The following is a 114,659-nucleotide window of genomic DNA, read 5'->3' as shown; positions in this document are numbered from 1 at the left end:
TTTGTGTTAGTTATGAAAATATTATTCCGTCCATTATCACAAATTTGGGATTTCTCTACATAAATCAGCTGTTTTATTGCTTGTTTTATTTCTGTGTAAACTACCCTTAATAATGGGCGAAATTCTTTTCTTGCCAAAACACTGTTGTCAATACAAACGACAGCGTGTGCGAATCTCCTTTTCATTTCATTGTTTCACTTTTTGTGTCACAAGTTTTTACTACAAAGTTTTGAAATGTGTTCTGCAGAATAAGTTAGCGCAATTAATTGGGAACTTGTAACAAAACAAAGCTCGCAAGAAATAGAAACATTCTTTGACAATAAACCTAGTGAAGTGAACACGGTTCTTATAAAAATATTCTAGTGATTATGTTTTATGGCAGTTTAATGTGAGCAAGCATTCGCATTTATATTTTAACATTTCTGTGCGTACTTATGCAGAAAATCCCTCATCATACCGGTGCCGTACGGTGTAAAGAACCAATCAGCTGTTTTTCGGCACAATCCTTCGCGTGCCCACAAACACTACTGCCGTAACTTTGCGTAAAATTCCCCCACTGTATAGAACGAACGCGTAACTAACATCTCACTCACACATACGCAACGGCCCAGCCAAGAAAACCGCACTCGCGATCTACAGGTTCTCGCATACGATCATTTCATTACATTTGTCCCAAGCAGTGCGACTTCGCGGCGGGTTTTAATCATTCGGATTTAAATGTATTGAAAGCCTTAATTACATTAACCTCAATACGCTTAATAGTCAGAGTTTGTGATAAGAAACCTTAAGCAGTGCGTGGCAAATGCGTGCTGTTATCATAGTGCTGCTTATCGTGTGAAAAAGCCCTAAAGCTAATTTGGTGATAATTTCGGTCGCTATTGCTTGTTAATTGCGTTATCAAAAGTGAGTGGAATTTAATGTTCGACACGGAGCAAAGAAGTATTGTTCGATTTTTGTGCGATCAGTGCTTAAAAACAACGCAATATAGAGTGCATCTGGTTGCAGTCCTTCTATGGAAGAAATCATTTTTCTCTCATAGGAATAAAAGATGCTTGTAATAATCCTACCAGCAAGAGTGCTCCCTATGGTGCAGCAAAGCGGAAAATCTTATTTTTAACCACCCAAACACATCCTACAGAAGATCGCAGAACATCACACACAAGCTTAAACAGAACCACAGGTGGAACAAATAGCAACAACACAAAAACAACACTGTCTTTATAAATGACTTTTTTCACCCATGCTCACATGTCAATACCGGTTTCGAAATGTAGTTGTAAGTCGCTGTAAGGAGGATTTTTGTTGTTTACTTTACTTTGCGCTGTTTTATTAGCATCAACCTGTAGCCGCGTCGATCGTCACCGTGTGATGTGGCGACATTGATTAATAACACGTCCCCGATTGCCGGCCTTGTGGTTGTGATGTACGAAAGGCAACCAACGTCTGTGCAGAACAGGTGTGAAAGGCACTAACACTGCGTGAACCGTTACGGATTAGCAGATCAGCCGGCTGTCGAGAACATGGAAGACATTAAGGGTAAGGTTATCAATCGTGCTCTGTATCATTCTATTGCTGAGCGGTGTTGATCTTCAACTACTTCTTCGGAGAAACACCTCAATCAGCTGAAAATGTCCACCAATGGAACCGTTTCGTGTTTTGTGTAGCTTCCAGCAGGGTCGGTCAGCTGATGGCGATGAATGTAAAACGATCCACCAAATCCGTTGGTGATTCATCCTTTCTACGGAAAGGAACCGAACGTATCAGTACGTAGTGTTTTGCGTACATATGCGAGTGTCACAGTGTTGTGCAATTTTCCATCCTTCCGATGCACTTGAGCACCACCAAACCTGGTAGAGCCAAATAGTTCCTTACTATTGACACATCGTTCCAGTAATAGCACAGATGTTTCTAATTTATACTTTCCCTTGTTTTGTTGAACTCTCCTCACTTAAATTCAATTCAATATCTCATTTAATTCTCTGCCTACGATCACTTTCAGAAAATCTAATACCCAACCTACACTTTGCGGAAAACGACGAGGAAGAGCTGGCAGAAGAGATTGGACTACCGAGGCGTCCGACCATTCCATCGCTACTGCAACGGAATTCCCAAATAAACCTGCTAGAACAAATGGATCACAGCGGCGAGCAGAACAAGCTAAATGAGCTGCGGCAACGAAAGGGCACGGTGCGGTTTACCCCATCGAAAGTCACCCGGCAGGAAAAGGCACTGCCACCGGATGAACAAACGACGTTCGGTGAAAGCCTTATGGTGCTGGAATTCGGCGAAAGCGCCCCAATTGAAGCGATACAGTGGATCATGGACAAGATCCGCGGGCGCCGGGTTGACGGAGGTTTAGAACTGCTCGTCCGAAAGGAACCGCTCAGCAAGTAGGTTGCTTCCAGTTATCAGTAACATTTTATTGTGTAATTAAACCATTAAACCCTCTTTTTAGAGATAGTCAAACGATCATATTTCACATCTCGGCCACACACATGAAGCTGCTCGAGATTGCGGACGATATGGGCTTCATGAAGCGCACCAAATCGGGGATCATTCGAAACTTTAACGTTGCCTGTTTGGATGAGTTTTTCTACGACGAAGGAATGGCGCTGGAGGACATTCTAACGCCAGCGGATCGGCAGATAATTATCAAGCATGCACTGGAATCGATCAAGGCGGCCGATGACGAGCATCGGATACCGGGCACCAAGATTATACTTTACCACGGCCAATCGATCATACAGGCGGCACAGGGTGCGGAGATAATCGGCAATCTATACTCGCTGCACGATAAGCGAACGCTGAAAGAGCTACGTCATCGGTGGATAAAACCGACGCGCGTTCAGCCGATCGACGAGATACGCGACTACTTCGGTGAGAGTGTCGGAATGTACTTTTCCTTCCTTGGGTTCTACACGTACGCGCTCGTGGTGCCAACGGTGTTCGGCTTTCTGCAGCTTGGCCTATCGGAGGAAACGGAAACCGTACCGTTCTTCTGCGTGTTCTACGTCGTCTGGATGAAGGTGTTTCTGGAGCTGTGGAAGCGCAAAAGTTCTTCCCACGCGTACCGTTGGGGTACGATCACGATGACGAATTTGGACGAACCGCGGCCCGGTTATTACGGGAAGCTTGCGCGCGATCCCATCACCGGCAAGTGGACGCCACAGTACCCAAAGTGGAAAACGTACGTCCAGATGTACTGCGTAACGGCACCGATCATCATGCTGTGCATGGGCATTGCCGCCTTTGTAACGATCTTTCAGTTCTACGTCGAGGCGGAACTAGCCGTACTGTTCGGACCGGATGCGTACATCATGTACCTGCCGTCGGTGGTGAACGCCATCTATATCGCCGTATCGACGCTGGCGTACGATCGGCTAGCGACGTATCTCACGGATAAGGAGAACCATCGCACCCAAAGCCAGTACGAGCGGCACCGTGTGAACAAGCTGATCGTGCTCGAGTTTGTGAACAATTTCCTCTGTCTGTTCTACATCGCGTTCATACTGCAGGACATGAAGATGCTCAAAACACAGCTGATGATGCAGCTGATCGTGCTCCAGTTTCTCCAGAACGTGTTCGAAAACCTGTACCCCTACTTGAAGAAGAAGGTTGGCCTCAAGATTGTACGACTGTTTGTGAAATCGAATGTAGGTATGTTTCGGATGTAGGTGGAGTTGATTCTACTACGTCTTTTGTTGCGTTACCTTTTTGTAGTACGAGAAGCTGAAGCAAGCACACGAATCGTACGACGAAATGGGACTGCATTCGCTGGACGACGATGATGCGCGCGTACTACAGAACCGCAAGGAAAGGATCCTGGAAGAGTACAACACGTACGACGATTACCTGGAGCTGTACATACAGTTCGGGTACGTAGTGTTGTTTTCCTCGGTAGCACCCCTGACGGCTTTCTGGGCCATTCTGAACAACGTGATCGAGATACGGCTCGATGCGTACAAGCTGTGCAGCTTCTTCAAGCGTCCGTTCGCACGTCGCACGAAAAACATCGGGGCCTGGCAGCTGGCATTCGAAACGCTGGCCGTGATTTCGATACTGACCAACTGTGGCATCCTCTACCTTTCGCCTCATATGCGGTAAGGCGCCCAAATGGTATCGCGAATAGGCCGTTGCGTTAACGCTATCGTTTTCTTCCGTTCCGTTGCAGTGAGCTTGGTGCCGATTTCAGCCGTGAGGCATACACACTCACCTTCCTGATCATTGAACATGTGCTGCTTGGGTTAACCTGGTTCATCTACAAAGCCATCCCGGATACACCGCACTGGGTGCGTGTGGCATTAGCAAAGGCCGAGCACGAATCGCGTCAAGCGCTGAAACGAGAGGTACGAAAGTGACGCTTTCCTTTAGAGCTAGCCGGGTGTGCGTTTTTTCTTTCTGCCTTTTGTAACAACGTTTCTACTACTTCCAACTATCAACTATCAATCAAGCAGGAACCAAGCAATTGATCTATCACACACACACACCAAACGCTAACGATCAAGTTTTACTTCACTTTGTAGGAATAGAAAACGATACGGCAAGCTATTCACCTTCCGTACTGGACTCCGCCACTATTGAAACATTTTCGCTCCCAATTGCCATCTCATCATACACACACCATACACATCGAGAACTGCAGCAAACAAACTCCCCGTAGATCATCCATAGATCCGTTTCTGCCTGTGCTGTAAACTATGATTAAAGTGATTTATGGTCAACACGACGGAAGCAATAATCGATTGCCTATTAACGCTTACCTTAATGCCACAAAGTGCCTAAGTGCCTAAACTAAGCAGTGAAGCGGGCAGCAAGTAACATGCGTGATGTGTTTTGGTTTTTTTTTACTGATAATGTGTAATAAGTGCGAATAAGTTTTAATTTCTACAAACGAAGAAGCCATTTTGAAACGTCTCTACCTCAGTGCAAATCTTTGCCCGGCCAATAACTCTAAATAGGGTATGCTTTCAGAGCTCATTTTAAAACGTGTGTTCGCGTGTGTGTTTGTCTTTGCGTGGTCAAAATTTACTAAAATCGATAGGAAGAGCATGTTCATAGGGTAAGGGGGTTTGTAAAATGGCTCACCCATTGTTACTTACAGAACGCACAACGATCTCGCAACGTGCTGTTTCGCAGGTTTCGTAGCGTATACGATACGCATTCGATGCTGAACTAAGAAACCTAATCATGACTGCAAATGGAGAAAAAAGACCGCAAAGCAGTAAAGTCATTAAATTCTTTTGATTCGCTAAGCAATATCAAGGGTGCGGTTGTATGTGAACGATTGTATGATTTTTATTGCTGATTCGTTTGGTAGATAGAATTTAATAAAGCCTAGTTACCAATTTAATCATAAAATGATTTTTTCGGTTTGTTGTTGAAAGAAATTTTCCGTAATTAGATAGACAATCGGTTGAAACTCCATCAACGTTCCATACATGAACTACACGTGCCCCAAGCTTCGATTCGTTCGTGACGATGACAAATATATATTTTGGTGCGATAAACAAAAAAAATGTATATTGAATAACTACCAACAAACTAATTTAATGTACTCATCTTATCGTACCTATAAAAAGCAAACATAAACAGTAATAAACACTATTGCTTACATGAGTAAAGTATTGGGCGCCTCCACAATTTTTCCTGTGCTAGGTTATATGCGTATAGAAAGAGTTTTTTTAAATTATGATTGTCTCTTGTAATATTTTAAAAGATTAATATATATAATATAATATAAAATAGTATATATCAAGGTATAATCAGTGTGCACATCACTAAACGAAATTACACACACTAACGTTCATGAACTACTGGGCGCCTCCAGTCAATACATTTTTTTCCTGATCTCGTTATGACATACGATCAGGAACAGGAACATAGGAACACATACCAGTATAGGCACACGTAAAAACTAAGTAAATTCTGGAGTTGGTTTCATTTTGCAATCCGCTTATAGATGAGTTATTCAACCGTCGCCACCTCGTGTTGTTCGCCACCGTGTATTTCTTTTTATTCCTTCGAAACGAGAAAAGATTCATTGCTGTGATCCGCCGTTAATTTAATGCCTCCATAATTTTAAACCTCGTTTCGACTGCAAGCTTTTCGCTCAGTTCAACCGTCGAAATTTCGCGATTTTCAACGGCAAACTTCCAACTAGTTGCCCCAACCTTGAGGGAACCGGGCAGCGTTGTTCGCTAACAGTACGAAGGGACCTGACCCTGGTAATGGCGAATACAGCAGTTTCAAACGCTCTGAACAAGCTCTTTAGTTGTGAAGGAATGCGAGTGCCGTTCTAGGGGCCCAATTTCATGAACAGGCAATGAAAATACATGGAAATTATGTTTTTAATGCCTGGGTTCTTAACAATTAAATTATTATGTTCCTTTTCCGATTCAGTTCAGCCCCTGAAATTGCACTCACTGGTTCACGCACACCAATTGCCCCTGCGGTATGGAATACTCCATTACACACAGTGCGTTTCAGAGCGCCACATACGCGTATTAGGCTACACATTTCCTATTTTATTACGTTCTTGCTTTTGCACGTGTTTTCACCGCCCGGGCAATTTAGGAACACCACCGCTTTAACCAAATGGATAAGACACTAGCAGAATGAATGAGACGGTCATGCTAAATATTCTGTCTCGCCTGCAGAAGAAAACCAATCGGAAAACGGTACCGAATCTGGATCGGATCGACAAAAAAACAACATTCCAATGCACAGTAAGCCGTATCAAACAAATTTGCTGGATACAATAATTGTTTTGGTTTTTTAAAGAACAAACGAAACGCAACATCAACAATAGATGTCTCCGGGTACGTCTATATACCTGGGTAATATCTCATATACCTATTTCAAGAAGAGTTGATGGTGTGGCCGATCAATCTAGTAGACATTACACCGCTATTGTAACGGAGCAACATCGTTTGCGATGGTGAGGAGGTTGAATAAAAGTAGTTCACTCTTCAAACGGTTCGGTTGTGTGTCCATTCCGTTCCCATAATGGGTTTAAGTATAAGTTAGCAGCAAACTTTCGTCAAATAATCGGATGCATCTTTACCACTGCCCGCTGGAACATTCATTGCTGTGGCGCATTTTCACCATTTGTTTCATGTGTTTGTTCAGATTTTATTGTTTTCCATAAGCGCAACCTAACAATCGCTACTAATAATAGTTTGGTTGGTTTCAAAATCCAGCTGTTAGCGTTCCTGCGTTCGGGATCATCACTCACACACACACACACACAAATCTCTCTAAACACTCTGTAACATATTTCATAGTGGTCTCTCTAGAGATGAAAAGAAGGATAAAAAACAAACCCGGGATTATCTGCTTCATAAGATAAAGAGAGTAAGGTGTTTAATGTCCAATCAATCGATGACCAACCACATTCTACCATTCATGCTGCGGGTGTAAATTCATAATTGATCCATCATTTACCTAGATGCACTCGTGTACTCATGTACCCTAGATATCTCACACAACATACTTTTTTAAGAACTTATCACCCCAGAGTGTGCATCTTCGTCACATGCACGACGGCATCATGGCCATCCAAAGAACTGCTTGATTCGAATTTCCCTTTCTTTCCGTACCTCTTCCTTCCTTTTCCAACCGTTAACGTAAGTAAACAACTAAACTTAGCTGAGTTATAAACTGATCTAAGAACAAACCATAAACTATCGAAAGAAATCATTTTACGAACCAACCAGTTTCAGTGACTTCGGTTGCACCGAGTTCGGGAACAACCGAGTTTTTTATGTTGAACTATGTCTGTTCCTGTACATTTACAATGTATGTAACGCATTATCCACGTGTCCGTGCCGATTCGCAGCAATATTTTAGTCTTTCGTCCTTATGTTCTCTTCCAGAGATCCTGTAGAATATTTTTAATATTGTTTTAACTTTTTCCAAAAATTTGCGTGTCTCACCTGAATCATCACATTTCTAGTGTCAAAAATAAATCTGCCATTCTGTTGTACATTGCTTTTTACTTTGTTACATACTCTTCACACGATTTACGATTCAGCTTGTGAACCAAGAAAGTTTCCCCCCAAACGAACCTTACGCAAGAGAACAATCAAGAAAAAGGAATTGATAGGAAGTTTTTGTTGCAAAACAATCCGCGTCCGGCTCTTTTCCATTCACACATACACACAAACACACGTATACAAAGATGCCACGACCTGTTCCTTTTCCAACCCTTGCTTTCTCTCTTTTCCCTTTCTTCTATGACACAGGATCACACACACTTAATAGTACCTTCCATTCTGTTGCACAAAAAATATTCGTGTAATGTTGTTTTCTGATTTCCTGGCACTACATATGCTACATTTTTTCTTTCCCAAAAGTTAATAACACTACCGCCACTCAAGTCAAAGGACTTGCAGCATTAGTAAGTAATGTAACGCCCAGGTAGGGAGTAGGGCCAAAAGCATGTACGTAATTAAACAAATCAATGTAAGAAAAAAAAACTTAACATTAACATCTTGATCATGATCAATGTATCGTAACGTTTTGGTTAAAGCGATACCTTCCTTCGCTGCGATTCGTCGTTGCGACTGATGATTTTCACAAGATAAGGAACAAATTATATGCTTAAAACATTTAGCTGTCTCATCCTTCATCGTATCGACGGGGGTTAGTAACGAAAAGTTTAAACAAACTCTCTCTATATGAACATAGCAAAACGTTCTTCATTGTGCTCGTGCAGTATAATATTTCTCTAGGAAAAAAAAATCACCCTACGAGAAATTAAGAAAGGTAAACTGAATTAAAAAAAGAGAAGTACGAAGAATTTTTGGCGATTCACAAAACACACAATCAATCAAAGCACATACGTGTATGCACGATTCATATCGCGGACAGCTTTCGAAATGAGCAATTGAAAATAAAAACCTCTTGGAGAATTTGTTACACCTCGTAGGGCGTAGAATATCCGTGTGTCGTATGTACTGCAGGAGAAGGTGCAGGAGCAAAACATCGTCCGGTGGAGGTAGAAAAGTTAGCCGGTCCACTCCGTACGCTCTTGGGCGTATGTGTTTCCACCACAGCGCATTAAAGCGCCACATCCACCAATTCGTGGACACATGGCAACAGTACGCGAGGGTGGTTGGTTTAGGACATAGAACTACATGGCAAACGTGGTGAGCCCATCTGGGTGAGGACGCGGTCGAGCCATTGCAGGGGACCGTTTAAATGCAGCTCTATCCAGCACGGCGTTGAGGTAACGGTTTGTCGACTACAAAAATCACAGGTAATATTAGCTTTGAATGCGGTAAAGCTACGTGCATACAACGTGTGTCATGGCGTAGCAAGACGCTCCACTTACCGATATTCTGCGCCCCATCCCTTCACGAATGACATACGGATTGTACACATCCGGGTCAGCTGATAGACGGCTTCAAATCCCGCCGATACGGAATCTGACAGCAGTGTGGCAAATTCCTGATTGTTGAAGATTTTTAAATTGCATCCTGCAAACATAAGCAAACAGAGCTTTAGTGTGAACGTACGTTAACAAACGTCTATCTCCCTACCTGGTGGTATTTTGCACACCGTTGCCGGATGCCATCCGTACCGTTGATTACAATTCGGGCTCTGAACGAAGATGCTGGAATCGCTTAAACACTCGGCAAACACTTCCCCGCCGATATAGTACAGCCGGACGCCCTTGCCAATGTGACGGCGCGTTTGCTCCACAACTTCGTTTCTGTTCACATTCGACAGGAGTCCAAGACAAAATCTGAAAGAATGCGGGAAAGCAAAACGAACCATTCAGAGATGAAATGCTCAATCGCACACCGTTGTGTGTTGCCTACCGTTCCGAATTGGAAGGATCCGTAAACCCGTCGACCGTGATGGAAGGTTGGGAGGCATGAAACGTTTCGCCGACGCGCAGGTTTAGCTCGTAGTAGCTGATCGAGCACCAGAACGCCGGTTCGTGGTACATTACGGGCTGCGTATCCATATCCGATGGTGACATGCGAGACAATTCGGCTGGATGTAGTGGCAAAGGGTAACAATAGATTAGTCGCTTCCGTGACGACAAACAAATAAAAATGCAAAACATGTAAACATTATTCCATGTGTAGCGCTTCGGAGTTATTCACATCCACTATCTCCCGCGTGAGGATGTAAAACATACAGTACATTTAATTATAATATATTAGCACAAGGTGAAAATGTCATTAGGGCGACCGTGCAAAGAACCATAATTCGCTAAGAAGAACGCGGATACCAACAATGACTCACTCATATTGTCATTCTGATCGAGCGGATCACCGTCCTCAGACATGTAACCGGGCGGTGGCGTTTCGGTGTTCGGTATGTTGCCCACACTGACGCTAACCGAGTCCATAATCGTTGTGTTGGTCGGTATCTGTTGGCCCAGTGTTGCCTCCATGTAGCACGGTGAAGATAGATGATGCTGTCGCTGTTGAAGTTGCTGCTGGTGCTGTTGCTGCTGCTGCAGTTGCTGGTGTAGCTGCCGGGCTGATACTTGCGATGGTTGAGGACTGGTTACATAGTTATCACTAGCAAAGAATTGATAAAATGTAAGGATCGTTGTTAGGGCTGGTTATCACGGGCACAGGCTGATCGGGGTGAATCTTCCGTTACATACTTTAATGCATTGTACTGTATGTTGACTGGTACGGTATTACTAAGATCATCCAATGTGTAGGTAACAGAGCTTTCTCCCTGAAGGTTCGATAGGTTCTTCGGAACCAAAATGGTCAGCGGTTGCTGAGCCTGCTGTTGTTGCTGGTGTTGCTGCGGCTGGTGCTGATGCTGCGAGTGTTGCGAGTGCGATTCGATACGAGTGTAGTGATATGGATTAATGCACACCTCGTCTTTCTTTAGATGATATGCGTACTCGCATACGTCCAGTGCTTTCAACTCGATCTGGCTCTGTAAAACAGTAGCAGTTATTTGTTAACATTCCGTCAGAATATTACGCTTCTGTCCATCGATATCTCACCTTTAAATCAGGCCAGCGCCACAGTCGACAGTATATGACGTGAGGAATACCTTTTTTTAGCGCAACTCCATTTTCTCCATTCGCTGAACCATTTCTGCAAAAAAAAAAGAAAAACATAAAAAGACAACAATCGTAAATAGCGTGTTAACGAACAAGGTTGATACGATAATTCACGGCATAGATTAATCTAAAAGGAAGGTAAATGGTTTACAACATTTTTTACATCTCTATCCCCAGAGCTGCATCCGCTACGGAAAGACATTTGGAACTGGTCAATAAACTGCTGCCAATAACAGATAAGCTAATTGAAGGCCATAAAACAGCGCTAACCGTAAACGACACGATTAGGTCATCAATCAGAAAATGCAGCGCAATCAATGTTCCAAGAGTAGGACGTGATCGTATTCCACCCCAAGTAGGGAAATGGTCCCAACAGGGGGGGGGTGAAATAACAATATATAAAAAAGCATTTACAATGCCAGCACAAAGTGTTGAAACATATCAACCAGAATTCTTAAAAGGAATACTTTGTTAAACTTTTGAATTACGATCGTCACAATCCGGAACAGTTTACTATTTAAAGCTAGTATTAAAATTCCAGTTGCAGTTCAATAGATGATCTTAACAAATTTATTCGGCTGAAACAGGTAAGCTGTGAACAATCCAAAAAGTCCAACACTGCCCTTATCCCACACTCCCGAAGCTCGCGAAAGGTGCTGCGCAATTTCGCCACGGTAAATATTTCCACTTTCTTAACTTTTGCGCCCACTTTTGCGCCAAAGCTGACTCATTACTGCTGCAAACGGCGGCAGACAGACACTGCGCCGTAGTGCATCTCCCGGGCGTCTACTGAAAACACCGTGCGGCTGATGTAATTGCCCGCCAGAAGTAGCGATCTCGAACAAGCGCGAAGGACAGCGTACAATTTATCTTTCTCTCGATTATGCCCTCGTGTACCCGCTACCAAAAACCCACACCCATGGGGCAACCCCCGGTTCGTTAATGAATTGTGCCAATCTAAACACAGACAAACGTGGGTTCCACCTTGCCTCTTAAGCGCCAAGACGACCGGTGGGAAGCCGTTTCGCGAGGTTGCACAGTGGAGTGAATAACGATCGAAGAAAAAGCCCAAACCCACGCACAAGTGTGTGGCACCAGACTGCAAGCGAGGAAACGGTACATTGACGAAGGTGTCGCGCTTCATCGATTTATGGAATTGCAAACTTTCGACGAACGAAGCATGGGACAACGTGCAGGGGAAGGCTACACGCTTTTACCCTACATACTGACAACCTTTCGTGTCCATTTTGATTCAATTCACACAGCCAGTTGTAATCATTAGCTGGGATGTGGAACTGTGGAGTTGGATTGGGCAGTGTTTTTATTTATGATTTATTTATCTGTTAGCACGGTTCAGTTCATTTCTCTGTACAACACCAAAACATATCGATTGCGCCAAACCATGCTTTGTAACAACAAAGCATGGAACGCAACGACTGGCTAAAGCAAGCATTATATTCATGTTTAAAGTTAAAGTCAATATTAACAACTACAAAAATATTGATACGGACGAAAATTTTCCAAACGTCTGTTAAACTCATTCTAATATAACAAGTAACATACAATGACATTAAAATTTTATGTAATCCAATCCCCAAAAGAAATACACAATATGGGATGTGATACATCCAAACGGCCATCCGAAAGAAATGAATTGTTTCTGAATCTCCTTGCGGTACCATGTCTCGACAATCGATCTTTTACGCCGGAAGTGAAACAGATCCAACGCGCTTTAAACAAAAACTCAAAACTACAATCGCGATCTTCTCCAAACCATGATCTCAAAATTGGTGGACAACACAACTAACAAACGGTTTATCCTTTTCGTACCGAACGATTTCTGATTTTTACGTTCATTAAGGCACCTGAAACCCTGTGCTTCTTTCAATGTGTTAACAATTTTTGCAACATTTTAAATCTCCAACAATCATTCTGAAATAAATGTATAAATCATTCCCCCCCATTTTCCAATAACTTCTCATCCACCTTCATATGCTAGCGACTTTCCATGGGTGTTAAGCTATGCACATCTTCATTAACCATGCAATTCTTGCACTCCACACTTCAACAGAGTTCGCAAAGCGCCACACACAGTGCCCCTTGCACCCCAGCTTTCCTGCAAGTTACCGACGACCACACCTAAAACTCCTTCATTACCATATATTCCAATCCCACAATCCCGTGCAGTGTGTTTGCATGCCACTTAAAGCGCGCGGGACGAAGATTATCCAAGATCACACATCATTCCACAATTCACCCGGCGATCTTCCGTGTTAGCGCACGGAACGACGGCGTTTGTTGGCAAATAAATGCAATGCTTTACGTCCAATACACACACGCGCGAGCGTGAGCGATAAAACAAACCGAACCAACATGCTCTTCACTGGCCCATTATGACGATTTCCTGTTTCCAACAACTTCATTCCCCAACGGTACACGGCGGTTGCGTTTCCGGTTCCAGCAGAGCAGATACATTCAAACAAGGGATGAACACACACACCGTCGTTGCAGTTATTCACCATCTTCCCCTCAAACATACATTCCATACACAAATACATTCTCTTTCCTTTGCACTCTCACACGCACAAAGCAGACATTGGGACAGAATGAAATCGAAATTAAAATGCCACTATCGGTTGTTTTTTTTTTTCGAGTTACAGTGCTGTACAACATAACCTTCCCTTTTACCCGTGTCATTCATGCCACAATCGAATCGAACAAGTGCCAAATGAGTTTTATGTTTACGCATCACCCTGTGTACATCGAACTGGTAAATAAATGCGCAAACAAGCCCTAGCATTCGGTCAGTGACATGGTTCCGTGTACACACAACTGTAGCCAATTAGCAAAATAAACACAGAACTGCATTTAAAAAAAAAATGGCACACACACGGAACCTTCATTTACAGCTCCCCATATTTTACCACAAATTTTCTTTCCCCTTACTGCTACAACATCATATCGATTATATTTTATCATTGCTGTTATCAAACTGTTTCCATATCAAAATTGATTTTTGCACCGTTTTGTAGTCGGCAGGAAATATCAAATGTGCATGGCATACTGCGAAGTGACAAAAAAAAACCTTGAACACATTCAAGAAGATTGCTTTGATTTTTCATCCCTGCAGGAAGTTGCAATGTTTTTTGAATGTCACTTTTGTTTGTTTTTAATTACTGATTCAATTGCCCGCCTTCTGGCGATGTTGTCACCCCGCGGCGACAGCACGACTATTGCACAATCCACTACCACAAAGCATATTTCACCCCTTATTGGCAAGCCGCACACAAACACTCGCGCAGTGCCAACCCGTACTTGAGCACGCACTCCTCCCGTCATCCTAGGCCACTACGACACATCGTACCGCATACAGTCGCGCAAAACCCATTCTGTCTCGCTCACACATCGGGACACGCTATGTCTGGTTGGGTGAGCAAGCGAGAGACCGCTACATCCATCGCTCAGACACGATGACGGACGGCGACAACAAGAAGCGCATAGAATTTGCACCGAAAAACGTGCAAAACGTTCATCCCCCAAGGCGGTCAAAGCAGGCAGCAGAAAGGCAGACACGCCCGGGAACGCAATCAAATCCGCAAATTTCGAATGTTGAGTGTAAGGTTAGCTCCAAGTGTTGAGTCGGTAGACTTACTTCACCGTGTGTATGTAATATTTTCAAAGTTCTTTTCCTTCTTCTTCTCAACAATGGACAAACACGAGACACACAAGCCCGCAGAGGGTGCACCTTTGATGGCGCGCTTCTATCCGTTGGAACATTCAGCACAACACTGTCCGAGCGCCGGTTAGCTTGCTCCTGATGCGAGCCAGAAAGGAGAGGACTGAAACCCCATCATCATCATCATCATCATTCGCCATCTAAATATATATGTAGACACCGGTACACACACACGCACACCCCGGTGCACACTGGAGCAATTCCGTGGGCGCGCATCTCAAATCATCATCGTGAACAATTTGCTTTCATTGCCCTCCCCAAGGGAGTGTTGTTCTCGTGGGGGTGGAAGAGGCAGGCAGGTGGGTAAGCAAAAACACACACACACATCGTTTTGCACGCAAAGAAATGAGAAGAACAACCCCAAAACAGAGAGAACACACGCATCGAGAACACTCCACATGAGAGAACAAGAAAGAGAAAGAGAGAGAGAGAGAGAGACACACACACAGAGAGAGAGAGAAAGAGAGTTAAACGCATACCAACAGCTTGGATAAGCAGTAGGCAATGGACGGCAAAACATTGGGGAGGATGGCGTGTCTAGACGTGCAAAGGGCAGTTGCGGAAGTGTGGGAAGCACCGGGAGCGCCAAAATATGTGTAAGTGGACAAAATGCGACGAAGCATACAAAACATACAAAAACAAAAAAAAAGTTTCAACATGATAGAACTATGAAGTTCCACTATTTGCTTGCTTACATAAAACTTATAATTAGCACAATAATCTTCAATATATCCGCCAATTAAGCTAATGTTGTTATACCATGTCTCGTGCTTTTTCAGCGTGGGTAGGTTTTATTTCCATGCCCATGTCCACATCAACCGTAAAGAACTGGCGCTTAATATTTTAATACAAGCGCAGTGTTAAACATACTTTTTAAAAGCTTCGACAATACACACAACATCGGCGAGATGTTGAAGAGGCGAACGCAAAAACAAAAGAAAAACATAGCATTACGCATAGAGGGGCCGCACGCTCAGACACGCACAACACACAACGAACGCAGCAGCAGCAAAAGTAGACAACTTAACTGGAGCACCAACACACTCTCGCGCACACATGTAGCTCCTCTCTCCTCTCCCTCACCGCCCACCAGCTACATTTTTCGCGAACCCATCATCATCACCTGTGCACTCTTCATCCCCTAAAAATGTCGAACTTTTTTACACTTTTAATAATATGCGCTCCCATTTTCATGCGGCGTGTTTGTTTTGCCGTGTTCTTTTGTTTCTTTTGCTTTTAACGGAAACACATGTGAAGAAGGTTTGCTGACGCTCCATCGCTCGTTTTATCTCGCCTTCTATGTCTCTTTCTTTATTTCTTGTACTCTTTTTTTTAGCTATTTTGCTTCTACCCTTTGTGTTTTTGTTTCGTCGGTACTGATTTCATTGATCCGTGACCGAAACGCAACCGGTAAAAAAAGGAAATAACTAAAAATGTGTGCATGTATACACATTCACCCGCTTCGGAGCTTTGGGGTGATGAAAAGCGAAACAACGAAAATGATGAGTTTGAATACATTTTTACACCGACTGTGAATTGGAAACTTTACATCATTCTACTGGCCGTTTATGTGGCGTTTAGCTACATGTAATAGTCGGAAGGAACAATACGCCTGAGGCATCAATGTACAATTTTACCTAGCCCAACATAAGATAATTTATTATGCAACCGACATCATTTATTGCATTATTATTATTATTTTTGCAAACCCAATACGGTGAGGAAAAATAATTAGGTGTGAAAAATTAAATATAGTTTCAACTGTCAATTCAATTTAATTCGTTTTTCAAAAAGATTGTTAAATGAAATAATCAATAACTTGGAAGACGTCGATATATCCTTGTTTATCGGAAATTGGCCAATAACGAATAAACGGACAACACCGATAACAAATATATTTGCTTTTGTTTATAGACAATAAATGGAAAGTTTTTTTTTGGAAAGTTTAACGGTCGCTCCATTTTCAATATCAATTTATGTTTCCCTTAGATGGTAAACGGAACTTTTGATGAATGAGTAAAAAAAATAATCTAAATCATAACTATTCTTTTCAAACATGAGCTCAATCATTCTTCAATAAAATGGAGGTGAAAATGAAATGAAAATAAACTTCCGCGCTCGAAAAAAAAAAATTATCACAGCACACTCTAATGAAAACAAAAGCCTTCTATGCGCAGTACGGTGGAAGTGGTGTGTGTTTGTATGAGTGTGGCAGTACAGTACAAGTTGAACAAAAATATGGTGGGGAAAATGATGAGTGCGTTCGCGGGCCGGGTTGCGTGGAAAACCTTGAAATCTGCAAACACACGTTTGCCAAATATTTATGTTTTTTTCCTCTTTTTGTTCTCCATCCAAAAAAAAACCTCACAACACGCGTGTATGTGTGGACAAACTGTATGGCACACAGTGTGGATAGTGTAGTTAGCAACTGAACACTGTAGTTATCAAAATTTTGTTAAATATATTTTACTACCAGAACAATATTAAAGTTAAAAGTGAAACGATTTTTTATCAATCCGTTATTGTACTCTTTCGGGATTGATTTAGTGCGTCATTTTTGGGAAGCCTCTTGATTTCATATGCTTTTATTTTAGCAAACACTGTTATGTGTGCAAATGATTTCAGAGATTATTAACAGTTTTTGGAAAATGTGCGAACTTTCAATTTTGAGGGTCTTCAATAAAAATGATGATGAGTTTTGCAATAATGGAGACGCATCACGATTGTTCTGCTGGGGTAGTTCAAGGTTCAAATACCTTGAAATTGTAGTGCACAAGAGCAAAAATAAAGTAAAGAGAGATAAAATTAATCAGCGTACGGCAGCGTCCGGGAATAAAGGAGATAAAAATAACTGCAAACAGAACGTAGCAAAAATGATGAATAACGTTGCACACATGACACGATTATGATGATGGGGGGTACAATGATGATGACGATGATGGCGAAAAAAAAGGGAACGACAAAAATAAGCAGGCAGGACCGAAAACCGATTTCTATGCTAATTTTGAGACATCGTCGATGCCGTCGTCTGGTTCCGTCTGTGTATTTCGCAATTCACCACAGTTGCACAAACACACGCGAGATGCACACCTCTCACACAGGGTGCACCTGATGCGACAACGGTGGCGAATGTATGACGCTTCCGGGATTTATCATCTTCAAAATTTAATGGCGCACACAGCAACCCTAGCAACTCTTCTATAAAACTAAGGATAGTCGCACAAAATACGTACAAAAGCACAGCGGGGTCGATACTGGAGAGTTTTTTGAGGAAGCTAAGCGAGGTAAATGAACTGTGTACACCTCTCACTAATACTTCCACGTTTGTGGCAGACCAAGGGTAAGGGTCACACTACACACAGCGAACAACAACAACAACAGCAAACTGTCGCGACAGCGTTGTGCCGACACTTCTGTTCCTCTCCAATCGACGTCTGCTTAGATCGCCTTTTGTTTTGGAACGCTCATGAAGTTTCATATCTTTGTGTAGCTCTATTTTTATCTCCTTTTTATCATAAACGATGCGAATATAAGCTTCATCGAATGGCCATAATGCGTGCAAGTACTTTTACAATACACTTTACGCGGTGAACTATCCCGCTGAACGTTATCAAACAATCGTATAATGTTAAAGAGCTAGGTTTTGGAAAAACATGCCTTAAATTTACACTCGTGCCACTATCGAGGATTCTGGTGTTTATGATTTGATATTATTTATGGAGCAAGAGTGAAATAGAAAGCGGAGCACTATGACGAATAGCGTACGTGAGACATTCACTGACTGCTACGATGCGTAGAACCAGTAACAGCACAGAGTAGAGTTCTCGCCACCAAAAACAATAAACCGCTCTGCACTTCAAAACTCGTTCATCCTTTATACCCTTCCTACTGTTGTGGCCCGTCGCCTTAAAAACGATCGTTTAAAGGGTCCCAGACTGTACAGACGAATAGTTTGGTGAGTTCATTTCTCGCCGAGTTCATCTGGCCATTTCCTATAAGGGATACGTGTAACGGGACATTTTAGGCAAATGGCGATGCGCGCGCATACGCGTAATACTCGCACACCGTATGTTGCCTATTGAGCAGTTGTTCCTGGATGGTTTGGTGCTGCCTGTCCTTTTCTGTTCGCTTTTCTCTGCTCATAACAAACATCTATTCGCACAAAGCCACCCGGCAGACAGGACGGACAGGACAGACAGACAAACTATAGACACGAACCGCGTTAACGCTGTTACGAACACACGCTCACAACAGGAGTGTTGTTGACCTTGTCCCAGGGCCTATGGTTGCCAAGGAACGTCACATAGAAATTTATCACGAAAAATCGGAGAGTATTGTTTTAACTAACTAAAACTGGATAATAAAACTTTAATCGTAGGGATATACGTTGCAAAATTGCAAATACTACTAGTTAGTAGGTACAATGACATTTTCAGTTAAGGGGAAAAATTACCATTTTCCATGGAGACGCCCAGTCATTAGTAAATTTGTCAGATTTTATAATTAAAGGACAGTTGCTAGGTATTTACAGGTGAACTCGGATCGTTTTCTGAATTCGGTTCAAATAACATTCAATTTTGTTTTCTTTTTCTAAGGTCCGCAACAAAAACTGATTTATTATGACTACATCGTGACCGGCTAGTTGACAGGAACAGTCACGAGAACGAAAGTTATGCGGAAGTATTGAGATGGATAAGCGATAGAAAATCTGAATGATCGGACGCAACCAGCAAGATACCCGCAACAGAGCCTGGGTCCTATTGCGTCGACACTTGAGAGAATCCAAGCCTGAAAAATTGGCATGCATTTGTCCATCTCGTCCTATCCATTGCTTCTGAGTGCCGTTGATAAAACGTTATCCTTAAACATTCGAAATGCGATTTTCCCAGAACCTTTCGGGAGATTGGCTACTGGTCAACATATTCATAAAATAAAGTCCATATTGCCAGGGTACTTCTTCTTCTATTCTGCTGCAGCTGCTGCTGCTTGTCAAGAAAGATGGCAATTTGGTTCTAATCTACATCAATATTATAGGGCATATCAACCTATGTTCAATTTCCAATGTATAGTCGACCCACAATTCCAATCTTACTACCCACAGTGTAAGCTGGGTTTTCAAAATTTGTTCCAACAAACAGTTGATCACACAGAGTTCGACACTAGCAGGGATGACGCAATACAATCGACTCCGACCGCAAACAAGACAACAAAGCTGAGGTTTTGAAATGTAAGAGAGACACAACAAATGTGAACACTATTCTTTTCTACGAAAACTACGTGTTAAAAGGATACCGGGTACCTTAGTAAACGCAACAGCGTTTGTGTTCGCGCGGGTTTTGTTTGTGTAGCCATATCAAACAACAACTAAACTGTCCCTTATCGCGTCTGTGTAAATCGAACGATAAAGCGCTAGACCAATGTCAATGCGCACGATACAATCACACTTCACAGCGCGTACAAAAAAATATCATCTTGCGATTAAATATTTGTTTTGTATTTTAATCATTCGGCTTCTAGCGAGCAACATTCAATGTCGTCATTTTTCAACATATCGAAGTAGCACAACCGGTTCTTTGATCAATCAGTGGCCCGGTGGGTACACGAGATACAAATTGCATCAACTAATATTAACATCATCTTTTAGATTTCAAAAACAAAATCATGCATTAACCTAATATTATTTAGTTGCATCTGAATAAAGCTGAATGCGTGTTTCGGGCAGGCTCTCATTCCTAGTCATGTAATCAAATGTCGGTTTCACGTCATGGGTGCACACTATTACCCAAATGTCCACGGGTAGCACGGAAACGAAAACAACACCGTTGTTGTTCCGTACAACCGGCCCCAACAAGATGCCTATGTGTACGTGTTTGTTGCAAATGGAAACATTGGAGCCACAAAACCGGCTTCCTCTGTGTGTTAACACGTCATGTTAGCATGCTCTTGCTTCTCAAAACAATGATTTCGGGTGTCGGAATGTGGACAGTTAACTTTGTCCTTGATCTTTAGATATGGCACATGCTTTTCACAATGTGTGTATTCGGTTCCCTTCGCGCTCGCGCACATATACGCACACACGCATTCCGAATGAACCTTCTCTGGGGTAGCATTAACCATCACGGATTGCCTAAAAATTTATATTAACTGATTATTTTATAGATCATGCTTATGCTTACTAGGTTAATTATTTTACAACAACGCTGATTAGATGGTAGAGGCAAATCGTTTATTCCATTAGGCTTACCTGGGTATCGGTATACATTTTGTGTGACAGCTCTGTATTGTAAGGGCCCGTTCCAGTTCCTCTAGGGCGCCCGTTTTCTTCATCTTTTTGGCCAAACTTTTGACCGCCTTTTCGCCCCATTTTCCTTCGGCAGCGTCGTCTGCCGGAACCTTCCGCCAGCCGAGCAACCGCTTCACGATCGGTGGCGTGAAGGGCAACATCGTTTTCACTGATTTGCTCTTGGTGTGCAAATAAAAGAAGCACCGGGTATATAGAGAAGGGCACCGGAAAAGCTAACTAGACTCGAAGGGGTGGTTCAAGGAACTGGTGGAACCATCACACTTGAACAGAGGAAACGGTTCACGAACGTATTCACAACGGCCCACTAGACGGTCGATCGATTTTTGTCGTCTTTTCTCCGTATGTAGCTTCTACAACACACCGCACTTGTTGGTTGTCTGCTTGGTTTAAATTTGATCTAGCATGTAGAAGAAAATAAATGCTGACAGTGTGCAATACCAAGAGCAGAGAAAACACACACAAATGACCGCATACGCAGTAGGAACTCTGGGTGTTGCTCGGTGCGTTTAGTCAAAATTGACAGCCAGCATTTTTTGGAGGCGAAGTAAGACCCTTCTTGAAGTCTGGTGTTTTCTTTTCCGTCGTTGGTTGCTTACACCCCGTAATCCTACGCACCTTCTGTTTGGCTTAGATTTTCAACCATCAATTCACGGGGAACTCGCGCACTGGTAACCTGGTGTGATGAACGAAAACCTAATCACAGATTCCCAACTCACATTCACGCACGGAATCGGTGTGAACAATCGGGGTTTCACTCACTCGCGACAGATGACTTGGAACATATCTTCCCCCGGGGACATACCCAGACCCTGTACGGGGCTAAACTGTACCGTGCAAGTACTTTTCCGTTCCACTTTTGCTTCTTTCCTTCGTTGTACGATTAGCTGCCGTGCGTATGAAGCAAAAAACGTACGACGTCAGACGAGGAAGCAGCACCACGACATCACCTGAACGGTGCGCCACTTCTACTCAACACTTGCACACCGACGGAAAGATACACTTTATGCTTTACGCTACTGCGAACCATGCGGTGATAAACATTACCGTACTATTTCACCGCAAAATGCGCTGCAGTAGTTTCTGCTCTGTGCAAATTCGGTACGGGAGCGATTTTTTTACTGGGAAACCTCAATTGCGAAAATATGGGCAAGAAAGACGCTAGTGATGGACTGGGAACGTTAGTTCCGCTCCGGAGATGGAGTAGGTTGTTCTTTGGGCCGAAGGAAGCTAAGAAAAATACTCACAAAGAATGAAAAACGTACTTCTAACAATTATTTTGCAGATGAAGTGTGTATTTCATAAAATGTTTTACAATCTTGAGTTGAATTTACAGAAGATTTTCGTCGGATTTCCTCCAGAAGATCGTGGCCCAAACATAATTTTGCGTAATCCATCTGAAACGTCAAAAAGCAATTGACAGTTCGTTCTGTCACAACAGTAAATAAACACAACAAAGGAATCCCTGTGGGCCAGATTGTACGAATAGGCTAGCTGTCAAATAGATCAGTCTATGCTTCCCGTATGTACATGGCAGAGTGGCAAACTCGCACACCCGCTCACATAATTCTCTAGTGAATTTTTTTCTCAGCCAAACGTGGTGTTTCGTGTATTTTAAAATGCATTCCGCAGTCTCTTGCTAAAGAAGCATTACAATTTGATTCTATTTCAGTCCTCTTGCTTCAACAGTGTGTTTGGCCCCACAATGAGCGACTCAAATATTTGGTGTGCTGTTAAAGAGGGAGATATTACGGAGCTGCACAAACTGCTGGACAATGGAGAGCCGAGCGCCGACATTGGAAAGCAGATTGACTGTAATCGATGGACCATATTACACCATGCGGTTAACAGTCAGAACCTGGACGTGGTAGAACTGATCGTCGAACGTTTTAATCCGGACTTGGCAGCACAAAATTTCGATGGTTTAACACCGTTGACGCTTGCCTGCGAACAATCAGCGGCCGTCGAAATCATCATTTATCTGTGGCAGTTAGAAAAGAAAACGAACGCGACCGTGGACGCATACGAATCGATTTCACCGCTGCATTTTGCTGTACTTCAAAATCGCATCGATCTCGCCAGGCAACTGATTGTGCACGGGGTGAAGATCAACGATGTGCTGCTGAGGGACTCTTCATCCCCGTTGTACATCGCTGCCATCGTAACGGGCAATGAGGTAATGTTGGAAAGCTTGTTAGATGCTGTCAATATAGAAGTGCCCTTTGTCGCGGACGAAGATGATGGGTTCACGATGTTGGATGTATTCGCCTCGCGGGCCGCATATGCGACGGAACAGAAAATTGCTTGTTTCGAAGTTCTCTACCAGCTTGGGCATTCATACCCAAACGCCGGAGGTCGCGCTGTGTGGTATTTTGTAGATGACATACTGAAACCGGCTGTGCTGAGTTATTCCTCCACGTCGTTGATTGAATACTTCGTCAAAACCGAGAGCGGGAGGGAAGTACGTGAAGCGATCCGTTCCTTGTACGAGAGGCTGACAAAGTACTACAAATTACTACCACTGTTCGTCCTGTGCCAATGTGGATCGGTATCCAACGAAAGGGAGGAATTGGATGACATTCTGCGAGAACCGGTTCTTAAAGAGATAATTTCCGAGGTGGGCGGTGAGATGGAAGAATTGTTCAGAACCACCATTCAGTTGGAGGAGGAAAAGATGGCAACTGATGCGAAGCAACTGTTGGAAGATTTCGCAACATTCGTACAGTCGATAACTCTGGAATGCATTCAAAGTGAAATACAGTCGAGCGTACAGGTTGCGTTGCTGACCAAACATCTAATGATCGACAAACCGTTGATGAACAGCAGACAGCAGCTCGTGGCATACCAGCCAATCATCGACTGTATGATGAGCATGTACGGCAACAAAGGGGCGGATGGCATCGTGGAGATTTTACTTAACGATGAAGAACAGCTAATGCGGCCGGATCTAGTATTTCCACTACTAAAGTACTGTACCACGCTATTCATGTATTCCGACACCCTGCCGAGCGGACCGAAGGGAAATCGGTTGTTTCAGTGGTTTATGCATCTGTTTGGCACATGGAAAAGGATTAAGTGCTTCAGCAAGCCACAGCTGCATGTGTTCACACTCAAGCGCTTGGCACGCGACGTTGTGCGCGACACCGTGTGGAACGGGATGGATGTAGCGGTAAAGGCAAGCGAAAGTGCCACATTCCTCGACCGACTACAATCGATTCATGTTCCAAATGAACTAAAGGACTACCTTAGGTACAGTGACTTTACTTCCATGCAGTACTTCCTTTACCATATGCATGACGCTATAGATTATTTGACCGAATCTAGAAACCTAGGAGGAGTCTGATTTAGCTAGGTAGGAAATTGGAACATGACGATTTTTTTAATGTAATACGAATATGAGTAATAGCTGGTTTTATTACGTTTCCCACCGTTATGTTAACCGAAATGAGAAGTATAATTATTCTATTATATATAATATAAACAAACTTTGTATAACAAAAACTATTGTTCGATCATACGCTTAATGACTTTCCAATTATTCTTAAAGTAAAACGAATTGCTGTATGTTGTGCGCTGTACGACCTTGGTTATGGGCAACAAAAAAGAATCTCTTTGGAATCATTAATTGAAAGCGAAACATGCATTCTATTTAAGGAAGGATGCTTACAAGGTGCAATGAAATGTAATCGACGAGCGTACATAAATGGTCATAAACTCAGATCGTGACGGTTGCTTTATTAAGAATATTTGATTATTTCTAAATGTCTTCACATGGCATTGTTCTTTCAAATCAAACAATAATCGGAAAAAATAGGTAATTAGAAATTACCATAAATAAAAAAAAAGAAAATTGGACATTGCTTAGCGGATCCAAAGGACTTAATTATGCTACTCCATAACTTTGAGAGAAACTGTGTTCTTCCTACGTCTTCCTACGATCCAAAGGACTTAATTATGCTACTCCATAACTTTGAGAGAAACTGTGTTCTTCCTACGTCTACAGTCTTGACTTCTCCGTCGTCGACCTGACATGCTCAGGTCTGAAATCCGTTATCGTCCCCGACTCATGGCCATAGAGGACTACCGCATTTCCGATACGAGTGTTTGTAGCTCGTAAGTTTGTGGAACTCCGCGGAATGATAGTTGGAGCCCCTAAGTTAAAAGAAGTAGTGGGGTTGCATTGAGGCCCCTCAAATGAGCACCGTTCCGCAAGAACGGTTTGTGCATCTGCGCAATCTAAAGATCGTACGATCGTGTATGGAATGAGAAAAGTATAGGAGAGTGAGTGAGATCACACTCTCATAACCATGGCCAATCAGCACACTGCTAATTCATAATCTTTGTTGTGAAACATGATCGATGGCGGTCTAAACATAACCATTGGAAATCCAATCATAGCACTTATTACATTGACATGGACAAAATGGCGGAGCTATGGCGAAAGCATATACCACGACCAAATTTGAGTTGATACGGAGTTGATTTTTAATCAACTTTGCTAGGGAGCATATTTGTACAATTGTCCCATGTTGAGTGCGATGTTTGTAATGGACTTGAGAAAAACTCGTAGATTTGTGCCAAATAATAATAAAGTCGGAGTAAACGCTTCAATAGTTTTGTTGTTCGATGATGTTTCCTTCACTGTAGTTTTAGGTTTTAAGGGAATAAATAATTCGAAATTTTCATGTTTTTAATTTTATTGGAAACATTGTGCAAATGATTCTCCGAAACACGTTAAACCGTTTCTAAACGAACGTATAATGGTATGTTAACAGTAATACAATATTTGCAAACATGTAACGATTTCTGGTCGGATACGAGATTGATAGTCAGTTCTTGCTACGGATGAACGATCCGGATAAGATTTTTTTACATCGACTTTAAAGCCGCGTACGATTCCCTGATCATACTCTTAAAGATAAACTGTTTCTTCCTATCTCCGTGCCCTCCGAAGGTTTATTACTCCAAGATCATTTAAACTGCTTTTCAACCTGGTGTAATGCTAATGATCGTTTTTTATGTCTTCCCAAGTGCAATGTTCTTTCCTTTAGCCACTCCGCTGACCGTACTGCTTTTGTTGATTGGGTTAATGGTGTTCCTCTGAATCAGGTGTCGTCTGTAAAAGATCTAGGTGTGTGGCTTAGTCACAGACATAGCTTTTCAGTACACCTTAAAAAAATCATTAGTAAATCCTACATTTCCCTTTACTTATTCCTTTGTATTGTCTCCAAATTTTATAGGTCTTTTATAAAGTTTTCTAGCGTTGTCTGGTCGCAGTCTTCTCCTACTCCGCATCCAATCCTGCTTAGCGAAATTGATGTGCCTAGCCTCTGTTCGCCCCTTCCTATCCCTTCCAAATACCTTCCGACGCACGCAGTACGGTAGCAATGATCCAGCTCCTGCGTGTGTGCAAGCTTTCAACGATGTTGCTTACTGGTTCGATTTTAGAACGAAATATAGATTTTTTTCTTCTACTTTCCGCCAAATTCTTCGTACAAATTCTCCCTAATTGTGTTGTTTTCCTATTTTTTCCCATTCCATTTCCTAATTTGCCTTCTTTATCTCCCTTTAGATCTAGATTTTGATTTAATATTCAATATTATGATATTTAATATGATAGAGGTTAAGTTATCTTTTGTACATCCTTGATGGAAAATAAATTAATATATAAAGCGAATTGAATTGAATTTTATAACGGTTGTATCGTGTGTATAGCCAATAAATGCACCCAAATGCAAAAAAAATCGTTAAATCTTCTAGTGCATACAACGAAACAACAAATGTTGTGTAGAAATACTTTGCCAACCCATTTAGAACACTAGGAAACACTAGAAAACAAGTTGTTCGGTTGGTCCGTGCAATCAACCTCGAGTTGGCTACTTCTAATTACTGGTGTTTGAGCAATATCAATCTTAAAAATATTTCTTAGATATATTTACGTATCTTGTATAGTGTTGAATTCTTCAAAAAATGGAAGATAAATCGCTGCTCAATAGCGCGCAATAGTTTATCACGGAATAAGGTGGGCATCTGTGAGATATATTCGATGCCATATTTTTCAATCTACTGACCTATTTTTTTTACCTATTTTGTTACGTTACATTTTCCTGCTCTATTTATGCGCTCTCCATTTGGCCAGTTTGTCTTTAATTTGCGTTCAGTCTTCTTCACTCTAAGACCTTTCTTTGCTATCTTTTTATTCATAGTTGCGCTATAGCAAAATAGTAAAAACCCAAATAATTAAGTACAGAACGAAATTGAGCAACCAAAAACAGTAAACGGTATTAACACATTCTTTGACCGCTTAGTTAATTTATAGCGCAAAATGTTTCTATTATCATTAAACGTTTCATTATTAAAAAAGGTTTGTTTTTGAATTGCGTTAAAGATTTCTTATGAAAAGTCGCCTGATCTGCTGAATAATAATAGCGCGCTGTTAATTTACCCATTCGAGAAGTTTTCTTCGTAAGGCTGCATCGTTCACTCGTGTGTTGTCTGATGGCGTCTCAAAATGCAGTGTTTTATGCTTTTTATGCTTTGAAAATGCGTTTTAAAACGATTCACAACATATACTCTTGTCGTGGTGCATGCTCAGTGTAAGATTTTCCAATGCTCTCTCTCCACCGTCAGGATGTCCGGTTCGTCGTACAGCTCAGCAAACTCGTAGTTCATCCTTCTCCTCCAAACTCCATGCTCGAACACACCGCCAAAGATAGTCCGGAGAATGTGTCGCTCAAACACGCCCAGAGCGTTTGCATCCTCCGCTCGAATGGACCAAGGATCGTGTCCATAGAGGACCACCGGGCAAATCAATGAGAGATATATTTCAAATTTCGTACTGTCTCGAAGACTCCTGCACAATGCGTCTGCGAATTTCGCTGGTGATGTCGTCCGAGGTAACGACCGTTCCAAGATAGCAGTGTACAACTAGATTCACAAATCAATAGTTCGCTTGGATATATATACATTTATAAAGTTGATTGGGATCTCTATGAGGAGGCGTAAAATGACCCATTTCCACAACTCGGGATATTTGCAAGCCAGCAGGAGTATGAAAAAACAGTGACAGAATAGATCAATGTAATATCCTTCAACGTAGTAACCGTCCATGGCCACTTGACTGCGATTCAGTTTGACCAACTGGTTGTTGTTGTCCATAAATTCAATCCCATTATTGTCCTGTTGGTCTGAACGTTCACTGTTTGTCTGATTGCTACACTTAAAAGACTAAAAAAAAAGTTATAAAATAATAATAAAAAATAATGAAAAAATGAAAAATAATAAAATAAAAGTAACAAATTACACAAGTTTGCTACAACAAGTGTAATGATGAATGATGATTCATAGAGATGAACGTATACTTGCCCAACATTTCCAACACCATGCTGGTAAGCAGTACGTCATTAACCGATAGACGGTCTCTAAACCGCTTCCTAGAAGTTTCCACCAGCATATTTGTGCGATAGCCTCTTGCTGGAACAGCTCGCTGCCACGTAGAATGTACGCAAGCATGGGCAAACGTAGATGTTTCTTCATCGAGTTAGCTAAGGTGATCTTTCGCCTGTTCTTATTGTTGGCCAATTTCATCACTAGCAATCGGCAAGCTTCGTAAATTAAAAGTGGAATAAAAGATGCGCCAGGATATTTGAACGTCTCCATGCGGTATTGAACAAAGGTGATCCCAAAAGCATTTAAAAACAAAGGAGTTATTTTTCTAAGCCAATAACTATTCTCTGAGGACCATTTATAGTACGCACGCAGAAAAATTTGTATTGCCCACATCGACAAGAGGGCAACGACCATTTTTAATGATTTGCGGTAATAATACGGGCAAATGAATATCAAACCATAGTATAGCAGGAGAATCACCAAGCATTGGTCAATACCGCTAACAAGTTTTGGCGACATAACCGTACGCCACCAAACCATTGAACTAATGGCCGTATCGGGCAGTATGTACAAATTCACGGTACTATGCTTTTGCAATTCGGCAATGATAGATTGACCACGGTTGAGTGTGATATTGGTGCCTGGCACTTGATAATTATCGAAATGTGCAGTGAAAATGTGGTTAAGTGTACGTTTGACGTACTGGGAATTAGTCTCTGAGTTGATCTGAGTCCTTTGTCCGTTGATATGCAATATAGTTATGTCGTCACTGGAAGGAAATAGAATATATCAGATGTATAATTTTCGTTTCATTTAGAAAGAATAGATGTTATATAGTCTTTACTCGAGATACGCAATTTTTATTAATTTCTTAATTCATGAAATTTTGTTCGTGGGTTCTACGTTACTCTATGTTACATTTGTCTATTATTCCATTTTGACAGAATATGCCGTAAACAATTTGACAATTTCGCAATGAGTAATTTCACAATTTTCATGACAATTTTTGCTCAATATTGATTGACTGTAGTACCGACGGGGTCCAAAGGGAATTCGAGATCCACGGATCTCTCTGGCACGCATTAACAGCATTATTTTCGAAAACAACTGTACTTACCATGTGATCGGACGTTCTTTTTTAATGATTATTCTTTGGTCCCGTGATTCTTCTATTAATGCTTCTTTAATTGTTTTGATTACTTTAGGTACAAGGTTGTTTTTGACCTCCAGTACAAAACCAAATGGAATGGTATTAACTGAAGAACCCATTGTTCTGCCAGCTTCGGAGAATTGGAGGATGAAAATGCCTATATAGTAATACAGAAGAGGGGATTAGAAACAAATGTTACATATCCGAGAGATCATTCTTTATAAGTCATTCTTCTATCGATCACTTTCATTGTTCAAAACAATACTGTATTTAAAAAAATGCCTGTGGCAAATGGCAATCTGTTTATCAAGGCCTGTTTTCATCTTCACCAGCTATTATCACTGCTCTACCTTATTTAGTGCTACCATGTCACATGGTGTAATTTTCCCACGCCGATTGAAACATGTCCTAGTTTCATGTGCTTATTGTATTGTGTCAATATATGAGATTTTCGCAATTTTAGGCACCTGCTTAATAGTAATAGTGTTTTGATAGCTAAAAATGCGCGTGTAATTCGGTTGCTGGTTCAACTTATATCACGCATTTCCTGTAACCCAACTACTACAACTATGTGTTAAGCGAATAGCCTTGCGCCATGCGGGCGCCAACAAATAGCCAACTTCGCGATAATAATAATAATTTATCCTAGACAATCTGCGAAAGAAAACCATGTCAGTTTTTGTTTTGTTTTGTAGAGTAACATGGAATATTATGCCTTGACATCCAACTTGCATTAGATCACCGCGGAAACTTCTTCTGCTGTATCCACAAATTTCATGTACTCGCAGCTGGGTAGTTAGTCCATCTAACGGACTAGAGCTCCAAACAATAGTTGGCGTGGGAAAACCGGCCGAAGCCCTTCATAAATTGTTTGTAAAATTCTTTGAAATATTTTCGAAAAACTGTTACGAAATATGTGCTGATTCAAGAAAAAAGGGAAAAAAACTGCAAGATAATCGCGAGTAGAAAACTGTGCATATTGCATTATTGGAAAACCACCGACATACAACTGTATATCTATATATAGGTTTATATGTAGCAGAACAGAGTACAAAGAGCACTCGACCACGAGCGGTATATGGGAATCCTGAAAGTCGAGAACCTACTCTGCACAGCACACATCACACGACCATAGAATATCGGAGTAAGCGAAAGAGAACGCTCACGAGTATCGCACATCATGTTTTAGTAAAGTACTGGGCGCCTCCATCCATCTGCACCTACTGTGTCTCGCTTCCGACCAGATCCCACTGAACTGCGCAAGCTCACCCATTCTTTACTGGAGAAAAGCCTACTTTTCAACACAAGTTTAAATTGAATCTGGTTTCTTGCATATGCCGAAATCGTTGTTCGACCCGAAATTCATCACTACTAACGCGCATTAATTATTATGTTTCGTCTCTAACTTTCTACCTGAGATCGAAATGATCGTGCGTCTAACGTTACACACGTGCAAAATTGGATTAAAACACTGTTTTTGACTTACGGTAAATGTAGTTCACAACACTTTTGCAAACACCACAAACGAATGTTCAAACCGCAAACAAATAATCGGTGATACCACAACCGTACTGCTTCCCTAGTTGAATAGCAATGAGTTTACGTATCGTGTTTCGATCCGTTTTTATCCTCCTCCGTAACTCGTCGCATACTCACACATAAACGCGAAACTGCAGCGTGAGCGGTTCACGCACACTCACTCACTACTGACAGCGACAAACAAACAGTATCTAGGAAAATTCCATGGGTGATGGGAAAATCGTAGAAAATTTGGGCGTAGTTTTGATGAAAGATGATTTGAAGGTGAGGCGATCTCGGTCTGTTTAAGTGGTAGAGAAAGAGGGATAGAGTGTACGTGGATTCATATTTGCATCCGTTGGCGAAGCGCAGCGAGGATCGCGTTACTGTCAAGACGTCGCGTTGAACATTCTGTTTGTGCTGACTGACTATGTTTCCGTTGTGGTCGATATTTTGACGTATTCTTTTCTTCATCATCATCTTCACACACACACACACTCACATAATATTTGAGCATCTCAGTAAATGGGAAGAATAAGATGAAGAACATGGGATTCTAATTTATTTTCTAATTTATTTCGCTCTTTACAGTGCGAGTGGCACAGTGGCACATATAAAGGGTGCCGTACCGTACCGTACCGTTACCTCATGTTCTTCATACCATGCAATCGTGCCAAAACAACTCTGGACCAGCATGTTTTCGTATCAAGGGCAGCAAACGTCGAATCAAACTCTCCCGGATGTAGATATCGGTACTCATCGTCTCCGTTGCCACACCATCGCCTTTTTCCCGAATTATTCGAGAAATATAGATTTGTCGGCTTCTTCGACATCCTGGCTTTCAGGCACGGTGTAATATTGACTACTCGTAAGAGTTTTGTAGTCAAAATTTACGCACGACTCATCATCCATCACGATGCATGAGGATTGGCGACACAGCAGCTTGTCGTACAGCTTCCGAGCCCGATATTTAACGCATGCGACCTGTTTTGTACTCCGTTTCGGTTTCTTTGGCTTCTTATACGTTTTTAAATTCAATCTTGCCTTAGTACGTTGGATGTTACTGTTTGATATGCCCAGTTTTTGAGCCACATCGCGAATGGAACTTTCCTTTCTTTGCTCGAACGCTTTTGCTATGTCCCGGTCCAACTGTTGGTCAACAGGACCAGGATTTCGGCCACTTTTCGGCACATCCTCGAAGCTGGACTCCTCCCGAAACTTTTAAATGGCGGTTCGTACGGTTCCGATACTCACACCTTCCGATTTCGCTAATTGACTTAGCGAAATGTTAGGTGTCGAGCCCCATTTGTGCAGAATGCTTTTGCGCTTTTCGACGGAAATGCCTCGCATTTTAACAGACGCTATTGAAAAAAATAAGTTTGAATGCACTAGCTAGTAGCTCTGAATGTAAACAATCAAGCATATCAAGTATCAGCTGTTTTACGCCCTCCGTTTACTAGATACGTCATTATACTTTCTATATTAGATATTTATACCCCGTGCTTATACTTTCAGGGGCACCTTTTGGTCGATGGGGGCATGAATGGTGGATATGAATATTTCAACACCAAGGCGAACCCCGAAAAGATCATTTGCTTACAGCGTGTTGTATATGTTGTACATGTGTGTTTTGATTGTTGCGATGATTACATCCGTGTTCGTAGTATGACACAAGGTACACTGCAATCTGAAATAGCAGATTGAAAGACATAATATAACGGCTATAACGGTGACCAGAGTAGGTCACGATGGCCAAGGCCACCTATGATGGCCCCGAAGATAATGTTTACATCAGCTGAGTGTGTAATACGAGGTGGTGTAAGAAGAATGATGAAAAATATTAAGTCATAGCCAACTGTTTGGTTATTTCCGACACATTTTTGATGGTTATTATCAATTGTTAAGTAATTTGGGAGGTTTTATTCTAATGAACTACTTACACAAAAATATCTTTTCAACTCTTACCTGTTATTTTGATTGCGTTTCAGTTTATTTTTAATGCCGCAACTTTTAGAATTTTGTATATTTTTTGTTCAACAATCAGCGATCATAATAGACTAGGCGTCTCCATCGTTGATGTTCGTCAGTCGTCATCGTCAGTCGAGACGACTCTAGAACACGTTTCGAGTTACGTTGCGCTGCAATTCTTATTTGGTGCTATTATACATGTCACCGTGCGTTAAAAATAGAAACCACAATACACTTATTATCACGTTTCGTAGCGGATGTTTATTCGCTTTCCAGGCACATTTCCCTAGAAACAATCATAACTATAAAGTAATCCATACCATACATAAGCTCATACAAAAAAACGCCGATGTCCTATTGGTCAAAATGATGAAATACTACAATAGCAAGGACGGGTGCTTGAGATGCACTTGTCTCGGGAAATATTTGCATGCAGACTAAAAGATTTTTTTTTATTGGAGTTGGAGCAGCCTCGCGTACAGATTCGATGTTTAGGACTAACGGATATGAAGGGCATCGCCGGCAACGCACTCCTCTTGTCGAATTGTGTAGTTCCAATTTCGATGTTGTGAAAGGTGACATTTACAAACAAAGTAAAGCTTCCATTCGAAATTGTAACGCCAATGCGATCGTTAGATGTATTGAAGTATTGGAAGGGCTCTGAATTAAAAGCTTTCGTTCTCTACGGTAGCATTGTTATACTGCTCGACCATTTGTCCAAAGAAGCATATCAGCATTTTTGAAGTATTTTTGTGCAGTCACCATATTTTCCTCCGAAGCTTACAACGCACTGTGGGCAGATGAGAAACGTTTGATGGAGGAGTTTGTTCTAGAGGTTCCTAGGGTTTATGTACGTAAGGTGCTCACTAGCAATACACACAATTTGCAACATATTTATGAAGATGTATGCAATTTGTGACCTTTGCCTACAATATCGACCAACCCTTTTGAATCGTAGCTGGGCAATATAAAGCGTAGTATGAGGAGTGGTTCGAAATGTTTGCAACAGGCGGCTAATAGAATTTCAGAACTACAATCGCTTACATTCGTAGCGCATGAGCGTAGCGTACTACGCTTCGTTCGTCGCGTCGTTGGTGTGGGTGATGGGGGTGACGTGGAATTTTATGCGTGGCAAATCTGCGTTGCGGCGTAAACCCTTTTTTTCATTCTGTTTTCGTCACCAATACCACAACACAAGCGGAAGACAACACAACGGCTTGGGTCAGCGATTAAGCGATGAAGGTCATTGATTCCTCAAGTTTGCCTTACTTTCTCAGCCCCTTGGCTTGCCCTAAGCAGTGGGGTCATCGTCCCGGCATGGTCCCGGCGAAGCTCCCGAGGTGGTCGGTTTTCAACCATACAGGAACGACGACGTACCTGTCGCGCGCTGGCAATATAATCGTTTTACAATAAAATAACATAATAATAAGTTTAAATGTAAAAGGTTTATGTCCTGTCCGAAATCGTTCCCCACACCCGGATGTAACACTGAGTGTTAACAGTAAGATAGTTACAAACGAACAACAAAAGCTAAAATCAAAAGCATGTAATGTGGCAAGGATTCCGTCTGAAAATTGTCTAAAATTGATCAAATTTGTCAATGCATACGTAATGCTTCCTCTCTTTTAGTTCGATCCAATTATATTACGTTTAAACACGATCAATGCCGCATCACTCAAATTTGGGTCAATAGGCAGCTTCCTGATCTGCTGATGTTCCAAGAACTGACGATCTCGCGTAATACTTCCATTACTTTGCATTTCACTGATTTATGCTAAAGAAAAGTCGGCTGCTTGAGAAGGGTACGGATTCTGTGCTACCAGCGCAATGAAAGTTAAACTGCGCAAAACTTGCGGACGGCAAAATGTCAATACGCAGACTACCTAACTATGCGTGAAATGTGTGCGTGCATTAAGTGAGCATAACTGTACTGCAATGATTCATATGGTTTTATTAGCGCTGCATCATCGCAGAGTTCATTCCCTGTTAGAAAACCACTGGTTTGCTAACGAATATAGAGAACAAGCCTTTTTTTGCCGAACACGGTGCCAAAAAATTGGTCTTTATCTGCGTCTGTTTTCTGTTTTTTATTGGTCTGCGATCGGTTTTATCCCTTTTTCTTCCTCTTGTATCTCACTTTTCTTTTTCTCTAGCGCTATCTGATCAAAAAGTTAGGCAAATCGTGAACAGCAAATGCATTATCGCATGGGGTCACATACTAATTCACAGTCACAAAACGATCAGCTAGACAATGCCTTGACAATCAGCTAGACAATGTGTGAGGAAGAAAAAAAGACATGCGCGAGGAAGACACAATCATTAAACCCACCTATACATGGAAGACCGATGTGCGCTACGTGTGCAAGTGTGCGAAAATGACGGTGGAGAAGTGTGAAACGCGAGAACAACCACTCACATCGAAAGTGCTTCGGAGGGGAGTTTCCATACCTTGCGGGAGCAAACAAAACCGAGATAACGCTTAGAGCGAGCACTTTTTAGTTTTGTATGGCGTTTATTCGAATTGTCATGCCTGGGCAATAATTCGGTGTAACAGTCTGGAGACGCCCAGTACTTCACTAAAGCAAGCTCTTGCAATTGGGTAAAATACTGTGAACCCGTTGACTGTCGGTGATGGCTTACCGGTTATCGTATCCATACAGAGGTAGAAGGTATGTTTCGTCATTCGTCATTTCACTCATGATTCAATAGCTGTTCTCTTTCTCTTTCTCCGGTATTATGCAATCGTATGCAGTGTGCGCGAGACGGATATATGCACGCGATCGCATGGAACGCCCAATGCATGGCGAACAACACGTTGATTGCAAGCTAACAATATCATGGCATCACTAGATGTCTTGGCAACACTCCTCCCAGACGTATAGTGCCATGCAGTTCTAACATCTTAGCAAACTTCCACTGGTAGGCAATTATTTCTGCCCTTTTTCATTGACTGAGTTGTGCCCGTGCATATACTCGTATAAAGCACCGATCACGGTCCGTTTAATCGTATAGAGAAAGAAGTATAGAGTGTGTAGACGTATGATGAATTCAAATTCGCACCTGTTGGCAAAACGCAGCGTAGATCGAGTTGATGTCAAGACGTCGCGTTGTCTGTCCTATTGAACATTTTATTTCTGCTGACTAGCTATGTTTCAGCTGTTGTCGTTATTGTGACGAGTTCTTTTCTGCACATACACACAGTATTTGAACATCTCAGTAAATGGGAAGAATAATATGAAGTACATTGGATTCTATTTTCATTTGTAATTTATTTCGCTCTTTTATCTGTCACATATGGGGGCACGAATGCTTGAAATAAATATTTCAACACCAAGGCGAACCCCGAAAAGATCATTTGTTTGCAGCGTGTTGTATGTGTTGTACATGTGTGCTTTGATTGTTGCGATGATTACATCCGTGTTCGTAGTATGACACAAGGTGCACTGCAATCTGAAATAGCAGATTGAAAGACATAATGTAACGGCTATAACGGTGACCAGAGTAGGTCACGATGGCCAAGGCCACCTATGATGGCCCCGAAGATAATGTTTACATCAGCTGAGTGTGTAATACGAGGTGGTGTAAGAAGAATGATGAAAAATATTAAGTCATAGCCAACTGTTTGGTCATTTCCGACATATTGTTGATGGTTATTATCAATTGTTAAGTAATTTGGGATGTTTTATATGAAGGAACTACTTACACAAAAATATCTTTTTAACTATTAACTGTTATTTTGATTGCGTTTCAGTTTATTTTTAATGCCGCAACTTTTAGAATTTTGTATATTTTTTGTTTAACAATCAGCGATCATAATAGACTAGGCGTCTCCATCGTTGATATTCGAGTTGTTATTTATTACCTTTTGTAATACATTAGGCGTCTCCATCGTGGATGTTTCATAGCATAGGTTAAGGATGTACGGAAACAAGGGTTAAACTTGTATCTTTGTAAGGTAAAACTCTGCTCTTCGGTAGACCCACATTTCGATCGTGAAAAAAAACGCAACCTAAATGGAATCACAGGTTCCCAGTGGACAAAATTGTATGCAAACCCAAAATCACAATACACTTATTATCACGATTCGCAACGGATGTTTATTTGCTTGCCGGCACATTTGCTTCACAATTTTTTCTCAACGCTATAGCAGTAATTGTTTTCGTTTGTTTGTTTGTTTTTTTTTTATGAATGAAAATAATTTATTTTCGTCTCATTTTACCCACATTCGATTCCAGTTGTAAAAATTAATGCCGAGAATGCGACGTTAGTAATAACGTAAGGTTAAATTATAATTTTAGAAGAAAAAAAACAGAGACAACCCTATAAGGTATAAGGAATCCAGCCACTAGCAGCTGTTCATTTAACTCGATGGTATACAAAAAACGGTCCTTCTCCCTGGTGGGAATTGTTATCTCTCCTAACAATAACAAAACTAACCAACAAAAACTTCCTAGCCGTCCTAATTGAATGTTGCAGGGATACAAAAAAAAATCAACTCGCGAGCCTCTGCTCGAATTTGTTCACGCAGAAGCTTCACTCGATGTAACAGCAGAAAAGCAAACAAGGAGAAAAGGCAATAGAAAGAGAGTAAAGGACTTTTGTGTTGCAAATTTTTTGATTATGGATTGCTTTGGATCTGAAATAAAAACAGCGGCTAGCACAAACGCGCGCGTGCATTGCTTATGCGCCACTATTCGATCACAGTATTGATGTTCAGGGTTTGTTCTCGTTCATCGTAGATACACTTTGCAAAATTTACCTAAAACGGAAAAAAACACACATTACGCATACGTAACAGCGTCAGGATGCATTCCAACTTACATGGTAGCAAATCTTTTTGGCAATCTCTTCGTTCTGACAACGCACACGAGGTCGTTTCACCATTTCCGGTGCGCTGGGTGTGAGCGATGATTTGGACGGGAGCGATAGACAGAACTCGATGTAGGTTACGGGTTTACGGGTACCACCACTCGAACGGCCCGATCCATGGGAAGCCTGTTGCTCCTGCGGTTGCACCGTTAGCGGTTGACAGGAGATGATCTCGCTCATCGGATAGTTAAACACGATCATCGTCGTTTCGTCGTTCTTCGAAAAGCCCCACACATTTTCGGCCGACACCAGTAGCCGCATCTTCGAGTCCTTCGTATCGAGCAGGCACGGTTCGTACGCCATAAACTGTTCGGCAAAGTTGCGCTTGTTGATCAGGAACAGGTACTGCTGGCCGTTGCTTTGGAGGTACGAGTACGGTGGCAACAGTCCACCGGGTGCACCGGTCACCGTGCGCGGCGGGCGTTTCCGTTCCGGCAGGATACGGTTCGAACCTTTGCTCTGTTCGCGCACCGCATTCGCCGTCTCGGATGCCAGATCCAGCACACCGATGACGGGTTTCGTTACCGTACCGACCAAACCCTTGCCGAGCCCGGTGATGAACCCGGACAAACCGTCCGATGCCGTACCCTGGTACGTGTGCTTCACGATGCTTGTCACACCGCCCAGCAGCCCGAACGTGAACCCGCGGAAACCGGCCACTAGATGATCGCCGGTCGTCCCACTGCCACTACCACCGGACACGTCCAGTATGCGTTGGCGCGTTTCCACATGCTCGTCGTCAAACACAACCTTCCCGAGCCCGTCGGAGATGGTTTCCGTCAGCTTGGCGGTCGAGTTGGAGATACCGTGCGTGACGTTTTTCACCAGCGATGAGATGGAACCTTCCAGCAGCAGTCCGGAGAATCCCTCCGACAGATCGTTCGCAAAACCGAGCGGATTGCCGAGAAAGTCCACACTGCCGAGGATGGAAGCAGCTTGCCATTTCAGCTCCTGTTTGTAGTGCGCCTTGATCGCGCTCAGGTACGCATCCATCGTTTCGAAATGGTATTTGTGCGCAAACTGCTCGAAGTTGATGACCGCATCTTCGAACTTGATGAAGGTAAAGCCGAGGTTGCGCTTGATCTCGGCAAACTCGGCCGTCAGCTTGCTGGCGGTGACGAAACTTAGCCGTATTTGGGCCGGTATGATGCGCAGATCACCGAAGTAGTATCGCTTCACGTTACTGTCCAGCACCTTGTAGACGATCTTCTGCGCTTCGTAGTCCGTTTCGTCCGGCAGCGTCGTCGGATCGACGGTGGTTTTGGCGAAACCGAAAAACTTTACCAAGCGCAAAAACAATCGCTCCTCCAGATACACCACCACCGGCCGTATGCTTACGATGAAATGTTCGAAAATGACCGCGTTCGTGTTGGGCGATGGGAGTTGCTTTACGTTCAGCTGCAATGAGGAGCTTGTTCCGGAGCCCTGGCTCTCTTGCGAACTACCGATCGTGTACAGCATAATCGGACAGGACGTTTCAAACAGCTGGTTGTCGATCTGCATATCACCGACCGAGAAGTCGAGCGAGTTAACTGCGGGCGTTCGGATACACTCCATGTGTATGTTTTCCAGCGTCACGTACGCAAGCTCTTCGCACGGTTGGTTCGATATCAGCGACAAACCGATGCCCTTGCGCAGCTTTAGCTGCACGTGGTACTCCTGAATGTCCTTCCCGGACTGCGTGCCCGCATCGGACGATACACTGCGGCCACTGTTGAATATGTGCGATACATGCTTCCAGCTCGAATCGAGCGTTAGTTCACCACGGCCACCCGCCTTCACGTCGCGTATTTGAATCGATTTGATCGGTCCATCCATGCGATACGAAACGGACAGACAACCGGAACCGGGCCGTAACTTCTGTCGTTCGATCGCCTGCTCGTACGGTACACCACACTGTGTGAGCACTTTCGTGTCGGACACACACATCCCGAGCACCGCCTCGGATCCGGCCCGAAGCCCGAAGAAACCACCGCGCGCCTGTACGCACATGTTCGAATGTTCACACATTAGCCGACCGTCTTCGGTGAAGTGCCAGGTTTGGGTCGAACGTCGCTGCCGGTTGGCAGGCCGCACGACGAGCGCAATGTATTGCATCGGTTGGGGCGGTTTCTCCAGATCCAGCACGTAACGTGGCTGCTTGCGGCCCGGTTCGCTCGGTGGCGAAGTGCCCTCGTGTTCGAGCTGCTTTTCATTGTTCATGCGCCACAGCTGGGACCGATCGCCGGCCTGTTTGCGGACCAATACCACCCGCCCATCGATCACGCCGAGGACGAGCTGCTGCGAGCGCACCTCAAACCGACCGTCCTCCTCCAGCCCCGTCTCGAACGTTTGGCTGAAGGCGATGTAGATGAAGTTCTCGTACATAAGCCGGAACGGTTCGAACCCATCCAGCCGGCAGTTGGAATAATCACCACCGGGTGCTTCCAGCTGTAAATAGGGCGCACCGGTCGGTTCGTCTAGTACGTACGCGATCGAGCACTGCGGGCGTACGATCGTCTTAAACGTTGCCTTCATATCTGCCTGCGAGAAGGTGATCGGAACGTGCGAATAATTGTCCAACCGGATCGGTGGTGGTAGAGCTTGTGCATCGCTAAATATCATAAAATACGTCGCACCGTGCAGTATCGTTTCCAGGCGCAAGAAATGCATCGCACCGTTCACGTTGCGGATGTTTATGTACAGACTCAGCCCGGTGCTGGTGATGGGGATGCCACCCGACCACTGACACTCCGGCACTTCGGGCAACCGAACGCACAGCTCGTGCTCCCGCTCCAACCGAGGCCAATGGAACGGAATGTGGCAGCCCGGCACGGCTTCGATATACGCCGCCGACGAGGACGATCGACCCATCGCCGGGTCGTACACGGTCGTACTTTCGACGAGACATTTCTGCAACACCTGCAGTGTGTAGCTGCTTCGGTTGTACAACTGATAGCGCGGTGAGAAGGTAACGATCGAAGTCTGACCGTATTTCCCTCTCGCTCGCCGCACCTCAATACCGATGATGAACGTGTCGGAAGGGCCACGAAGCTGCCGATGTTGTGTGCCCTGCTCCAACTTGAACGGTTGGCACCAGTTCGGGCTGCCACCGAAACGACGCCCCAGCCGCATCGTCACACTGCCCGAACAGCCCGGATCACTGAACGCAAACATGAACGGTGTGATCATACGCGCTTCTTCATTTTCGCAAAACTGTCCCGCACACTCGGTGTCGAGATCATCCTGACGGAACACCAGCGGAAGTCCGGTGCGATTTACCAACCAGTAGGGTGCACCGATCGATATCTGCACGCCACGCCCCCGCACGACCACGATCGTGGCGGATAGCTTCAACATTCGGCTGCCCATATCGAACAGACGGACATCGAGCGTGGTGGAACCGTACGTACCGGCCGGAATCGTAATCTGTCCCGCGTTCGGGTAACTGTCGAGCGTAAGCGACAGTGCGATCGGTTGTTCTATGTCCACGTCGGTAATGCGGGCCGTTTCCGATGAAGAAATTCGCCCTAGACTGCCGGATGGTAAGCGATACAGCAAATCGCACGGCAACAGATTGTGGATGCGCATCGGTGGAAAGATCGTAATGACGTGCCCGGGCAGATGGATTACGTCCTTGCTCGGGTACGGTTCCTTCCGTATTGCCAGCAACATTTTGCACGTTTTGTCACGCAGACCACGGCAGCTACGGAGCTCCTGATAAATCTCACCCGGTTCGATCGCATCCACCCACTGGATGCCACGGTCGGTGAACTGGAAACCACCGTTTGCTAACGTTTTTGGAATGTCAAACCGCTGCAGCAACGTCCAGCCGTCGCTCGAGCTGCTAGCTTGTGAACCGGGCACGGGTGAAGGTGCGGACGGTGTCAGCGAGTTCATTGCATCTTCGAGGGCCGCACCGAGTAGGGGGCGGAAGTACAGGACGGCGTGCACGTGCGTCAATGGTACGTGCAGTAGCTCGTTCGAATGCAGTATAGCCGTCTTGGTTTCGGGCCAGTTGCGTATGTTAAGATGACCGAACAGATGTTCCATTTTGACCAACACCGGCAAGTCCAGCTTGTTGATTAGCTTCAGCGCCGATCGAACACTGATCAGCTTCTGGGCCGATCCTTCCATCGTAACGCCGAACACTATACGGGCGCGTGGTGTTTGTGAATAGTCCGTTACCGCAGCATTGCACAGGTCGGGTCTCGCATGCCGAAAGTAGGTACCAACTCGATCTACCGACACAGGACCTACCTCCTGCCAACCTTCCACACGCACCGCTATCTGGTGAAGGTTCATCTTGTGGCTGTCCCGGTGACGTGCTTTATTGCGGGTTCCGTACGAAAATGTCGCTACACCGCCCGGTTCTACCAGCGTCCAGCTAGCCTCCAGTGGAACATTTGGCAACGAACCCACAATACCGCCTCGGCCGCGCGTCGACGATGTTAGCTCGGACGAAATTAACGTCGTGTACCACAAGCGCACACCGGTATCGTTCTTAATCGCGAACGGAATAAATGGAGCCCGCTGTCGATAACTAGCAATGGCTGAGGTTGTGCTAGACCCGTTCGTTTTACCGTTCACTCCATCCGATTCTACGTAATAATCCTGCATCCAGTTATCCTTCACAAGTGCAAACAGTTCGATTAGCGTGCTAGTGATGTTTAACCGAAGCGTGTCGTTACTTTCCACGCGCATGTTTAACCGATTACCACCGCCCAAACCGACGGGCGCTTCCGTGTCGATCGCCAAACTGTATCCCCATTTCGCTTCTAGCTTCCACGATTCAACCATCGGTTCCCAGCCGCTCAGCACACGATTATAATAATCCACCGCAAACACACCCGCCATACGGCCCGCATTGTAACCGGAAAATGTAACTGCAAGAGCATCCACACCCACCGCCACGTTCAGATCGGATGTGGGTGGATCCGGTACGGCCGGCAAATGACTTCCGTGCAGTTGTCCAAGTTCCTGCCGTAGGTCGAGTTTGCTTAGTGAAAGTTCCACCAATGGTACATCCGCATCGCGACAATCGTCAATGACGCAGATCGAAATGCACGGTGACTTCAACTCAATTGCACTGATATTTAGCGTGCCAGATGATCCAGTCTTTCCGACACCGGCGCCACTGCCCGTACTTCCCACGCTGTTGCTGTGCATGAGCCCACGATCGTCGTGTTTTCTCGGTTCCTTGTTCTGTGTCAACCAAAGAGCTGCTTCATCTAGCTGATAGCTGCAACGCTCCAACGCAACCAGACAATCGTCTCGTCGAAAGCCAAGATGGACCAATTTTTCCACTGCTCTCGAATTCACGGTAATCCTACCGCCACCAGAATCCATACTTCCACTTTTCCAACCATTACCATCGCTTGTTCTACGGTCTTGCAGCTGCTGCTGTTGCTGTTGCTCGTGATCGCGAGCGTTTTTCGTCTGCTTCGGTAACGATTCCAACATTTGTCGAAACATTCGTACATCGTGATAGGACAGGCGAATGCACAGTTGCTTCTGCATTTGAATCTAGAATCAAATCAAAACCATAGGAAAGCGGATTACTATAACTGTGTGGCGTTGGTTCCATTTTGAGCCATACCTCCAATACACCCTTCTTTACGTCCATATTGATTGTAACTGGATCGATGATGGACAGTGCCGTTCGTTCCTCTGCACCCAATATGCAGGAGAACACCTCCAAGTTATTCAGATTGATTGATAACGTTTTATTCACCTCAAAAGGACGGTACGAAACAACGGTTGTGCTCTGAAAGTTATAAAAGAATAGATACACCATAAAGAACTGCATTTCATTTCATAACAATATTGTACTTACCTTCAAAATAACAGCATTCGTGTCGTACTGATCGGTTTTCTCCACGAACACAAGCTCCGAGTCTGTAATGTTAAGCTTCAGCTCCATACGATTGTCTTCTACGGGCGTTGGAACCCTTTGAACAGCATTTCGCAGTCCTGCATCGATAGAGCGATCGGCACCCCATTGCATCATACCACCAACACTCTCGATGCCATCCACCAACAACGGCAAGGCCGGTGGGGGATCTTCCTGCTGCAGTATAAAGTCCCGTGCATTCTCCAACCAATCCAAAATTGCCATCAGACGCATATTATTCAGTAGGATAGTAAATTTAGTCAGATCCTTACGCCTTCGGCTGTGTATTTCCGCCTGCACCAGCTCTGTGCCCGGTTCGCCCCGTATCGGTTGCAGAATGTTGGGGAAAACATTCAGCACTTCGCTGCTTTCGGTACGTGCCCTACCGGCACATGCTCTTACCGGACATTCGCACTCCTCGGGCAGGAATCTCGTATCGATTAGTTGAATTTCCTGCGAAACAAGATCTATGTCTTGTGCACCATCGCTAAAACAATCGACTAGTAGCTTCGATTTGATAAAATTTACACACGCCAAAGGTTTCGTGCCATAACAATCATCGTCGATTGTTTCTACCAATCGCACGGATACGTCGAGCAGTTCGAGATTGATGGAAAGGTTCTTCCACACCTCCTCCTGCATATCCTGTGCATCCACCGCGTTTAAGCTGAGGGTGCTGTTGGGAATGGAGAAGGCGCGCAGGTACAGCTCATCGATTGTTTCGCCGAGATTGTGTGAAAGAAAGCCCCGTATCAAACGGTATTGCTGCAGATCTAACAACGCATCCAGCTTTGACAGCTTCCCGTGAACAGTTATGTCCGGAACTGGAAGAAGATGGCGATAATGGTGAAATATAAGGAAAATAAATCAATTAATATCACTTACCGAAATGACTGTTCAATGAATCCAAATTCCTCTCGACTTCCAGCTTAAGATGACACTTCTCTTTTAGCAAACTGGGACCCTTCTTCACCAACCGGTATCCCTTCATATCGATCGCGCCGACACCAGTAGTCGTTGGTACCGTGACGAAACGTTCCTCCGGTTCCGCTTCCATGCGTGCGGCAAAAATGTCCGTATGAAACAGGTTTACGTGCATCACATCGAGCACTTCGCGATCTCCGGCGCTCAGGCAGAACTCATTCGTTAGTGTAAATTCACCCAGATCAGCCACAATTACTTGATCACTGTTGTAGCTCATCGGCAGCAAGATGATCGGCGCTCCCGCATTGATCGATAGACCGAGCTGCGTCGGACGCTGATTGAGATAGGCACGAACGTCTGAAGGTTTTATCTTTCGCATCATAGGCTGATTGACGGTAGTTGTAAAACAATTAGTAGGTTGATTGGTTATAAACAAAACCGGTAATACTCACCGTTTGTAGATGTGAAAATTCTTTGAAAAACAGTTGAATCTCTGCGATAAATCGCTTTGTGTGAATATACCGCACCGACGACATCGTAATCGTAAGCTGTGCATCTTTTTGCAGACCTCTGACCGTACTCTTGGCTGCATCTCGTACGTACACAAAGCTGAGGGCCTCGCTACCGGTCGTCATAAACTTTTCCCTGTACAACGTCCCGTACGGTGTGAGATCGCTTAACGTTATTGAACCAAGGCTACCCTCGACCTGCTTCGCTTGGCCACGTTTCGAAATCGTTAGCTGCGCATTGGACACGTTAGCTTTTGCGATTTCACTGGTCGGTTTGGCCAACACCAAGCTTAGCGATCGTACTGATATCTCTAGCTTAGACTGACCGGTAACACCTTGTACTCCGAACGACTCTTTGGTAACAGCTTCCGTTACACCTTCTGTTCCTTCCTTACGACGCGCTCCATCCTCCCGTCCTTCGTTGAATTGAGATGCTGGCGGTGACTTGTCGGAGCTGGATAATCCATCCGTGTCGTCCGACAAAAGACCGAAAAAATCCAACAACACGAACCAACTTTCTACGGATACGATCAAATCGAGGCTGTTGAAATCGATCAAACTGGACTGCTGCAGAGAACCAAACTGAGTGGCAAACGTCGGGCAGGTCGGATCCACCAGCACGGAGCTATAGATGACTAGATTTTCCTCCGGTTTCAGGCGAGATCCCGTGTGCGGTCTATGCACCGACGGCGACGGAGGAGGTGTATCGGGACAAAGGGATTTATTCGTGGCGAGGAAAGAAAATCCCATCCTATCTTCCAGGTTCGTTGGTAGCGAATTCGGTAGCCCATCACCCATACCAAGTAGCAACCCGATGGGATTAGGACACGAATGGGAAGCGAACGAGGATGTGGTGTGTCGTTCGTTCGTGTCACGTTCGGCGGATGTTACTACCATGTAGCGATTTTTCGCTGTATCGGACTGCAGCAAATCTTCCATCAGAAGGGATCGTAGCGAAATTTTAACATGTGTTTCATACTGATTGCGCTTGTCAAAATCGACACAGAAGTCCCGGAACGATATCTGCACCAACGCTTCGCTACGGTTCCCATTTAGCTGAATAATAAACGCGGGAAGCTCAAAGTGAACCCGTACAGCGATTGAGGCTGATGCACCGGCCGCCGTGCGTTGATCCAGACTCGACTGATAGAACAATCCTTGCCGGGCTTTGGACGGCAATGGAAAGGTGTGAAAAGCAAGCGATTCCTCTGCTATTTCTGTTACTTTTTCTAGCGTCGTTGGTACTTCGCTCGGTGGGCGAACAAGATCTTTAGGTATCTTGAACAGATTATCGATTGTCTCTAGCAATTGTTCGTACTGTTGTCGTTTCAGTGATAACCGGAGTGGCTTCACCACGCAACCAACTATCCGAAATCCTTCACCTTCCTCATCCGTGCACACCTGCTCACTGCCATGTTCGCGACAAATCTCCAAACTGAAGATCGTATCGTGAATGATCGGAATAGCATTTTCCTTGCACGAATAAAATTCTTCCGCCCGTGGCAATCCAGCAAACCGGAACCCCTTACGGTTGGTCGTGTCGAGCGAGAAAAGGTTTATGTTCCGGAAATCAATCTTGTAGCGATCCAGGTTCGACGTCCCGCTGAGCCTCCCAACACCACCCGCTCCAATTCCATCACCTGCTATACTATCGATAAATTCGGTTGAATCTTCCTTTGCGAAACGTATCCTACTGCTAGCGGTATTGTTGTTGCCCTCCGTTGCTCCATCCGTCGGTTCGTAAATGCCGTCCAGATCACTAAGATTGCAATCAATCGAGGTACGATCGGCACCACTAAACAAATATCCTCCACAAAGCTCTTCCTGCGCGCTAGGCGGAGGAGTCGAGAGATTCACTACAATACGTTCTTGGGAGGAAGAAGGCGATGCCCCAGTGGTCTCCTGATCCGTATTGCTGATGGTGATCCTTCCAAGATGTGCCACAAGTACCTGTGGGCTACTGCTGCTTCTGGGAAGGATAAGCACTGGCGTATCAAGCGTGATGTCTACCTTTAGGGTGTAGTCCGAGTTTAGTAATACATCCTGTGTTCTTGACAGAGACACAGTTCGCTGACGGCGTACACGCCTCGGAGAAGCGTAGATACTTTCCGGACGACTGCCCGCAAGATCTGATCGGGATTGCACCAAACCAAGTGCCATGTCCGTCGCTTTCTCACGGATCGAACGTGCCAAGTTCTTCAGATAATGTTTAAACTCTGTAGCGCACCAGCTCAGCTCTTGCATAAAGCGAGCACAGTGAATAAACCACACCGAGGCCATCTTCACGCGAATGTCAATGCACGCGTGCAGGTCTTTCGAAACGCAGAACGAAAGTGCTTGCCTTTCCTCATGCATTCCATCGTCCGTTGCGGTGTGTTGGTCGGTTCGCTTTGGTCCCATTCCCGTACCATATACCTCCTGCGCCAATGACGTCATCAAATCCGGTCCAGCCGAATCAGCAGCTTCGAAGCGTGCTGGTGGTACATTGTTGGCCGCCTCCGTAAGCGGATCTTTGCCGACCGAAAGTATGCGCTGATGGTTTACGCCTTCCGGTGTTAGGTCCAACACTTGCAAACCTCCTAGAGATCCCTCAACGGTGATGTCACTGCCGAGGGTAGCATGAATTTTTGCCTCCGACATGGTAAACGTGCCAACTTTGCGTCCGACTAGGTAATTGTCACGTATAAGTGCGCGCAGTACAAGCACGTTAAGGCGATGAAAATCAAACGTTATTTCAAGACGCACCGGTGCAGGCGGAGTATCACTTGAAGACGCATCTGACGTTCGGCGGGTTGTGTTGGAAGCGGTTACTTGCGATGGATGATTACTAGCTGGCTGGTTCGGAAGCATTTTATCCGCATCGCCTTCTGGAACTTTCTCACCACCATTCCAAGCTCCACCGGTCTGATCTGGTGGCGCCGGAACCGGCACCGGTATGACTCGTTTAATAAAGCCCAACAGCTCAACGATCGTTTCTTGGTTAGCTGAAAACGAGACACAAACACAAAACAGTTTAATTCGTTTAACAACTATTATCTCATAGCTTTTTATAGGCTTTCGCTTACCAATAATGTCGAGATTGTTGAACTGAATGTTTGCCACCTGCAGTTTATCTTCCGGTCTTTCAGCAGTAACGAACACAATCTCCACCGTGATCAGCGCATCTAGATCGCCCAATGTGGCCGCATTCCATGTGGGAGAAGTGGCTGTTTTGTTTTACAACGTTCGCACACATACAGGCATACACACGCACACATCGTTCAAGAGCGAGCGGAAAGGAGTGGTGGATGGTGGCGGGGGAGGGGAATATGTGGTCGTATTTTGTATTTATGTAAGCGCCAAACCAATAGAACAAATTAAAATGCGCATAACGTAAAAAAAAACCGATAACAAACCAAAATAACGGCCAGTGACCAGAGCACAGCAACACACGAAAATGAGGCATTGATTTTTCATCCCGGGTTGGTCCAATAATGTAACACATGAGAAGATAAGAAAAAATGAACAAGAAAAGAAAAATAATGTAGTTTATGCGGGCATGCATTAATAGAAAAGCTTAAAACGATGCGATTCGAGACGAAAGGAAGGATTCAGTAAGAAATTCAACTTAATTTGTGACGACAGAACAGATAGCTAATATAACGAAAGTTGTATTGTTGCAATATGTAAACAAATGGTGGAAAATTGTTTGATAACTGAAGAACCATCACCAATTAAGTTAAAGCGCTTAGCATTCAATTTTATCCTTCCTTTATGCTTCTCCGTGATCGGAAGTCGATATCCGCACGGAATGATTATAATGAATTCAAATCGTTGATCGAGACAATAATTCGAATTATTTACAGAGTCACAAACTATTCATCTATAAAAGACAGCAATTAATACTAAATTGAAAAAAATGGCAAGACTACTAAAGTACGATCGCAATATAAGAACAGTTCGCTCTGCTTACCTCGCTGCAAATTGCTTAGCGCCTTTGATATCGTTAATGGGCTTGTTGGTCGACGGTATTCCATGTGCGGATCGGGTGGTGATGCCGGTGAGCAGGGAGAGCATGGTTCACTCTGTCGTAGACTTCCGGACAAGCTATCCATGCTGCAAAATATATATAATGGACAGTTAGTTAGTTAGTTGCACATACCTTCAAACATCACTTACCCAACGTGTCGATGGCTGGCAATCAGTAGCTCGAAATCCTGTCCAAACGATTGCATCGCATCGACCAACAACAAACCGTGCACGGACAGTGTAAGGCTAATATCTTCCGGCCGTTGACTGTAGCCCGCTTTCACACCTGAAACCTGCAGTTCGGCTACACTACGACCGCGCGATTGCACCTCAAGCGACATCTGATCGATGGTGAACTGAAACACGACTATATTGGTGGTAGATTCCTTATCAAGCGCACCCGATGACGAGCTCGCATGACTTGCTTCCTCATCGTTTACACCGAGTGTGATCGTACTGGCTTGTTTTGAGTTTGTCGCCGTTCCTAAGGTACGATCTACCTCATCCGATGCGGTTGGTTGTGCAGATGCTGATTGGTTCCACGGTCCTGGATTCATTTGACCGGCTTTGCTAAGCTTGTTCACCAGCGTCAATATGGAGGACACTTTGTACTCGTTGATGTGTGCATTCAGCTTCGGAAGCGTGCCGGACAGCGTTAGACTAGGGTACTGCGGATCGCTTGTATACACCACGCGTCGCTCCACTTGCAGTACGATACTAAACCGATCGAGAACGTGCAAGTTTGAGGTGGTTTTTAGGCTAGCCGCTGTCCAGCGTTCTTTGGCATGACAAACCAGCACTTGCAGATCGGTCAGTTGAAGGTGATAACGATCGTACAGACGTTGGTAGAGCTGATACTCATCCAGCGCATCACCGATCGCGGTTGCTGCAACAATGCCGCCCGCACGATCACTGGCCAGTTCCGGCACTTCCGAAAACGCACTCACTAATGTGGGTGAATTTGTAGTGCTCGCTTCGGAACCGGGTGGTGTAGAGCACGGAGTCATAAATGCGTCATCTTCATCGTTTTCCGTCTGTATGTCGGGGGATATATCACGTTTTCCTCCGAAAAAGCCCATTCCACTGGTCTTTGATGCTACCGATGCTCTAGCTGCTGATGCAGCACCTGGCGCCTCGGTGTTGCTTGCGTTGTTAGCCGAACTAAAGCCATTCTCACCATTGGTCAGCTGTAGGCGACCAAAATCCACCACCACAATTGTGCTGTTGATGCGGTCGCTAAAATTGTCCACAAAAATAATTTGTGGTGCAGATATGTCAAATTCCAGCGTCCAAGTTTTTCGCTCACTTAGATGGCCTTCGATAATGTAGTTCCAGTTCTTCATCAGCTCCTGCTTGGTTTTGTTCTTCATGTCCTCGAGCCTTCGCCTGGCGTCATACTGTTGGTGTGGTTTGGCTAGGAAATCTATCAGCCATCGGACAGCGTCCATGTTGTACACTATGTCGAGTGATTCGGATTTCACCATCAATCGGTAATCGGTATCGTACGAAAGAGGTTTCCGTTCGTACTGTAGCTGAAAGATCGGTTCGCTCGCACTTGCATCGGCCGGAAGCGAAGTCGTACTGAGACGCCCTGACGATCGCGTACTGAGTGGTGTGGTACTGGTGGACCCACTGTTCGCGGGGCCTTTCACGATAAATTCATCTTTTTGCTGCGGTTTTACCAGATCGGGAAACTGCGAGTTAGGCGTGAGACGATCCTTGATCAGTATTGAACCTAACGAAAGCCCAACGTAATGGGAACCACTGCGCGGCCTTGACTCCACATCCATCTTCAGGTCTTGAAACAGAAACTGCAGCTTTGGAGCCATCTCGAGCGAACTGCAAAAGTCCAGCGTACCTCGTTTAAGAATGAAGTTAAACTTCCCAAACACGGCGTCACGTTTGAGCAGTGAATTAGATTCCACCGAACCGGCTAGTGCGTCTAATATTTCATCCTCAAAGCTACTGACGGGACTTAGTTCTCCGTCGCTTCCCCAGTAGGAACTACCATCCGAATTACCCATCAGTGCTAACTGTTGTCCAGCAGTGTCGTCAGACGAACTTTGTCCCGGGAAATTTTGATTTGCCCCGTTTGCGTCATCGTCTCCCGTGCCGGGCGGTGTCCGTTGCTGCTCTGACCCTTCAGTACTGTTATTATTGTTGTTATTCTTATTGCTGTACCACCACTGAGGGAAATAGTGTACCAACATCGATTTGCCCGCCACAGCTGAGGACGGCGAGCTGGCGTTGGTTTTTTCCAACTTTGGCATTTGCATCATGCATACGTCTCGCAGCAACCGTAACTCATCGAACGTACGATCTCGCTCGATACGATCTTTAAACTGTTTGTTCGCACTCGACAGTACCTCGTTCGGGTTAGCGATGATCCGCATATATATTCGAATGTACTGTATGTTTTCCTTTGCTATCACGTACGGATCGGTCCCGAGATGTCGGCAGAGGCCGTGACAACGGACGGCGTAACGCCACCAATCGCGAGCACTCTCACCTACCGGCGTAATCGGTCGCTGCAGCTTAAACCTACGAAAGCGTGCAATATCATCCAGCCCGCGGACACACTGCATCATTTGATTGTATTGTATCTGTAAAAGAGCAAGGTGGTACCATAAATCGCTGAGTTGTGTCTTGTTGCTTGAATAGTTTGCCAACCGATCGTTACTTACATCACTAAGCGCTATTTTGATTTCTTCCCAAATGAGATCACAAACCAACCGCGGTCGGCTACGCGTTCTCAGCGGTGTTTCACTGCGATCCCGCCGTAGCTGAGCACGGACACTGATCGGGCTGATCATATGTACCGGTTCGTGCTGTGCCCGCGGGTCCCAGTACACGGAAAAATTGGTCAGTTCTACCAGCTTGAAGGTGACATGCTGCGTGGTCCAGTTTGCCGTCTTGCCCGGTGTCCAACTAGCGTCACAGCTCTGTGCCGACAGTGAATCGATCTTGATACCGCAGGCAAAGTGTTGATTCGGCACCGTTAACCCATCTTCATACCGCACATGAATACCGTTCACAGTTAGCTGCAGGTTTTCGATAATATTTGTCACCAGTGTGGTACCGTAGTTGAGCCATCCACTGTAGGACGACGCATAGTAACTACTCTCGGTGACGGGCGTTTCCCGTTGAGCGCGCCATTTCGCCTCTAACCGATCGAGGGAAGCTACTTTTAGGTCGAGCTCGGTTTGCTGTTCCACCTCACCGTTCCAGTCCTGCTCGAGATCGATCGGACCACAGGTGACCTGCACATTATCGATGTACAAACACCAGGAAGCAGTACGGAACGCACGTACCGGCACGGTTAGCTTCACCTTGCCGATCGAACCGCTGACAATTTGCAGCGGTAAACCGAAGTGTCGCAGTGCATCTTTACGCAAGGGCAAATTTTCCAACTCCACCTGACCTACAATAGAGAGGAGATTGAGAAATGATAAGTAAATGTACTGAATCAGAGATAATCGAGGACATAATCAGATAAAGTGATGGAAAAGATGCGTCCGTCAAAAAGCCAGGGACTTTGGCAGGCCAAGACCGCGAAGCGAAGGTAGTGCCGGAAAAGTATAAGTAATGATATTCAGGTGAAGAACTTATCTTCACAGTGCAAAATTAGTCAGAATTTCAAACCAATATGCTGAACCAAATTACTGTATGGTATTGACGGACTTCTTTCCTTCAATCCACAACATTTTACCAAATGTTTGCAAAAATATTTCACCTTTTTTCTTAAAATAACACTTTCTCTCTATCTCAGTCCAATCTGTGACGCTTTCATTTATTCGTTACACACCCAACACAGTTCCACATGAGTCATCACATATGGTGAACTGTTGGGTGGACAACATACCACCTTGTGGACTAGAGAGGGTGTGTTACAATGTTGCAACTTTTTGGTGCTCATCAACACAAACAAATTGGTTGAAATTTGTGAAACATATCGAAAAAAGGGTTGGAAACAAAAACTGATAAGAACGATGATAAGCTCCAATAATATATGAATATGATTAGCAGAACCACATGTCATATCACATGCCGTTCGTTAAATATATATCGTATCTTATCATCTGGAAGCGTTATGCAGGGAGAATTCAGGGTACTGAAGCTAAATTTGTTTTACCCCAAAAAGAGAGTTCTTCTCCACGAAGAACAACAAACATTTGCATGAAAACAACCTCATTAGAATGGAATGCCTTCAAGGGAGTGAAACCTCTGAGACCTCCTGAATGCAACAGGTAGTGTCGTCTGCAAAGTTGATCATGACTTCGGAGGTACATCGAACAACGACTCATTGAGGGCTTTGCAAAGTGCATTACGATTGCACACAGAGAGGGAGAGATGTTTACGCGTTTTAGAGGTTTCTTCATTGAATGGACTATGGTCAGCAGCAATTACGGACTACGGTGAGCTGTTTCTTTTATGGAAGGCTGTTACATAACCCTGACCATCAACAGGCACCCCCTTCGCTTTCAGTGTTGGTTGGTCATCTACCGGTATTGAGAGTTTCCATTTCGGTTGCGCGTTTTCATTTTCCTTCGTGTCCCATGATACACGGTTGTGGCGGGGTTGAGTTCCGTAATTACAGTTGCGTTTAACGTTGGCCCTCGCTTGCTCTCAATGCTCGATACCTCCTTCTATTCCGTTTTTCAATAACAATGCCGGAACATGCGTGTATAGACGAAAAGGAAATCAGTGCGTACTCGACAAAGCAGGCGAACCTAAAATTCATTGATCGTGTGGTTTGAATGGTTCGGAACGGAAAACCATCGAGCAGTGAGCAGTGAGTGTTTTCAAGCGTGTAGAAACCGACTCTTGGCAACCTTTGCACCCACAAACAGAAATCTTGCGCTAGACGTCGTAGTAGACGCGGCGTAGAAATGAAAACGATGGCATCATCGCTGTGGATGATGCAGTCAAGGGATGTTGTTACTTGTGTTGCTTCGGGCCACCGTGGGACCAGGAGAGATAGGCGCACGGTTGCTCGACTTACCCGATAGCAGCGCAATTGTCAGCTGGGCGGTGTTGAGATTTTCCACATACTTCCCGAGGTAGTTGTTCAACACCCAGGCAATTAGTTCCCGCAGCATGCTGATACGTTTCTTGCGGGCATTGGTACTGCACCGCAATTACAACGAAATAATAAACAACAAACTTTACTACGCACTGGCGCGCCAAAAGCACACTCACGCACGTACACACGCACTTGTTCTTTGGAGTGAACCTTCCAAAGCGGACGATGGGACACCCAACTGTATTATAACGCACTTCCTTTATTTCCACCGCGTTAGCTTTCCACTGATGCTAGTTTAGCTAACTATGGTTTCGTTTGCAAAATTCACTCACTCCGTCGTAGGTAGCTTATGTAACTCGCACTTCTGGGCTATTTCCGTGGGCCAATCATTTCAGCACAACTCTTGATTGCTTTATATCATCACTAGTTGAAGCTAACCTTCCCGAAACACATGTTTCAACTCGAAAATATACACACGCGAAAGTGCAAAACTCTGAACATGACGCACGGAACTTTGGCTCGAAAAGTGCAAACACCGTTTTAGTCTTTCCTCCTACGCGGTATGAAGCGAATACCAACAATGACCACTGCGACGCATCGATATTGGCAGCTGTCAGCTGTTTGTGCAAGTGTGCGTGTCATCGAGTACCGCCCAAGCTTAACACAGTAAAGGTACAAGCACAACTACCATATTCACAATTCTCGGATAACATCCAAACAAATCTGGCTGTTACTAAAATTCCCAAATAATCAAATTGTTCGAAATCGTACTGTGACGTTGCTTGCAGGTTGCCTAACTAAAAACCGAACCTTGCGTGACCCTTGCGACCATTTAAACCGCACGCGGTACTCAATGGGATTAAAGGGCTTGTTATTGGTCGCTTAGTGGAATGGAACTTTGCGGTTTGTTGAGAAGCACACGGTACTCGATGGAACTTTGTTTACAATACGATAGCTTTACTGTCATATGACGGCTCCGCAAACGACGCCATGCGTATCGGGAAGTTGTAAATGAAAATAAAATATGGTATATCATTTAGTTTGGAACGAATTTGTGTTCATTTGTTTTCGACCAAGGTTATTTTATTTGTCATCATAGCATTGCATGAATTCTATGCGGTAGAGTGCTCCCTTATTTTTTATGTCAAATGAACAACACAGCGGTCATCCCTACCATAACAACACCTGGCTGTCACTTTGAGGCCCGGAAAATATTCGGCTTCGATTTTTTCACCATACGCTTGAGGAAAAAAGTTAATTTGTTCTATCAAAATTGATAAGAATACCAACAGTTTGTATCCCAGTGAACACTTTCATTACGGGCCAGTCTTGGCGAAACACTTTATCCTGCAGTTTTCACGTTGGTGGTAAGTTATGCCGATGTTTTGAATGATGCTAGTAGCGGTACGATTGCGATATTGGCGCAAGAAAAAGCCATTCCTGGAAGCGTTGTGGCGGATTGCAATCGGTGCAGCACAGAGTATTTAGCTTTATGGTAATAGCCGGTGAGAATAGTATCTAATTTACCTTCCAACAGGAGATGGAGCAACAATGCGTGGATATGTCTCAACCTATGTTGACCATACCTAACGACCCAACAACAGCCGGCGTTCCTAATCCCCATCAAGGCGTTTCTAAAAAGGCTGCCCGCAGCAAGAAAATGGCCAAACATGCGGAAAGCTCCGTACCGATCGAGGAAGCACTTAAAACGGAACTTACCACGAACAACATGAAAACGCCCATATCGGTGCTGCAGGAACTACTCAGCCGCCGTGGCATTACACCGCAGTACGATCTCATACAGGTAGAGGGAGCAGTACACGAACCTACCTTCCGATACCGTGTATCGTATAAAGATAAAGATGGTAAGCATAGGGATAAAGGTGGAAGAGAGTTACCGTCTCTCACGTGCTCAAATCGTTTCCAATTCGAAAGCGGAACTACCGACAAATGTGAATTCAATACGCCTTTCATTTCCAGCGATGGGAACAGGAAAATCCAAAAAGGAAGCCAAACATGCCGCAGCCAAGGCACTAATAGAGAAGCTGACAGGATCCACTTTTAACGATTATCCCGGAGCATATATAGCTGACGAGAAACCAGAGTAAGAAAGTCCAGCCATACATTGCACTCACAAAAGATCACACATCTTACCACTTTCGTTCTTACTCACCTACAGTGTAATCAACGAGGAGGAACCAACAGGAAATCCGATCGGTTGGTTGCAGGAAATGTGTATGGCACGGCGTTGGGCACCACCAATGTACAAGACGGAAACGGAAAAGGGTCTACCACACGAGCGCCAGTTTACGATAGCGTGTGTGGTAAAGCAGTACCAGGAGGTCGGTGAGGGCAAAAGCAAAAAGATCGCGAAACGACAAGCGGCCCAAAAGATGTGGCAACGGCTGCAGGTTCAACCATTGGAACCGAACCAGATGATGGGGCTGTTGGATGAGGACGGTAATGAAGAGGTAAGTGTATGGTGCGGGGAAAAATGTGTGTTTTGTGCTACTTCAGTTATACATGCTGTCTAAACGGAACTTGATGTTCGGTTCTATATTTCAGCTACGCCCAGCTAGCATTGGTCCGCGATATGCTGGCCTCATGGATGTTTCCATACCAACACTCACGAAATGCCAGAGCCACAATGTGTCTCAGTTCCATAAAGCCCTTAAATCGCGCATGGGCGAAACCTTGCAGCAGCTTCAGGTGTGCCTAAATTTCTTTAGTGCAATGATCAAATTAGCAATTAAAATGTTAACATTTCTTTCTTGCTTCTAGAGTCTTAGTATGTACGATAGAACACTGGATCATATGCATTTGCTAGCCGAAATAGCTAAGGAACAACGGTTCAAAGTGACGTACGTAGATATCGATGAGAAATCGTTCAACGGTATGTTCCAGTGTTTAGTGCAGCTGTCTACGATGCCAGTGGCAGTATGTCACGGTAGCGCCTATACGGTAGAAGAAGCTCATGCCATGGCAGCCCGAAATTCGCTCGAGTATCTGAAGATAATGACCAAATCCTAAATGGTAAATAGCAAGGCGACATAATGGGAATGATTCTTGATATAAACATTTGTTTGTTTCTTTCCAGTATCGATATTTCTCAGGAAACTAGATTGACTTTTAGTCCTTTGCTGGTCTTGAACCGATCGGCAATTTCCGGTTGGGCTGAACATACCCACCTGAAACATCGTATTGGATATTATGTTCCCAGGAATATCGCGAAGCTAGATATTTATGTTGTTAACATAACATACAAACACACGTTTTAGCTTCATCCTGTTTGATCGTTTTTGTTACAGTTTGGTAATAGTTTTTCTTCCTTTTTACATTCATTGCGGGTTCGCGAGCGCTTGTGAGCTATGGGCATTCCTTTCTATTGATTTTGATGCTTTCTATCCTTTGATAATAATTTATTTTGAAGATCGTAACCTACTTGTTTTTGATTTTTTGTCCAATTGTGCATCTATTGTTTTTTTTCTTACGTTAAGCTTTTTATTTAATTTTATTTAATGATTGCATATTTATGAACCAAAGCGTACTGTAAATTTATTCATGAAAACTATTAGAATACTAAACATAATTCGTAGGCATGTTGAAATCATTGTCAAAAAACAAGCCCTATTTACTTTGACTATAGGAAAATGAAATTTAATCTAAAAAACAATCTGTAAACGAAAATGTGTAACCGAACGGGCCAAATTAAGACGAGAATACCCGCATGGCAAAATGAGTGCCAAAATGTAATCCTGTTTTGCACCTCAATAAGCCATCTCGCTTAATCGAATGTTACTCTCCAATTCTGGGGCTCACATCGACAGAACACACTGGCAGCTGGCATTGCAAGTAACTTTTAGACATTGTTTGAATTGTCTGCCAATGGTTAAGGTCAAATGATAAAATGTATGTGCAAAAGGTTGCCCTTTAAAAGGTATGTTAATGACAGTAATAGAGAAAATGTGTATTTTATGTAACTAATAATGTTTTTTTTTTACAGTTTTACATCACTTTGCTTGTGGCAATACCGAGAGAAAAAAACATGCTTCGCGATGTCATCATTGCAACGTGACAAATTGTGGAATTTGTGAATATTGTTTTCAACCGTCACAACAAAAGATCGAAGTTATAGTGATATTGGGACAGTGACCCACATACCAACATGCGGAAACATTTCGATGATAAATGATAAACAAATTGTGTTCCCCCTTCTTTGGCGGATGGTGCTCTGTCATATACGGAATCCGAAAAACAATCATGATAATCATACACAGTGATACAACTATTGACTATTCTAGCGAAGAACACCAATGTTTCGACCATACCTTTTGTATGTAGTTATCCGTCACATTGAAAAGGATAATTTTGTATTATAAACTTCGAAAAGGCCAATTTTACACGGTTTAGTAAAGTGTTACCTTATTTTTACATAAAAAAAAACGTGATCGATTTAAACGAAGAACAGAATCCTCATTCATTCGCTATAATATTGGAAGCTATTCATTTGGGGATGGTTTGGCCATGAAAGACTCAACGTTGCGATTCCAATGCAAATTTCCAGTTTTTAAATCGATAACGAATGGCAGCATTAAAATATTTTTCGAAACACTGTTAGGAGTGCGAAAAGTGATCAGATTTATCTAAAAATTAACTTACCATCCACATATAAGGACGAGTATCATCATTTGAGGTGACTCAGGCCATTAGAGACTATTTAAAGCATGGTTCATTCTCCTAAAGAGGATGTTGCATTAATTTTTGACGATTTCATCGATGTTATCGCTCCAGCATCCAAAGAAAATTTCTCAGTAGCCTTTCCCCTAGCACCATCGATCGGTCACGGTATAATCTGACTATCAAAATAGTATTTTAATAATGCAAAATCGAAAACAGTATAAAAAATGAATGAGAGAGGCTCAAACTGAAGCTCAAGCTGAAGAGTGTTGTGTATAATGACCTTAAGCACTTGTGTTCATTAGCTGTCAGCGGATGAACTCTAGTCATTTTGTTTGCCGCCCAGAGGAATGGCCATCCCTACCAAAACAACACCTGGCTGTCACTCGGATACCCGGAAAATATTCAGTTTCGATTTTTTCGTCGCCATACGCTGCTGGCAAAAGTAAACTTTTTCTAATTAAACTTTCAAACAATCACCCACTTGGTATCTCAGTGATTAATTACAACAAAAGAGCTTGGTTAATCGTTTAGCCCTTTAGAAATAACGTTGGCGGTAAGTTATACCGCTATCTGGAAAAAGGATAATGGCGTTACAATAGTCCTCTTACCATTATGGTGGAGCATTACAATAAATATGCAAAGACGATAGCAAAAGAGTTCAGCGTCCTATATATAACAAAAGGAACCAATTTACCTTCCAGCAGGTCATGGAGCAGCAGTGTTTGGGAATGTCTCAACCCATGCTGACCATATCGGACGATCCACCAATCGGCATTGCTAGCCCCCATCAAGAGTATCCGAAAAGGACAGCACGCAATAAGAAAACGGCCAAGACAGTGGAACGTTTTGTACCGATCGAAGAAGCACTTAAAACGGAACTGGAAAACGGTACGACGAGCAATATGAAAACGCCCATATCGGTGCTGCAGGAGCTGCTTAGCCGGCGTGGTATTACACCGCAGTATGACCTAATACAAGTGGAGGGGACCGTACACGAACCTGCCTTCCGTTATCGGGTGTCGTATCAGGATAAAGACGGTAAGGCTTGGAATCTCTTCAGCTCCGTGCAACGATTGCGCATATAATGGTTCCTTTTATTTGCAGCGATGGGAACGGGAAAATCAAAAAAAGAAGCAAAACAAGCGGCAGCCAGAGCGTTGATAGAAAAGCTGATGGGATCTGTGTATTACGATCAGCACGATCGTACGATCCTGAATGGTCTGAAGCACGAGTAAGCGGTTATAGTGTTGTGTTACCTTTTTCCGATTCTTAATCTACCATTCATATACCAAATAGTGCCGCTAATGTGCAATCCATCGGCAACAGCCGGGTAACCACCAACGAGGAGGAATCAACGGGAAATCCGATCGGTTGGTTGCAGGAAATGTGTATGGCACGGCGATGGCCACCGCCCACGTACGAAACGGAAACAGAGAAAGGTCTTCCGCACGAGCGCCAGTTCACGATAGCGTGCGTGGTACTAAAATTCCGGGAGGTCGGCGAAGGTAAAAGCAAGAAGGTCGCCAAACGACAAGCGGCCCAAAAGATGTGGCAACGGCTGCAGGATCAACCGTGGGAACCGAGCCAGTTGGATGAGGACGGCAACGAAGAGGTATGTATATAACACTTCTGGTTGAATGTCTGGTTCTACAGTATGATATAAGGGTAAAGAGTTGGGTCGGTGTGTGGGTGTGTGTGTGTGCAGGTACCCTTTTTGTTCACACTAGAATACGGCATGAAAACACGTGCGGCAATTTGTTCACACACCGTATGTCTGCCACGGTGCTGCCTAATCGCTCGATATACAGGGCACGAAATTATTTAATGGTTTATGTTGTATTATTGGTTTGTTTGGTGTTTTGTTCTGTATTCTAGATACATCGGTACCAAGGGGTAAAGGATGGCTGCACACCAACACTCACGACAAGCCAGAGCCAAAAGGTGTCCCAGTTCCATAAGGCGCTTAAGTCGCGCACGGGCGAAAATTTGCAACAGCTGCAGGTGTGGTGGAGTGCTATGTTCTTATATTACGGTGGAAACATAAGCTATTCCTTATATCGAAATGATCGACTTGAAATTTGAGCAAACGAATCTAATACTCTAATTTGTTCTTTTTGTTAGTCTCTTAATATGCACGATCGAGAACAGCATTTCGTCGATATTCTAGACGAAATCGCTAAGGAACAGCGGTTCGAGGTGACGTACGTGGATATCGATGAGAAGTCATTCAATGGTAAATACCAGTGTTTGGTGCAGCTGTCCACAATGCCAGTGGCTGTGTGCTACGGCAGCGGTATTACGGTTCCAGAAGCGCATGCTAGAGCCGCCCAACATTCGCTCGAGTATCTGAGGATAATGACCAAATGCTAAGTGGTACGTAACCGCGGGGGTGTATATAGTGGAAAGGAATGTTTTAGAAATAAAAGCATCTTCTTCTTTTCAGGATCAGGATATTTTCACAATATTGAAACCTTCCCCGAATGACTTTTAGTCCTTGGTGGGTGTGCTTTTATTGGTTAGACTCAACAGACCTCCCCTGTTAACAACACCGTTACATCCCGACGCGAGGTCAAGAAAAGTTCACACGAACTTTGAGAAGGTGGGAATTTTGTTTTGTTTTTGGGGACAAACACACACAAACATGCGATCATGTGCGATCATTTTTCTTACATTATTTTTTGTTCGTCAGCACTGACTGGCATGAAATTTTCCATTTGTTTTGATCCTTTTTTAATTTTGTTCAACATTTATGTTGTTAAGTAACTTTCTATTTGTCTAATTATTAATTTACCAATATTCCTTATTTGTATGCTTAACATTTTTTATGTATTTGGTTTGAAGAAAATTAGACGCTTGAAGGTAAGAAGCATACGCTTTGAAAAAACGCGTTATCTATTTACTTTTGCTATAGAAAGATGGTCATACTGCGTACCAATCTATAAAACTGTCGGTAAACGAAATTGTGTAAGTGACTAGCGACCGTGTAGTGACCTCTATATACGGTATAAATTCAAAATTGTGTGTTACTCTCAGGTTGAACAGCAATACAACAAACAAGCTATACTTTACATGGAATTTGAGGAATTTGTTTCCCAATTCAGAATTTAAGTAAACGTAAATGGGTGATAACATTTTGCGCATCCTAATATGCATAAGCATCAACCTTCAGACAGTAAAGATCACATAGGTTTTGGTGTGCAAAATTGAAATCGATCGTATGGTAGTTGAACAGTGTTTTGTTGTGTCAAAACGGGTGGCGAGTCCCGAGCGTCAAGACAGTGAATACCGCTTCCAAAAAGGCATTATTGTTGCCGATGGAGTAGGATCTTCCTAACCGGAACAGCTGGCAGCTATGAACGTGAAGTTCAGTCTTTAGTGACAGCCAGACGTACGCATAAGTAACCACGACTGTTTCCAGCTGTTTTCTTTCTCATGTTTGTGGTGAAGAAACAACCGTTGAGCGGTGTTTGTGGATCGATCGTGGTTACTTATACGTACGTCCAAAACGATGAAGTAGTTATATATATATAAATACCACCGAAACTATGGTTTTACGTTACATCTGCTTCTTTTTTTAAATCTTAAAATCCTAAAAACTGTTATGGGCCCGCCAGTGGCATGATGGTAACGGCGCCGGTCTTCACACGAACGGGCCGGACTACGGCCAGGACGCTCTAAGGAAGAAAAAAAACTATTCGAAACTATATTATGTAAAATTATGAGCATATTGTGTCATGGAAGTAGTAAGGGTGGGTTTAACAGTATATTATCTTTACAGACTAATATGAGTTAAAATATCACTTCTAACTTTTATTTCTCAACACTTAAAACTAATTCTGCAAAAGTGTGTCTCTAACCATGTTCTTCTACGAAGTTTTCAGTACTTATTATCTTTACATGTACTAATTTAAAAAAGATCTTAATTTAAAATTTTCTTGCACACCCAATGCGGATAATAAAACACAAAACGCGCAACAACTGTGTTCAAGCAGAGCTTGAATAATACTACTACACCTTATCTGCTACTATAGCTACCACTACAGTATCATCTGCATCACGCTAATTTAAATTAAGCATAATGAAACAACAGAAACAAGGAAGTAAAACTTTAAGCTTTTTTTCAAACAGTGTGTGTCTAACGTGTGCCGATGTTTGTGGGAAAATGGGCATTAATTTAATGCAAAGTACATAGAGATAGTGTCGTTGATTGGATAAAATAAACACACATAACAATTGAGAAGGACAATGAAAATTTAATTGAATGAAAGAAAATAAAAGGAGAAACACCGAAGAGAATTTACCCCTCTGCATCCTAGTGAAGAGACAATAAAAGTAATTCACATATTGTTTGTATGCAATGTATTGAACAATTTCTAATTTCTCCTGAAAATCCCCACACAATATGAAGAAAAAAGATTTTTTTTCGAATGAGATTTTGAGATTCAAATCTAAACTACAAAGCTTCCCAATCCTGAAGGATCCTAATGCAGATAATTGATTTGGATTGTAATGTAGCATATCTGCTACACACAGCCTGCAAACAATCCAAAATCTCTTTATGTTGAAATTGATCCCATGTTCCTCTATTTCAATATTAGTCCTTACTAAGAAGCTAACAAAACCCCCACGGCGCCACGCGATGATCATTGGTTAGATGTCAGGCGTTCGAGATGATCACGGAATCCACACAGGAGTCTTGCTACTACCTGTGCTTCAACCTGCTCTCCTCGCGATCGTAAAGCACGGTCCACGTATAGACTACAGGATGGGGGGGCTGCTCCTCCATGCTGCATCATAGTAACCATTCGCGCACTCTACCTCACGAGTCTGTTGCTGCAGTAGCGGGTTTGCCCACGTGGCGCACCCCTACAGCGGCGCATACCACGATGTCTACGAACCGAACCTTTCATGTGACCCTGCCATTATCCGTGGTTGCTTGAATTTTTACACGTTGACGTTTGGAGCACTGGGCAAGTATCTCCACTTCCAGTTCCTACATCTCGCGGCCTCCTGCAGGCTCAACGGAATTTAGAGTAGACCTTCTAGCAGGATCCAGTAAGCTACTATCCAGTTCCTACATCTCGCGGCCCACAGTCGTCCCAACTTAGTTAGGGCATACTGAGTCAGTGAGGCCCAGTATGTCCGTATCCAGCAGCGCCATCGGACCATTGCCGGTGACTACTCATGTTAGGTATCAGCTCGTACGAGCAATTCACCGAGGGGAGGTTTGGCAGACAACCACCTGCCACCGTACGTAGCTTATAAGAAACAGAACTACTCCATCTAACAAATACGAATTGAATGCAAGAAACCGTTAAACCACCCAATCACAATTCAGACAAACAAATGCATCAGATATCCGAGAGTCCGGTATGTGGACGAATGGAAATTTCCATCAAAATTGTTCTCACGATAGATACCCGAAATTATGATATAAAATAAAGATTGACCGTTCAGTAGACAGCCACTCGCAGTCACTTCCACACGCGGTAACTGTCGTAGTTAATCGTCGTACTCAACAGAAGAAGTCAAGTGTTATTTGTGTTATGGGGGACTCTGTCCCGTAGTCCGTCCGAAAGAACTATCACACAGTGATCGTAGCAAATATATTACAAAGCGACTGTGACACGTTATATCTGTAATATTACATAGCGACCGTGTTAGTCCAACAAACATGGTGTATTAACAACGATATATGGTAAACAAGAATAATATTCTAATATATTACAGTAAAGCCAAGTCCAGACTCGGGATTCAGATGATCCTATATAGAGTGATTCGAAGTAATCGAATATTCCGAATCTCCTTGCAGAACGCTAGTTACGATCCGACAGATAGTTTATGAAACGACTTTTTTCGATCCGTAATGTCTACATTCAAAACCACGTGCTTTGACATCTACGACTATTTTGACATCACGGCAAACGTCAATACTATATACCGCGGTACGAACGCACACGGTTCGGTTATCTACGCAAACAGTAAACTAAACGGATCGTAACATTTTATTTAGTGCACATCTGTGTGACCAATTACACTCTCCACCAGCATGGACTACAGCAAGCGTGTAGATATGACAGCAACCTATAGCGTACCACCCAGTTATCAGCCACCGGGAACTTCAACCGAGCTGGCCAAAAGCACCGACTATCCGAACATGAACTCGGTGCAATACCGTCTAACGGAAGCGGTTCCATTGCCGGATCAGAAACTGCCCCCGTTTTTCGATCTGGCGGCAGTCAATGGTGCGGGAAATGTTATCGTAGCAGGCAATAATTACACCGGCCGGCTCTGGGAGAGTGGTTTCTGTGGTTGGCAAAAGGTGGAGGATCTTTGCCAGGAGAAGAAAATAAGCTTCAGCAGGCGATGTGATGCGATCATAACGGCGCTAAGCTACACAATGGACGACGCCTTGGTAACGATTTGTTAGTAGAAGTTAGCTTTGGTAGTTCGCCCAAATAATGTCTATGGATTACTGTTTTGTTTTTCTTGCTATAGTTTCTCCTGGGCAATGATAAAGGATCGATCGAACTGTGGTCCACGGGGAACGCCATTCGCGGCCCGGGTCTTTACCTGGTAGACAAACAGAACCAGCATATTGGAGCAATCACGGCGTTGGACACGTTTAAAAGCACCGCGCGGACCGTAATTTCCGGCTCGATGGATGGGTGCATCATGCAGTGGGATTCCAGTCAGGGCGATTTGCAATCGACCACCAGGTTGCAACATGCTCATCTCGGTGCAATCACCTCTATTGCCACCGATGCCAGTCAGGAATCGTTAGCCGTCAGCTGTTCGTACGATCGGTCAGCATTGATGTGGGACTTCCGGGAGCTAAAACCGGGTGTGGCGCTGTACGAAATGCATGATGTCCCGTTCACTACCATCCGGTGGTGTAGTGATAGTGACTGGAACCGGTTGGTGGCCATTGGAGATGAAGCGGGACGCGTGTACTTTATCGATGCACGGCAACCGAACGTTTTCCTCGAGACGTTGGAGTGTTTTGACAGGAAGGTTCACAAACTATCATTCCACAGGTATGTAAGCGAACGCATTGTAATGCTATTATTTGGTAATATCCATTTCTTTCCACCACACAGGAAACACTTTGCCGTGCTAGGTAATACACCCGAGGTTAAATTCTACAACGATAAATCGAAAGTGGTTCAGTTGGAGAAAAGTGCCTCCAATTATGTGCGTGACATTATTTGGGGTGAAACGAACAACGACGGCATTACCTGCACATTGATCGGATGGGACAGCTATGTAAAACAGCTATCACTTCATGAGATTGAGCAGTGATTTCGTGCAGTTAATTGTAATTAAATAATTAATACACAAAACCCGATAAATTGCAGGTGCGTAAGACCGTCTACCGTATGAGAAAGCTTCACCAAAAGCTGCTAGATGAAAGCTTTCCGTAGGGTTGTCAAACCAATGCACATGATGACGAACCAACTGTAAATATTAACATTAGATTGAGGATGGTCGTGTTCTTGCCGATCATCTCAATCTTATTAATATAGCGATCGTACTTGAAATGTTATAGCTCAACAGAATTGTTTTCTATCTGCCTGAGCTTTAATCCACGTCCACGTCGCTGTCCGAAGACCGACGGTTGAGTCACGATAACATCGGTTCAGTCAAGATGGTGGTAAAATTGATCGAATTTTACTCTATTTCCGTAATCTTTATGGCATTGTAACCTTGAAGATCTTGTCTGGCTTTCCTTGACTACCATTTACCCGTAGCTGTACACTCAGCGCAGGGAGTACATGTCTGGAATATGCAATACAATGTCTTATACTTTCGTCATCATTTCCCCCATTTTTCGGCATGTCATATTTTTAGTAGGGTAAAAACATCAATTTTCAATCCAGGTTTCGACTCTGAAACTGTTCGGAGCACCGAATGAGACACCGAAGGGGTACGTAGCCTCGTATCCGGATTGAATTCTGCGTTAAATTCGAGTTTTCAACGTCGGAGTTGGACTTGCTTCACGAAATGTCCATTACTAGTGTCTTTCAAAAAGACGTTCGGGTTAGCTTGCCAAAGCTCCATCATCTATTCGTCTGATCGCCAGTTTATCAGTTTATTAGGTACTGGTGCTGCACGGTGAGCAACGTATATGTCCTTATATGACCTTGCACACATATTTGTATTCCATTCTTAATCATTCTAACTCATTCGGAACATTATAACTTCGAACAGGCTGTGTATAGAGAGCAAGTTTGAATTCTTTACAAATTAAGGTCATGATCGTTTGCAATTGCATCGCAATAAAACCATCAGCGTGGTTCAGATGTGAACCAGAAGATCAATGAAACCTTTAACACCACATTCATCGCATAACACCAAGTGTCGATGGATAATGTTTTGTGAAAGATTATTATGCCATTCTTATTCCACTGTTTGTCATCTCAATGAACACTCTTGCCACTTGCTTTATTGTGAACCAATTTGCGAACAACCACCATCCGATTCACACCCGATGCAAACGGAACCAACAATGGAGACAAGAAATTCACACCAGCCAGCTAATACATACTTCCAATTTCGACAGCTTTATTTTCGTACCGAAAGTAAAGACCATTAACAGCCGTCTACCACTGTAATCGCGGTACCTAAATTATGTAAAATTCCAGCCAAGGGCACTACTACTCCTTCTTCTTCCTGTTTAATGCTGTTTTTGCAGAAAATTGCAGCGGGTTTCAAAAAACACTCTTGGAATGTTTTTCTTTAATTATTGCTTCGTTCACATCCTAGCCTAAAATTGTGTGTGGTCCGTCCTTCGTCGCGTCGTCGATTATTGCTACCTGTCGTCTTTTATTGCGTCCACGTATTGCGCCACGTGTGCCGTGTTCGTAATAGTAAATTTAAATCGTAATAAATGCATCCGTTTTTTTCCACAAAATTCACGTTGTTGTCGCTATGGCCCAAACCGATCTATCGCGCTCGATAATAACGGTCTGGTGATGTTGTTTTCGTTTATGCTACATTATGCGCATTATCATAGCGCATACCACTTCAAACACGCACTAAAAGCTGTATGTGTGTTTGCGACTATCGTACGCGGAAGACATAATTTGATATCGGCCTACACAAGTTTTCTTACGCTGTCTGTATAGATGATGGCTCTGCCTAACCGCGTATGGTATGAGTGTGCGTGGAAATGATGTGTTTCTTTTTCTTCGCTGCTGGAATCGGAATGTTCTCGTCTACGTGAGACGACCACATCCCACCAAAACCACCCATGCTACCCTGGCGCCGGACGGTTGCGTAATGTAGCTCCATCATCACCGTTGCCGTTATTCGCGAGCACTTTCGATTGACGGGAACGTGGTGATTTTTATGACTGATACTCCTTCTTCATGACCTTGGCAATCGTGCTGAGCTGCATGTTGGTGGTACCCTCGTAGATCGCACCGATCTTACAATCGCGATAGTACTTCTCCTGCGGGAAATCCTTCGTAAAGCCAACACCACCCATCCAGTCGATACACTTGACCGTGGTACGTTGCGCAACTTCCGACGCGTAGAACTTGGCCATGGCCGCTTGCTTCAGGAACGGCGCACCAGCTTCCTGCAACCTGGCCGCATTGTACGTCAGCAGACGGGCAGCTTCAATTTCCGTTGCGATCGTAGCGATCTGATGCTGCATGCTCTGGAACGAGTACAGATCGGAACCGAACTGTTTGCGCTCGAGCAGGTACGGGATGGTCGCGTCCAGGCATCCCTGGGCCAGCCCAATCATTTGCGCCCCAATACCGATGCGACCCTCGTTCAGGAAACCGGCCGCATACTGGTAGCCCTTGCCGAACTCACCGAGAATATTCTCCTCCGGGACGCGTACATTGTCCAGATGCAGTGTGCACGTGCCGGACGCGCAGATACCCAGCTTACTTTCTCTCTTGCCCACGGTGAATCCTTCGTAATCGCGTTCCACGATGAAGGTCGTAATGCCACGGTATCCAGCGGATGGGTTAGCGTTCGCCATGATCAGGAACACACCGGAAAGGTCCGAGTTGGAGATCCACATTTTCGTACCGTTCAGTACGTAGTGGTTGCCATCCTTCTTGGCGGTGGTTTTCAGCGAGAACGCATCCGATCCGGCGGACGGTTCCGACAGCGCAAAGCTGCCACTGAACTCCTGGCTTAGCTTCGGCAGGTACTTGCTCTTCTGTTCCGCCGTGCCGAGCTTGATCATGAGCGAGTTGACCAGCGTGTTGTGGATGTCGACGAAGGCGGCCGTTGCCGGGCACACCTTGGACAGTTCCTCCACCACCAGCATGGTGGTCATGAAGTTGCACGCACTACCCCCATACTCGTCGCTCACCTCAATACCCATCAGCCCGTTGTCGAACAGGGCCCGCACCACGGACGGATCGAACTGGTGCTCCTCGTCCATCTTCTTCACCAGCGGTGCGATCTGTTCCTGTGCCATCTTGGCCACCGTTTCCTTCATCACCAGCTCGTCCTCGCTCAGGTACGTAAGGGGCGATGTGGGACTGTTGGCCGTACCGAACGAGGAGCTGGCGAACGTGCGTGTCCCGATCGAGCCGACCGAACGGACCGCCTGGCGGAGAACGTTTTGCAGCATCTTGGTGTGAGTGGGGGTGCACTGGGTTTTATTACGGAAGGAGAACACACGCTACCGAGCTAGGAGGCAACCAAACCGGCCACGTACGAGCACACAAATCAACTGACGGGCCCCGGTCGCTTGATCAATCGCCCAAGGGGTCTAGTGCGTCGCGTTCGCGAAAAATTTAAGAGAGCAAGACAAAAATATAAAAACGGGTTACCAACCCGCCGATTACGACGCGTTCACACAGCGATAGCAGTCGGTGGTTGGCTGGAACACGTTATTTTTTTTTGCCTTACTTGCACAACCTTTTTCGTGGTGGTAGTTATGTCCTCTAATTTGCGTGTGCGATGAAACCCGAAGCAAAGGCGGCACACCGTGGACTTACATACACACCACAGCGATCGATCCGATCTAATGCCGTGCGATCACATTTGGTGGCCGCGGTGGTTGTGCCATTTAGAACATATGGGTACGCGTGTAACGTAATGGAGGTCACAAATCATAAAAGTGATCATAAAAGCGTATCTCTCTTAAATTCTTTGTCATTTAACGGCTTTACGGTAGTAAAATAGTTATGAATCTAAAGTCGATCAGAAGCCTAAAAAAGCGTTCGTTGAATTAAACATGCGATGTGAAACTAACTAAACCTTTCAGATCAGCAAACGGAGATTATGTTTAATTTATTGTTAGTAAATATGTAATTTTTTATTTAATTTAATAGATGTAACGGCCATCCATCGTTTCAAACTGCTCCATAGTGGGACACGAGTGATTGGACAAACAACACAAACAACTCTCCATCTTAATTAACGACCTGTAGCCCTGTACAACGTGAGACGAGCCCCAACGGCCGCAACTGACACAAACACCATACGAAACGCGACAAACGAATGGAGCCGCACGTGTGTTGGTACGCACCCCAAAAAAACAGCAAAAAGGTACACAACTACCCCTTCCAATAGTTCCACCCTTCGGGTACGATGAGCCGAGAAAGACGCAATCGTTCAAATTTTGCGGTACAAAGAACGAATCTTTGCTGACGATAAGATAAGATCGCTGGGAGGCAGCCGTGACGACCCATTTTGTGTGTTTGATACAGGCCCCGCGTGTAGTCAACGGCCCCAACCTTGAGCAGGCAAGATGGAAAGGGGAAGTCAAATGTCTAATGCGCATAACCACCGTTCCTTTTATGTGTTATCAGAGATACATCGTGATAAGCTGGCTATATTTTTAATATCGTAAACAGATGCTGATCATGTTTCCAAGGGAAGGTTCTTCTCCGTTTTGTGTGACCTGCGTTAAGCAGGATATGCATGGTAATGATAGTAACACACGTCAAGTTGCTTTTAGGACGTGAATAGAATAAATAAATAGCTAAAGTTCTATACAGGGGACCTATAAGCTAATAGGTAAGTAATATATATATAGAGATAGATAAGTACTTACTGTTCCTGGGAAAAGGAACCTCCAGGAAGCTGGATTCCTCAATCGGATCGAAGGATTAACTCGAAAAGAGGGATATTCTACACTTTAACCAGATAAGACAGAATGGCAAGAGGAGCTGTTTGCGCATTGCTGAAGTTATTATTGGTTTAAAATGAAACAACTTCGGTCGTTAAAGATGCTGAAGATCTTCAGAGATATGATCACCTAGCTGTGTCTATCTCTGAGCTCATCATCTCATCAGAAGTTCTTTATAGTCAGCAGAATCTTTTGATGACTGACGGATTTATTGGAATTGGCGAATTCCATTTTTATAAAGAGTGATACTCCACACCAACTTGCTCACCAATCGGAATCCGATGACGGTGCATTAAAATGGCAGTTCCGACTCTACATGCTCGCACAACCATATTACAAACCCCACTATCTACCATTTTGCAGTCGAAAGCTAAATTTCAAAACAAATCTCCGTCTGTAGTTTGATCCGGCAGCAACGAACCCGAAAGCAAATGCAATCTAACACTCGAATCGCCCGGCGTTTTATACGGTTGATTGAATTAAATAACATTTCATTTCGCTTTCAAACAACAGCACTGCGCTGCCCTTCGCCCTGTGTTTGGTGCTGTGAGGACACGCACACATGCCCACATAGGGAGATCGCGTACGCATAACGGCGATCTCTATGCTGATGTGTGCTGTTACCAGTTGCGCATCGTTACGAGTTTGTTTTTTTTGTTTTGTTTTCTTTTCAACACTGAACTTATCCGCCTGACCTTGTGTGGGAACCAAGTCCGGAAGCCAGATTGTAGCTTATGTTACCAATTACAACCGTAGCAACGTGTCGGCAATATGCTGGGCGTACTGGTTAACGTATCAACTCACACCAATACGCACAAAGACTTCTCAGATTGCATTCTGGAGGCTTGGCGGCCGTTAAAAGGACGTCACGGAACCGGTTTTAGCGTACACACTGTTAATAAAAATGATGTTACAAATTTTATGTTCACCGGCGAAGTGGCGGAATTCATAGCCGGTCTTTCCGGACCTTTTAATGCGGTTTTTTTTCTCTCAGGTTTAGACGCAAAAATCAGCTTTAACAACCGGTGTTGTTCGATGAAAATGGTGTTAAAAATTAATATATTTTGGTTTAATGATGAGGTCATTAGAAGCAAACAGATTTGTAAAACATACACCTGCAGTCATGGAATGAGTAACGTTTATCGGGGAAGCAGTTCACTTAAATGGTGTAATACAAATCTATCGCACGTTATAAAGATGCATACCGCAAAATACATTAAAATTTAATCTCTTCAAACAACGACGCGGTTTCCCTTGCTTTAAGTATTTTAGATAAAGTATTAAACTTTTTCGTTCTAGTTCCTGCTCTTTCCTCTAAAAGAAATGCATGAAAGCTGTACGCAATCGTATGGACGGGCGGTGGGTAAGTAAATTATACCGAATAAATGCAACACGGATCATTTACCGATTAGTCTGGCTCGATGTCACAACCTTCATCCTTGGTTTTTCTTGGTTTTGTGTAGGGAAACACGCGAAAGCATATGCAGAACCCTGCCTGATTGCTTAATACCTTCGACAGACAGTTTGCATAGCCAAGGGCAGCATACCAATTAATAATAAAAAAATATTCTCACAAATACATACCACGACTTTTCTATCGGAAAAGCTGGCCGTTCTGCGATCGTAACGGGTCTTAACAAACAAATAAAAAACCGATCTTCTCTTTCCGGCTAGGAAAAAGAGACTGTTACCTATAACCGTTTCCGCTTGCTCGGCGGGGCAAAGCTGCTGACCGGGCTCGTATTGTTGTTCTCCACGTCCGATGCGGTGTTTCGCTGGGGTGTCGGTTCTGCCGCCGTCAACGGTATCTTCATCAACCGTTCCGCCCGGCGTACAACGTCCGGATCGCGCAACCAGGTACTACGGAGCAGCTGTTCAATCGTCGGGCGTGAGTTGGGATTAACACTTAAAATTTCGTAGATCAGCTTCTTCGCTAGCGGTGACACTTTCTTCCACACGGTGTGACGCATCTGAAAGTTTGCCCGCTTGATCTGCTCCACCGCCGGGGATCCGTAATCGTCGGAAAAGGGTAGCGTACCGCTGAGCATCGTGAATAGTACGACCCCCAGGCTCCAGATATCTACTTTGCGGGTGTACGAACCACGTCCACCGGTTTGAAGCACTTCCGGTGCTACGTACAGTGGTGTACCGCAGATAGTACGCATGACCGAATTTTTGCGTACAAACTTGCTCAGGCCAAAGTCGGATACTTTTAGCAGCGTGTACTCATTCTCATCCTCGAGCAGGATGTTGTCCGGTTTCAGGTCACGGTGGGTTATTCCTACATTTTGGAAGAACAGCCGCGAGAGGTTTTGAGTTAGTTTACTAAACAGAAAGATGAAATTGAGAGAGCTGGCTCTTGGGGTCTAAGGACAAGCCTTCTTTTTCCTAACTAACTCTCATGATTCGTATGTCGCATAAGTTCAACAAAATTGTGGAGATGCTTAATTTTTGCTTGGTCACGTCTGTACCTGTATATAATATTAACAAATCATATACACTGTTTAAACCACTAAGCCAATCAATTTGTGCTGTAGCCAAATCAACAATATTGAACACCTGCATTTGCGCAGTTTTTCATTGTATAGTACCAATTTATGATACCATGTATAAATCATTGAAATTGTTCTATTTACAGCTTCTTCGCACTTCATGCATTCAACACTGATTGGTTCGCTCTACATATGTGAACAAAAACTAAATGGTAATACGAAGGTCAATAACACAACCAACGTGAACGGATTTATACCTGAGTCGAAGAAAAGATCACCCTCGCGGGGCTGTAAATCTCAACATTTGACAGCAGTGCGAAGGATCGGCCGAAAAGGAATGAAACAAGAATTCGTATCCGCAATCCCGGACTGTGTGCAATTCGAACCTACAAATCCATTGGACCATTGGTGCTCGATCGTATTGTTTTGAAGTGTCCCATTACCATTTGGAGGTTCCGAAATGAATCGTCACCCGGTTCTACACTTACCTTGCTCGTGCAGGTACTTTACGGCATGGCACATCTGGAGAAAGAACAGTTTGGCCGTCTTTTCCGGCAAATATTTGTTGTCGATAATGCGCGAGAGCAGATCACCACCCTTCATGTATTCCAGCACCATGTACACCGAGTCGGGTTTATCCACGATGTCGTGCATTTTGATCACGCAGGGCTGTCGTTGTAACAATAAATGTTACTTTCACGCTCAATATAATTAGCTTGCACCTGCGTATGTTGCATACTTACATGGTCCAGGTTTTTCATTATGTTAACCTCATTCATTACCCGCAGCGGATCATGTAGGAACTTTGGCCGGCTACGCTCATTTAGTGGATCTTTCGCAACGTGCTTCATGGCGTACGGTTGGCAGGAAACGGTATCATGCAGCAGATAAACCGTTCCACACGCGCCCGAACCAAGCTTCCGGCCGATGTGGTACCGATCGAGCAGCTCTTTCGCTTTGATATCCACTAAAACGTTGTGCCGCAGATCGTAATACACGAACGCACGGATATTGACACCGGCGATTGAGATTACATCGTCGTGCTTCAGGATCATGCATTTGTTTGCGCCTATGAGTTTGCCATTTACGTACGTTCCGTTGCGCGAATGGTCCTGGATAACGTATAGAAAAAAATGTAATTAACCAGTAAACGGCTGGTTGCGATCGGTTACTTACATGTATGTATGTAGGGCTCGTGATGTCGTTCAGATCCTTCCTGATCGTGAAGTGTACCTTTGAAACGCGACACAACTTGGAGGCAGGAAGATTGATCTCTGCCAGCATAAGATCGCACGTCTCATCTCGACCGACCTTAAACTCACTGCGGCGCAGCTCTGCAAACGGTAAACAAATTATAATAAATTCCAACATTTGTAACGGTCGAAACGAGAAACACATAGGGGGATAGTAAGGAATTCACGATCGGTGCGATACGGAAGATAATTTGTTTAGAGTGCCACACATTTAATAACTATGGGTACCGTAAATGGTAGACGGAGCACGAGAAACGTAGAACAGAGGATATTTAGTACCGAGGCTTTTCGTTTTCACATGCTTTCCCAGCAGCTGGCCATAGCTGGGATGTTCGATCGGTTGACTTTCCAGCGCCGTATCCTGCGTCATTTGTGTGGCCGTTTGGGTATCTGGCATTGCTTCACTGTTTGCCATGATTGATGTTTTGCGTTCTCTGTGATGTTGCTGCTGATCGGGTGCCGGATGTTGGCGAATCACTATCTTCACGGCTCCTTGTCTTCTGCGTCCTTGTGGTGCGCACAACGCTGAATCTCATATAGTGCCGGCGAGTAGAAACAAACACTTTACAATGCAAACAACATAACATGCACTGTGCAACAAGGAATGGTCGTACACCGGAATCTTCCAACAACAACGATTCAAAGGGTGCTACGACATAGCTCAGTTAATATGTTTTATGTTTCTGCGCTGGAAACACACGATCGCGATGGAGGATTCGGCGCTGTTTAAGCCCAATGTGCCTATGCATGTGTGTGTATACAGGACGGTGATTGTTTTCTGTGCCTGTTATCCTTTCTCCACCGCACGTGTTTGTCGGCGAGCGAACCAGGATAGCAGTATGCCTTTGAAAACGGCCAACGTTGCAGTTTCTTGTATTTTATCACATTATTTTTGGTGAGATCGTGGAACGGTTATTTTCACACTATCAACGCGAGTGTTTGTTTTGTTTTCCAACTGTATGATATAAAACGCAGCGCTTCAAATTTGCTCAATTCGACGAAATGATACAGCAACCAGGAAGAGTTCGACACTTGGGCATAAACAATCGCAGCTTTTGTTGTGTCATTTTCCTGGAAATCGCGCATAAATACAAACCGAACTTATTTTTGCCATTTTGAACGCATAGTACTGGAGCATTTCTTCTATCTGTAAAACCTGATTAACAAATTTATCAAACATCCACGATTCCGTGAAGGGATCTTTTTCTCTCAATATTGTCGCTCTATGAACCTTGTCCGCTTTCGATCGGTGGCTGTCAGCCTCCGATGACAGTTGTCGCTCGGGTTTTCGTAAGACAAGGAAAAATCGTACCAGCAGAAGTTTTCACTGCTTCCTTGCCAAGAATTCCCATTTTCCCGACGGGCGCGATACTCACCCACGGCTTGGTTTGCTTGCGGAAAACGGCGACGGTGGAGTGGGCTGGCTGCTGCGGGTGGTGGTGGTGTTTCAGGTAGGGTGATCTGCGCCGTGTTTTGGACTGCTGGCGGGTGTGCACTGCTGGTGGAAGGAGAGAAAGAGAAAGTGTGCTGCTGTATCGTAGTCCTCCGTCGTGTTCCTGCTGCTGCTCAGTCCGGAGGCCGTGTCCAAGAGCACACACCAGAGATGTCCACGAAGAAACCGGAGATTGCCGACAGCTGGGAAGATATCGACGAAGAGCAGGTAGGTGGAGAAGAACATCGGTGGCGATGAGATGCTGGACAGAAAACTGTTCGCTCCCATCCATCTCCATAGTGACCTTGTTGACTAATTGACGCTGTACGTTTGGTGGTGTGCTGCGGATGTAATGCATTCTCGCGACCACCCATCATTCTGTTGTTCACAAAAACCCACTATCAGTTAGTCAATGCGATAACGATACTGAAAAACTGTACCAGCATCGACGAGGACAAAGCGGATACCACGAAATCTTCCGCGACGTCCGGAAACACGGCACGGCCGAATTCCCTACCGCAGATGCTAGATGAAGAACTGCGCCCGAAGATGGTGGCCCGACCGATGCAGATACTAAAGCGCCCGCAAACCAGCGGCGGATCGGAAGGGAAGGGCGGTGCGGCGGACAGTAAACCCAAAACACAGATCAAGTCACTCGACCAACGACGGCAAGAATATGCCGAGGCACGGTTGCGTATCCTTGGATCGGCACACGATGACGAGGAAGCTGAGTAAGTTTGGCGCACATTCAGAAGCGGATCTCTTTTCAAGGTTATAATAACATCCCTTTATTTGCAGGACGAAGAAAACAGCTTCTACTAACACAAACGGTTATCGTGTAAACAATGTTAATAACAATATCGGTTACAGTGGGAATGTTAGTTCCAATGCTAGTAGTGCGAGTGGGAGTGGTGGAGGTGGAAGTGGAGATGGATTGGCCGGAAATAGTGCAAATAACAATTCGAATAACCCGTACCGTTTTCATCAACCGTACCGGCAACAGGCCCCAATCGGAACGTTTCCACCGGGAATGCAAAATGTACCGCCCGGACGGGGTGCACAAGGGGCACCGGTGGTGTACTATCCGACAACACCAAACCACCACCATCACCATCCACACCACCCGATGCACAGTACGCATCCGTTGCATCATCCGCACCATACGTTTCCACCGAAACCACACCATCAACAGCACATACATCCGCAGCAGTCACATCAGCATCAACAGCAGCCACCCAGTAGCCACCCGTACCAGCAACACTTTGCACAGCATCTTAATCATCAACAGTCGCCGGGAGGACGTGATGGAATGTGGTACGTTAGTATGCGTAATGGGTTCGGATACGGTGAAGGAATAGGACCCCTGCTCGGGCATGCACCGCCTGGCGCTATCCCGAATCATACTATTCCTTATAATGGTGGGGGTGGAGCAGGAGGTGGAACAACATTCGGAAAGCCTAACTCTCACGGTAGTTCGGGCGCATCGAATATCGTTACGAATCAAAATGTGCTACGTTTGCCTGCCGGACCGGATGGTTCCCAAGGATTCAACATGCGACGGTAGCTACTAGAAGCTATCGTTCGTGGTGATATACTAGGTGGTGGTGTTGGTGGTGGTGCTGCTGATGATGATGATGATGATGATGATGATGGTGGACGGTGATATTCTGATCATCTTGCTGAGCTAACACACTATCCGGGCGCGTAAAATTAACAATTTCCATATGGATCCTTTTTTCGGTTCATTTTAAAATGGAACACAATGCTCTACAATTGGCGATATAGTTTTATCCCCAGTGCCCTCTTTTTTTTTTTTGCTTCATTATAGATACCCTGCACCTGTTTCTACGGTGCTCACTCAGTTGTAAATTTTCCCTCCCTTTTTCATTTTCATTTTGTATCTGTTGTCTTACTGTTGCTTACTCTGGGGGACTTTCTCTAGGGTACTAATTGCCCATAACTCCTTTTAAAGTTCGTATGTAAATGTAGTACGATGCTTTCTGTTAAAAAAAAAAACAAATGGAAAGGAACAGTGTCCAGCAGGTGGGAACGACTTTAATTACGTGACACGATGTATGTCTGACACGACGGGCATTGCATCCACGAGAGCTCTAATTCGTTCTAGTATAAGGAAGGACCCGTTGATGTGTACAGTGTTGGTTAATGTGTACACATTAGCGCTAAAACAATCATTTACATACATTATTTTAGTGCTTTTTTAAATATGTAGTATGAGTTATGTATAAAAAAATGCGTTATAAATAATGATAATGGTGCAAACAGAATTTGTGCGTGTCCGGTCTCGAGACAAGGAAGAAATTAATATCCGAACTTTGAACTAGAATTTAGTCCGAACCTCAACACGTTTTTTTTTTGCTTTCATTAGAACGGCCTGGCCGTATCGACGACTACTTATTTTACCACGTAAGCCGGATAGTCAGTCCTTCCTTGCTACGGGGGATTTGGTCCGGATGGGATTTTGGTCCGGTCCGTTCGTGTGAAGACCGTCTCCGCTACCATCATGCCACCGGACCGCCTCTCCCTCAACATGGTTTTCTCTATTGAAACTATAGACCTAATATCCGGACATTTGTTAGAATTTCGTTTATCCCTCAATAGAGCTCTCATGATTCGGTTCATGTTTGATCCAGTTAATTCAGATTGAGCAAAAGATAATAGTTTCTCTTTAAAAAAATAGAAATAATTCCCTCCTTAATATAGTAAATAAAGGGCACTCGTAGCACATTCTGTTGGTGTCCCACATTGAATTGGTGTTACTGTACCTACAGCAGGCACCTGTTGCCATGGAAATGATTTTACGATGGGACGCAAAATCGCGCTCTTCAGCTATCGCGTTCGTTGTAATTTCGCAAGAGTCTACAACTTTCGTAAACGTGTTCGTCACGTCTTTTCGATGTTCCATATGTGATTCAAGCTGCAAATGCCATGTGCTGGAGGAATTCAAAGAGCCCTCGCGAAAGGAAGCTGCACGCAGTTATAGCATATGGGTGTGAAGGAAGGAAGGATGGCGTGCGGGGATTGGGGGTGGGGGAGAAGAAGGGGTTTCAGTGAGGATCACTCGAATCAATCTTCTCTCTCTCTTCGCGAGCATAACGCTAATGAAATCTGAGATGAGAGGAAATGAGGCTTGCTTTAGCCCTTACAACCCCGTCTGCCTATGCAAGAAAGGGAAAGAAACGTGTAGCAGCCGCTGTAAGGCGCTGTAATCCCCCAGAGACTCGTGCTCTGGAACGCGTGGTTCGCTTCTGGTAACAAATACAAAAATCACCACCGGAACATTTCGCAAAGCGTCTTAATCCGTCGATCAGTGAACAGCGTACGATCAAACACAGAGAACACAGCACTGAACGAGCTTCTCTGTGCAGTGTTTGTGATCTCCTAGCTTTCGTTTCAGCCCGCTAATCAAGCTCAATTGGCTGCGTAAATCATTGGACGCCATAACCATATTTCGGACGACCCACACAACAATGGTTCAGGACAGTGCTGCTCTAAAGAAGGTGTTGGTGATTGGTGGCGGCGGCCGTGAACATGCCATCTGCTGGAAGATGGCCCGTAGCGAACGGGTTGACACCGTGTACGCACTTCCCGGCAGTCCAGGCATTGCGGCGGTCCCGAAGGTTCAGCTAGTGTCGGATGTCAGCGTGAAGAACCACGGTGTAAGTGAAATCAGTTGTTCCTTTGACGATGATTTTAACGACCGTCCTTAATGTGTTTGTGTGGGGTTGTGTGCCATTTTTTTCTTTTCGCAGGCCATCGCAGCCTGGTGCAAGCAGAATAAGATCGATCTGGTAGCGGTTGGACCGGAAGATCCGCTAGCGGATGGGCTTGCCGATGCGCTCCAAGTGGCCGGCATCAAATGCTTCGGTCCAGGACGGCGCGGTGCCCAGATTGAGGCGGACAAAAATTGGTCCAAGGATTTTATGCACCGACACGGCATACCAACGGCACGATACGCAAGCTTTACCGATGCAACCGAGGCGAAGACGTTTATCCGAAGCGCTCCGTATGCGGCACTGGTCGTGAAGGCGAGTGGTTTGGCCGCCGGTAAGGGTGTCATTGTGGCGGAAACGATCGACGAAGCTTGCGCAGCCGTGGATGACATTCTTGACGACAAACGGTTCGGTGCGGCGGGCGAAGTGGTCGTCGTCGAGGAAAAACTGTCTGGCGAGGAGGTTTCGGTGCTCGCTTTTGTGGATGCACGGACCGTGCGCGTAATGCTACCGGCCCAGGATCATAAACGGTTGCTCGATCATGATCTTGGTCCGAATACGGGCGGAATGGGTGCATACTGTCCGTGTCCGATCATCAAACCCACCCAGCTGGAGATGGTCGTGCGGGAGGTGTTACAGCGGGCCGTCGATGGATTGCGAGCGGAAGGCATCAAGTACAACGGTAACGATTGTGGATGATTCGGTTGTTGTTGCTGCTTGGTATTAAATGAAAGTCGGTTTGCGATAAGAACCACCCGGAGGCTAACTGCTACATCTCGCGAGGTCAGGATCGATCGAGAAAAATGGAAAAACGAAAACAATCCACTTTTTGCCCCCAACCGGATGACGTAGCAAGGGGGCAGTAGAACGCAAGCGATCTACCCTCGGTGATAACGCGGATTGAGACGATCCGTTTGTGTGTCCCTGCCAACAGAAAGCATCGATCTAGTTTTGGACGCAACGTGTTTTGCTGTTCTCTCTTTCAAACGATCGCTTGTTTATGTTTGTCCCATTGAGCAGTTCGTGTCGTAATAGCGCATGTTTTTTTTACGTTAATGCATGCTATTGCTGCTACTATGAGCATAACATATTCTCAACAATTTATAAGAAATCAACTGAAGCATTGCATTACAATGTTATAAAGTAAACAAGCACAAGCAGGCGCCAGCACAATAATGTCCAAGTAGCAACTTGTTTTTACGTACCTTTGGTATTTTGGGGAAGATAATAATTCCGATATGTTCCTATTTCTACAGGTGTTCTCTATGCCGGCATGATGCTTACACCAAATGGTCCGAAAACGCTCGAGTTCAATTGCCGTTTCGGTGATCCAGAGACGCAGGTCATTCTGCCCTTGCTGGAGAGCGATCTGTACGAAGTGATGGAAGCGACCTGTGACAATAAACTGCACGAGATCAATCTCAAGTTTCGCGCCGGTCTCAGTGCTGTTGGTGTGGTGATGGCCAGCAAGGGCTACCCGGAAACATCCACCAAGGGTTGCGTTATCAAAGGTTTGTCATACGTTTCGTTCGAGATTTTCATTCCACTCGAATTGCAGCAAATAACAATGTGTGTGTTTTGTTTTGTATCATTTACAGGCCTGGATGCTGTAGCGGCACGCCCGGAACATCTTGTGTTTCATTCCGGCGTAGCACGCAACGAATGCGGCGAGTTCGTTACGAACGGTGGCAGAGTGTTGATCGGTGTCGTGCTGCACAGCGATCTCAAGCAGGCAGCCGCACTAGCAACGTCCGCGTGTACGACGGCAATCAGCTTTGACGGTTCGCAACACCGGTTGGACATTGCACAGAAAGCATTCAAACAGTAATTGATCGTTAACTACGCTTTGTTAATTGGAAATAAATGCAGCCCGTGCAGAAAACATTCAAACATAGACCATCATAAACTCGTCCTCTGTCCGTTATCTGTGTACTGTCCACCATTCATTGAAAGAGCATGTGTTCTGTGTAATGTGTGAGAGTCATCACCAGTGTACTTACGGTTTCTTTTCGTTTTCAGCCAAAGTCTCTCGTACAAGGCCAGTGGCGTCGATATTGACGCAGGAGATGCTCTGGTGCAGCGCATCAAACCGTTGGCTCGAGGGACTAATCGGCCGGGAGTGCTTGGCGGACTTGGCGGGTTTGGTGGATTGTTTCGTCTAAACGATGTAAGTATGACGGGCCAAGTATTCCAACGTAATGCTTGTCAATTTTAACATTTTCTCTCCCAATGCATTAGGTTATGTACACTAACCGGGAAGGAAAGTCAGTTCGCTATAGTGATCCGGTACTGGTACAAGGTACGGATGGTGTTGGCACCAAGCTGAAACTCGCCGAAGCACTCAACTGTTGGGACACGATCGGTATCGATCTGGTGGCTATGTGTGCTAACGATGTACTGTGTGCCGGTGCAGAACCCCTTGCCTTCCTGGATTATATTGCCTGCGGCAGGCTAGAAGTACCGACCGCAGCTTTGATCGTGAAAGGCATTGCGGAGGGTTGTCGTGAAACGAATTGTGCACTGCTCGGTGGTGAAACGGCCGAAATGCCGTCGATGTACGAGAAGGGCAAGTACGATTTGGCCGGATACTGTGTCGGTGTGGCAGAACACGATCAGATCCTGCCGCAAATCGATCGGATCAAGGAAGGTGACTTGGTGATTGGTCTTCCATCGAGCGGAGTGCATAGTAATGGATTTAGCTTGGTCAACCGAATCCTTGAGCGTACCGGTACGAAACTAACCGATCGTGCACCGTTCAGTGAGGACGGACGTAGCACCTTCGGGGAGGAACTGCTTACACCGACCAGCCTGTACGTGACACCGTTGCTGCCGCTAATCCGCCAAACTGACACGGTGAAAGCATTGGCACACATTACCGGCGGTGGACTGGTAGAGAATGTTCCACGCGTGCTCCCGGAAGGGCTGGCAGTCGAGGTGGACTTTAGTGAGGTGCAAATTCCTCCCATTTTCGGTTGGCTAGCAGCAGCAGGAAATGTAACCGAGCGGGAAATGCTACGCACCTTCAACTGTGGCATCGGAATGGTAGTGATCGTGTCGGAAAATGATCGCACATGGAAGGAAAAGCTGTCCGGACATGGAGCAGTATTGCTGGGACGAGTTAGCCGACGGGCGCGCGGTACCGAGCAGGTGGTGGTGAAGAATTTCACCCAAGCAATCACAAAGGTGGCGGTGAATTACAAACCAGAGCAGAAATCTCCAATCGCCATATCATACAAGGACAGTGGCGTTGACATTGGGGCAGGCGATGAGCTGGTACAAAGGATTAAACCATTCGCCAGATCAACTAACCGGCCGGGTGTTATGGGTGGGCTTGGTGGTTTTGGAGGACTGTTTCGGCTGCGGGACACTGGAATGAATTTAGAAGATCCTATACTCGTGCTCGGTACCGATGGGGTCGGTACGAAGCTGAAGATCGCCCAGGACTGCAACCTGCACGGTACGGTGGGCATTGATCTGGTGGCCATGTGTGTGAACGATATCATCTGTAATGGTGCGGATCCACTCGCTTTCCTTGATTATTACGCATGCGGCCAGTTGGATGTGCCTGTAGCGGCACAAGTAATCGAGGGCATTGCCGAAGGATGTAGACAGGGACACAGTGCACTGCTTGGCGGTGAAACGGCCGAAATGCCTGGAATGTACGCCGCGGGCGTGTACGATTTGGCTGGGTTCTCGCTTGGAATTGCAGAGCGTAGCCGAATGTTACCGCGAATGGATTGCATCTGTCCGGGTGATGTTATCCTTGGGTTGCCATCGAGCGGAGTGCACAGCAACGGGTTCAGTCTGGTACACAAAATTCTGGAATTTGCTGGCCATTCGTACCATGACGTTGCTCCATTCAGTGCAATGGGCAAATCGTTTTCGCACGAACTGCTAGCCCCGACCCGGATCTACGTACGCGAACTTCAATCGTTGTTGGCCGAGGGTTTGGTGAAAGCTCTCGCTCACATCACCGGAGGAGGTTTCACGGAAAACATTCCACGCGTGCTACCGGCCGGTGTGGCAGCATTCCTCGATCTGACCGAGCTGCACATCCCACCCATTTTCGGATGGTTGTCACGTGCTGGCAACGTAACGGCGGATGAAATGTTGCGTACATTCAATTGCGGCATCGGTATGGTGCTGGTAGTGGCTACGGAACACAAACACACCGTCTTGCAGCGTCTTCGCAGTGCTGGCGGAACGGCACTCGGAACGGTGGTGAAAAAATCAGACCCACTCGGACAGCGTGTGATTGTGCAGGGTTTCGAGGATACGTTGCGCCTATCTCAGCTTACCTGTTCGCTTCCGAAGAAACGGATCGCAGTACTGATTTCCGGCTCGGGAAGCAATCTGCAAGCGTTGATCGATGCCACGCGCAGCTCAATCTTCGGAATACGGGGTGAAATTGTACTGGTGGTGTCGAACAAGGCTGGTGTATTCGGACTAGAAAGGGCAGCCAAGGCCGGTATACCCTCTAAGGTAATCTTGCACAAAGACTACAACACTCGGGAGCTTTTCGATGAGGCCGTTTCACAGGCGCTTGAAAAGGAACGCATAGAGCTGGTGTGTTTGGCTGGATTTATGCGCATTCTTTCGGAAGGATTCGTGAAGCGTTGGAAGGGTGCATTGATTAACATTCATCCGGCGCTGCTGCCACGCCACAAGGGCATTCATGCACAGCGGCAAGCGCTCGAAGCGGGAGACGTTGAGTCGGGCTGTACGGTCCATTTCGTCGATGAAGGCGTTGATACGGGAGCGATCATATTGCAGGAACGCGTACCAATCCTGAGAGGCGACACCGAGGAAGCTCTCACCGAACGGATTCACCAGGCGGAACACATTGCATACCCGAAGGCACTGCGGCTGGTAGCGAACGATATTGCAACCCTTGGACAGGACGGCACACTGCAATGGATGAGCTAACCAGACTATTGTGTAAATCAGTTAGATTTATGCTTTTTTGAAAGACTAGAATGGGACGACAATGGCTAATTAAAAAGAAGCAGTGTTGTTTGTCAATAATTTTTTTAAATCTGATTTTTATCTGTACTTGTTAAGTCCGTTCAACCAAACAATGAACCAATAAACCCTAAAATACTTGACCTGCTAGTGGTGGTATCGTTCGGTCTCACTTTCGTTATGTTGCTGTGCTTTTCGTCCTGCGGCCCTTCACGATATGCACCCTTTGCAAGCACATCATTCCCGATCTGCTCCAGATTCAGTCGAACCATTTGCTTGTTCAACATCGGCACAATAAGATTAAATTTATCGATCATTTTGTTAATCTTGAACGCTTCGTCCTGCTGCTGTTCGATCCATTTTTCCCACTGTTGTTCCTCCTGCACGTCGAGAGGCAAGGGACCAAGTTTTACTCTTACTCGCCGTAGGTCCTCTTTCAGCGTTTCCACGGCCTGACGAATGTCCTTGTGCAGCGTTATCCACTCCGGTGTGAAACCATTGTCGAGCATTATTTTGTTCATTTTGTGCGTGGTGAAGTCAACGTACGGGTTCTGTGATTGATGATCGGGGAGCGGTTTGCCGAAGCCAGACAGATTGCTAAAGTCACCCCGTGACATCGCTTCCTGGATGAGATCCTCGACCACTCGATCGTAGCCATATTTGGTCTTGATTTCATGCTTCTTAAAGTAGTCGCCCTTCTTCATGAGTGCCGTCTCCGAAGCTTGTGCTTTCGAGAGCCGATGCTCCAGGACGCGTTCCTGCGCTTTGGCTGCACGAACTGCTTGGTATTGCTTTTGACGCTGTGCTGGCGTTCCGAAACCGACACCATCGAAGCTGAGGTACTGACGGTGTTGTGGTGCCGTGTGTTTAATATCGTACACCTTCACCTGTTCCTGCAGGTCTTCCACGATGCCTCGGCGGGCTTTGGCAAACTTTTCTTGCAGTATGCGAAACGCAGTGTCAACTTCCTGGAAGCGTTCAGCGCTTGCCTCCGGATGGCCACTGTCTGGGTGGAGTTTTTTCACTAATGTTATGTAAGCGTTCCGGACAGTGTTCTGATCAGATTGTTCATCAACTCCAAGAAGACGATAGCATTTCTGAAGGGGGTAAGTTTCAACACGATATTTTGTATATGATTGCGAACATATTATTTCATTCACTCACATTATATAATTCCCCACGTCGTGTGTGAACCTTCCTGAAGCGCAAACATTTTTCATAATGTTGAACCAAGGACCCAATCCTCGTTCTATTCATAAGCATGTTTGTATTTATGATTCACCCAAAAAAGCCTAAAATCGTTAAAAAAAAGAGTTTCCAACCTGAAAGTGCAAAACAAACAACCGGCTTCGTGACCTTGACCAATTCCAAACAACAGCTTGGGAGAAATTTGCTCACCGTGAATAAAATGTTGCCGTGTTTAACAACTAGCGTACTTTATTCACTTATCGCAATTATTACACAATGTTAAACCATGCTAACCACGGTCCGGGAAATTTTTGTGTCGGTGTTGCTTTGAACGGCAAACACAGTGTGGAATGAGCTTTTTGATACACAACAAAAAACAGCTGACCGGACAGGTGGCCAATGAGAAAGCTGAGAAATAGCACTATTTTTAGTACGGAAAGTTTTACTACATTTAGTTAAATGTTGCTGTAACATAAATTGAAGAAACAATGCAGAAAATAGTTTACAAAGCGAATGAAATGATAAATTTCCATATCAAAAAGCACAAATCATAGCACACTACGAGACTTGGATTGAAAGGAATCAACCTACTGCCATAAACGGGGCGTGAAATTCGACAACAATTCCAGAGAGCGAGCGATTGCGAGAGTGACAGTTCCCAATTTAAACAACAATAGAAAAAACCTACACACACACGGGTGCGCGTAGCATTTGCACGGGTGTCAAACGGAAGAACACCGAAGTGGAGACGTGGAAAACAGCTGCCCCCGTGGTGCGTGTTTGCGTTTGTGAAAAAGGAATTGGCTCGAAATCCCCTTTAACGCACTTGTCCCACGCCAGGAATTGTGCTGCGAATACGGAAGGCGTGACCATAGCACAGTGTCCACTTAGTGTTGTGCGGCGATGGCGGAGAAACGACGTGCAAAGAAGCGGAAGGATGTAAGTTGTTCGCGGATCCAACTAAACAGCAACTCCGTCGCGGTGGAAAGGTCAAGGCTTATGGTCGGCGCGGTTGTGTTGTTAAACAAGATAAGGGCACCGAAAACTACGCTGCTTGTACCAAGTCGTTTTTTTCCGTAAGCCACTCTTACGTTGATTCCCACTGTTGGTAGCGAATGTATCATGCCCCGTGGCATGTGACGGGCTGACCAAGAAAAAAGGTGGAGAAAGTTTCTCCTTGTTTGCTGCTGGCTTAACCCATTTTTCCTTTTACTAATGCGCGTCCTAATGCAGTCTGCGAACAGGGCGACGTCATTGGTCTGGACCTAATTGATTTGGCCTACTCCGTTAAATGGTCAACTCTGGTTCTCGAACAGTTAGCCTCTGGTAGTCGATACAAGCTGGGGAACAATTTGCGATGTTGCGAGCTATGCAATGGCCGGGAATCACAGTGTTCCAGACGAGGGAAAAGAGGTCACTGGCTCGGATATGCTTGAGTGGTGATGCGAGAACCCGTCGTTCGTCGCTTTGCCGTGAAAAATGGGCTAAGAATTCGAACACCACCTGCACAAACATTGGTACTTGACGTGCTTTTCGTACGATACTTATCCACGCTGTGACGTGCTAGCTTGTTTTTTCTTTTCTTAAAGTTCAATTTTAAAACAGTCTCAAGTACCGTACGGTGTAGGTGTTCAGCTCTTTCGTGCGCCACGTATTCTCTCCGGGAGGCTGAGATTGTTTTTTTGTGTTACGCACCAGCAGCTAATGACGCCGTACCTGCTATGGGTGATAAAAAATTAAATCATATTCTTACCTCGTACGACCAGGAATATAGTGGCCCCGGCGGTGTGGATCAGGAAATAGAGAAAGCTTCCAAGGAGGAGTACAAGGTTGCAAAATGGCTCAAATCGAACGTACCGACGAAAAAGACGAAATTTCTCAATCACAACGTGGAGTATTTTTCCGGTAAGTGTGGAACCATTCGTAGCACCGGGTAATTCCCCCCGCTTTGTGTCGTGACGAAGCGCTGTTTGCCTTTGTTAGCCTTACGGTCAATTGTGTTTGCTAATTATCTTTTTTCATATTTCTCTCCCTCTGTTGGTTGCAGCTATCAAAGCAATCGATGCGTTGCTTGGGTCAAAGTTTGCCCAGGGTGACAATTGTCTCTTCCCGCATCGGCAGGCTGTGATCGATTTTATGGCCGATATGTTGTATCACAAGTTTTTCCACCGTGCCCGAAAGGTGCCAGTAAGTGAACAGGAGCTGCGTGGTAAGAGTGGCAAAAAGGCGGTTGAAGCTACTCCGGCACCAGCTAAGGATGTTGGTAGCAAAGCCACGAAAGAGGAACGTGCAACCGATGCAGAGAGTAGCCATGCGGAGGGCGGCAGTAAGGTGGTGGAGGTAGCGGAGAAACGAAAGCGCAAGATCCGTCTCGAGATGCATCCGGAGCAGGTGTTTATCGATGGGCACGAAGCGTACGTTTGGCTGTACGATCCGATACCGATGCATTACTGGATCTTTGGTGCATTGCTCGTCGTCGGTGCTATCGTGATCTGTCTATTTCCGCTCTGGCCACCACTGTTGCGAAAGGGTGTTTATTATCTGAGCATAGCGGCAGCCGGGTTTCTGGTATTTATTCTCGGATTGGTCGTTCTCCGGTGCATAATCTTCTGCCTGGTGTGGGTTGTTACCGGCGGAAAGCATCACTTCTGGTTGCTGCCAAACCTGACGGAAGATGTCGGATTCTTTGCCTCATTCTGGCCCCTTTATAATGTAAGTAATAGTATAGCAAATAATACGTGTTTCCATCTCTTAACATCTTACTTGGGACCTATCGTTTCCATACAGCACGAATACAAAGATCGCCAGAACGGCACCGATAAAGGTGGCAAGAAAACAAAGAAACGAAAACGTGACAAGGACAGTGGCGGTGAAGAAGAAAATACCACCAATATTCCACCGACGATCGACGAAGTGAAGGAACGGGACACTGAAATGGAAAGCGTCAAAAAGCCATCATCACCAACGGCCGAGGGATTACGACAACGTGGCACTAAACAGCAGCCACAGCAATCGAAACCGTCGCCAGTGACGATCGCGGAATCGATCGACGAGGAGCAAAAGTGAGTGTGTTGAACATCAACTGTTGGGGAACGGTGTACAAAAGATAATTGCCCTGCTTTAGGTAGTGGGTTTGCTGCTATGAAACTAACTGCTTTTAGTCTTGGTGACTTTGGTGTTTTATATTGTCTTGTCGTAGGCAAATGTTGCTCCCTCCAAATAAATATTTTTCCTATTTTGTTTATGTTTTGTCTGTACAATAAATTTTCCTGTTATTTATGCATTTTTTAAAAATATTATTCCGCAACTCTTTTTTAGTGCATTTGAATTAATTTGGCATCTTTTTTTATCTTTTTGTATATATTTTATCATCCTTCAACTTTACTCCAATGTATTATAACAATTTTTAATCCTAATATTACTAGTCTTATAATTTCAAACAATGCTTTGTATGTTATTTGTTTTACATTTATTCGCCTCCTATTTGGTGTAATATTTATGTTACTATACCTGCCCTCAATAAGCACAAATCCGTATTCACGCTCATTTAATTTGCAGCTCCGGAACACCGTCGGAAAGCGATTCGGAAGGTTCGCAGCGGTCGTCGACGGGGAAGGACTTTGAAATGGTTGAACCCGACGAGGTGGATACCTCGTAAAAGGCATACATAGTCGTTTCATATCACCCTAAAGTCTACACACGGCCGTACTATTAGCTGAATCCGGCTCGGATAACAAGAAACCGACAGAAAATCTAATTCAGCACACGTACCATCACTCCGACCACCATCACTCCAATCTCATTAGGCTCATCATGTACCTTCCAATGTTTTCTAACTTACAAGAGCGATCAGTAGCATGTTGGACCAAATTTAATCCTAACCATCGAAACGGAACCCGTGTGACGAATGTAACAGCTTCTATTCAGTTTCCGGTTTCCCGACCGTAAACCACGTACGCTGTCAAAGGCGCATAGCGTTGGCATAGCGTGCATATATCCAGCGTATGCTTTCAGACGTTTCGCAACAGATTGTAACCGATCTACATCGTTTTGTGATGCGTTAGCCGAATGAATCCCGTCCGTAAAACCGCAATTATTTTATTGCATTGAGTTTTGTTATTGTTTTTTTTATTGATGTCCACGCGGCGTATAGTAAACGGAACCAACTGCTGTAGAACTGGGTTAGTTGAGCTTTACCCGTGACAGAAGTGGTTATATTGAATTGAAGATAATTACAGTTTAATTGCCGAGAGAACATACTCGATGCTGCGAGTGTACACGTTAAGGTACAAGAGTTAATTGCATTGATAAAGAACAACGGTTTGGTGTTCATAAATTATTAAAGCCCCACCTGTTCAATGACAAACAAACAAAACAGAAAATGAAATGTAAAAACAAATCAATGAAATGTAAAAACAAATCAATACAAAAACTACACAAACATTTTCTATACAAACACACACAGTAAAACCAAATGGAACTCTCCGAAAAAATACTTTTTTAAATTTTGCTTTACCCAACGGTACATCATTGAGTGTGTCCCAATCTGCCTGAGGTATTTTTTATTCAGAATCTTCGCGCCAGACACAATTCTATCCCTCGCTCTATTATCAGTAGGTCTAACGCGATGCGTTCGTTATCTGTTCACTTCCGTACTTTGGCATCAGAATGAAACGTAAGCGGTTGGTGTGACTTCAGCTATATTTTTTTGAAGCTGAAACAACGAACATTGGCAGAAACCACACATAGAGACAGACAAAAAAGCAGTCAATGAGAACGAAAAATCTCATACCGGTATACAGTCTTCGCGGGACGACGGGCGCGTATCATTAGTGGGAAATCTGCGGTCGAACGAACCCAATCTTTACCGAGTGGTACCGCGTTTTGTGTGTCTGATGGTGTCGTAGGTGAAGCATGTACTTTCGTACGTTAGATGCATTTCGTTCCTGGTACGGGTGTACACCGTTTCGTAGCCGGTCAGTTGGATTGGTCGTTCTATGTGATGATTGCTCCTTTCATCTTATCCCATCCCTTGAGCACAATTTATGTGTCCGATTAGTGTGGCTCGTTTCCGCATAGAATACATATATTGCTAAGCCGGTTGAGTATTTTGGTATTTTGGTAGACGGCCGGTACGATGGTATTTTACGGTGCAGTGAAATGTAACGATTGTCGACGAACAAAAGGGATACATAAATCAAAACAAGCATCATCGCTAGCGAGTGCAAAACGACGATAGTACGTAGACACAGAGAACGAAACAGTGGAGAACAACAAAGTAAGAAAGTTTTTGTAGTGTGTGCAACAGTTAGGTAAGGTTATATTATTCAATAAACTGTATGAAAAACAAGCGGTCTAAGTTTTGATTCCAACATTTGGGTTTGCTGTCAGGGAGTGGGATAGATGAAAACCGGGAAGACTGAAGTATCTGAAGAATATGGTGTAACTAAGATCCTGGTTCTTGGGAGAATTTAAAGAGATTGTACACAACTATTTTCTGGTTAGATAGTGTTGTTTTTCGTGCATAGCATCCGCGAGATATTTATCCGAGTATTAGCAGCTCATAATACGCAACTTTTTCATGATCCCACCATGTGCAGACCATCAAATTCATCCCATTGAAGAAAGGCTCATTTTATTCGTTTCTCTTTTCGCTAATAGCTACTAGCTATTATTTAGAACCCACTTCAAACTTCGGCCACGAAAATAAAAATGTGTCTTAAAGCTGTTTTACTAGGACTAAGTTGACGTTTAAAATTTGGATATTCGAATTTCGGAGTAACTACTACCGCCGTACGTGGAAAAATTCTAAGTAGTATCATGCATACGTTTGGTGTATTAGAAGATTTAAAAAAATGTGTTTGTGATCAATATAAGTAAGCAACTGCGATAAATTCCAGAAATCGTGTTGAATGGTGAATGTGCCCGTCGGTTAACGACGTCCTGCTGCGTACCACAGCAACCGAAGGGTAAAAAAGTACAATATTTCCACCATACCGAGTACACTGAAGCCGAGGAAAAATCCCGCCGTTCCTCCGATCGATACTGCGAACAAAACATAGGCAGAAAACATCATTACGAGGGAGGGGTACGATGGTGCAACACACCGTCCCGGGTGTGTCGGACACGGTTTCTACTCACCCAGCAAATCGGTGAAGGTAAACAGAAGCTGTCGGCTGAACCGTACCAGTGGATAGCGCTTCACGACAATCAGTCCACCGATGCTACCGATGAGCTTTTGCGTTTGCTTCAGAACCTACAGAAAGTGGAACCATTATTGCCACTGCATAACCGTTAGTGTTTTAAGCGCAAAAGCAATAAATCCCACCGGAACGTGCTTTCGGTGCGAAATGTGCTCTGCTGTAGTTGGAGTTGGCAGTTGAATAAATGATGGATGCAAGCAGCGGGGATTTAGTATTCTACCACACACCACACGGTGGACACAAAATGAGGGAAGCTAGATTAGGAAGGATTTTCTTGTGGGAATCGATTTACGGACAGTGGGAAAATGTCCCATGTAGCTAGACCCCCCCCCCCCCCCCCCCGTACCTGTCTATGCTCGATGATGACCTTTGAATCGACACAGTTCTGTTCGCAATAGCAAGGAATGCCCGTTTTGTCGTTGTTATCCTCCTTGAACTCGAGGAACAGTTTCTGGTAGCGCGGAAAGCACTTCATCAACTGCTTGTAATGGCACACTTTCTTCGCCCTCGGTCCATCTGATGATGCGCGTAAGAAGAGATAGATGTAAAAGTGTTGCATCACATACCGACGGAAAGCACTTACCGGGATTAGGATAGAAATGGGGTATGCAACCGCACAGCTTGTTGGCCAGCTGGATGCGACACTCTTGCAGACAGATGCCTTTAGTGTAGATCGAATAGTGCGTCAGGTTGGACTCGTAGTAAAACCGACAACCACGCTGAGAGATGGTTGTATCCCTGGAGGAAACGAATCGAAGAAAAGTCTTTCAGTTTGTGTCCCACTAACCATTGTAGATGATTGAACGCACTCCTTGAAATCCTTCGTGGTAACTATTTCGATCGAAAACGTCTCATACTCGTGCGCTTCATTGGTGAGTGGTTGATATTTGGCGATGTTAAGCGTCTCGTACGGGCTGTGATAAAAGATCTGCAACGATGTGGTTAGTGACACATTGTGACACAACGGTCAAGTGTTTCCCTGCTTAATTACCGTAATCGGTGGCTCAAAGCCAATAAAGCTGTACGTGATGTCGCCGTCGAAGAGGTTCCCGTACCGTACGTTGTGCACGACACGTGACAAGTAAAAATCGTCCAACGGTGATTGCTTCCCGGTCAGCAATAAACTGTTGATTGCTTTGGATATACAATTCATTGAATAAACTACAGTACAAGTGTAATACCTGGCCGTTAAGTTTGACGAGATGAAACTGTTGGTGGTGTAGCAGATGCCGTACTCGGTGAGTGTTTGATAGGTGCGTAAGAACTCGAGATTACTCTGCGTGCGGACGCGCAGCTCCGTGTCGTCCAGGCGGGTTAGATCGCGTGTTAGGTTGTAGATGATCTTCATGTAGTTTTCCGGTTTAATTTGCAGCATATCGAGCAAGCTCTGCAGAGTTGTGTACAAGAAATGAATGATGTTGGATGTTGTGGGAATAAATTGTTGATGGACGATTTACAGATGGGCTGTGCACGCCTGGAGGTATGCAATTCATACACGATGAGGACCTCGGGACATCTGAAGTTGTCAATCAACAAGGAAAAAAGGCTTTCCTAAAATGAGCCTGATTCTAATCATTGCATACTTTCTGGCGCGGTAAACCCAATACAACAACCAAGGGGTCCAAGGCCACCAATCCTTACAAATGTATGCAATTATTATGAAGGATTTATGCTCTTTTTTACACTCATTTATCACATATTGCATAACTCCAGGCGTACAACTCCAATTGCTAATACTAACATCCACATTATCACTGTGTTTAATACTTCCAAAGTTGAAGTATGATGAGTTGGCAAGTGATTCGAGGAAATCGAACAACTCCGTTTGATCCTCTTCCTTCGAAATGCCATTTTTACTGTGAATGGAAAACAAAACAATAGTACTGAAAATAGTGATTTCGAAAAGGAATCGCCATAGATCTGTAACCTGCAGTAGTTGATTAAATACGGCCGATAAATACGTTTCAGTGGGCAGATCGTGAGGCTAGGCATGGAGGTGTTCCAGTAGTAATGATCTTTTTCGATTGCCACCACAGTGCTTTTGCTCTGGTAGCGCTCCCAGGACACGAAGCTCAATACGACGGAGAAATAAATCGATACGACGATCAGCGCCAACCAGAACAGCCTGTTTAACAAACACACAAACTGGTTATCTAACTACCTAACTTACATGATTATAGAACGAGCTTACTTTTCCAGAATATGTAGAAAGGGTTTGCCAAGATGTGCTAAGCCGTGGACGGCACCTTGCTCCAGAAAGATGAGCACAAAGGTGCTGATGGACTTGAACAGCCGTAACAGCCATCCTATGGGTCCGTTCGAGTCCGGTTGTCCAATATGCTTTTCCACTCTCTTCCTACCACTAGTTGGTGGTGATTTTGATTTCAAACTCAGCATTTGTTTTACACTCTTTGAGACTAGATGGATAATGAAATAGACTGTGATTCAGAACCTGTACAAAATCTGTTTTTTTTTTCTAGCTACCTGCTTAATGTCTGCACATAAATGGAAACGATGAAAGAGAACTATAATTAACTAGCGAGTAATAAACCCGGCATATGTTAGCTGTTAAGTGCTGGTACTATTTATTCATACACACTTAAAAACGATAATATTGGTGAACGACGTGACAGCACAGCAATATGGTAGAGTGAAAGATAAAAGTTAGTTATTTACGACAGGTTGTTTATTTGATTTCGATAATGATTGCAACATACTCATGGTTGTATGGCATTTTAGAAATTCATAACTAATTTTTACTGATATTGAAGTGATCAATGCAACGTTCGATGCGAAATTCAATATGAGAATAATTTTTTTACTTAAATGCTTAAATGCTTAAACACTAAGCATATCTACAACACATCTTTATGCTTTATTCCTTTCGCGGTTTATTTTAGTTAATTTTTTGTTTAATAAATTATTTATCAGATAAATTCCTTATCATGGAGACGCCCAGTCTTTGATGAGTGTATCCTTGACCGTTAGTATATATAGTTCAAATGCTTTGTAGTATTGTTATTAAAATCTTTTTATGGCAATAGTATAAAGTGTTTAAGACATTTTTGTGGGAAGTTTTCAATCAAAAGTTGATTGATTGATTTCGTACTGAAATTGTGAATAATTTCTTCTATTGCGCATTACTCGGTGCTACACACTGTAGTGCGTGATTACTTGCCACGTAAGTGCTAAGTGGTAACACATGTAGAAGAAACAATTAGAAACATGTCGTAATTATATTTTTCACATGCATCACAGTCATAAAAGTGTTTTTTTTCTTTCCTGTCTTACTTGAATCAATTCATTCCCCTTCATGAATACCGAGTTTAGGTTTAAAATACTTTTATTCAACATACCATCTGAAACAATTCACACACGAGTATTTTGCTCAGCTCGGCTCCATGTTCCAGCATCATGGAGTTAACAAAATTTTCTCCTCAAGAAAACCCACCCCAAAAAGCGACCATTTTGTGCTCTTCAATGACGTTGTATGTCGAATCACAAAATGGAACCATTCAAGATGTTACTCCGCATCATCGACGGGTTGTTTCGGCCGTTTTGATGGGCGTCGGCGGGAAACCTTGGACGGGCTGTTGGCTGGTTTTGGTTTCGGAGTTGGAGGATTTTCCAAGTCTTCCAGCTGCTTGTCGGTAAGACGATCTTTATACCAATCGGCACTACAAGAGGGCAAACGGGGGATATAATTAGCTTGAGGTTCTTTCTTCAGGGTCAGGTTTTGAAGACAATTCCTTACCAATCCGGCACCTTGCGAGCCCACTCGCAGTGTTTGGCCACATCGTCGAACGCTTGTCCCAGCTTGCAACCGTTACGGCGCGGTGTTTCACCGTTGATGCACACGTAGAAGAACTGACAGTCATCCGGATCGGCATACCGTGGATGGGTAGCTGCTTCGGTTTCGTTCACCTTCGGGCAGGAAAACTTGAACACATCCTCCGACGAACAGCCCTTCTTCTGTGCCTCGTCCGGCCAGGTACAGATGCCGGTGCGTGGATTAAACACCAACCCTTCCGGGCAGGTGATCATGTTAAACATCCCGTCGACGCAGTAGTAGAATTTATCGCACGCACCCGTTTCACTGGCAAAGTAACCGTTTTGGCGGGGACAGTGCAGGGAAGGTATCGGCGTTTCTGTGAATTGTGAATGAATGCAAATGATGATGTACTCACATCATCTTATCCTTATACTAATTATCCTGGTCACGGCACCAACTGTTGAACCAAACCACACAAATTTCCCAGTGGTTTCTTCACTCTTCGTTTTATTAGATCGAGTGATTTCGATTGAGATCCGTAACCGAGTCTCTTATATTATAGATAATTCACATAACAAGGTGATGATAGTTCTTCAGACACGTAGCACATTTGGTGCCATGACCAGGATGTTTCCACAAAACAGTCAATTACTTACGGAATTTGGGACGCTTGCTGCAGTCAATGTTAAACGGCAGATCACACTTCTCCTGGTCGGAATCATAATCGTTGAACACCATACCGTCCGGGCATAGCTTTTCCGTAATTTGGCCATCACGGCACTGGTAGTACTTGTCGCACTGTTCCGCGTCCGCAAAATAACCGTTCGGTTCGGGACAGTTCTCCGACAGCTCCGGGTCTATTTCGTCCGACGCGGACGCCTGTACAGGGCCCTGTTGCCTCACCGGGCTACGAACCGGCGCATCGGAAGCCACCGGTTCCCGATTGCGGACCGCCGTACCCGGCGTTCGTCGATTTAGCTCATACTGCCGTCGGAGCTGCGTTTGGGCAGTGGATAGTCCTGCAAAGTGGGAAGAGCGAAACAAAAAGAGTCAATGTGGTTCGCAGTGCAGTACATTTATTTAAATCACAACCAATCCCCATCTATACAAGGTGGTCATAAATTATAAATGTTTCCCTTCGCAATGCATCAGGATCCATAACGCAACCCATCAGTCAATGCCACCCGGGGTGGTCGACTTGAACGGGGCAGGCTGCTAAAAATATGATCACGAAACATCGCCAGACAACTCAATGATCAATGGTCGGTACCGTACGGTGCATGCTCCAGAGTTGGCCCCGCTCCAGCAATCCTTTTGGCGGCGATACACTTGTTGACAGCAGTGCGCAGCACATGTGCCCGCAAGCGCAAGGTAGATGGCACCGGTCGGTGGGGCAGATAATTAAACGATGTTTACCCACTTCCGTTACGCGACGTACAGTCTGCTTACGAAATTTCACTTTCAATTAGTAGCATACGGAGCGCGTGCATTTGAAGGACGGATACGTTAAACGATTTTCACATGCCTGCTAAAGTTAGCGGTGAATTGGCGATGAGAGCGATGAAGAAATGGGGCCTGGTCTCCGAAGTCGGTCTGGACGTCGCAAAAATAAATATCAAGGTCTTGAAGGATTCGATTCGCGGTTGCCCTAAAGGGTAGCAACGGTGCCCCTTTGCAATTATGAGCCGATCGTGCTCGGAAGTGGTTCGAACAGTGTGTGCTACTGTAGGGCAAGGTTCTCGAGATTGAGACTTGAAATTGTTGTAGTATTTTATGAAAACAAGTGGTATCGCAGAAAGGTTGAAAATCTTGGTAAGGATACGAAGTGACGCGCCGCGTAGTGATGTGACGTACAGACTAGTGGTCAGGTTGTTTGGAATAAATTACAGTAAAACAAGATCTTAGGTCTTTTGTCTTGAATGTTGGCAGAGATGTAGTGTTGTTTAAAAGATTCATTACAAAAGTATTGTCCTTTTCGTTTCTCACATTATCTTAAGATGTCTACCATAATGCAGTGAACTTGACTCTAAAATCGTAACGACATCGGTCCATACATTGTAGTGATCGGTAGCTGCATGAAACAACTGATGTTTTGCAACACTTTAATATTATGACATAATTACTTCCAAAAAATCATAAAAAGCACTATAAATCTTACCACCCCATATCGCCACCCAAACAACCCTTTTGTGTTGTCCAACCTGTTCTTTGCGAAGCTTCTTTCGACCTTTCTTTACCGTGAAGCGGTTTGTGCCCTTTTTTATTGCGCCGAACGCAACCATGAAAATTGCAGCTAATTAAAATTCCCGTTGTGTGTGTGTGTGTTGTGTGGATTTCTTTGTCGTTTCGTTTTCTCATTTTACGAGTTAATTTTGTGTATAAAACATGCAACAACAAATTGCATCCAAAGAGAGAAAATGATACAAAAAAGGTCAACCAGTTTGGGTTGTCTTCCTTGAGGTACGAAAGAGGCAACGCGGTTTTTATTATCATTTTATTTTTGTCTGGAACATCCTCATCTCTTCCACGTGCATACAAAAAGGGAGTAGCAGGTTGGGTTCGTTCCCACCAACAATTGGTGTCAATGTTTTTGGGTCCTTGTTTTGATAACGATGCGTGACCGTGATCTTTGCATCAATGTGCAATGTGATGTATTACTTACAAGAATACAAAAGAAACGATTTCGCTTTGGAAACTACTCGATTTGGATTGACTTAATGATTGTTTTTGGTTTGGTATGGCTAAGCTTGTGTAGGAAATTATAAATAAACGTGCCCAGACAATTAACACCATTAAACCGGCAAACGTTCCTATTGATGCAGCGCATGACGTTAGGAATTCCGTGTATTTCAATTATCATTCCCTTGCGTCACTCACTTGCTACAAGTCACTCAAACCAGACCAACAAAAAAAAACCCTCTAAATTATCGTCTCACCTCACGTTGGCGTTGTTCATCCCGTTGCCAAACAGCATGTGCTGCGAGCAGCTTAAATGCATCACCAATCCAAATGCACCCGTAACGCTCAGCTGAACTGATCTAATTTTAAAACATGTTTCCGATCACCTGTACGAACGGTGTTAGAAGCAATTGATCGGTCTGTATTAAGGGACCGAATGATGCCGTCTCGATCAAACATCAACCCCCGCCCTTCTACGATCCGTCACCCAAAGTGAGGCACGCATTGAAACTGTCATCTTCATATTGTTCAAAGAATATCAGCGGCCCGTCGAGGGGTACACGCTACACGCGCCAGCACCGCTTACTTCGACCGGTTTTCGAACTGATCGATCTACCGGTTTTATGGTTTTGGGTTGTTGTGAGTTTCGGAATGTGAAACGCGGCAGTGAAGTGTTATTAGTTATTAACTACAATTTGTGGATAGTTTTAAACTGTCTGCCTAACCGAACCAAGGAAAGAGAACGTCTTCTAATGATGATAAGGCAACTTTATTACGATGGCAGCACAAACTGCCGGTTAAAACAGTTGAGTAAACATCCAACCGGTAGGGTAAGCGGAAATTTTATCGATGCGTACTGTTTTGTTTGGAAAAGGTGGCTTTATTTGATTTTTTTTTTCAATGTCTGCAGCGCAAAACCATCTAACGCTGTTGTTGTTTTTTTTTTCTTTTTACAAATCTAACCGATGTACGAGAAACAAAATAAATCTAAACTAATGATCGAAGTTCTCGACATTTTACAAACTCTCCACTTTTTAGTCTCAGCTGAAGTTGTCGTTTGCAACCGATGCATCCGGATGATTCAATGCCAATTATTTGAATTTAATCAACCCCAAAATAGATTTGACTGTCAAGGGTGAAAAATCGTGCACCGCTGCTAGGCAACTAGGTGCAACATGGATGGTAGAGAGTGAATGGGAGCCATACATGGATGATGTTGGTGAGATGGGTGAAATAGTTTGCTTATGTGTGAGAATGAAATTAAGCGCACAAAACCATTCGTTTTGGGCGGTAACAGCGGGATGGGAACGTCACCAACATGATAGTTTATCGGTAACATTGACCTTGTGACAATCAGCCGTGCGTGTCGATATTAAATAAAAACACGTTTTAAAGAGATCTTTTTTTACCACGCTGATAACGTGCAAGGTACGAACTTGTTTGGGAACTGGCTTGTTTAGCATAAAAAGAAGAGATAATCGACTAAATTACGCATGCTTTAAGGCACGTGCTTTCAATGACACCACTTTGCTTTTGAAAGATACATTTCTCTGTATAATCAAAATCGAGTGATTACGTGTTAAATATTATTGAAGATAAATTATCTACCAACGCGAGTTCTTTGTTTCGGTGTCAAGACCGAGAAGTTTGTATTGCACAGGGTTTTATTCTCGCAAAAAAGGGTCAAATTAACAAAAGACCCCCTTTTGAGCTCGTGTTGCGTATCCCGCCGCGAGGAATGAAAAGGATTTCAGTTTTGCGACACATTTCATGATTCATCGCGGTAGGAAATATTGTAATGCTCGTATGACCCTGAACCGGGATTTAGTTTTCTTTGTCCTAGTGCGTATTATGGAGGAAAGAAGTTTTTATGACTAATATGTAACCCCGCGTTATGTTATCTTAACATGGTGCCACGTTCGTCTTACAGACATTACTCTGCGGTAGTATGTGTTGGGCAGGATTTGTACGACACCGATGGGTAATGTAATGGGACATTGTGCAATACGGCGCACACAGCGCGTTCCCTTTTAATCGGTTGTAACGCAGCGGTTGTAAAGCAGAACGCAAATATTGGTTGTAGGTAAATAGGAAGAAATCGAACGGGAAAGGGTCGCTCGGAAATTACCCTTTTAAGAGGGTAGTGAAGTGGTTCGTCGTTTTCTGTAAAGGGAGCTGTTGCAATATTCACAAGAACACATAAATTAATGTGAGTAAAAAAATTGAAGATGATCGTTTATGGAAACATAAAATTAAATAAGAAATAATTAAAGAGATAATAATTCTTTCCCCATACTTTATTACTACTCATGTTAAATAATTATTCAATATTAAACAATTAAATATCGTAGCTTTGACAGTTAATATTGCAAAATGCGCACGATTTTCAACACAAAACGCACCGACACGGTAAGATTCATTCCATCTCATTCCCACTCGGTATGAGCGATGCGTGAGCGTGAGCGAAACAGTCGGGAACGTGTGTTCCGTTTTTCTCACACACTATCACACCGTTGCTAGTATACGTTATGTCGACTGGCCCAACCGCGTGGAGCAAAAAGGATCGTATCGCAACCGTACAGTCGACAAAGTTGCCGCGTATGCACACACACACCGAAACCGCTTGCTCTAAAACATGTGGCGCTACAATCATTCGGTTTGGGCCGCGTGTGAGAAATGGTGAACGGCGGAGGCAAAAAAGGTTGGCCATCGGTTTTCTTCTCCGAAAGCCGAGAAGACGCTTGATGCCCGTCGAGTAATCTACCGAATGTCGTCGTCTTTGCTTCGCGCGCTGTCAGATGCGAACGTTGCGCCGTGCTGGTCGTGTGTGCTTCCTGATGCAGAGCGTTTCACTGGGGGGTTTTGGTTAATTTTATTTTTTCCACGGGTGATTTGATTGTTTCGTTTCGTCTAAAAACTCCGGTTCAACCAGTGGAAGAAGGTTACGAATAGTAGTTAATGTGGTGAGCTACGGGGAATTAATATAAATTCGACGAACCAAAGCAAACGTGCTGTAAGTGTTCGCGCCGTGCAGGAGGATTCTCTTCATCGTTATGCTGTTGTTATCCTTGCGGAGGGATTTTTAATGCCGTAGACATCAAAAGCGGTTCTCCTTCAACAGTCCCGTCCCGTTGTTGTGTTTGCGCGTGTGTGAAAGCGTGCGTGTCTATTATTCTTTATTTGCGAAAAACGGAGTTCCACAATGATGTGCTGGCTTTGCCTTGGTGGAAAAAGCGACGGGAGCAGCTCATTAGTGCGATTTGTTGACACATAAAGTGCCTACCCCTGTTACAAACGACGAGCGAAATGAGTGTTGTGGCGTTTGTTTTCCACCTCTCCTCAAACTTTTGCAAGTGCATAACCGAGACCGTCCCGCGACTCCAGAGGCGTCAGTTTTGTCATAAAGCATCTAATTAATGTTCCCGTATCCCCGACCCCAGAACCAGGATGTAATTGTCCGTAAAAAGCAACACCCCAACCAGTGTTTTGTGCCTGGATCCGACGACGTGCCTAAGTACACTTGTTCTAGCGGGTGTAATGTTACCCATTCCCGCCCGGTAATACCGCAAACATGGGAAGATGGTGTGACTAGATGACAATGGGTACCGCAACAAAAGAAAATCACGGCGGAAATCAACGCGCTCGCCGACCTCTTCGGACAGGAAAGCTGTCAAATGCGAATTAACAGCTTGTCAATGTAACTACGGGCGCGCGATGCTAGTGATAATAACATTGAAGTGTGGATAGAGATTATATACGCGATGCGGGATCGAGCGCGCGCGCAACCCTCGCCTTGGTGTGAGTGAGAAAAGGGCAGGCAGGCCAAACAAAAACGAAAAAAAAGCGAACGCTGGACCGGCTCCTCGGAGCGTGTATTTTTGCCGCCACTATATTAAGCATAAGTGGTCAACCTGACGTGTTATTGTTATGTCGTTTATGGTTTAATGATGAGCAGCGTTTGTTTGGTGATTGATGCCTCCGAGTGGCAGGGTGTTTGTAGACATGCGGTCTAGCGAGCTACTTGAGCAGATCGCTACAGAACAGAACGTCTATTCGTACTGGTTGCAATACAAACATTCGTGGTCCGGAGACTCCGAATTCCCCAAGTTCTGGAACTTCTAGTCGCTCCTGGGTAGAAAAACGCATTACCATCTAGCGCTCTGGTTGATTATTATTTTATCCTTTAATGGTACAATGGTACAGATGTTACTGACGATGATGCTCATGATGATGATGATGATGATGATGAGGAGCTTAATACCCAGTGCGCATGATCGTACACATTCGGATGAAAACGAGAGTGGCACTTTGTCATCTGCCTTGACCGACGGTCGACAGTGTCACCGTTTTGCAGTCGGTGTGGATTGTGGCCTGTGCGGCCCCCAAAACTAATCTCAAATCGTGAGTTACACTTTGTGTCAGCTTGTAAAGCCACCCAAAATATACTACTACCGTTCCAAGATCCAAGAAATAGTGTCCGAGAACAGTGGTTCGTTAGCAGGCTGCCGTCAATAATTCACTTTGTTCTGTATATCCGGAAGAGGTTAATTAAAGGATGTCACCACGTTGTGCGTGACATCACACGTATAGTGTGTCCGTTACAAAGTAACTTCTTTAGTGCACACTTACACACGACCAATCACATCGACTGTCCGTCAAATATATATGTGCTAACAATGTGGTTGTGTTGGTGGTGGGCTAGCAACACACCTCTCCTGACACTGGCAATGTGTGAGTGCGACGGTGTGCTGTGCTACTACGATCCAACTGTCCAACAGGACGAAGAAAAAAGGCTCGCCTTCTGTTCGATGAAAATTCAACAGGTTGAACATATTGCAAGCCTCCAAACTGTCCGGCAGGTGTGTTTGAAGGAGCAAGCCTCTTTGCGTGCGTGTGTGTTGGTGTGTGCGAACAATCCGACAGCGTTGCGATGTTTCATGTAGTAGAGCAAGGACAATGTTGTTATCCTGTGACGTCCTTTTGCAATGTGAATGGGATCGATGTTTGTAGTTGCTTTTAATGATTAGAATTAAATAGCCGTTGGGATAGGTCGTTAAATATTTACATTGAGCGGAGACGCTTTCCAGGGAAATTCGTGTAGGTCGCAATCAAAAGGACGAGTCCATCTAAGGCTAATCGATGATCCGTTTTTTTTCTTGCATGTAAAAAAGATTCGAGCTGCGGGGTAAAAAAACGACTTCCACGTTTTAAAGAGAACTTTCGGTATGGAATGTGTTTCTTCCCCACTTCCGGTACTGATGTGTCCCACTGACCTACTGGTACAGTTTCCCAATGTTGCCAGTGTAGAATACCCGTGACGCTGTAGATAGTGCCGCTGTTTTCCGTTTCCGACAGCGTTTGGCTTGATTTGTGACAAGGAGAACGGAAATGACTAGAAGTCGTATTTGAATCGACCGAACTGCGGTATAGAACCACTGCACGCCAACGCTTTGGTGCATGATTTCGGTTTTTTTGTTGTCCTTTTTACCTTTCCGTCCTCTCATTCATAAAACTCGGTTTGACGTTGTGGCGATAGAATTTTCTATCGTTTTTCTAACCAGCTCCCTGAGTGAACACGAAATAATCGGCAACCATTGTAATCGATACGTTGGACGGTATCCGACAGGCAACAGGTTGGAGAGATAAATAAATAGTATGCACAGTGGTGAACAGTTTTTTGCGATACTGTGAAAAACATGTGGATAGTCATAATAAAAGCTTATTTGCGCTTAAGCTTGTTAATGATTTTTTCTGTTGACTTTAATCGACTATTAATAAATGTTTGGGGCGGCCCGGTAGTATGATGCTAGCGGAGCCGGTCTACACACAAACGTACCGGACCAAAGTCCCTTCCAAATCATTCCTTCGTATGCAGGCCTGACGATTCAGCTACGGTCAAATAAAATCACAGAAAATCGGAAATGGCAGGCCTACACCTCTTGAGGTTGTTGTGCCGATAAAGAAGAATAAATTGTTTAATGCTTTAGATACATTTCAAACATTGCTTACAAATTACATTGCTCAAATTTAAAAAATAAAATAAATACTTTCAAATTTGGTACACTAAAGTAAACATCTATATTTCTCCGAGTATAAGAAATACTTTACTTAGAAACTTTTCACCATACAGAGACGGGAAAATCTGTCTAGTCAGTCCTTGTTACGGGGGATTGGTACGGATGAGATTTTGGACCGGTCTGTTCGTGTGTAGACTCCGCTAACATCGTGCCGCCGGGCCGCTTCGCGTCTTATACATGGAAGCATCTAATGAACGAAAAAATGTATTGCGGGAAATCGAGCAACGAACGAGTGCTATTGTATTGAGATTTAGTTCATTCCCTTCACTAATCTATATATTTTGCTTAAATATATCAATCCTTGTTTGTTGTTCTACAGATCACCCCTGCGTATTGCCAAAGGTTTCGCTTCAATATTGAAACATTGCCTCAACGCTACAGCTACTATTCCGGCATCGATCGACACTACGGCGAACGAAGAATATTCAAGAAACTGAGTCTGTCGGTAGCAGCAGTTAATCGCGCACCGTTGGCCACAGAATTGGGGACGGTCGTTTACTAGGTGCATGGTACCCAGTTTAACCAGCTGCAAGCTTTAGAATGCGAGCGAGAAACTCATCGAGGGGGCGTTAATATGTTGTTTTCTTCGATACGCTCATCGGCAGTGTGTGCGAACTTGCTAGCACGGTGCGGTTCCTCGTTGCCCTTGTCGTCGCAAGGCACGACGGCCCGACCGGTAAAGCTGTGAAGATGATAGCCGTGGGATGGTGCCGGCGCCATAACATAATCATTATCGTGGACTCGATACCGACGGGCAGGGAATTCGCGGAATCGACACGATCGAGCAGCAACTGTGTAGGGTTGCGAGTGAAAACGAGAGTGCGCAAGTGAACGCGTTACGAACGAGTATACTAAGTGACCGAAAAACAGATAGCGAGTGTGATTGGTGGTGGCGTTTGTTTTGCACCGCACTGTTTCGTTGCGCTTTGATTGTGCGCGAGTGTGATGAGAGTGAGCGTGAGCGCTGGAGAGTGAGAGTGCGAAGAGCGCGAACGCGTGCGGTGAGCTAGAACGGTTTGGTCGTTCACTGTCAGTATCGTTTCAAAAGTGACCAGAACCGGAAGTGATTGCAAGCTCAGCCGGAGCAAACCGGTCGGTACGGTACCAAGCGGACGCGATGGAAGTCCTTAAAGAGCTTCATCTGCCGGCGCGAAATGGTGATAAAACGACAGTTCCGATGGATCCGGTCAATGGGTACCTGCTAAGGACAGACGTTGACGAGGGCACGGTGCTCGGTACGGCCGGTCCAGACCCAACACACGGTGCCATCGGTGTAGGTGATGTGGAAGCATCGGGACCATTGCTGTTGCGGAATACCGGTGCCGCTGATCGAGCCGTACCAGTGCCGGTGGTGGTGAACTTCGGTGGCCCTGGTATGGCCACCAAAACTAGCACTCTGTCAGCCGTTGATCGGCAGGGAAGTCGCGGTAGTGGTAGTGTTGGTGGTGGTGCCGGTGGTGTCAGTGGAAAGAACCCGCGTAGTATAACACCCGTACGAGGTTTGCTAGGACCACGGCTTTCGGCCATCTTTGCACGTCCAACGGTGCTCGGTGGCACGATGCTCGTGGTGGGCATCCTTATAGGCATCCTGTTGGTCTATCTTATCGGTCGCTACCGACAGCTGGATGGGAAAGCCTGCGGTGGAGATCCATTCGCACCTGGATGCTCCGTAACGGACGAGTCCCGGCGGGACAGTAACATTTGCCTGACGGACGAATGCGTTAGGACAGGTGAGTTTGGTGGGTACGTTCCGGAATGGAGGGGATAGATAAATTAAGGTCACAGCTGGAAGACTGATGCAACACCAGTTATGATGCGCCACCGTGCCTGAGGTTTTCAGTATACCCGGATGTGCCGTTAAACAAGTCATTAATCACATCCCGGCATCCTAGGGCTGCGCATCCTGAGGTGTGTCTGTCCATCAACGGTGCACTTTCAAAGTGCAGCAGCGCAAGGGAATTCCGTCCAGTCCGTCCAATGGATAGATGGATGGATGGAAGCTGTTGCAATAAGCAAGCGGCAGAGTGGAAAATTAGTTGCATAATTGAATCGTTTGCTGATGGAATTAGCAGGTCCCGCTGCTTCGACACACGGCAGCGCAATGGGGTAGGAGATTATTTGAATTTTGTGAAAATTCATAAAGAAACTATAATGGTATCCTTCCTCGAGGAGATGGACGGTTGTTCGCTTTTTGTGCCTCAGCGATAAGCTTAAAACATCATTTTTCATGCACTTTCTTCATGGAGGTTTTTTTTTATCGTTGCAGCTTCATCGTTACTGGCCGCGATGGATCGGACCGCGGATCCCTGTAAGGACTTTTTCCAGTTCGCGTGCGGTACGTGGAACAAGATGCACGTGATACCGGAGGATCGAAGCTCTATCAGTACGTTTGAGGTGGGAATACTGCTTAGTTTGCGGATGATTGATGATACCGGAGGGATTACTTGGAGTATTTTTCACTCACCTTCTCGTTACATACTTGCACGCTAATGGGTTCCGGTGCGATCCGCCAACGACCAAAGGTACTTGCAGATCAGCAGCAGGCGATACTGAAGGGCGTCTTGGAGGAACCGGTCAACAAGGAGGACAACAGGGCGACAAAGAAGGCGAAGGCATTCTACAAGAGCTGTATGAACCTTGGTAAAGGGTCCGAGTTGCACTCGATGCTTTCAAAGTATTTCTCCAATATTAATGATTCCGTGTTTCCAATTTCAGAGCAAATTCGCATACTGGATGTGCAGGCACTGCGAAAATCCTTGAAAAAGTTGGGCGGTTGGCCGGTGATAGAGAAAAACTGGACCGTACCGAACACCAGCATCGAGCATCTGCTCGGTAAGCTGACGGGCGAATACGACGAACCGGGCCTGGTTGAGCTGTACGTCGGTGCGGACGATAAGAACTCCTCCATGAACATCATACAGGTAGGCAGGGGCCGTTGGCCTTCCGGATCACCGTCGGCCGTACTTGAGCGGGCCGTAATTTATGCACAGAGTATGAGCAAAGCCCTAACCCGAACTCTATCGCTAATGCATCACCCCACACACCGGCACAGGTTGATCAGCTGCTGTTGGCGTTACCGTCGCGCGATTACTATCTGAAGGAGAGCAGCGAGGGCGACATGAAGGCGTACCACCGGTACATGACACAGATCGCGATCCTGATGGGTGCGGACAAGGACAAGGCAGCCGAGGAGCTGCAGCGGATCGTCGAGTTTGAGGTGCGGCTAGCCAACGCGACGTTACCGGAGGCCGATCGCCACGATACCAGTGCCATTTACACGAAAATCACACTGCCCGAGCTGCAGCGCCGTGTACCGCAGATCAACTGGAAGCAGTATCTACAGGTGTGTGGTTGGCATTTTTGTGACACTCAAAAATATCACCTCCGTTTTAATGTGGATTCTCTTCTGTTTTCTTCACAGACGACACTCGGGACGGTCGAGCTGCACCCGAACGAATCGATCGTGAGCTACGCGATGCCTTATCTGGTGGAGTTGGGCAAGATACTGCGAGACACCGATCGACGAATTGTGCACAACTACGCCATCTGGCGGTTGGTGATGTCGATTATGACGCACATGATCGATGATTACCAAAAGGAGCGAGTTGAGTTCCGGCGGAAGCTGCTCGGCATCCAGTCGGAGCGCAACCGCTGGTCACAGTGCGTCGAGTGGACGAACAAGAAGCTTGGCATGGCCGTCGGGGCGCTGTTCATACGGGACAACTTCAATCAGGAAAGCAAGGAGACGGCCCTCACTATGATTCACACGATACGGGAAGCATTCAATGAGCTGTTGGCGGATATTGACTGGATGGACGATGAGACGCGGGCCGTTGCGAAGGAGAAGGCGGACGCGATGAACGAGCGGATCGGCTATCCGGACATTCTGACCAATGCGGAAGAGTTGGAGAAGGAGTACGTGAACGTAAGGTTTTTGCAGAACTCTGGCGAGATGAGTGATTGCAGAAGAATACAATAATCCTGACGTCTTCCGTTGTGTTGTAGCTTACGATAAGCGGAGGATTGTTTTTGGAAAACATCTTAAGCATTCTGAAATGGGAAGCCGAACGGAATCTGCAGCTGCTGCGCAAACCGGTTGACAAGAACAAATGGGCTACGGAACCGGCGGTAGTAAACGCGTTCTACAACCCCAACAAGAATGATATTGGTAAGTGCCTGTGGACAAACAAAGGCCATAGACCATCTAGTGAAGATTTTCCTTTGTTTTAGTATTCCCGGCCGGTATACTGCAGCCACTGTTCTACAGCCAAAACTTCCCGAAATCGCTCAACTACGGTGGAATTGGTGTGGTGATTGGGCACGAAATAACGCACGGTTTCGACGACAAGGGTCGCCAGTTCGACAAGGACGGTAACATGATGCAATGGTGGAACAATGCCACCATAAAGACATTCCGCGAGCGTGCCCAATGCATCATCGATCAGTATTCGCGCTACAAAATCGACGAGGTAGGCCTGTACATGGACGGGCGGATGACGCAGGGCGAAAATATTGCCGACAACGGAGGTCTCAAGCAGTCGTACCGGGTGAGGGACAATTCTTGGCGCAAAATGTGCAAAATCGCAATGCTAATCGGTGTATTTTAACCTTTTAGGCGTACCGCAAGTGGGTGAGCCAGCACGGGTCGGAACCGGATCTGCCGGGTTTGAACATGACCCACGATCAGCTGTTCTTTCTCAACTACGCCCAGATCTGGTGCGGTTCGATGCGACCCGAAGACGCACTGACCAAGATCCGGTCGTCGGTCCACTCGCCCGGCATTATACGCGTCATAGGGCCGCTCTCGAATTCACGCGACTTTGCCGAAGCGTACCGGTGTCCGCTTGGTTCGCCTATGAATCCTGTTAGTAAATGTAGTGTGTGGTAAGGCAAAAGCTGGTCTTTAGATGTAGTGTTTTTTAAAATCTGTAATAACATTAACGATAATTATTATTGCTATTCTTATGATTGCTGTAACTACTATGATTTCGTACAAAGGCACATATCAACAGTTGAATAGTTGAGCTATGTTTGTTCTAAGCGATGGGCGTTGTGGCGTTTCTATTACCCAAAGGCATCCGAAATACGGGATGGACGATTTTTTCCCCTGTGACATTAGGTAGGTTTGTGCCAAGCAGAATGTAGTAGATGAGGCCTTAAATGTACAGCAAGACAAAGATACGGTTGAAATCCACGCACTTGTGCTGGTGCTTAAGATCGATCGAATAAGGGACGCTCTTAGCTATTAAAGGTTGACAGAGTTGGCATGATCATCAATCACATGAGAATCAACGAATGGTTTGGCTAGAACCAAAACATATCATTGAAGAGCAAAAGTACATTACACATGCAGCTGCCAACAACATAATTACTATTTGTATTGAGTAACTAAAATTGAAATTACCCAAATTGTAACGAACGTTAAAAATTATTCAATGTATCACATATGCTTACATATGAGTGCATATTTCTGAAAAATTAAATTATTGTTCTTGGAGAGATGTGATTATCTTTACACGATTTTTTTCTTTTCAAATTTGTTTTAATTATTAAGTTAGTATTGAAATATAAGCTTTAAATCAGAATTATATTTTGAGATTATTGTTGTATAGACCATTTTGATAGAACTATGTTATGATCACTACCATTATTGTATCATGTTTTCGTATTCGATTATCTTAAATCGAATTCTTCTTATTAACGAAAATTGATAAAAATCAAGAAATTGTTCAGTGAATAATGCGAATTGGAATGATGAATGAATATTATCGGAGGAATATTTAAACATTTGACCCATTTCTGGTGTATGGCTAATTCTTTCAAAATCGTTAAGCACTCCACAATGAAAACGAAGTAAGTATTGCCAAAGTTGAATCTGCACTAAAGGTTCTCTATCCATAGGTTTGTTAGAAAGTATAAATAACTATGTTTTAGTGGTACTGCTTCTTAATGTATTTAAGTTACGAGATATTTGATTGAATTTATATTTGATTAACATACGCACACATACTGGAAAATGATATTGTTTAAGAAACTATAGTTTGTGGATTGTACAGAGCAGATAGAACATCACCAAGGTAGTGGTTTGAGCGTCAATTAATGTTCACATCCCATTATTGTTACCTTCACAGACAACACATTTGCCGTACCCATTTTATTGATTGCGAGCCGTATAAAGAACGATCGATCTCTACCACGTCATCTTGCTGAGTAGAGGGATTGACGTAGAGGATCCCACTTGCCCTTCTGCACACACCGACCGCCAGGCTAATTGCACGCGGAAAGCGTACATTAACCTTTCGCAAACAAAAAAAAACTGGCCAGCCACAGTACTTCAGACGGTGAATGATAAAGCGAAAGCAGTGCGAGAGCGTAACACACTCGCAAGTAGAATCGGAGCATGCGTGTGTGAGCGCGCGCGTCGAACGAAGTGCTCAAGGTTACGCAGGCAGGAAATCTGCGGTACCCAGTTGTCCTTGCACCGTTGCCAATGCTTCCCGTCAAGTTTCTTGCGTCCCGGTTCCAATACCGTGCGACCTTCGTGCACGGTTTCCCTTTGGTGTTGGTTAGCTTTTGTGCCCGTTTGTGTTTATACGGCGGAAAGCTTTTACCATCCTAATGGCCACACTGGGTATAGGACACTGAAGCTGACGATGTGAAATCTTCCCCCCCCCCAAACGGCAAACGTGTTTTGGGGTGGCTTATGTCACATTTACTCCCAAACTGATACCGGTTTCGGGTCGAAGGCAGACGGGACCGAACGGGGTAAACGATCGTGGGTGAGCTGTTCCATTTGTCAAACCGTGATCCCCCAGCCAGTGACGTAAAGCGAACTAACTGTCCATTAGCGGTGCAAATCTCGGTGCACGAAAGTGAAGCGAACCTTGGCATGCCAGAGCTTGCGCGTATGTGTTGCATACGATAGGAAGCAATAGACTGCCCCTTCCTTGTGTGGCTTCGCTTATGGCGAGACGCTTATGGCTCCATCAACTGTGATGCTGAACAGTTTTACGATGAACGTTGAGGGTAAGTTTTCGCGTGCCGTTTCCGTGTGTGTGGGTGGTGTCATGCCGAGTCGTGGCAGTGGTGAAGTATTATTTTTCACTTCACTGCCGCACGATCACGGTTGGTTTAAGCAAAAAGGTTCACTTTCTAAAGCGATTCACAACGGTTGAAACCGGGGAATAGTATGCAACGCATGCTTGCTTCTATGAATGTTTGCTGCTTTGAATAGCAGCAGTCTCTAGTGATAAATATAAATCTCAAAATAATGAAGGGAAAAGTATGTTCCAATAACATTTATACTACTGGCAGCAGTGCTTTACACAACACACAATGCACAAAGAGAAGAAAATAGAAAACTGTAACACTTTTTGAAATATACTTGAACATTTTGTTGAACTGTGATGAACATAAGCAACAACAATACAATGAAATTTCAATAAATTCACGAGCTATACGTTGTACGCTTGCGGTTGAACTTTTCTACAAAACATTGTAGATATTTCGCTTCCTTTTAAACTGTTCATTCAAAGCACGAAAAGAACTTCTGTTTATATGCCTATAAGATCAACAACCAACTCACCGAATATCACACTGAGCAGCACTAGGAAACTGAGACTGAACTTGGCCACTGCTTTCATCTTGACGGTCGCCTCACGACTAATAATCATTACAATATATTGTTTGAAATATCAACAACCAACCCAAGCCCTAGTACGCGGAGCGAACCGTAAACGAAGGGGAACGGAAACCTATGCGAAATGCGGCAGGGCGGAGCGGTGGTGTAAACGGTGCGGCTAGTGGCCGGTCAGGTGGGGTCAGAGGAAGTGGTTATACCACCGACCGGTCCGAAACCGATCGGCGAACGGGTACGAAAGTTGGGGTCGACAGAGTTTTCGCTGCAGTGGGTCGGTTCGTCGCTTGTTGTGTCTTCGTTGAAGTCTTTCGTTTTGTTGTTGTTGTTGTGTCCTCTGTTGGATCGCGCCGTTCGTACGGAGTGCGATGTAGGGTGAATGTCACTCACTTTGTGGATACCAGGTTTTCGGTATACCTTCGTTACAATTGTGGGTTCGCCAGTGTTGGTTTAACTAGGCACGGACACAGTCAAATACTGGTCTACGAACGGGTTATAGTTTTGTCTGTATTTCAGTGCTTTTTCTATCTTTGTCTTTATGTTTTGATTCGGCACCCAGTCGCCACCTGGTACTGGGGTGGGTTTCTGTTTTTCTAGCAGGTGAAACGAACCAAATTCACCTTTAAGCCACGATCCACTTCCACCTGAGGGCGCACCGCGTTGTACACCGAAGGAAAAGGTTACGGAAACCGCTGCTTGCACACAACACAGTCCGGAGCCTTCCGTGCTTTGTCCGAGATGGAAAACCCGTTTGTTTTCGCTCTGCTCTGATCGATCGATCGGAAGACTACACCTCCGAAGCGTCGGTGGAAGAGCTCTGAATGAAGATGATACGATTGTTGCAAAGAGAGAGAGGGAAAAAAATACAAGAAGAAGAAAGAGAAGCCCAGAGTGATGGGAGTGTTACCGATGGCGCAAACCCAGATGAGCCAGATGAGAAATCATAACCGGAATGCAAAAGCATATTAACATGGGTAAGTGAATGGAGCGCGAGCTGGCCCGATCGGAACGGTACACGAAAGATGAAACAAAATAGAAGCGAACAAAAAACTCTATACACCTTACCGAGGCCAGGTTCATTCATGGTGCCCCGTTCATTTGCGCCTTGAGTTTCTTTTGCGCGTTGTGCAAAGTTTGCCGATGTGAGTTTGACTATCGTACCAGAGCGTTGTGCACGTGGCCTAGTTGATTAGGTCTGTGGTATGTTGGTTCGATTGCTTCGACGATTTGCATCCCAAAGGAGTGCCCGTAATGACTTACAGGATAAAATCGCTTCCGGGAAGGTGCTTTATTTTGCAATGGTATTGGCCACAGACTGAGTTATTTGGTATATTTTCAATGGAAGCTTAGGATCAAAAAAATGTGCTTAACTATGAAAAACTTTTGATTTCATTTCTCTAGTGTATTTTTCTGACTTGGCGTTAACTGTTGCTTTTAATTAACAAAAGTATTCAGTAATGTATACTTTTAATATTGTTAATTTCAATTTATTCTCATGTAACAAGTCATCAATTTTGCAAAATGAATTTATTCTAATTCACGATAAATGCAGTAATACAATTAAAATTATTTTACCATTTTCCAATTACCAAAAAAAAACCTTAAATCATATGCAATTGAAGGATTACCATTGCCTTCATAAAATTAGTATATTGGATTTATTTTTCATTAATTCTGTTCTAACGTATTCATTCACTTCTTTCAAAACAATTACGCAATTGAAAGGATTCACAAACAATGTAGTTCATCGGTTAGATTAAATCGTTCGTTCGGTAAGACAACAGACTCTCTGTTGCTGGCTCTTTGTATGGGATAGCTTTTCTATTCGTTGCCCAAACATTGCCATACTTTGGGTTCCGTTTTTCGGGCTGAGCGTCTGGCTAATGGGTCGTTAGGCTAGATAGAATAAAGGTAAACTACCGTTACACTCGTTCCCGTCCATAAGAAAACATCTTCAAACAAAGGTAAAAATCCACATGTGTCTGGAATATTGTTTTGTTCCACATTCTGTGCGGTGTGTCCTCCGAAAATGGACCATATTCTTCGTTTGTTTTTGTGGAAAACTCTCCAAACCTTTCCCGTTTCTACATTTTTTTTCCTATAGGCTTTCAGCAAAATGAATGTGTATGCTGCAGTC

At 44.6% G+C, this 114,659-nt stretch overlaps 16 protein-coding genes across 21 annotated transcripts; 8 read left to right on the top strand and 8 right to left on the bottom strand.

Moving 5' to 3' along the window:
- The first annotated feature begins 299 nt into the window (after positions 1 to 299).
- On the top strand, positions 300 to 5,337 carry LOC128301582 (anoctamin-10). 2 transcript variants are annotated; one of them, XM_053038142.1, is made up of 7 exons: positions 300 to 388; positions 1,334 to 1,536; positions 2,000 to 2,390; positions 2,456 to 3,653; positions 3,721 to 4,100; positions 4,172 to 4,346; positions 5,102 to 5,337. In XM_053038142.1, the coding sequence occupies exons 2-7, from the start codon at positions 1,521 to 1,523 to the stop codon at positions 5,174 to 5,176; spliced, it is 2,235 nt and encodes a 744-aa protein (XP_052894102.1). In that variant the 5' UTR covers positions 300 to 388; positions 1,334 to 1,520; the 3' UTR covers positions 5,177 to 5,337. The 2 variants fall into 2 exon arrangements, with proteins under 2 accessions (XP_052894102.1, XP_052894103.1); XM_053038143.1 differs by having other exon boundaries at positions 4,524 to 5,337.
- Positions 5,338 to 7,108: 1,771 nt separating this feature from the next.
- LOC128301326 (mothers against decapentaplegic homolog 3) lies at positions 7,109 to 22,200 on the bottom strand. 2 transcript variants are annotated; one of them, XM_053037741.1, is made up of 9 exons: positions 21,700 to 22,200; positions 21,025 to 21,481; positions 10,985 to 11,078; positions 10,628 to 10,914; positions 10,258 to 10,538; positions 9,825 to 10,002; positions 9,543 to 9,748; positions 9,335 to 9,479; positions 7,109 to 9,244 (listed from the first exon to the last, which is right to left on the bottom strand). In XM_053037741.1, exons 2-9 carry the CDS (start codon positions 21,222 to 21,224, stop codon positions 9,121 to 9,123), a joined length of 1,515 nt encoding a protein of 504 aa, XP_052893701.1. In that variant the 5' UTR covers positions 21,225 to 21,481; positions 21,700 to 22,200; the 3' UTR covers positions 7,109 to 9,120. The 2 variants fall into 2 exon arrangements, with proteins under 2 accessions (XP_052893701.1, XP_052893702.1); XM_053037742.1 differs by having other exon boundaries at positions 22,129 to 22,167.
- Positions 22,201 to 22,786: 586 nt separating this feature from the next.
- On the top strand, positions 22,787 to 24,932 carry LOC128303764 (uncharacterized). The gene has a single exon (XM_053040824.1). The coding sequence runs from the start codon at positions 22,787 to 22,789 to the stop codon at positions 24,422 to 24,424; it is 1,638 nt and encodes a 545-aa protein (XP_052896784.1). The 3' UTR covers positions 24,425 to 24,932.
- A 3,082-nt stretch (positions 24,933 to 28,014) lies between these two features.
- LOC128300561 (uncharacterized) lies at positions 28,015 to 28,884 on the bottom strand. The gene is made up of 2 exons (XM_053036666.1): positions 28,481 to 28,884; positions 28,015 to 28,294 (listed from the first exon to the last, which is right to left on the bottom strand). Exons 1-2 carry the CDS (start codon positions 28,882 to 28,884, stop codon positions 28,015 to 28,017), a joined length of 684 nt encoding a protein of 227 aa, XP_052892626.1.
- An 8,416-nt stretch (positions 28,885 to 37,300) lies between these two features.
- On the bottom strand, positions 37,301 to 54,435 carry LOC128301834 (intermembrane lipid transfer protein Vps13D). Its single transcript, XM_053038473.1, has 11 exons — positions 54,291 to 54,435; positions 51,973 to 52,709; positions 49,439 to 51,891; positions 49,233 to 49,375; positions 48,346 to 48,486; positions 45,224 to 48,264; positions 44,733 to 45,156; positions 43,791 to 44,671; positions 43,554 to 43,721; positions 37,928 to 43,480; positions 37,301 to 37,865 (listed from the first exon to the last, which is right to left on the bottom strand). The coding sequence occupies exons 1-11, from the start codon at positions 54,385 to 54,387 to the stop codon at positions 37,797 to 37,799; spliced, it is 13,707 nt and encodes a 4,568-aa protein (XP_052894433.1). The 5' UTR covers positions 54,388 to 54,435; the 3' UTR covers positions 37,301 to 37,796.
- Positions 54,436 to 55,590: 1,155 nt separating this feature from the next.
- LOC128300983 (RISC-loading complex subunit tarbp2) lies at positions 55,591 to 63,174 on the top strand. Of its 2 annotated transcripts, XM_053037262.1 has the most exons (9): positions 55,644 to 55,678; positions 55,849 to 56,176; positions 56,292 to 56,415; positions 59,890 to 60,029; positions 60,096 to 60,222; positions 60,288 to 60,603; positions 60,867 to 60,992; positions 61,113 to 61,364; positions 61,435 to 63,174. In XM_053037262.1, exons 2-8 carry the CDS (start codon positions 55,852 to 55,854, stop codon positions 61,359 to 61,361), a joined length of 1,407 nt encoding a protein of 468 aa, XP_052893222.1. In that variant the 5' UTR covers positions 55,644 to 55,678; positions 55,849 to 55,851; the 3' UTR covers positions 61,362 to 61,364; positions 61,435 to 63,174. The 2 variants fall into 2 exon arrangements, 1 of the variants encoding a protein (XP_052893222.1); XR_008287341.1 differs by lacking the exons at positions 59,890 to 60,029; positions 60,096 to 60,222; positions 60,288 to 60,603; ... (1 more) ...; positions 61,113 to 61,364; positions 61,435 to 63,174 and adding exons at positions 56,491 to 56,782; positions 56,877 to 57,020; positions 57,093 to 57,344; positions 57,409 to 58,248; positions 58,315 to 58,584 and having other exon boundaries at positions 55,591 to 55,678; positions 55,827 to 56,176.
- Positions 63,175 to 64,949: 1,775 nt separating this feature from the next.
- On the top strand, positions 64,950 to 66,393 carry LOC128304185 (methylosome protein 50-like). The gene is made up of 3 exons (XM_053041344.1): positions 64,950 to 65,406; positions 65,490 to 66,028; positions 66,092 to 66,393. The coding sequence occupies exons 1-3, from the start codon at positions 65,041 to 65,043 to the stop codon at positions 66,291 to 66,293; spliced, it is 1,107 nt and encodes a 368-aa protein (XP_052897304.1). The 5' UTR covers positions 64,950 to 65,040; the 3' UTR covers positions 66,294 to 66,393.
- Positions 66,394 to 67,793: 1,400 nt separating this feature from the next.
- LOC128303836 (short/branched chain specific acyl-CoA dehydrogenase, mitochondrial) lies at positions 67,794 to 69,753 on the bottom strand. Its single transcript, XM_053040912.1, has one exon. It carries the CDS (start codon positions 69,589 to 69,591, stop codon positions 68,341 to 68,343), a length of 1,251 nt encoding a protein of 416 aa, XP_052896872.1. The 5' UTR covers positions 69,592 to 69,753; the 3' UTR covers positions 67,794 to 68,340.
- A 2,498-nt stretch (positions 69,754 to 72,251) lies between these two features.
- Positions 72,252 to 75,890, bottom strand: LOC128301646 (ovarian-specific serine/threonine-protein kinase Lok). 2 transcript variants are annotated; one of them, XM_053038227.1, is made up of 5 exons: positions 75,071 to 75,890; positions 74,766 to 74,923; positions 74,333 to 74,701; positions 74,078 to 74,258; positions 72,252 to 73,378 (listed from the first exon to the last, which is right to left on the bottom strand). In XM_053038227.1, the coding sequence occupies exons 1-5, from the start codon at positions 75,255 to 75,257 to the stop codon at positions 72,789 to 72,791; spliced, it is 1,485 nt and encodes a 494-aa protein (XP_052894187.1). In that variant the 5' UTR covers positions 75,258 to 75,890; the 3' UTR covers positions 72,252 to 72,788. The 2 variants fall into 2 exon arrangements, with proteins under 2 accessions (XP_052894187.1, XP_052894188.1); XM_053038228.1 differs by having other exon boundaries at positions 75,122 to 75,886.
- A 258-nt stretch (positions 75,891 to 76,148) lies between these two features.
- LOC128301997 (transcription factor Sox-1) lies at positions 76,149 to 78,559 on the top strand. Its single transcript, XM_053038694.1, has 3 exons — positions 76,149 to 76,502; positions 76,680 to 77,005; positions 77,073 to 78,559. Exons 1-3 carry the CDS (start codon positions 76,446 to 76,448, stop codon positions 77,836 to 77,838), a joined length of 1,149 nt encoding a protein of 382 aa, XP_052894654.1. The 5' UTR covers positions 76,149 to 76,445; the 3' UTR covers positions 77,839 to 78,559.
- Positions 78,560 to 79,401: 842 nt separating this feature from the next.
- Positions 79,402 to 85,109, top strand: LOC128302601 (trifunctional purine biosynthetic protein adenosine-3). Its single transcript, XM_053039457.1, has 6 exons — positions 79,402 to 79,951; positions 80,045 to 80,687; positions 81,262 to 81,516; positions 81,604 to 81,829; positions 82,025 to 82,172; positions 82,244 to 85,109. Exons 1-6 carry the CDS (start codon positions 79,763 to 79,765, stop codon positions 84,929 to 84,931), a joined length of 4,149 nt encoding a protein of 1,382 aa, XP_052895417.1. The 5' UTR covers positions 79,402 to 79,762; the 3' UTR covers positions 84,932 to 85,109.
- LOC128302602 (dnaJ homolog subfamily C member 28) lies at positions 85,033 to 86,488 on the bottom strand. 2 transcript variants are annotated; one of them, XM_053039458.1, is made up of 3 exons: positions 86,366 to 86,488; positions 86,132 to 86,259; positions 85,033 to 86,064 (listed from the first exon to the last, which is right to left on the bottom strand). In XM_053039458.1, exons 2-3 carry the CDS (start codon positions 86,228 to 86,230, stop codon positions 85,072 to 85,074), a joined length of 1,092 nt encoding a protein of 363 aa, XP_052895418.1. In that variant the 5' UTR covers positions 86,231 to 86,259; positions 86,366 to 86,488; the 3' UTR covers positions 85,033 to 85,071. The 2 variants fall into 2 exon arrangements, with proteins under 2 accessions (XP_052895418.1, XP_052895419.1); XM_053039459.1 differs by lacking the exon at positions 86,366 to 86,488 and having other exon boundaries at positions 86,132 to 86,273.
- A 376-nt stretch (positions 86,489 to 86,864) lies between these two features.
- LOC128300658 (translocation protein SEC62) lies at positions 86,865 to 90,553 on the top strand. Its single transcript, XM_053036789.1, has 5 exons — positions 86,865 to 87,094; positions 87,922 to 88,060; positions 88,203 to 88,867; positions 88,943 to 89,217; positions 89,714 to 90,553. Exons 1-5 carry the CDS (start codon positions 87,059 to 87,061, stop codon positions 89,811 to 89,813), a joined length of 1,215 nt encoding a protein of 404 aa, XP_052892749.1. The 5' UTR covers positions 86,865 to 87,058; the 3' UTR covers positions 89,814 to 90,553.
- A 1,534-nt stretch (positions 90,554 to 92,087) lies between these two features.
- On the bottom strand, positions 92,088 to 94,755 carry LOC128300557 (sodium channel protein Nach). Its single transcript, XM_053036657.1, has 10 exons — positions 94,550 to 94,755; positions 94,286 to 94,483; positions 94,100 to 94,214; positions 93,540 to 93,745; positions 93,350 to 93,482; positions 93,168 to 93,286; positions 92,942 to 93,096; positions 92,705 to 92,874; positions 92,297 to 92,411; positions 92,088 to 92,200 (listed from the first exon to the last, which is right to left on the bottom strand). The coding sequence occupies exons 1-10, from the start codon at positions 94,753 to 94,755 to the stop codon at positions 92,088 to 92,090; spliced, it is 1,530 nt and encodes a 509-aa protein (XP_052892617.1).
- Positions 94,756 to 95,758: 1,003 nt separating this feature from the next.
- LOC128306004 (protein obstructor-E) lies at positions 95,759 to 112,559 on the bottom strand. Its single transcript, XM_053043669.1, has 4 exons — positions 112,472 to 112,559; positions 96,787 to 97,149; positions 96,113 to 96,506; positions 95,759 to 96,035 (listed from the first exon to the last, which is right to left on the bottom strand). The coding sequence occupies exons 1-4, from the start codon at positions 112,557 to 112,559 to the stop codon at positions 95,882 to 95,884; spliced, it is 999 nt and encodes a 332-aa protein (XP_052899629.1). The 3' UTR covers positions 95,759 to 95,881.
- LOC128306003 (neprilysin-1-like) lies at positions 105,459 to 109,926 on the top strand. Its single transcript, XM_053043668.1, has 9 exons — positions 105,459 to 106,616; positions 107,153 to 107,280; positions 107,409 to 107,526; positions 107,602 to 107,807; positions 107,939 to 108,229; positions 108,308 to 108,811; positions 108,892 to 109,054; positions 109,117 to 109,433; positions 109,502 to 109,926. The coding sequence occupies exons 1-9, from the start codon at positions 106,004 to 106,006 to the stop codon at positions 109,772 to 109,774; spliced, it is 2,613 nt and encodes an 870-aa protein (XP_052899628.1). The 5' UTR covers positions 105,459 to 106,003; the 3' UTR covers positions 109,775 to 109,926.
- Positions 112,560 to 114,659: the final 2,100 nt, after the last annotated feature.

Source organism: Anopheles moucheti, chromosome 3, assembly GCF_943734755.1.
Source record: "Anopheles moucheti chromosome 3, idAnoMoucSN_F20_07, whole genome shotgun sequence".
Lineage (NCBI taxonomy): Eukaryota > Metazoa > Arthropoda > Insecta > Diptera > Culicidae > Anopheles > Anopheles moucheti.
This window is presented reverse-complemented; position numbering and strand designations above follow the sequence as displayed.

Bases quoted from the DNA above. Each gene is read 5' to 3' on its own strand.
- LOC128301582 (XM_053038142.1), top strand. The intron at 2,391-2,455 runs GTAGGTTGCTTC...CCCTCTTTTTAG, and splicing joins CGAAAGGAACCGCTCAGCAA to AGATAGTCAAACGATCATAT. The intron at 4,101-4,171 runs GTAAGGCGCCCA...GTTCCGTTGCAG, and splicing joins TACCTTTCGCCTCATATGCG to TGAGCTTGGTGCCGATTTCA.
- LOC128301326 (XM_053037741.1), bottom strand. From the start codon at position 21,224: ATGTTGCCCTTCACGCCACCGATCGTGAAGCGGTTGCTCGGCTGGCGG. The intron at 10,915-10,984 runs GTGAGATATCGA...ACTGTTTTACAG, and splicing joins GGCGCTGGCCTGATTTAAAG to AGCCAGATCGAGTTGAAAGC. The intron at 10,539-10,627 runs GTATGTAACGGA...ATTCTTTGCTAG, and splicing joins ATACAGTACAATGCATTAAA to TGATAACTATGTAACCAGTC.
- LOC128303764 (XM_053040824.1), top strand. From the start codon at position 22,787: ATGAGCGACTCAAATATTTGGTGTGCTGTTAAAGAGGGAGATATTACG.
- LOC128300561 (XM_053036666.1), bottom strand. From the start codon at position 28,884: ATGGTCGTTGCCCTCTTGTCGATGTGGGCAATACAAATTTTTCTGCGT. The intron at 28,295-28,480 runs GTACTGCTTACC...TTTTAAGTGTAG, and splicing joins ACCGTCTATCGGTTAATGAC to CAATCAGACAAACAGTGAAC.
- LOC128301834 (XM_053038473.1), bottom strand. From the start codon at position 54,387: ATGCTGCGGGAACTAATTGCCTGGGTGTTGAACAACTACCTCGGGAAG. The intron at 48,487-49,232 runs GTAAGCAGAGCG...AAAACAAAACAG, and splicing joins GCTAAGCAATTTGCAGCGAG to CCACTTCTCCCACATGGAAT. The intron at 45,157-45,223 runs GTGAGTATTACC...ACCGTCAATCAG, and splicing joins AATTTTCACATCTACAAACG to CCTATGATGCGAAAGATAAA.
- LOC128300983 (XM_053037262.1), top strand. From the start codon at position 55,852: ATGGAGCAACAATGCGTGGATATGTCTCAACCTATGTTGACCATACCT. The intron at 60,223-60,287 runs GTAAGCGGTTAT...TATACCAAATAG, and splicing joins CTGAATGGTCTGAAGCACGA to TGCCGCTAATGTGCAATCCA. The intron at 60,993-61,112 runs GTGTGGTGGAGT...TCTTTTTGTTAG, and splicing joins AAAATTTGCAACAGCTGCAG to TCTCTTAATATGCACGATCG.
- LOC128304185 (XM_053041344.1), top strand. From the start codon at position 65,041: ATGGACTACAGCAAGCGTGTAGATATGACAGCAACCTATAGCGTACCA. The intron at 65,407-65,489 runs GTAACGATTTGT...TTCTTGCTATAG, and splicing joins ACACAATGGACGACGCCTTG to TTTCTCCTGGGCAATGATAA. The intron at 66,029-66,091 runs GTATGTAAGCGA...TCCACCACACAG, and splicing joins CACAAACTATCATTCCACAG to GAAACACTTTGCCGTGCTAG.
- LOC128303836 (XM_053040912.1), bottom strand. From the start codon at position 69,591: ATGCTGCAAAACGTTCTCCGCCAGGCGGTCCGTTCGGTCGGCTCGATC.
- LOC128301646 (XM_053038227.1), bottom strand. From the start codon at position 75,257: ATGGCAAACAGTGAAGCAATGCCAGATACCCAAACGGCCACACAAATG. The intron at 74,702-74,765 runs GTAAGTAACCGA...TACGTTATCCAG, and splicing joins CGAGCCCTACATACATACAT to GACCATTCGCGCAACGGAAC. The intron at 74,259-74,332 runs GTAAGTATGCAA...TTACAACGACAG, and splicing joins TAATGAAAAACCTGGACCAT to CCCTGCGTGATCAAAATGCA.
- LOC128301997 (XM_053038694.1), top strand. From the start codon at position 76,446: ATGTCCACGAAGAAACCGGAGATTGCCGACAGCTGGGAAGATATCGAC. The intron at 76,503-76,679 runs GTAGGTGGAGAA...ACCCACTATCAG, and splicing joins AAGATATCGACGAAGAGCAG to TTAGTCAATGCGATAACGAT. The intron at 77,006-77,072 runs GTAAGTTTGGCG...CTTTATTTGCAG, and splicing joins CACGATGACGAGGAAGCTGA to GACGAAGAAAACAGCTTCTA.
- LOC128302601 (XM_053039457.1), top strand. From the start codon at position 79,763: ATGGTTCAGGACAGTGCTGCTCTAAAGAAGGTGTTGGTGATTGGTGGC. The intron at 79,952-80,044 runs GTAAGTGAAATC...TTCTTTTCGCAG, and splicing joins TCAGCGTGAAGAACCACGGT to GCCATCGCAGCCTGGTGCAA. The intron at 81,830-82,024 runs GTAATTGATCGT...TTTCGTTTTCAG, and splicing joins GCACAGAAAGCATTCAAACA to CCAAAGTCTCTCGTACAAGG.
- LOC128302602 (XM_053039458.1), bottom strand. From the start codon at position 86,230: ATGCTTATGAATAGAACGAGGATTGGGTCCTTGGTTCAACATTATGAA. The intron at 86,065-86,131 runs GTGAGTGAATGA...TACCCCCTTCAG, and splicing joins GACGTGGGGAATTATATAAT to AAATGCTATCGTCTTCTTGG.
- LOC128300658 (XM_053036789.1), top strand. From the start codon at position 87,059: ATGGCGGAGAAACGACGTGCAAAGAAGCGGAAGGAT. The intron at 88,061-88,202 runs GTAAGTGTGGAA...TGTTGGTTGCAG, and splicing joins CAACGTGGAGTATTTTTCCG to CTATCAAAGCAATCGATGCG. The intron at 88,868-88,942 runs GTAAGTAATAGT...GTTTCCATACAG, and splicing joins CATTCTGGCCCCTTTATAAT to CACGAATACAAAGATCGCCA.
- LOC128300557 (XM_053036657.1), bottom strand. From the start codon at position 94,755: ATGCTGAGTTTGAAATCAAAATCACCACCAACTAGTGGTAGGAAGAGA. The intron at 93,746-94,099 runs GTTAGTATTAGC...ACAACTCTGCAG, and splicing joins AACACAGTGATAATGTGGAT to AGCTTGCTCGATATGCTGCA. The intron at 93,097-93,167 runs GTGCGTTCAATC...CGTTTCCTCCAG, and splicing joins ACCACGAAGGATTTCAAGGA to GGATACAACCATCTCTCAGC.
- LOC128306003 (XM_053043668.1), top strand. From the start codon at position 106,004: ATGGAAGTCCTTAAAGAGCTTCATCTGCCGGCGCGAAATGGTGATAAA. The intron at 106,617-107,152 runs GTGAGTTTGGTG...TTATCGTTGCAG, and splicing joins GGACGAATGCGTTAGGACAG to CTTCATCGTTACTGGCCGCG. The intron at 108,230-108,307 runs GTGTGTGGTTGG...TTTTCTTCACAG, and splicing joins ACTGGAAGCAGTATCTACAG to ACGACACTCGGGACGGTCGA.
- LOC128306004 (XM_053043669.1), bottom strand. From the start codon at position 112,559: ATGATTATTAGTCGTGAGGCGACCGTCAAGATGAAAGCAGTGGCCAAG. The intron at 97,150-112,471 runs GTGAGTTGGTTG...CCCACTTTGCAG, and splicing joins GCTGCTCAGTGTGATATTCG to GACTATCCACTGCCCAAACG. The intron at 96,036-96,112 runs GTAAGGAATTGT...GCCCTCTTGTAG, and splicing joins GCTCGCAAGGTGCCGGATTG to TGCCGATTGGTATAAAGATC.